The sequence below is a fragment of the Pipra filicauda genome, unplaced genomic scaffold (assembly GCF_003945595.2).
Source record: "Pipra filicauda isolate LSUMZ 115617 unplaced genomic scaffold, ASM394559v2 scaffold34_size3990699_pilon, whole genome shotgun sequence".
In the NCBI taxonomy this organism is placed as follows: domain Eukaryota; kingdom Metazoa; phylum Chordata; class Aves; order Passeriformes; family Pipridae; genus Pipra; species Pipra filicauda.
The window spans coordinates 1,555,526-1,684,558 of NW_024104476.1; the positions used below are offsets into that span (position 1 = coordinate 1,555,526).

The 129,033-nt window shown below is 36.6% G+C and overlaps 2 protein-coding genes across 3 annotated transcripts; one reads left to right on the plus strand and one right to left on the minus strand.

Annotated features, from left to right (window-relative positions):
- Positions 1–1,930: 1,930 nt before the first annotated feature.
- Positions 1,931–10,303, minus strand: SREK1IP1 (SREK1 interacting protein 1). The gene is made up of 5 exons (XM_027732340.2): positions 10,224–10,303; positions 7,700–7,747; positions 6,034–6,174; positions 3,885–3,957; positions 1,931–2,535 (listed from the first exon to the last, which is right to left on the minus strand). The coding sequence occupies exons 1-5, from the start codon at positions 10,234–10,236 to the stop codon at positions 2,346–2,348; spliced, it is 465 nt and encodes a 154-aa protein (XP_027588141.1). The 5' UTR covers positions 10,237–10,303; the 3' UTR covers positions 1,931–2,345.
- An 86-nt stretch (positions 10,304–10,389) lies between these two features.
- Positions 10,390–112,511, plus strand: CWC27 (CWC27 spliceosome associated cyclophilin). Of its 2 annotated transcripts, XM_027732336.2 has the most exons (14): positions 10,397–10,679; positions 11,168–11,264; positions 12,830–12,942; positions 14,342–14,485; positions 15,197–15,295; positions 15,436–15,539; positions 16,695–16,764; positions 20,237–20,316; positions 22,577–22,610; positions 26,473–26,648; positions 85,315–85,412; positions 94,435–94,544; positions 97,283–97,386; positions 112,081–112,511. In XM_027732336.2, exons 1-14 carry the CDS (start codon positions 10,638–10,640, stop codon positions 112,241–112,243), a joined length of 1,434 nt encoding a protein of 477 aa, XP_027588137.1. In that variant the 5' UTR covers positions 10,397–10,637; the 3' UTR covers positions 112,244–112,511. The 2 variants fall into 2 exon arrangements, with proteins under 2 accessions (XP_027588138.2, XP_027588137.1); XM_027732337.2 differs by lacking the exons at positions 94,435–94,544; positions 97,283–97,386; positions 112,081–112,511 and adding an exon at positions 86,519–93,245 and having other exon boundaries at positions 10,390–10,679.
- Positions 112,512–129,033: the final 16,522 nt, after the last annotated feature.

The window sequence follows — 129,033 nt, forward strand, 5'->3', positions numbered from 1 at the left end:
GAAATATTTTAACACCTTCTATTAAAAAACCTGCAGAAGTCATCTCTACCGAAGATTTTTACAGAATTTTGGTTCCTGGTGGAAGAGGAATTGTGACATTTGATGGAAATGCTGGTTGATGTGGCAAAGAGTAGTCATCTACCATTTGAGTATTTCTGTTCCAAAACCCCAGGATTTTCTATAAGGATTTTCTGTTCTAGCACTCTTTTCTTCTAATCAAAACTTAGAAAATCTCCATTGGAAAACAGAGAAAACATAAGACCCAACTTCTATCCCATTTCCATCCCAGAAATAACTGCACAATGATGCATTAAATACCGATTGGTCTTTTGTCAGTGTAAAGGTGAGATTCCTTATTATGTAAGAGGTATCCTACCCATTGTCCAGCTTCATGAACAAGAAGCAACAGAAGCTAATGAAAGATGTATTTCTGCTCACTTAGTCCCGAGTTACTTCAGTGAGGAGATTTGTAGCATTATTTTGGGAAGTAGTTCTAGAATCCTGAAGGCACTGACTGACAGGCAGCAAAACTTACCCTTTACCAGCAGAACCTTCCTTTTCTGCTTCAAAAAAACTGAGCTTGGCTAAATGCAAGTGAGCAGGAGATATCTTCTATGGATCATGGTGTGGCAAGAGTTCTAACACTGACTTTAAATTGTTCCACAGCTGTTCCTAGCATATGCATAATCTGCTGTTCAGATCTAGCCTCGTATTGCCAGTCTTAGACATTTTCCATTTTCCTGTCTGAACTTGTCTGGCTTTGAGCTATCAGTCTTCTCCTCAGTAGCACTTTGAGTCTTCACCTTATTTTGTATCATCTGTAAATTTTCTTGGTGTGATATTTATATTTTCTCCCTTTTTTTTAAATGTACTTAAGTACCAGTGGTAATGCAAATTCTGATGTCCAAGAGAGCATGTTTTTATTTGTAACCTGTTGCTGTCTCATGCAAGCATATCTTTGAGCCATTACATGTACTAAGCTCTTTCTTTCAGAAGTTTTATTTCTTGCTCTTTTAAGACTGCAGTTCTTTGATGTAAAGAAAGTTTCTGCCAATTTCCAGCCTAAATCTTCTCCTGGACAACTAGTACCATATACAATGTGTTTCTTAAAGCTCAACTTTAATCTTTGTTGAGATTCTCTGATGGTCAAAATTCTGCAAGGATATTTTACAAACTATTACACTAGGTTAAAGCCTCATGAATACTTATATACAATACAGATAAATAAGGAGCAATCATTCTTGTTCATAGTATACTTTCTCAGTAGAACAAATATTTAGCTTACACAGAAAACTGTAAATAAGTCACATCTTAAGTACTATGCTGACATTTAAATTAACTCCTCTAAATAGCCTGTTTCAGATGTCTTTATTGCTTATAGAAGATAGCTGACAGGGAATGGCACTTCTTGTTTGTACTGGCATCACCCTCATACTGTAAGAGCTTTGGTGCTTGCTGAGTAGCTGACATACAATCAACATCTTGGGCCTGTACAACAGCAGCAGTTACATCAGGGTTTACCCTTGAAAGTGCAATTCATGCAAACTGAAGCTAATAAGAATTGACAGGAATGAAGAAATAGCTAAAGTTTTAATATTAGAAATCTTGTTTTGAGATATATATGTGTGTGTGTGTGCGCACGCGCTGGTCTATGTGTCAAAGATGAAATGGCCATAATTGTGAAAGAACAAAACCCAAGCAGAAAGGACTTAGAAAAACTAATGGTTTTTGTTTGCTTCTGTTTGTTTTCAGCTTGCTTACAGTGATCCTGCCAAAAGAACATGTACATGTATTTCACAGTCTAAGACTAGATCAATTTTTGAAGATAATTTTGAAGGCTCAATCTTTTTTAGCTCCTCATTGCCCACTCCTCCCTTCTCAGGACCTGTTTCATATTTGCACTTACTGATTAATGGATGAAAGCAGAAAGTGCTATGTAAAACATACATTTATTTAAAGGATAACAGAAAATCTCACTTGAATTTCCAGATTAGATTTAACCATTCTGACATTAAGCATAGTTAAGTCTGTATCTTTCTACACATAAGCTTGCAAACTGAAGTTTACCATATCCTACTGTAAGGGATTACAAACACAATTACTCATAACTGAACTAAGAATAAGAGTGAAAAATTAGTTAAACTTACATGGTTTAGTACTAATAAACTTGAAATTTTTTTCCTAAATGGTCCATCTAATAATTTGAAGCACTGATGTGTGCAAATAGATTTCTCAAAAATATACATATATCCCCTTTTAAAACAGCACTGCAAAGCATAAATAAATTTGATATGAAAGGAAAATCACCTTCTCTGCAGAAGTGAACACAAAAATAGACCAGCATCTTAGTCACTGCTTGAACTGTCTGAACTGTCAGAAGATGAAGTTTTCTCCTTTCGTCTCTTCTTTTTCTCCTTTTTATGATGCTTTTCTTTCTTAGATTTATGCTTTTTCCCTTTTTCCCTTTCTTTTTTATGTGATTTTTGTTTTTTTGACTTTGGCCCCTCCTCTTCAACTGAACTTGATGCAGAAGATCTAATGAAAAAAATAATACAGATTAATATTTAATAAAGAAGGAAAATGCCACGATATTTTTTTTTAAAATGTCACTATTTATATGTTACAAATAAAATTTGGTGTAGAATTTGCACAGTAGCATCCACTGAAAAGCTTATGATATCTCAGTCTGCATGTTCAACCTCAATGATGACTTTCCTAATAAGACTTTTGTATGTTTACAATACAGATTAAAAAACTATGGAATAGGCAAGTTGTACGTTTTTTCAGTCTTCAAGAAGAAAAAGACTAGAAGTACAGATCAACAGAAAATAAAGTATGACAGCAAGATAGAGCTTCCAGCTTTTAAAATACCACATGATCAATAACAATGTGAGAGTAATGCCTTCAAAATAATCTTAATTTATTCCTCCAATGCAAAAATCTAAGAGAATCTTGGTATGACAAATTTGGATGCTCTTGCAGCTGGTAGTATTGGTCTCTAACCAATGATGAGTGATTATACACATAAAATAGTCATGAAGTAATCATGAATACTCAGAAGGGCAGTTTCGTGCTATTGTTTACATGATTAACTATTAGTTACTTGCATGAAAACCGACAGCCAAACTGACTCTTTTCTATTCTTTTTTGTAAGTGTAAATACTGTTTTCAAAAGTGGAAGTTAGAGCTACACGATGTAAATAAAGAAGGAAAAAACTGTCAGTACAACCAGTATTAAATCCTGTTTCTTTATTTCTGAAAAATATCTTATTGTGGTCTCCAAATACATTACGCATTTTATAGCTCCCAGGGCAGTTCCTGGGACACTGTCTTATCAACAGTCCTAATGATTAACCATTACTTTCATCTTAAAAGACAAACCAATCAATCATCAGGTCAGAACTCAGATTCATAATAATACTTTTTTTAGGCTTCTACACTGATGGTGCACTAAAACTCAACAGATGCCAAGTAAAACTACAGAAGTTTTCCTTTTGATAACTGCATGTTACTCAGAGCATGTGTGTGCCTGCATGTGTGTCTACATGTGAATGTGTGCACGCAAAGAATCTTAGGGTCTCTGAAGTGCAGGAAGCCTTCTCCAGTCAGAGGGAACATTGCTTTCTCCAATCTGCAGACCTCCAGCTTACTATAGTTTTCAAAACTTCCATGATCCTAACTACACAGCTAAAAGCCCATGACTTTACCATTAATCCAAGAACAAACAAGTTCTCACTGGAAAAGAGGAAACTTTTCAAACCAAAGGTGTACTTGCAAATCAAGCTGCATAAAAAGAAGCAATATCTTCTGAGAGACAACCCAAGTATCAGAAATATTTCTGAAGCTGTGTTTTGAAATGAAAACAGCTGTGTGATACGAGTTACCTTTTCCTTAGTCTTTTTGTCTTCTCTTTGTTTTTTCTTTTTTGTTTCTTTTTTTCTTCCTCTTCATTTAAATCTATGGGTAAAAAGTTACATTTTAAAAAGCACTTGTCTGAATTTAGATCAGAATTAAAAGAGTGGCTTCAATAGCAATGTAAAGTTACTACAAAATTCCTGTGAAAAGGTTATCTTTTCCTTCCTCCAAATTCTGGTCTAGTGCAACAATTTCAGAAACATTTTGCAGAGTGGCAAGATTTTTATACACAGCTTACATTGTAATGACCTGGATCTAAGTACTAAGAAGGAAGGACGGCCGGTAAAACTTAGCAAAAAGTTGTAACTTTTCCTACACGTTGACATCAGCTTCAGGTTTTCATATCTGTTTTTCTGTATTTTAACAGTCTTAACACTTACCATATTATTGCCTAAGTCTGAAAGCAGGCCATTTAACTAGAACATACCAAAAAAAAGGATATTCCCTTAAGATATTCAGGAATGTAACCTGAATTACATTCACACATCTTCCTTTCACACTTCACAAATAGCAATGCTATAACTAAGATAAATGAATTAATTTTCCATGCACCATCTACAAAGGCTGACAGAAGCATTACCCCTCATCTGGTTGTGTTTGTTTCCTGCCCCAATGCTGTATAGTACTGCATAGTAACTTCACATTTCACTTATAAAATATATTTTTATCACACTGGAGATGAAATTTCTGATCTTAGATTTTTCTATACCAGTTCAAAAAGTATTTTTTAATTCTCCAAATGCAAATTCACTAAATAAATATTAATTACAATGTCAGTTAACAGGAAAATACTGTCTTTATAATTTATTCCTAGAACAGTCAATTTTGAGCATTTCATCTTATTCCTATCATGCTTTCTACAAAGTCTGCACGCTACTAGTGCAGTGATACATTTGATACCACAAATACAAATTACTGGTCTGTACGTTCTGGAGCAAAATTTGAAAGAATTCAATATGAATTAAAAAAGCACATTATTTTTGGAGCAATTAAAAAACATGAACAAGAATGGGCGAACAAACACTCAGTATTTTTTTAAGAAAATAGTGCAAAAATCTCGAGATGAGGCCACTTGAAAATGGTAAAATTCTGCCTAGATTATTGACAGTTAGAGATACATGTCTCCTTAGCAGCCATAGTTTGAGAAAGAAAATATAATAAATATAGATATCAGAAGATCAGGTAAACAGCTGCTTTCCCTGCAGGTATCCATCTTCAATCAGTTAGGGCCAAAAAACCCCCAATCCTTACATTCAGAAATACATAAGTGGGAACTAGTTTTTTCAAAGAGACTTGTCCCAAGAAAGGACCATTGCAGTACTAATTCAGCACTCTTGTCAAGCAGACTACCCATTTCTTTTGAAGTGTGCAGCAAACTACGAGGCTCTATCTTTCCCTTCTCCCTAAATAGCATCTTCAGTAGGAACTAAATGTCAAGTCTGGAATGAGAGAGCAACAGAACAAAACATGATGTTTTGGCAGAGAAGAAGAACATTCATTCATTTAAAACATGCTGTGGTGGAGTAACCTCTCCTTCTTACTTAGGGGAACTACTTCTTTGAAGTCCAAATTCAAATGAACTCAAGTACCTGATAAACAGCCCATCTATTCTCTCTGACAAACAATTCATACTCACACCTTCCAAACATAGAAGAGTAATTCTCCAAATATAAATGTTTAAATTCCAGTTTACTAGCTGTTTCAGTCAAAATCCTACTCAGAAGCTGGAGAGAAATTGTCATATTTGTCATTAGTTATAAGATGTTTAAACTACATGCCATAATCAAAAGATTAACTCAGAACATCCATATCATTTTCTCCTAAGCAGCTTCTTAGTAACAGTCTGATAATCTTTTGCATTTAGGAGCCCTTTTTGAGATGTTCCAAATGGGTACATTAGTAATTTCCTATGACAGGAATTAATACTAATAAAAAAGTGGGTGTATCACATCTCTAAGTCTGAACATAGGAAGTACAAGACCTACTATTAAATCACAAGCTAAAAGAACTAATAGTAGTTATCAAAAAGGATAAAATGAGAGTTCCTACACTTCAGAAGACCATTATTCAATGTATTCTATGACTGAAAAGAAAAAAAAAACACAAAAAACATCTTACTCTTTTTTTCACGCATGGCTTGCAATCTCTGTAGTTCTTCTTCCTCACTGTCTTCACTGCTAGTGCTGCTAACATCTAAAACAATATCTCTTTGAGGATCTACTCGGAGGAAGTTTCGACATTCAAATGTCAAATGACCAGCTGGACAAAACAAATATAAAGAAAGAAAAATTACTGTTTAGCAAAAAATATCAGAAACTAAAGAACATCCACTTTTGTATTACTTGGTTTTGAGAACTGAAAAAAGGGTAGGCTGGAATCTGTGAATAAGGCAGGAGAGGCCTTACTTTGAAAAAATCTCCAAGAACTTTGACAGGTTGTGCAATGCTCTTCCATTTAGCCACGCTTTATGACCTCTCTCCTATTTCCGTTAAAGATTTTGTTCAACTTTTATTTTTCTATTTTTAATTGTCTTGGATACTTTCTCAGAAACTACCTAAAAGCATCAAGTGAAATATTTAAAAAACTAAAGCAAGTGTTATACTGCTCTTTTTAACTCCATCTGGTGAAATCACAGAATCCTATTTGCTTATGAGCTATAATCTTTACAACCACTAGTTACTACTGACTAAGTTACTACTTGACTAGTATTTTTAATTTTCTTAGTTACATCTTGATAATCATGACCAGTTAGAAACCTTGTGCTGAACAAGCCTAATGGAATAATAAAGTGAAATAAAAGAAATTGAAAAAATGGTTTGGGAGACACATGAATTCAAGTAGTAATTGAAATAAACTCACGTTCTTCACATCAAAACACCTATATCTTGAAGACAGAGCTTTTAGGAACACAAAAAGGGATTGTTTGATTTGACTACAGGTTTCCCTCTCTTCCAGAAAGTTTCTGATACTTGCTGCATGTAGAAACAGAGCACTAAATCTATATTGATATCCACGGTCCTTTTGAAGAAGACATACACAAAACAATTCAGTGACAAATTTTCTTGCAAAGTCTGAAGTGGAAGAACGAAACAAGACTTTTTCCTGTCACCCTATGTAACGCTCATAAAAAAACTCTAACAGCTTAGATCACTGTGTTAAAAGTTCAATATAACTCACTGCAAAACAGTGTCTACTCCTCCGTTGTTCTAAATATAAGAGTTAGTGATTAACAAATTAAAATCTTCACTAAGACCTCTCTCCATTCATCAGGAAAGTAGCCACAGACATACCTGTATGATCAGTATATAATGCAAAGCATGAGCTAAATGCTAACTGCACAACTTATAAATAATAAAAGTAACTGCCTCTTGAAATACACAATGCTCAAGGAAATATGTTTTCTTGGTTTAAAAGATCACACAGATTTTAAATTATTTTTTCTTGTAACATAGATTGGCCTTAATGTGAGCTGAAGTGCCTGCCTGTTTGCAGTGAGATTCAGAAGCACAAATGCTAATCTCAGTATGTATCAAAGACGATGCTTTCAATTCAAACTTTCTCAAGTAATTTACTACTGCAAATGTAGTATATATGAATATTATAGCAAAATTTTTTTTCCGAGAAACTCAAGAGTTTTCAAAAGCAGCAACAGGTGTGAGAAGCCAGAGAATGAAAATGAAATAAATAAATTTTAAAAATGTGGTATTTAAAACTGACAAAGGCAGTTCCAAAATCATAAATTGAACAAAACACTGTAACTTCATATTGTTTATTGTTGACTTACGGTAACCACACTTTTTGCATCCTGCTCTGATGTTATCCTTATTTCCGCCTGAAAGAGAAAATTTCACCAATGAGGTCTCGCTAAACAGAACCCTCAGGTTTCTTTCAAATCTGGCTTGATAATGTCAATACACAGACAAAAGTGATCACTCAGAGTATTAAGTACACATGAAAGTACATATCTCTTAAGAAAAACTTAAAGAAAGGCAAAAGAGTGCATTTCTACGGTCACTTTCCTGTGTAGTATAAACCACTCACATAACTTATTGCCAAATCCTAATTTGATTTATCATGACCTTTCCATTATAATTTTAATAATTATTCCACCTCTCTGAAAGCTTATGCATTTGTTTAGTTACAGTATGAGCACAGTAATAATAGTTACCTGACATTCCAGTAATCTGTAACTGCACACTAAGTGTACCTAAAAATTCTAGCAGTGTATGGATATTGACAGACATTCACTTGGAACTCTGAAGTGATTTATAGTTTAATTACAGGAATTGACTTTAAACGGCAATTAAAAAACAAAGCAAACAAAAAAATCAGTCCAGAAAAGACAGAAAAAAAAAAAAGTCAACAAATTGTTAAATGATTCTGAATCCAGGAAACATGGCACCAAATACAAAGAATTAAGAGGTGCAAGAAAGCAAATGTATAATAAAGTGAAGAGAGTAACAAAAAAGTCTGTAGTTGCTAAGCAGGAAGAAGGACCAGAATAATGCAAATTTTAGGTATGGAAAGTGTGGAATTTTCTCACGTGAGACCACAGTTAAGTTAAACAGGAATAGGAGAACATGATTCAGAAGAAGAGAAACACCAGAGATCAGTATTTATCAGTATTATCAGTATTTCAAATAGATCAGTATGATTTTTAAACATCTGAGCCTATTCATAATGAATGTCACAACCGAATTTCCAAAAGCAAAGGATACCCTTCTATCTTCCAACAAAACTTCAGTGACTTAAATAGTTATAAAGTGTCTTCTGAATAGCTTGTTAATGTATTTAAATATATAAATAATCAAACATAATAAGAAATCTATTACAGAAATTAGAGAACCAGAAAGGGAGTACATCAATGCCAGGCATTTAAACTATGATTTACTGAGACAAGCATTGTCTTTAGAAAATTCTACTCAAAATAACAGAGAAACCTTCAACCCCAGGTTGAAAAAACTAACTTGGAAATCTGGACGACTCACTGGTCTATGCCCTAAAGAGTACTGGAAAGCCAAGAAATAAAAATATATACATTCCATTGTAACACGTGATTTTCTGCAGATCCCAAAACCTTAGTATTACATATCCCCTTAAAGGTCTATTAACTCAGTGTTCAAGTGCCTGTTGCATGACTGCCTATTTCAAAGACACATGGAAGGAAGTGTCACAAAACAAAAAACAAAAGCATGCCTGTACCTTGAAATGTCATATCAGAAAACCACTCAAAACAGCGTTTGCTTGTTCACTACACTTTGGGACTAGGAAACCAGATCACCTGAGGTACCTAACTGGTCTCAACATTCCAAAATTACTACTTAGTAAACTTCAGCCCTACTACAGAGCTGACCTGTAGGCAAAGAAAGATTTAGTATTTCATCCAAAGGAGGTCAGTAAAGTCATGCACACACTATAAAATCTCCGGTGTAGGTCAAGATTTCCAAGAGAAACACCCAGCAGTTGACAAGAATATTGTCACCCAATACTCCCACCGAATTCTGACGACTGAAATTTTATTATTATTTTTGGCTTTAAATAATAATGTTAGAAGCTGAGGTTTAGACTAGATGAAATTTTAGCCAATTAAAACAAATTGCTAGATGCTTCCTTTTGTAATTTCTTCTCCTTCCCATTCGTTAATCCTCAAGAAAATTAACCAACACAACACTAAGGACTTGGTTCACTCACCGGAGCGTAAAATTAAAAATAAAAGCTTTGCAAACCTTTGAATAGAAAGACGAGTCTTCCTCAAGAACTCCTTCTAAAATGGGAGCAAGCTTATTAAGCTTATACTTCACTAGAGAAGTAGCTCACCAAAGCCCAGGTTTGGTCAGCTGTTCTCCAACCATACACTTTTTTTTCTCAGGATCAAGACTGCAGCAATGACACGAACACCCTGTTAACAGTGTAGGCGTTTCTCCCTGCCCTACCTCACCACCATTCCGAACGGGTCTGTTTGAACAACAGTCTGCTGGAGCACCTACGTTAACCAAGAACAACAATCGAGAAGGAAAACCAAGGCTGACCACCAGCATTCTTCGGATCTGACTTTGGAGGAGGCGACGGGAACGCAGGGCTGGATCAGCCAAAAGCGCGTGGGGAGGCCCAGAGGATGCTCCCGCAAGGCTGCACTGCCCCTGGCCTTGCCCGCCCCGCCACCTCCGTACCCCCCTCCCGCCCTCCCTCCCAGAGCAGCCCCCACCACCCCCTACGCAGTTGTCCATCACCCCGCCGCTCATTCCCCATTTCCTCCTTCCCGGCCCCGATCCCACCAGCCCTGCCCCTTCCCGCCCCCGGCCCCTCACCCGGCAGGGCCATCCCGCCGCTCCCGCGGCCTCGGCCCGCGTCTGCACCGACGTCTCTCCCTGCCGGAAGGCTTTGCACGGCGCACACCCGGACCGTGCCACTCACAGGGAAGGCGGGGGACCTTAGTGCCCCTCGGGCGGGAGGCTCGAGGAGGGACTGCAGGTGTGTGGAGAAGCCCTCGGTTTTTTCGCAAAAGACGTCCTTTCTCAGTGACTCCCGTAGAGACTCCGGCCGGGGACTCACCTCTTCGTCCCTCCTCCTGGCTTGGGCAGCCTCACGCCCCCCTTCCCAGGGCTGTGTATAGGTGCCCAAAATGGCTGGCGGCTGTGCGCGGTAGGAAGCGCTGGATAAGCAGCGAAGTCCAGGGTCGGGCGCGGGCGGGTGTTCGGTAGTCTCACGGTCCTTTCACCGCCATGAGCAACATCTACATCCAGGAGCCGCCCACCAACGGGAAGGTGAGGCAGCCGGGGCGAAGGTCGTGGAGAAGTTTTGTTGCAGGGGTATGGGGGGACGCGGGTTGTGTGCGTGTGTGGTGGTGCTTTTCATGCTGGGCTCGTTTGGTTAAAGTTACTCTGAGGTGATCCTTCATCCTTGAGACGTGTCCTGCCCAGCGCAGCTGTGTTCTCATCAACATGGCCTCAATACTTGTGGCTGCTGCTTGCTCTAGAACAGATGTATTGGTCACATAATCTGACCAATCAATCCTAAACATCCACTGGTCAGATTATTTTATACATTCTTACTATACATATCAGTTCAGAGTTGTATCTCAAGTTCTGGAAATGCTATCTAGAACTAACAGTAGCTATACAACACATTTAAATGTATATCACTGTTACTAATATACTAAATTCAGATGTATTTTTAAAGTAAGCAGTGGTATTCTTTGATCACTGACTAACTTACAATAAAACTGATGATGCACTTATCTGTATTTTTGTAGGTTTTGCTGAGAACAACAGCAGGAGAGATAGATATAGAATTATGGTCAAAAGAAGCACCAAAAGCATGTAGAAACTTCATCCAGCTTTGTATGGAAGGTAATGATGGGATAGCAGTTGTTGAAACTACTTCATATGAAATCTTCGTGCCTTTTTTGTAAAATAGGGGTTATAAACATGTTTTAACTTTAATACTTCAATAAGTTTATTTCTATTTAAAAATTATTAACACTCACACGATGTTTTTCAAGGTTACTAATGAACCTAGTGGAGAAAAAAAATTGGATAGTTTTCTCAACTTAAGCAGATGATGCAGTTTTACTGAAATGGTGCCTGTCAGAGGCTTGGAAAGGCTTACTTTCAGCAAGTCTCTACAAAGTATAACTTCTTTACTGTGTGTATGAGATGGCACTGATGCAATATTGGATAGCCTCCAAAATTCTCATTTCTGTGTCACCATATTTACTACCTTTTCTTTTTTTTTTTTTTCTGTGAGTGTTTCTGATTTTTTATTTCCTGTATTTTTTTGTTGACAGAACCTCTGTAAAGCTCTCCACTGAAGTAGTGGGTACCAAAATAAGAAGCTCCCTCTTGGGAAACTGTAACAAAAATTTGTGAAGGACTTGATGCCTTTATATGTTTTCTAACTGCTGCTATTATCCCATTTTTGCATTCATAGAGTGGCTAAGAGTTCTTTTCGCCTTCATCTGTTAAGCAGAAATAGCAGCCTAGGATTTGTGCCTCCAGCACAGATCCAGCCTGTTCTGTGTTATTACACCTATAGTTGAAATTTTTTGACATGGTAAATCAGTTTCTTAGCCCTTGGTAAGAATTCACTTATCCTCAGTGGACTTTTTTTCTTTTCTGATTTTTTTCTAACTGTTGTGTAATATCCTATGCTTTGTATAGTACATTTGAGTATTTCTTGTGAGTATCCTGGCATATAGCCACCCATGATTATATCTAGTTATGCTGTGACATTTGCAGACCCTGCTTTGTCTTACAGCATGCTGCAGATTTATTTTTGTTCAAAAGTAATAATAATAAAAAAATCAACCAGAAATATATGTCAAGTAAAGTTTTCATTCCTTTTGTTTTCTTATGATCGTGTAACCCTTATCTATCAGATAGATAGATAAGATAGATTAGATAGATAGATAAGAAGATAAGGAGAAAAATGTGCCGCCAATTTCATTTTGCGAAAATTATCAGTTTAGGCACAGTGTAAGTAGTGAAAGTGGACCATGTGTGTTCTACACTGGTCCATGGAAGTGCTAATCATCTGATATATGAAAATGGCTGATGTTGTGTGTGAGACATTGTGTGAGGCAGAGCATAGTAGTTCTAGCTCTCCTTTTAAATGGATGCATTGTAATTGTAGTATCATTCCAGTAAAAAAACTTAAAAGCTGAAAAGAAAGTAGTTGATCATCTTGGTAGTGATGAGTAGGGTCTTTTGCAACAGAAACATATGATAATGCAGGGGTTTTTTTGTAAGACTGTGTGGAACAGAAGGGAACCTAGTGACATCAGCAAAATCTACTGACAGTACTTGCTTTCTGGGACTTCAGTCTCTGGACATCCCTGCATGATCTATATGAAAGTTTGATTTTGAGACCACTAACATGTATTTAATGTTTTATTCTTTTTTCCTCTTTATTTTAGAGTATTACAATAACACAATATTTCACAGAGTAGTGCCTGGCTTTATAGTGCAGGGAGGTGATCCTACTGGTACTGGATCAGGAGGAGAGTCAGTCTATGGAGCTCCCTTCAAGGTGTGTCTCTGTATATCTCATGCATTAATTTTTGGTTATTCGCTATCTGTTGTTCTTCCGCCATGTTATGTTGTGAAAAATCAAATGTTATATGAAACATGTGCAGTATTTTATTTCACATGCTGCTTCAGTGTGTTTGAATATGTCTCTTTGAACTGAGAGTTCTTAAATCTAGCTATTCTGATATTATGATAAATGTATCATGCTCATTAGCATGAGCTTCGCAAAAGAAAATTGGGGAGAGGAAGAATGAAGAGTAAGTCTTGATATATGACAACTCAGAAGTGTTTGTGCACATTATATCTCATTTAGCAAAGGTCTCTGAAGGCTGTATATGTGTCCATTGGTATTACTGTTATCATCATGGTTCATCACTTAGCCAGGAGGGTCAAATCCTGAGTGAAGCTAGGCGGGCTCAGTGGCTGTGTTCTGTCCTGCCTGATATTTTATTTCGGATGTGGGAGGCTCATGACTGAAGGTGCATAACCTGACGCTGGGCCTTGCATCATCTTGCCCCTAGACTTGTACATTTGGCATGAATGTGAAGTTTTGGGAGGGATTGGTAACTAAGCAGAGAACAAAACAAGTATTACCAATACTGTAGTAGCATTGCTGCTTAAAATTAATACTATCTCAATATAGCAGTGTTTAGAATTGTGATGTTACCACGGTATTCGTGTATTACTCAACACTTTCTCTTTACTTTGAAAGGAGTCCTATTTTGCCTTCTTATGGTAAAGAAAATGTTCTTCCTATGGATTTTTGCATTAATGTATTATTACAACCTCTTATTGTGGTTACTTTCAGTTACTTTACATGAATTATGATTTTTCACATAAATACAGTGATTCACGAGAATGGTACTTTTAGATGAAATGTATGAAATGCAGTTACTTTTTAAAACACTTCTGATTTTCTTAATGTTGGGGGTAATGAAAGCAAATGGAAATAATGAATAACAGTTGATTTTTAGGGAACAATTGGAAAAATAAAATTTACAAGACAGAAATTTGAGGATTTTTATTAAATGATATGTCTTTCTGTTATTGATTTGTCAATAAACTTATTTTGTCAATTAGTTTCTAATTTTTTGTTTGGTGTTCATTGGTTATGTGTTTATGGTTTCTTTTGAAGGTTGTTCACTTGTTTGCATTATTGTAGGCATACAGGATTAAAAATATTGACTAAAATAATTTTTGCTGCTCAAAATGGAAACTTTTAAATATAATTGTGGCACTAAGTTTGAAAATACTTCGGATTTATTACTGTCTGAATTTAAAAAAAAAATTTAACAGCGTATTTTCTGTGTGTGCATGTTGATGTAAATAAGCCATAGCTAAAGAAGTGAAAAAAATAATTACAGACTTAAATGGTACTGTTTTCTCTTCTGTTTTGACAGGATGAGTTCCACTCACGACTGCGATTTAATCGAAGAGGACTTGTTGCTATGGCAAATGCTGGGCCCCATGATAACGGGAGTCAGTTTTTCTTTACACTGGGTCGTGCAGATGAACTTAACAACAAGCACACAATCTTTGGAAAGGTCTGCTGTGTGAACTAGAGTCCCAGTTTAAATTTGACAGAAGCTACTATAAGTTTCTCTGAAGGCTAATTTAGTGTTGTTTGCTGCTACATACATTTGAAATTTATTTCACTGCTTTCTCAGCTGTCTCCTTTCTCTTTGTTTCCCATATCTGGCAGAAATGTTTCTATGGGTTGTTCCCATTATTCTGTACTTTGCTGTTGTTATTCTTCTAAGTTGTATTTTCATGTTGTGCTGCCTTTAAATAGTCTTATTAATATTATTATGCCTCTGTTTTATTAATGAGTTCATCTAATACTAATGACATTTAAGAAAATTGTGTGCTTAGATTCTAATTACTCAAGAAGAATCAGGAAAATGTAAAACATAGAATGAATTTACCACTCTTGTGATTTACTTAGAAGAAAATAAACCAAATATTTTTCTATTTCAGTGGTTTTTGTTTCATAGCTCACGAATAAGAATTTGACATCTTCCCCTGCGTACATTCTCAAAACTACCTATATTCCTTCAACTTTTGCCATTAAATTTAGAAACCCCAAACCTTTGTACATTATACTTGCTTTCTTTTATAAGTCTTACGTGCTTACAGTATTTCCTACATAATTTGTATTTTCAAAATTTCTTACATAATAATTGCCTTGCATTTTGAGGAATAAATAACAAAAATTACAGGCAAGGATTTTCAAGCCTTTTTTATAAATTTGCCAGGTTACAGGGGATACAATATATAACATGTTGCGCCTTGCTGAAGTAGAAGTTGACAAGGAAGAGAGACCTCTCAGCCCACACAAAATAAGAAGTAGTGAGGTGAGTATGGTCTGGTTTGAAAAGTGATGCTTTAAAATTCGGTGTTCAGAAAACTTGGCATATTGTTTTAAAATACTGAATCATTAAATTACAACAAAATACTTAGTAAAGATGTGTCTAAAATTCTGGTTTTTTCACAGGTTTTGTTTAATCCTTTTGATGACATTGTCCCAAGACCAAATAGAAGACTGAAGAAGGACAAACCAGAAGAAGAAACTAAAAAGTCCAAAGTAAAAGGCACAAAGTAAATATATACAACATAAGCAATGGTTAATTTTCTTTCACCTTTAGTTTGCAGCTTGGCAATTTTTTTGTTTCTGTTTCTGCTTTTGAAGCACAAGGCTTTACCAAAATGCAGAGTAATCTTACATAATCTTAGCAAAATTTACTTCCCTGCTTCCAAGGTGGATCTAGTGTCTCTCTTTGAAGTGGTTCCTGTGCATCAGCTGAGCTGTGACTGTTTCGTGCATGGCGATAGTTGCAAAAGTAAAAGTTAGCTTGAGTCTTTCCCATATGCCAGGATGGGCAAGCATGTGACTGAGATGACACTGCAGTTGAAATGTACTAGTAGTAGTAGCTGGGCCATAACTCAGTTGTTTTGCACTTTTTGAACTTATTTGGTCAGCTACCACTTCTCTCCCACTGAAATACTTAGCAAACGGCAGACATTTTGACATGGCAAATTTCAGGCCATAACTCAGTTGTTTTGTACTTTTTGAACTTATTTTGTCAACTACCACTTCTTTTCCATTGAAATACTTAGCAAAAGGCAGGCATTTTGACATGGCAGATTTCAGTTTCTGTGAATGAAGATTTGTAGTCACAAACAGGCAATGAAAAATAATAGGAAATCTGAAGTGTGCCTGCTGTCACTTCTGCTGCACAAAAATAAAACATGTTGCAACTGCCTGGTTCCAACGTCACATAAACAATTAACTCTTGAAAAAAAAAAATTAAAGATCATTATTTCTTCTAATTACATTCTGTGGATGTGTGCACATTTGATGCCTTTCCGAGCCATCATATCTTGAACATTTTGTATCTGTTACTTGAGTGCTGCTCTGTTGAGGAAAAAAAATTAAAAATGCAACAGAGCTGTCATCATATAAGAGTCAGTGGAAGTTACTCAAGTCAGAATTTCTTAAATTGTGTCTTAACATTGTCTAGGTGGTGCTTCACTGTCCTTTTTTGTCTCAGGAATTCAATGGAACATGCTTTGCTAAATATTTACAGCTTGTAGCAAAGCAGCGTGTTGTAGTTGTTTGGAATTGGTATATTTAACAGGACAAGAAGTTTTTTGAAATCGCACAGAACATGAAAATAAGATGTTTAAAGATAATGGAATATTACTAAGACTGTATTTAAAGTTTTACTAGAAAATTATTTTTCTCTCTTAAAGAAACTTTAACCTGCTTTCCTTTGGGGAAGAAGCTGAAGAAGAAGAGGAAGAAGTCAGTAGAGTTAGTCAGGTACTGTATCAAATTATCCTCATTTTTATTTTCAACTTAATTACCTTTCTGCATGTTTGTGAAAAGCTTTAAAGTTCTTAGTCTTGTTCTTTTGTATGAGTTTTGAACAATACTAGAAATTGCTTCAGTTTTTAGGATTCTACTGTTTTAACATTTTGATAAAAGCAGAGGTTTTTATGACTTTAAAGGTGCCTTCAGTTACTACAGGGAATTCCTACATTTCCATGAACATACTGTTTTATAGTATAGTTCTGTGTCTCCTGTTTAAAATTCATGTAGGTGATAGGTACTTCATTCTTCTTCAGGTCCTTAATTTAAAGTGTGGGATTTTATGGTAAAATACTTGAGTTTTGAAGATCATCTTGTGCTTTGCCAGTGCATTCTTAGCTCCATGTTCTTATGTGTATTCATTATTCTGTGTGCAAAATGAAGTGGGGCTACTGTGGAGAAAATAGTCCATTATCATAATTTAATGTTGCACTCTTGCGAATTGTTCACCTTCACAGAACTAGGGCTGCATAGGTAGTCTTTGATCGAACACTTCCTTCCCTGACTTTGCAACTTAAATAAAGTTAATTTAAAAACTTCTCAGTAAGTTGTTACTCTTGTTTCTACCGCCGACCAAATTATTTCACTAGAGCCCTAGGCTTTCTACAGTTCAGGTACCTCTCTGCTTCAGATAGTGAACAGGATACATGATCCTGAGTCCTGTACCACATAAGTGAAAAATGGTGGTCAGTCCTCAGGAATTAGTTAAAATACAAAAGAAAAACAGTGAATAATGATGGACAATATTACAGTGAAATGATGTCAGTCAGGATGACAGCAGAGTAGTTTTAAATATTTTTCTCTTTTTCAAGTTGCCAGTCAGACTAACTATACTTGTTTTTCTTAATATGCTCATCTGTGGTTTTGCTCTTGATATATGTCTGGCTTTTAATACTGCATTTAATTCAGTTGCTTTGATGTTCTTTCTTTCTATGCCAAATACTTGCTTTTCAGTTTAAAATTATCTAAATAGAATGTGGCTTTCATGATAAGCCTAATTTCAGTGTTGTCATGCTGTCTTTCAACTCAGCCTTAAAATCTGATTCTCCTGTTTGTCATGACTAAATTAAGGACTAGCTGTAGCTGGATAAGTAACCGCATCAACTGTTTATGAAAAAATTCTGTTCATTCTTTACAACAAAATAAAACCTTCTTTCCTAAACCTCACTGCTTGTTCCCAAAAGGTCTAGATCAGTATCTTTGTAGTTCTGGACGTTACCTTAATGTTGATTGAGTTGAAGTACATGAACGTCAGCACTAACTTTCATTCTCTTGATATGACAAATGGAAGGTCAAAGTTAATAATGAGATCCTTTGACATTTACAAACTCAAAATCGTTCTATGAATTGCAGTAAGTATTGCTTGTTTCAGTGTAAAAAGGGTGTACTTTTGAAGGAGAGAGTTTGAGGAAAGTCTGCAAGTAACTGAGGAATCCTCTAATAGATCTGGGAAAAGGGAACATTTTCTGTTAATTTTTAGTGTAGTGAGGCTGAGCCTAAAATTATTTGAGGAGCAAATGAAAACCCAATTTCAGGTGTTTCAGGGTATCTACACTTAGTCTACACTAGGGAATTTATTTTGCCTTTGCTGCAATGCATTATTGGCCTCTTGTTTCTGAGGCTGTACAAAGAAGGGCAAGAAGAATAACTAGGGATATGGATCACAGTAGCTTTAAAATTTAAAAAAGGGAGAAAAGAAGGAAATTACGAGAACAATTTTTTCGTATTTTCTGCAGTATGGTGATTGAGACACAAAAATAAATGAACTAATAAATGTACAATTAAAAATGTATTTTTATTGTAATGTATTGTAATTTAGGTTGTGAGTATTTATGCCACAAAACATGATTAAAATTATAAACGCTTTCAAAAAGAAATTAAATGAGGGATTAGGGCCATTGGTGTCATTTAAGTGTTACAGGTCAAATTGTGTCTTCTGTAACAGGGGAGTCTCTAAATTGATATATTATAGAGAGTATGAATCTTAAGAGAGAAAATTTGTGTACCTCAGGAGGTTATAGGGGGCAGAGATGACAGGGTTAGGGAAGACTGTCAAGGAGGGGCAAGAGCAGAACACCTACATGAGGGAGGGTAAGCGAAAAGGTAAAAGTGATTCCAGCACAGACAGTGTGCTTACCAAGAGGGGTACAATCCCACAGCATCTGGATATAGCAGGCAGAGTTGGTTCCTCATAACAGGGTCCATCAGCAGTCCTGAAAATGACAAGCAAGAACCAAGGCTGAGGTCCCCAACCACAGAGTCCAGTCAGAAGCAGCAAGAGATGGGAACAGAAGATAGGACTGGAGACAAGTTTACAATGTGGGTCCAACAGGCTCATCTAGAATAGACACACATGTATACTTTCAACATTGTTCAGGCGGTGAGTATATTCTTAGGCCTGAGCTGGAATGGTGCTCATGGGCACCCGGGGCTCCCGGTAAAACCCTTCAAGGCCACAAACCCTATTAGTTCACTCAGGGATCTGACAGTGGGCCCCACACTGGTTGTTGATTAGTGTTTGAACTGAAGCTTTTGATGTCCAAACTGCTGATTGTCTGTACTTGTTTGGAGCACTTTACAGTACACCCACCCCCGCTCCAAACACACACACCACTCTGTTGCTGAATGTGTTAGTCTTTGTTTTCTACATAATAAAAAGTTGAAGTTGCATTTAAATGGGTAAGATCTGTCCACACAATTACTGTCCTCCTGGAAGGATTATGCAGTGCATCTGCAATGGAGACATTCAGGTAACAATACAGACTGTTTCTGTAGCAGAGATTTTCACTCCGATTTCAATCTGAAATTGAAGTATACTTTTCTTTTTTTTTGGATTATCATGGGGAATGCTTTCTTACTGTAGTCTTTCTGCCAGAAGAGCTTATGTATTGTTAGATTTATTTGACTCCTTGTGTCAGTAGATGATTCCTGCAGGATGTATTCCAGGTTGATATATTGCAGTTTGTTAATTTCTTTTTTTTATTCCTAAGGGTCTAATTAGTGTTCTTCCAGTTAATAAGTACTGCCTTGTGCATGGTAGTTCTTTGAGTTGTCATGTGCCATTCTTGGAAAGTCAGGGTCTTACCTCTTCATTCTCTCAAGTGTATATGTGCTAGACTGTATCTTTATGATATGTGATTATTGGCATGACTAAACAATCTCTTTCTTATTTTTTTCCTCTCTTTGCTTTAAAACTAAGTGCATTGGTATTGCAAAAATATTTTTTAAATCCATGGAGTCAGTTTGATGCTTCTCTTTCTGGAATACTTTCTCTGTTCTTCTGCTCATAAAAATGTTTATGCTTACTAGTTAGATGAAAACTAACAAGAAACAAGTTGCCTTTTTCTTACCATAACCTTTTTTCACTATCTATCCTCTTAAACACTGAAATAAATATCTTTTTCTTTTTTTTTTCTTTTAACAGAGCATGAAGGGAAAAAGTAAAAGTAGTCATGATCTACTGAAGGATGATCCACATCTGAGCTCAGTTCCTGCTGTCAAAAGGTTAACATGTGATTTCCAGTTTCCAGAACAGATTTACTTTCAAGTTGTTACACCCGATTAACATTATGTGTACTCATTGTTTGTCTGTCACTCTTTAAGAATTTAAGAATGCCAGTGCTGGATCTGAGAAAAAATTTCTCTAACCCACTGTTACGAACATTGGCTATCAGTGGATGCCCAACAAAGAATTAAAGCAGAGCAAGTGTAATGTTTATCACAGTGGTTTCCCAGCCTCCATCAACTTTAATCTCAAGGGACTGTCAGAATTTGATGTGGTTCGTCTATTTAGTAATCTTAAATAGAGCTCTCTTCAAAATATGTGTTAAGTCCCTTGTAAAATTATTTCTGTTCACACCATCCGGTCTGGTACAGGAAGAAGTATCTCCCCTTTTTGTTCTGAACCTTGGGGTCTGCCAGCATCATTTGATAAATTTTAACTCTCATTCTAGAAGAGACAGTGAGCAGTCAGTCCCTTTATACGTCTCTTTACCACAATACTTTCTTAGACCATCTCTTTTCTAACCTAAACTTTTGAAAGTTTACTCAAATTTTCTTCATGCAGAAGTTTTTCTCCACCATGGTTATTCTTGTTGCTCTTCCCAATCCTCTAACCCTGCTTATGCTCAAAAGTATCTTTTTTTTTTTCAAATCTAAAAAAACACATCAAAAATGAGGTGAATCATAAATCTGTATGCTTGGATAAAGTTGGGTTTCTTCTCTATTTCTTTTTAATATTTGTTAAATTCTGATTTTAACCACAGTCAATATATTTTCATTAAATTTTCTCATCTTAACACTCAACTCCAAGAATTTGCTTATCATAAAATTGTGCAGTAGTTTACTTTGGAAGGGACTATTAAAATTTACTGCATCCAAACCCCAACGGGCAGGGACATCTTCAAGTAGATCGAGTTGCTCAGAGCCCCATCCAACCTGGCCTCAAATGTTTCCAGGGATGGGACATCTACCGCCTCTCTGGGCAGCCTGTTTCAGTGTCACCACCCTCATCATAAAAAATATCTTCCTTATATCTAGACTGAATTTACCTTCTTTTAATTTAAAACCATTACCCCCTGTCGTATCACAACAGGGCCTGCTAAAATGTCTGTCTCAGTTTTTCTTATAGAGCCCCTTTAAGCAGTGAAAGGCTGCAGTAAGTATTCGAGTCTTCTCCAGGCTGAATAACCCTGACTTTCTAAGCCTTTCCTCATTGAAGAGGTGGTCATCTTCATGGCCCACCTCTGGAGTCCTTCCATCAGGTTTCTGGTTTTTTCTGGGCTGAGTATCCCAGAGCTGGATTCAGCAGTCCAGATGGGATCTCATGAGAGCAGAGCAGAGGGGGAGAACCCCCTCCCTTGGCCTGATGGCCATGCTGCTTTTGATGCAGCCCAAGATACAGTTGGTTTTCTGGGCTTCAATCATGTATTGCCAACTCATGTCCAGCTTTTCATCCACCAGCACCCCATGTCCTTCTTGCAGGGCTGCTCTCAGTCCATTCTGTATGGATACCAGCAGTTGCCTTGACCCAGATGCAGCACCTTATTAATGTAATTTATTACAACACATTTAGAGTTTCTGTGATGGCCTTGGTTACTTATTGATTGCCTAGAGCACACTTCAAAGCCTTGACTTTTGTGACTCATTTGATATTCCTTGCTTTTTCTCTAACGTAACTTCTTCTTTAAATTGTGGGACAGAAAAAGTTTCAAGGCTTTTTATTATTAATTTGTGTTAATTAACAGTGGATATGTTAGCTTTAGTATATTCAAATAGATTTCTTTTTTAATTCACTAAACTGTAGCTGTATAACAAATTAAAATTTTGTTGTTAAGCTTAATTATCAGTAGAATGCCTGTATAAGGAAGACTTTCCAAAAATAAGCTATTTGGAATTAAATGCTTTTATTGTTTGACATATGAAATCAAAAACATCTTAAGTGAGTTTTGGTGGGTTTTTTCTTTTAACTGTATACATTATTGTTTTGCTTGGATAGCTCAAGATATGGTTAGACTTCATCCACTGTATGAAAGTCCATAGTTTTAAACATTTCTAACTAGGAAAAATTGTGATAGTTAAATGATAGAAGATTATATTAATTGATACTTTTAAGATGAATGTGATGATGACACAAATGACTAAGTTGACTAAAATTTCAGGTAGCTAACCAAACAAAATTTTTTATTTAAGAAATGGGTTTTTTAAGTGGTATTTTAAATCTCCTCTAGAACTTCAAATTAATTACATTTTTTTCTTTTTTTAGTGGAACAGCAAGTGAGGAAAGGGATTTGAGTGAGGTAAGTAACACTTTTTTACAAATAAGTCTGTTTTTTACTGTGTGCAAATTAGATTTTCTTGGGAGAACAAATGCTACTTTAGAGATTTTTGAGAACTAGGTCAAGTCAGATTTCCAGCAAAAGCTGGAGGCTCTTTCAGAGCTCTGAGGTTTGGCCATTTTGAACATTCACAGCAGGATAGAGTTAGCACACTACCTACTGTATTTTATAGAAACTGCTTATTCTGTATTTCAGTCAGTAAATTAAGTGTATGGGATTATGGTATATGGGTTATGTACCACAGAGTGACAAACCACTAGCATGATAAAAGCCTTGAAATTGCTTCTAAAAAAAGTTACAATTAAGTTTGTCATGAATAATGATATAACTGCAATTTTTGAGGGTGAGTCTGCTTATGAGCGAGAACCCTATTGGAAAGGTTTCTTCCAAGAAAACAAAATTTCAATGCATACTTATCACTTAAATTGTATTGATGAAGACTGCCACCTCTGAAAGACATGAAATCTGAATAATCAAGCAGTAACATTCAACTAAACATGGAGGGTATTCTAAATACAAGAAAATTGTCATGGTTCAGAGCAAGCTCTCTAGCTGTCTCTGTCTCTAATCATAGGTCATGGGAGTGCGCCTTCGAGTTGCTGTTGAGACAAGGATAAAATATTTGACTAGGAATATAATCTCCCGTTCCCCAGACTGAATCCTGAAAAGTGCTGTTTTATATGTCTATCCATCATGCACAAGTACTAACTATACTGTTCCCTGATGCACTGTGGAAGTAAAGGAAGACCATAATCTGTCCAGTTCTTCTGCCTAAAAAAAATCTGCTTGCACCCTGTTCCCTCCTGCTTTTTCCAGAAGGCATAGTAAGAGTTCAGTTTTTTTGACTCTCCTCCATTGTAATTCCTTCTGTGCAGGAGCATTTAAGCGTTAGAAGGTTTTGGAGAATGCTATTTAATTAATAATTCCTCAGATATTCAAATAGCCCTTTGTTAAGTGAACTGGATTCAGGGAGTACAGAACGTGGACGTGTTAGGCTGAAGAATAAAAATTTAAATAAATATACCTGATTAATCTGAAGTAGGAAATAGGAGACTTTTTTTTTTCCTGGATAGGTATTCTCCTTAGATTTCATTTCATTGAAAGATTTTAGTTAGGATCTAGCATTTCAGGCAGTTACTGGAGTCTTGTGAAGTGGTACTAGTATTTTATCATCTCTCTTAGAGTTATTTCAATTAACATGTCACAGGATCACTTTCACATTTACACGGCTGCGACATGTTGGTAGTTTTGTAGCTAATCATATGGTCACATAATTCTTCCAGATCTCCCTGCATCCCCCAACAAGTCCCTAGCATATAAGAGAAACTTATTAATATTCCCTAAGCACCTGGCCTTGCTGTTCATGCTATTAAATATCATCCTGTTTCTCTTACTGCAGTCCTCAAAGTCATACATTTCATTCTCTGAGAGTCAGATCCTTTGTATTAACAACACCGTATAGCTATTTCTTAAGATGCTTTTTGTACCCAAGTCTTTAATGAAAGCATTATGTGAAATGTGTTCACAAGATTGAAATTTTTTTCCCCAACAGTATAATTTCTCCTTTTTGCACAATTTGTTTTCCTCTCCCTATTTGTCAATGAGTTGCTGAACAGTAAGGTTTGTGCAGTATTATGTACAAATAAAACTTGATATCCACCCCCCAATTCAATAACCTTTTTAAACAGGAAAATCATATTTCATACAATAGCCATTAGTCCTTCTGTCACAACGTATCTCATTACATTTTAATTTTCATAGTAAAGAGAAAAATAGGGCAACTCCACCCAGATAATAACAGCAGCAAAAAGTAGTACAGCTTTCAGGCAGGCAGTTTTCCATTTCTGTGTCACATGGAGAACACCCATCATCCAACAGAACAGCCCTTTTGAGGTGTCAGATAGTTCAGTCTGGGTGGAAATGTGTTAATTCTATTAGTTGATAATGAGACTTCTGAAAAACAGGAGTCTAAAAGACAGAAGGTCAGGTGGAGTTAATGAGACAGAAGAGGAACTGAAAGAGAAGACTAGGCAGGAGAAAAGAGTAGAGTTGCAGGAGGGAAGAGGTTGAGGAAGAAGGTTATATCCTATTTTCTCAGTTTTCTAGAAGAAAACCAGTAAAATCCTGTGCAAACTGAGGGTAATATTAGGTTTGGGAAGTAGGGGATTTAGCTCAGTGGGAAAAGTTGAACTATTTTGTCTCTTCCATTTTAAAATACAGTCCATGGAACTCCTCTCCTGTTACTCAGATTTCTGTAATTTTTACTAGCTTACTACTTAGCAGTTGCAATCTGTCCAGAGATTGCTGGTTTTATTCCAGAAGTTCTCCTATCCAACTGTTTCAGTGAAATACTCTTACCTAAGCCCTAGCCAAATCTCCACCAGGAGTCTGTCTTTATCCCTGACTGTAAACACCTCAAATACAGTCCTGTCGCTTTCTTTTCTGGATTCTGCTCCCTGCCATTTAGGGCTGTAGTCACCCATCTCCCTTACAATTTATCAAGTAAGCACATCCTTCAGAAATTTTCATTATCTCCTTTGTCAAACAATACCTTTCTGGTAAATTAAGGGAAATGCTCATCCTGTTCCACTTTTCTCTTCGCCTGTTTAAAAAGAGCAGACAAAACACCCAGAACAACCTTTCAGTTATTTCACCGGAAAATATTCAGCTCTTTTACTGTGCTAAATATTCAGAGATTTCTTTTTGTATTCCTGACTGGTCTCCTCTTGCCTAAATCTCAAATCTAAGTATGGTCATCTGAAGATTCCTAAATAGTGACTTAAGTACGGCTTCTGAAATCCAGCTCTTGATTTTTCTCTTCTGTTCCCAAAATTGTGCCCCTTGCTGCTTTTACTTTTCTACCCTCTCTCCCTCCATGTTTATGGACGTGGTCTTCATGGTGCTCTTCCTCCTAACTGTCCCTCACACCCAGGACATACACATGGTCTTCAGAGTGTTCCTTTCCAAGAGCTTACATCCTGGCTGTCTCCTGGATACAGTTCCCAAGAACACCATTTTTAAGTATCCTTTCTCTGTGTGGTTAAAATTAGTCATGTAGTATCTTACACTTTTCTTTTGCTGATTAGCATCACACCAAAGTAAAAGCAAAAAGATACACCATGTAATCTTTGAGCTTGCATTCTTCCATTAAGGTTCATGCAGACTTCCTTCTTCAAGGAAGAAGGATCAAACTTAGATCCTTTCATCTGATCAGGCCACATTTTCATTCTACAATTATTTCTACCTCCAAATGTCTTCGAACAAGGTAGTTTATCTCCTTTTGCCCTCTGCTAGGACCTGTGTAGCAAGTTGGGATGATTGATTCCACACGTTTTCACAGCCTGTTTTGATCAACTTAGTATTTGTAAATTTCCTCACAGAGACTGATGGGCTAACCTCTTCCATCCCATCATGACTGTAGTATAGCCCTGTTGCAGGCAGTTCTTGAATTTTGTTTTTCTTTTAGTGGAAAATGAAAGTTTAGTGTATTGCCTTGTTCAAATTTTCGATTTGTGAACAGTGACCAGAGTAATATCACATTGCTATGATGTCATCTGTAGACCTGTAGGAGTTGATAATCTACAATAGATTGGTTTTAATTTTTTCAACCATACAAAAAAGATGTAATTCGTGTATGAAAAGCTCTTATATTTCATTTTTTTTTGTTCCCTTTGAAGCAAATTTTTTCAATTTGTTTGAAAAGTTTGATTTGAAATGAAGTATTTTTCTTTGGAAGAGATTACATTTATAAGAAAAAAATTTCCATATTCAACATTTTGTAGTAAAAAATCTAAAGGAGTTTTACCATTTCCAATCAATAAAGGAGGAAGAAGAACATGATGAAGATGCTGATAGTGTAGACAATGAAACTGCTAGTCATGAGAGATCTCAAATAAAGGAACGCATTGCCAAGAAGTTGAAAATTGATACAAGTGAAAATGCTAAGCAGCAATCTGAAGAGGAAGAAAATAAGCCAGAAAAGAAAACAACTAGTCGCAGGTAAGGGTTGTTTTATTTGTTTTGGTCTTTTTTCTTTATGTTATTTACAGGTAAAGGTTTTCTTCTCAATTCCAGTTTTGCAGTTATGATGTTGATAGGGTAAGTGTTACTTAAAAGTACTGCCCCCTGCCCACCTCGAACTGTGGAAGATGAGCTTGCCTATTGCTTTCTCATTTCTTAGTTTTGTTTGGCAGTTTGAACCAAACAGGTAAGTTACATTTTGTTACACTCAGCACTTACTGATACCTTCTATGGGAGTTTTATTTTTCCCTGTGAGTCAGAAATTAAGAGCATTTGTCTTTGTCATGCCTTACTTTGTCTTTCTGCTCAGTTGTAAGATGGAGTTTTGTAGCTTTATCTGTGATAACCCATAATAGTTGTCCATCACTGAGATTTGCAGAAAACAAAGGCTTCCTAGCCTTTGTTCCTAGCCTAGGTGAAGTCTGGTTTAACAGAGTAATCATTCTTGCAGTGCACCAGCTTTTCCACGCTGCAGTTGGTACATCAGTTTTTCTTTACGGACATAAAAGCGTTGGGTTCCTGTCTTGTAGTTTATCTGTGCCAGTCTTTGTGAATGTCTGTACTGATTAGCACTCAGTTTTCAGTGAGTTAATTTGTTTTCTTGGAGCCTTGTGTCTTGACAGTCTTTCTTGCAGAGTGGGTTTGGGAATTTCTGCCAAATAATGTTGATATTGCATAAAAACACTCATCACGTATGCAACTGAAGAGTAGTGGCTCTGATGTCAAACTTACTAGGAATTATTATCCAGTATTTCAATAAATATGGATTCCAGAAGTTACTGAAAAATTAAGACCTTGCAGTTAAAAAGTTAAATGTATAAGTTTACTTATTCAGTGAAGACTTATGGGGGAAACATCAGAAAGGTGGTTTAGCTTTTGTGCTTTTAACTCTGCGCAATAGGTCTAGAAACTAAAATGTTCGTGGGATTTAAGTGGGAAATTGTGTCCTTTTCTACATCTTCCCCACTATTGATTTGCATCTCAGAGTCACGTCAGGTACAGTCAAGAAGCCTTTGTAATTTGAGCAAATCCAAATTGGTTCCACTTACTTTTTTCTCAGGCCTAGATGGTGTTACTTCTGAAGTTCCTCATAATTTTATGTTTGCTGAAGAGAGGACTCAGTACACTTAATAGCTGGAGATATATAAGCAAGAGCATTTGACATCAAAGACCCAGCACAATAACAAAAATAAAGATACAGTAAACAAAACCTGTAATTTAAATGGACATTACTTTTTCCTGTCATGTGATTTCCTTTTAGTTAGAGGCAAGGCAACCAACTTTCATACTTAGTCAGACTTTATGTAGTCAGCAAGATCTGTATGGTCAGTTCTGTAAACTGATGTTAATCCATTTCTTTTGGAACAGCACGTGAATCTGATCTTTTGTAGAGTCATGTGATGATATTGTGCTGGTTTAAAGGTAAACCAGCAGGGGAAATGAACTCAACTCAAAAGAGAGATTATAAGTCAGAATAACAATTTAATAAAATAATACAGTAAGTATGATTATACAGACAAACAATTGGTTTTAACCCACAAAACTCAAATGTATAACCCAGCACCCTGGGGCACGAACAGAGTGGTGTTCTTTGGGCCCCCTGAGTCCAAAGTAAAAGGAGAGGGGAAAAGCTGTTGCAGTCTGGTTGAAAAGTGGTGGTTGCAGTCCAGTCAAGAGCGGTGGTCTGCAGTTTGGTTGAGAGCGGTGATCTGCAGTCTTCCTCTGGATCCCACGAGTGGTTAAAAATGTCCCAAGACTCCAAGATTAGATATCCTCCAGTTCAGGCAGGAATGCCCAGTACCTCCCTCAGGGCAGGGGGTTCCTTAATGGGTGTGAGGACAAAAGCAACCTCCTGTCTGGCAGGCCTCTTAACACCCAGTTTATAGCCTGAGGAGTCAGGCTCTATGTGCAGATGGTGTATGTAAATGGTTCATTGATACCAGTTTCTGGGAAATGGCATGGAAGGCTATAGAATACACAGTTTTGGGTTGCACCCATCCAGTGATGAACTGGTCCCAGTTGTTCTAACTAGGACAGATATGTACACCATGATAAAACTCTAATTCATGAACATTGGTTTTTAGCTTTCATTGTTTCTTTCTCTCTACAAGAGCATGTGAGTTGCAGTACATGAAATGTAGTGTCGTGATTTTATGGCTATGTTAGATATAACTAGGTACTTTTACAAAGAGCATATACAAGACATCTTGTAAAAACCTGTTGCCTTGTTTTCCTTTCTGATGTCTTTGAAGTTGTGCTGTTTGCTGCTTTGGCAATTGGTGGCTGTACTATCTTTGCTGTAGACAGTTGGTCCACAGGAAATATACTGATGTATACTGATATTGATGAGTATGATGGATAACTTTGATCCCAAAATCTGTTTTCTAGTCCTGTGGTTGAGATTGATACATAATCCCACTGATAAGTTACATAAATATTTATCTAGTGTCAATTAAAAGGGCTTTATATTAGTATGTTGGACAAGACTACATGGTGGTAGTTTTCTTTCTCAAATCTTGCAAACACTGGGCTGACAGTTTTCTGACTGCAGAAAGAAGTAGTTCCTAGTTTTCAGTAGTCTTGCCTTCAGTGATTGATTAGTGTTGCACCCTAATAATGTTTGTGATAATGCCCATAATATTCTCCAATACAGAATAAGTTTAAGCTTCTCAGATTGAATGAACTGTTCTTGATCATGGAGACTGAACAAATACAGATTAGTGTTAAATAGCTGTATCAGATAGTGGAGGCAAGGATTCAGAAATTTGAAAGGACTCCAAGAAGCTCTATGAAAAAGAACCTTGAAGTGTATGGCAGCAAAATAACATCCTAAGAATACCAAAAAACTTCGGAATCTGTTTGTATTTACTACCTACGTGTCTGTACAACCACCTGCCCACTAATCAGTTTAACTATCTCGGGGGCTTTATAGGGGTGGCTGCTGGAAATAAAATGGTCTAAGGTGTAATAGCAAGTCTGTAGCATGAAGGGAACACAAAGCTAGAGGATACCCTTAGGAATGAGATAGTCAGTGCCCAAGCTTGCATGATGTTTTGTCCTATTTTCAGAGACGTGTATAGTAAGTCTGTAAGCTGCTGGCTCTGATTGTGGCTATTCCATTCTTTCAAGGTAACAGTAGTAGTATTATAGCCAAATGGGTTGTCTTAACTCAGAAGAGGCTTTTATGAGTTGTATTTTTAGCAGTTGGGAGTTATAGCCTTGGGTGACACTGCTTAGTATCACAAGTAACATAAATTTCTAGACTTACTGTTTTCCAAATAATTGTCTGACATCCTCTGGCATGAAAATCAAAGCCATTACTGTTTGTAATAAAGTGTTATTAAATTAAAGGTCTGATGAGATAAAGTAAGATAAACAACATCAAGTTTCATTGTCTGAAATAGTGACTATTTTCTAATGTACTGGAGATGGTAGATAATATACTCATGGGTGTTCACCACCCACTGTAGTCGAAGTCTGTGCTGATCGGAGGCAGAGATGTGGGAGGTGCAAACATCAAGCAAAAAGTTGGATGGACCATACGTAGCTTGAGGGTAATGTCTACTAACATATCAGTGGGCCAAGAAACATCTGATACCTATCAAAATTGCTCATCTTATCAGATATTTAAATGTGCTAATAGAATAATTGAACTAAGAATATTTTTTTCAATGTACTGTCTTTAACGTGCATAATTTTTTTTGCAAATCTGTATTCATTTGGATTGGTTCTGTTTCTTTCAATACAAACGCATGTGTGAAATCTGAAGGTTGCACATCTGTTTCAGAGAAGCAATATGGAAATAATAGACACCATCTCAAATTCATAGTACTGAGATCCAATACCGCTTCTAAATGCAATCATATTTAAATGCTCAAATGGTGAAGGTAATTTTAGTCATTTCAGTATGCATTTTAACCTTCTGTGTATGTTTTAAAAAATAATTGCTATACTTTGAAATTGTATATTAGATAAGAAACCTCAGGAAAAAGAGTTTCCCCCTAATTCTGGCAAGTTGTTAGAGAAATTCCACAGGTCTATTGGGTTTTTTATACAGAGCTTAAACCTAGACTTCAAAGTATAGAACAGCTGCTTACATGAAGGAGTGTATAGAGGTAGAAGTGTTTGCCGTCACTGCAAGAGTAATCAACTTTATCAGCATTGCATTGAGTTTGTAAAATGGCAGTGGCTTAAGATGACCATCTGAAGGCTTCAGAGTAAATAGTCCTCTTCTAGTTTGGTAATTAAAAATATTTTTTTTACAGTTCTTTGTGTCCTGTAGGTGGAGCTCGGGCGCTACACATTTCTCGTTACCAACTTTAAAAATTTTCAGTGCTTCTTGTTTGCAAGACATACAGTGTGGAGTGAAGTAGAGTTGACTGTGCAGTATTTCACTGTGAAGTCAACTATTTCAGTTGCATCCTTATAATGGAAGTGTTATTAAATAGCAGTATGGAATAAGTGCATAGAATAGCTAAACTACTGAGGAAGAGAAGCTGTCTTCTTTTTGAGGAGTTAACATCACTTAAATTTAACTCTGTGTTTCCTATTGTATATATTTCTCCTAATAATCCTATAATTTGTGGTTGAACTAAGTAATCGCGTTCCTTTTTAAGGTGCTGTTCCTCAGACTTACTTTTTAGTTAAAAGACAAGGTGAAATAACTTGGACAAATAACTTGCATCCCCACAGTCCTTTTGTCATCTAGGCGCAATAGTAATGCTAGGCAGGAATTCAAGTTCATGCTAAGTCCATTTCAGACCAGGCAGTAAAAATTGCCTGTGGTTAAGTCACTATAACATTTTCTTAGCATCTGAATAAATAGTGATACACTGAACATGCAAGTTTGCTCTCATAGTACTGTGGTGTGGAAAAGCCAAAGGTGATTTTATGTTATCACATGGAAGTCTTATAGAAAAGACCTTTAAATCAAAACTTCTTTTTTCTCTGTATATCTGCAGTTGTTATGAAAAATTACTTGGATGTTTTGTATTCACAACTTGAAAATATTTGTTAGAATATGTTGTTTTAAATGCATTTACTGTGCACCTGTTACCTTGTGCTCATAATGCAGGCATTATAGTGAAAAGTAATAAAAATCATTTTGGAGACTCAGATAATTCTACAGTGGAAGAATTTGTCATTCCTGTCATTGTTGAAAATCTGAAACTTCTTTGTTATTTGTAAGTTGCATTTCTGTGTATCTATGGAATGCATTCAAGAGGGCTGAGGCTGATGTCATACAAATCTGCTGACTATAACCTTTGTTGCAAGGTGGCTGATGTCATTGCAACACTGCTGTATGTGATCTTTCAAACACTGTGGAAATCCTCTGACTGGAGGATGTTGCAGATTTTGCACCCATTTTCACAAAAGGCAGTGACCATAGGGAGGATTCAGTAAGCCTCACTTTGGCCCTAGAGCAAATCACAGGGTAGGTCCTCATGGAAGCTATTTCTGGGCAAGTGAAGGAGAAAATGATTGGCAATAGTCTAATTCTGTGCTACAGATTTAGCAAAGGCAAGATGAGAGGGCAGTGGATATCATCTGGTTTGAGCATGAGGCTACAGTAGATGAGTTTTTGAGGTTCCTTCCAACCTGAATTCTTCATGATTTGTATTTTTTACGTTTTTTTATTTTATTCCCCCCTTAGACTCTGCTGAGGTCTGGAAAAAAGAAGTTCAGCAGCTCTTTAGTCATTTTGTTTTTTCGTAATTAAGTTACATGTATTGTATTTGGGTATTTTATTATGCTTCTACTTATTTAGACTTTATCCAGTATGTCATTTTGTATTCAGGAAGTTTTTGTGAATGTTGGTTGATCGTAAGTATAGCAATGTGATGTCAATACCATGTATTTAGAGCTACTTATGTACTTCAGAATGTGAAGATTTATCTTTTTCTGTATAGAATTATATTATTTCTTCACAATAATTACTATTTCAAATTTATTAACTGTACTTCTAATCCTTCTAGTGTTTTCTTAAACCAACTATAACTTACTGTCCAACAACAGAAATTTTCAGTTTAGCATCAGGAAATATTCATTTTATGTTAATAAGACTATCTTTTGAGTTCCTGAGTAGAAACTCTCTTTACAACTGACTTCAAACTTCACTATACCTATAGAACTGCTGCTGTTTTCATACAGCAAATTCAGGTGATCTGTTAATAGTATTTTAAGCCAAAGGAGACCATTAGATAAACTGTGTATCTCATACCATAATTTACTGCCAGTTACGCCTGCACTGAACTCACTGTTTGGCTACACCTGAACAGGAAAGGCATTCAAACATAATTTGTAGATATCAAGAGAGTGTAGTTTGGTCAGTATTTAGCTAGGAAGTATAGTCTATTCCAGTATTTAGATACATTGCTCCTAACAGTACCTCATCCAGTTTTACATTTTAATTTGTCTGCATTTAGGTTGTAGCATTTAGGTTGTAGCAAATTAATTTTTTTCCTGTGCCTTTTTCTGAAATTCACTGCAGTATGCTGTATTTTTTCTTACTTCAACTACTTAAATTCTAATTGAGTCCTTCTGATAAGCTGCACATGTTGAGTTCTTTCAGTCTTTCACTGCAAGACATTTTTTCCAGTCCTCACATCAGTTTATGGCTTGGGTTTTTTTTCCTTCTTCAATTTTTCAACATTCTTTAAAGCACTTTAATCATTAATTTCTTATTAGCCTTGATAGTGCTGTGTACGGAGAGCAGCAACTCTTTTTTTTCTTACTTCCACCTCCCTGTTCATTCATAGATTGACCATATCAGTCCTTGCTGGTGTTCCACTGATACACTTATGTTGCTAGGTCTTTCCAGATTCTTTTCAGTCATCACTCTCTCAGAACTAGTTTCTCATTTTGTACGTTTATTCTGTTTTTTACTTCCTAGATTGTGGCAATTAGCTGTCTTTGGCTTTTGTTTTGTTTGGCAAGCCTAGATTGCCCAGTAGTTCTGATATGAGAATTTGCTACTCTGACAATTTGTGTAATTTGCTACTAATGAATTTAGTACTGAGTTCCCTGGAGTCAATAGATATATTTCTAGTCAGTGGTTAATGTGTCATTGACAACTGTTTTAAGCAGTAACTTTGTAACCCAATTCTTGAAGATGGTCTTTCCGCATGCTTTTTTTTAGGGACTTCCTTACCTGTAAGTACTAGGATGCATATTTTCTTGTTTCACATAGTAAGAGGGTTTATTTAGGCTGACTCTCAAATTAGCCAAGTTAGTTACCAGTCAAGAACTCATCCTGAATTCTACTAAGAAACTCCCCAATGTTACAATCAATACTCTGAAGCCTTTTGGGTTTTGACTAGTGATTTTTCTGTGGAGGTTTTATTGAATATTATATTCTAACTTGCTTCAAGATGTACTTTTTTGTGTGTAGGTAATACAGTACAAGATTTTTTTAGAAAAGGTAAATTTCATAAAATTTAATAAAATGGATGTAAAATTCATTTAACTGTTTAGATGAGCACATGTAAACTGATTAGTTTTCATTTTTGAATGTGTAATGAAACTCATAACTTTAGCTGCAGTTCATTATAATACAGACAAACCTATTACCCTTTTATCACGACCCTTTAAGTTGAGATTCAAAAGTCTTTGCTGAAGTCCATAAAGTGACCACTTTTAGAATAATGAAAAATATCTGTTAGATGCTAAAATGATAGAAGAAAAAAAAATCTGTCAAGTTTATATCACTAGATATACTGTACTGCTGTAAAAGATTATTGCATGAGATTGTCTTGACAGTTGCAATTTCTCCTGCTCTTGTATTTTTTAATTTTTTTCGTATGTTACTGTGCTGCCTACAGTTTGAATTTAATTTTCCTAGAAATTTTGGATTCTTACATGTGAGTGGTGCAGCTGGAGGGAGGGGGTGCCATACAGTGGGACCTTGACAGGTTTAAGAGGTGGACCTGTGTGAACCTCATAGAGTGTTATGGGTTGGCAGGGACCTTAAAGATCATCTAGTCCCTGACCCCCGTGCCATGAGCAAGGATACCTCCCACTAGACCAACCTGCTCAAGGCCTTGAATGCTGCCAGGGTTGGGGCATCCACAACCTCCTTGGGCAGCCTGTTCCAGTATCTCAGCCCCAGTAAAGACGTAGAGTTTGGATTATTATATGTGACAAAGTAGTGAAATTATCCAATTATTTATGAATTGACTTTGCAGCACAGAATATAGAAAGCTGCTGTCTACTTGTGAAGATCAACACATTCTCCAGGATCAACACATTCTCTGTAGTTTTAAGTGCTTCTGTATACAGTCCTTGCCACACATATGCCAAACTCAGCTTGAACTCAAGAGTTCAAGGGACATGCTTGAAGTGGTGGGCTACCTTTGAAGAATTTTGGAGATTATGTCAGAAATTAAGTAGACAAAATAATGGTCTGAGAATTACTATCATATAGCACAATACCTAGTTGTCATTGAAAGTGCATTGTAATGGTTCTGATTTACGCATACCTCCAGTGGTTTGCAGGTAAAACTCTCCTGAATTCTAAATACGTTTAAAACTGTGTTATCCAAGAGAACGTGTCTTGTATTTTATTGCCACAGCTATGATATGCAGAAGTGTGTGAGCTAGAGCTACCTGAAAATTTTTTATTTTTTTTTGCCTGTGGTGTTGATAAGAAACATAGACACAAATTGGTGGGAATTCATTGTCTAGGTGGGAATGAAAGTAATCTGAAAAAGGAACTTATTGTGATGTATTCTTTTAAATTTAAAATAATTAATTCTTTTAAAACACAGCTTGATTGATTGTATGTCTAATAATTCTAGTAGCTCTTCTAAGTTTCTACCTCAAAACTATAAACGTTTAACTTCCATATACTTGTAATTTATAAACTGAAGGTTTTGTTTGTTTTTGTTTGGAAGTTTTTGAGGTTCTGTGAATGTGTCTTTATACACTAGATCCTCAGAACAAGAATGTTAGATATTTTTAAGGTGCCTTGCTGGATCTGGACCATGGGTGATGTTAAACTAGAAAATCTCACACACATAAATGCACTATAGAAGTAAGAGGAGAAATGAAGAGAATTAGTGCTATATATTTCAAGAGTGTCTGCAAGAAGGGAGATGGTTTCAGAGTATTTTGGTTGGTATTGGTATCCTAATTTTATAATTCTGTCATACACAGAGTCACCCACAGGCCATATATTGTCTTATAGTCATACCTACCTACACGTCCGATGTTTATTTTGGTAGGCTTCCACATTAATTTATGTGTATTTTGTATGCTTTGAGTGACTCCTCTTAGCATACAAATTAAATAAGGACTTGAAACCAAATTGCTGATTTATAAATTGCCGTTTGTCCACCGTCATGTGGAAATTGCTCACTCCTCCAAATGTTCACATGACTCAATGATTCCAGTAAAATTCACATATAAGCCTGAGAACCAATGAAGTTCCTTTGGAATTTTACAATCATTGTATGGCATGAAGGATAAAGGGAAGGAAGGAATATTTTGGCTAAAAAGACAGAAAAAGACCTTACCCTTGGGATTGAGTAACTTTTTTTTTCTGTAAGGCTGTCTCAAGAGATTGCCATCTTGTGTTCCTGTCCACTTGGCCCCCTTTTCTAGCCAATTTTTGCTCAACTAGAGTGTTACAGTTGTGGAGTTCCTCGTAAAATAGATTGCTTATACAGTAAATTACATTAAAAAAAAAAGCTACCAAATCTGAGCCAGAAGTAAACTGTCATAGACAAGAGACTTTTAAGCAAGTTTTAGTGCTGCAGAAAGTGTGTGTGACCTTCTGTTCACAGTACTCTATAAAAGATATCAGTCTTACAGTGCAATGGGAACGGCCTCTTGATGGGACTAGAACGTTGAATTATACTTTTGTTTTAATCCTTTTATGTTTTATCAAGTCATTAGGTTATTAGTTTTTTTCTCATCTTCTCCACTTACAGCACTAATGCTTTGAAAGTACACTTAATTGATATTTTCTTACATACTTCTTTTACTCAATGCATGAGGGATCGCTCACTTCATCCTGACTATTTTTCTTGAAAGATAGGAATAATATTTGATTTAGCTAGCTGTAATGTTTTATATTTTATCCATTTTTCTTTAATACTATTTATAAGTTACTTTTTCACTGATGAGGTTCTCTGTTTAATTATCTCAGAAAATGAGAATAATTGTCTACTTTTCCTTTGGTAAAAATAAATTCTTGACTTATCTGTTTAAGAAGCTAGTGTAATTCTTTTTGCTTTTTTTTTATTTTGTTCAAGGAATTCAGTATTGCAGACGTATTACATATAGAAAAGAAAAATTACTTCAGAATTGTTTTTAGAAATACTTTAATTTTCTGAATAAGACTAGTAGTGTTATCCTTAGTGCTAAGGATTGCATGATTCTATTATTCTTTTCAAAATAATGTAGATTTTTCTGCCTTCTTTGCCTTAATAACATTCATTCTAAAGAAAAAAATAATCCCAGACTTACTCTTTGTAGAGTTAATGATTGGCAGTAACTTAAAAGCAGACTATACTATGTTAAACACAAACCCAGATTGTTTGGGCACAAAACTCAGAATCCCAGCGCTAAGATTTTTCTTGGCTGAGCATCAAAGCATGTTAATAGGTATAGTGTTAGCCTAGGACAAAGACAGAATTGTTACTGTGGTATATTTCATCCTGCTGCTACTTGGCAAGACTGTATTTTTAGGTGAAGTCTGTGTGTGCGTTTGTCTAGTCACCTGGAAAAAAAGGATGCGTAGATGACCCGTAAAAATGCAGTTAGCATGATGGAAGGTGAGAATGTATAATCCTTATTATACAGTGAATTGTTAGCACTATATTGTGAGTAAGATACCATTTCAAAGAACTATTGAGTGTTCTCAGTTGTTTAGCTGCATATGTGATTTATTTTTTTTCTGGTAATGTAACGAGACGGATTTAGCAGTGGTATAGCCATGTATTTTTTAATTGCGAAATGTTCATGCTCCGTTTGCTTTCTTTGTTTCAATAGAGTTCAGTAGCATGGGAAGAGACATTTTGAGGTTTTTCTTTCTATTATAGAATACATTTTTTGTAAATACAAGTGGTACATTTTAAAGCAGTACTGCAGTGAAGGATGACTGTACTATCTTCAAATATTTTCTTTAAATATCACATCTGCTGTTTGACTCTAGATAGTCAATCTGTATTATAATTCAATATTTAGTTATTTTTGCATACCTTACTATACAGCAAAATATGTAATAACTATTTTTAATATAGTGTAGGACAAATTATATTTTTTATCAGACTCTGGTTGTGGAATCTGGTTGTGAAATTCGATTATTGCCTAAAAAGTTGGTGTGTTATATTTTTGGTAGTTATTGGTTAATAGTAGCAGTTGATAGATAGGTAGTAATGAAACCAAATAAATTCCCAACTTTGTGAGCTGAATCACAGAATGGGTAAGGTTGGAGGAGAGAACAGTGAGTCACCTGGTCCAATTAAGCAGGGTCATCCTAGAGCACTTCCATCAAATGTCTCCTCACTACAGTTTTCTAATAATTGTAAGCGTGAAAAGCAATTTATTAGATGTTTTAACAGAAATGTGTTACCTGAATATTATCACCACAAGCAATTGTATTGATTATTTCTGCAAAAGTTCTAAGATTAATCAAGATTATGAATAGAATTTGTGTCAGCAGAAATAAAGAAAACCCAACTGGAATCCTTATAAGGGTATGTCTGCTTTTAATGAGAAGAAGCTGTTTATCTAATGAAAATGGAAAACATCCAAAAAGCCTGGACTTTGAGAGGATAAGGCAAAAAAGGCTTCTAGAATCATTTAATCCATTGTTTTACCTAATAGAGCACACAAGATTCTCTTAAATTCTTTTATCTCACTCATCTTTTGGTGGAAAAGAAATCCCATTTTAATGTAGAGATTTTTGCTGAAATACACCCTACTAAAATTTCTTTGGTAAGTCCCTTTCTTCTTAAATAAATAAAAACACTGCTCCTTTCCAGTCTTCCTTTTGACTCCTCTTAGAGCCATTAGACCCTTTTTCACTCATCTGCTAGCCTTTTTTTAGCATGTCTTCATTTGGGAATTGTACCAAATCTCTCTTGGACTTTGATGCATCAAGCAGATTGAGCATTAATCTTCTTTTGTGGCAGTTTACTGGTTTCCCTAGTCTTTGTTGTGTATACTTGGTCAGAAATTATGCTATGTTCTCTTCCTTCATGTGGGAGGCAGTTGAGCTGTGGACAGCTTGGGCCCTGAATTTGAGTGGTTGCAGCTGTGAAGTTGTGAAGGTATGTAAACAATGAAGATGAGAAGGTGGACAGGGAGGACGGAGCTGCAGGGCAGCTGTGATAGCCAGAGAGCCTGGACTGTTTGCTGAGTCACCCTGAGTTGCAGAAGCTATAGAGCAACCAATCTTAAGATGTGTATGTAGTAAGGACAGCAATGGTGGTGAAACACGCTACCTAGGGGAGGCTATAAATTGGCCTTGTTTGTATGAAATAAAGGCTTTCACTGCGTGAAATCCCAGTGTGGTCCCAACAGCAACACCTTCACACAAGATAGTTTGATGTCTCTATGTTCATAAGTTGTAGAAATAATTTTTTCATAGTCCTAAATTACTGGCTTTGTTGTATTTGCTCAAGAACACTTTATCAGTGTCAGGCGTATAATTATCTGATATGTATTTTCTCATTATAAATAATGATATAACGCTAGTTTCCCCTTCTTTCATCCCCTGCACCTCTAGATTTTTTCCTCCCGTTTTATTCAAAACCAGTGTTTGCCATTGTTCAAAATTCTCTTTAAATATGTTTTAAGAAACACTTGAAAGCAAATTGCCCTGTTACTTTTTTTCTTTCTGCTGCTTATTTTTAGTGGATTTTCTTTCTGGTTTGGGATAACTCAGGAAGATAGAAAAATGTCGTCTTCAGATGTCATATCTGGCTTTCTCAGAGGATAGAAAGAGCTATTGAATTTTTTTTTCCCCCTCTACATTTTAGGTACTTTTCCTTTTTTTATGTTAGGGATTAAAGCCTAAAAAAAGATTTAGAATTGTAAGGGGGTTTCTGTATATGCTCAAAGATGAATGTCTGTATAACTTTACCTGTGTTTGTTGTCATAAATAAATGGACAATGGTTATTTAACAATTAGTTTTCTGTGTAAAAATACTTTTACCTCAGTGAAATAATATCTGAGGCCAAGTTAAGATTTTTTTTTTCTTGTTTTGTACCATCTTTTAATTCAGGCCTTTGGCAGCAAATTACAAATAACCAGCTTCACCCTTTATTCTGTACAGCTGTTTACTCTTTGTATTTTCCTGAAGCTTGAATATAAAATTAAAACTACTGGTAAAATCAAAGTATCAAAGCCAACTATCCTATGTTTAAGGCATCTTTTTAAATAAAATTTTTATTAGAAAGTAGTGTGAGGGGTTTTTTGTATTCTAGTATGTTAAAAGTTGAAAATAGGCCTGTCTATGAATGAGCACCTGACAGAAAACTGATTTGGTGAATTCATGTAGTTTCTTCTTCTGGAGAATGCCATGATAAAATGGTCTTTGTTCCAAGCTACCTTTACTAATAGCTAGACCAGGTATTGCCATTTTCTGTACAGCATGGCATTTTGTAGAGACTGCCTTTGTTACCGAGGAGGTGTAAAAGGTTTGGACTGATGCTATAGGATGGCTATCCAGTCAGCTTGTTACTCTCAGGAATGTTAGCATATTAAAGCACCTGACATGAGGGAAGAACTCCAATAAAACAGGTAGTAGTATTAACAGCAGTGGGACCAGCAGTTCAAAATACACAATTTCGTGGAGTTGGGCTCTAGCATATGAATTTTCGTTTTACAATTTGCTGCTTTCCCTGTGGAGAGGGAAAGTTTTCCTCATCCCAGAGCTCAGACAATTAGTGGCACTGCCTTTTCACTCTCCAATAAATTAAGGGGATTCCTTTGAGGCATCAAAGAGAGAGGGGTCATAAAACTGAGCAGAAGAGAATTATGTAGAATGCTGCCATGCTGCATTATTCTTGTCTGCCCATTTCTAGCTAAGGGACGTTACAAAAGAAAGACTTACCGCTGCAAGAGTGGATGAGAAGCCAGTCTGACTTCTAGTGGATTTTGTGCCCTTGATACAGAAATGTGGCTTATCTATCTGCAAAGAGAACTCAATTTTCAAAGCTGTATAAACCGTGTTACTGCAATGTAGAATGAAAACTTTAAAATCCTGCCCAGCCTATCAGCTCACACATGGAGACAGCTTGTGTGTTCTTGCACATGTTCTTAGAGAGTTTGAGTTGACCATTTTGGACCACATGGTGGTGTGTGGAGTCAGCATGGCTTACTGAGTCTTCTGCAAAATCTAGTCTGCACCCAGCTATTTCTCCATAGTGCTTGGAACCCTCCAGAATATGGAAGCTTTACTGGAACACACTGAGACAAAATGGGATTTATATACTTACCTGAGGGAAGGAGGGTGGAGAGGCAATCAACAAAACCAACCAAACAAACAAAAAATTAATTCCTTATTAGAAAAAGAAAAGAAAAACACAATAAACATAACAATGCAATTCTTATCACCATTTTCACTTGTTCTTATTTTGTCTCATTGTGTACTTGAAAATCTGTGATCCTCTCAATAAAAGGGTTAATGCACATTGTTTGACAACTTCCCAAGTTGGAGAACAGCAAAGCATACCGTAGTCACAGTTGGATAATTTCACGGTAAAATAACTGTTTAATGAGAAGTATATCAGCAGTACAGACCTTTTGAAGTTCTTATTAAGTCTGGCCATACTGAGCTCATTGATAGAAGAGCATTATTTGCTGAACAAGCTTTATGCTTAAGACTGGAAGTCACTGTTACGTCATTTCTTGGTTAATTGGCTGCACCTGTCACTTGTTAACAGCTCTAATCCAGTGGTCTCTGAACCACGTGTGGAAAGGTCAGCAGGAGCAGGAGCGAATCTGGTGCACTGCAAAACATTGTTAGAGGTAATGGTAGTTTGGCAACTTGTAGTGCTTGTTAAATTCAAATTGTCACTTTTCAGCTCATGACATGAGCTTCTCAGAATGAGAATGTTGCAGATAACTAGAAGATAAAGTCCATGGTTCTTTTTCTTCAAGGCAATGCTTAGTTAAGAACACAGGGGGCTTTTTAAGAATGTATTAGTTTGTGGGTTTCTCTTTTGTAATGAAAAATTCTTTACAACTTTGTTCTTAAAGTTGGAATTTCTTGTGGGTTTTAAAATATGAGTATAAAATTAATATGAAGCCAGTAAAAATATATCCAGATATCTATATGTATACATGCACACAAATGCATTCGTTGGTATTTAGGTGCCCTTTCCATATCATAGAGTTTGGGCCCTCAGCAGTCTCAGATGCTTGTCATTGTCATGAACTCATATCTGGGGAGATTGAATTTTCAGTATAGTTATTATATATGAGTAATTATGTTGGTGCTATTTATATACATAAGCCATGTTTATCTCTGTGTGTTTTTTCAGCTAGTTAAATAGTTTGAGTTCTGCAATACATCTGGAAAATTCTCACTTTCAACATATGTTGATATTGTACCTGAATTTTGAAAGTATATCTGAGTATCTTGGGCAGTAGAAATTGAGATAACTTGTACTTTGCTTTTGGGTTTTTTATTGGAATAGACTTTTAAAGGCTGTCTAGTCTAACACCCCTGCAATGGATAGGGATATCTTCCACTAGATCATTTGCTCAGAGCCCTGACTAAGTTGACCTTCAACTGGGGAATGGGACATCCTCCACTTTTTCTGGGCAACCTGTTTCAGTGTTTCACAGCCCCCATTGTAAAAAATATCTTCCTTACACCTGGTCTGAATCTACTTTTAGTTTAAAACCATTACCTCTATCACAACAGGTCCTGCTAAAAAGACTGTCCCCGTCTTTTTTATAGGCCCCCATTTAGTATTGAAAGGTGGCAGTAAGGTCACCCCAGAGCCTTCTCTTTTCTAGGCTGAACAACACTAACTCTCTCAGCCTTTTCTTATTGGAGAGGTGTTTCAATCCTCTTACCATCTTTATGAGTCTCTTCTGGACCCATTCCAACAGGTCCATGTGTTTCCTGTGCTGAGGACTCCGGAGCTGGATGCAGCATTCCACGTGGGGTGTCACCAGAGCAGAGGAGCAGAATCCCATCACTCGACCTCCTGGCCACACTGCTTTTGGTGCAGCCCAGGATACAACTGGCCTTCTGGGCTGCCAGTGTACATTGCTAGGTCGCATCCAGCTTTTCATACACCAGAACCCCAAGTCCTTCTTGGCAGGGCTGTTCTCAATCCCTTCATTCCCTGCCTATATTGATACTGGGGGTTGCCCTGACCCAGGTGCAGGAGATGGACCCACTTCTCGAGCTTGTCCAGATCCATCTGGATGGCATCCTTTTTCCCTCAGGCATGTCAACTGCACCACTCATCTTGGTGTCAGCTGCAAATTTGCTGAAGGTACGCTTGATCTCACAGTATATTTCATTGATGAAATTATTAAACAGTACTGGTCCCAGTATAGACTGCTGAGGGAAACCACATGTCACCAATCTCCCCCTGGACATTAAACCATTGACCACAACTTTCTGGATGCAACCATCCAATTAATTCCTCATACACTGCGCAGTCCACTCGTCAAATCCCTAAATCTCCAGTTTACAGAGAATGATGTAGTAAGGCACTGTGTCAAAGGCCTTGCCCATGGTGAAGCTGTGCTGGCTACCTTGAAACACCATGTGCCTTAGCATTAGCTTCTGGGAGGATCTGTTCCATGGTCTTACCAGGCTCAGAAGTGAGGCTGACAGGTTGGTAGTTATCAAGGTTCTCCTTTCTACCCTTTTCAAAGGGTGTTTGTGTCCCTTACCAAGTTTAGCTTCAGCCATGCCTTGACCTTTCTGACTCCATCCCTACACAACTGGGCTGCATCCCTGTATTTTCCAGGATACCAGTCCTGCTTCCACTGCCTGTGCACTTATTCATTGTACTTAAGTTTGACCAGCAGGACTCAACTCATCCATGCCAGACTTTTGCCTTCCTTTCCTGGTTTCTTAAACCAGCATTTGAGAGCTCATGCGCTTAATGGAAAGTGTCTTTAAAGATCTGCCACGTCTGTTCTGCTCTCAGTCCTTGAGGGCAGTTTCCGGGGGGGCCCGATTGAATAATGCCCTGAACAGCTGGGATTTTGCTTTCCTAAAATTCAGGGTTTGATTTTCCTCAGGACTACAAACTACAGCAGCGCATCATCACTGCAGCTCAGGCTGCTTCCATTCTGGATGTTGCATTGATGACCATCAAATCAAGTATCGCATCCCCTCTTATAACAACAGTTTAATATAGATGGCCTACAGTAGATCATTATGTTTAAATAATGTATTTAAATTGAATAGAGTACTCTTCAAATATTGTGCCTTGGCCACCTGTCTTAAAAATTTCATACAGTGCAGTTAAGCCAGTAAGTAAAGAGTCCTACCTGGATGAACAGATGAAACTGTAACTTTTTAGAGGATAGAACATGATTTGTTCTTTCTATAGGCCCTTTATAGAATCTGAATTTCCTTGAGCTTTTCAGTGGGAATTTAAGTGGTTTTTGTTCAAATTTGTGAAGCTTTATGGGACAAGATTAGCTGCTACGTCCTGTCACTGGAATTAATATTGAAACTGTAACCTGATTTGACAAAAATGGCCCCTGTTTTCCTTGAGTATATGTAGATGGTCCAAATGAAGATGCTTTAAGTAAAAATGTCACCTCTCTATCTTTCCTGTGAGTTTGAAATTAATTCATCTCCAAAAACAGGAAAAGAGGATGAGTGAGAACAAGGGATGAGGGATATCAATAGTAAAAGGCAAGGAAGGAAGAGTCATAAAAATATGAGAGACAAAACCAAAGAGATTGAAGACGTGAAAAGAATATGAGCACCAGGTCAGCGAGGAGCGTATGAAAATGTGTGGTGGGTAGGGCCTTAGGAGAGAATGAAAACGGAAATGCAAATGACTGGCAGGATAAAGTGAAAATAGGTAGATAGTGGAGAATCTGATTGCAGTTTGTTCTCATTCTCTTTCTCACATATATGATTCTGAATGAGTCCCATGGCCCCTTGGGGCACAGGAATCGTATTTCTTCGGAGGAGAGTATAAATTGGTAGGGTTTTCATGATTAAATTAAGATCTGAATAACATTTGAATATTAATTGTGAGATCGTAACATCTATTTTGGAAGTTGTTAGTTATGTATGGAATGAAGAATATTTCTGAATGCATGTGGATTAAATACTAATCTAGTACAGTGTTCATGTTTCATTATTTCCAAAAAAACTCATCAAGAAATAGCAGTGACTTTATATACAGCATGTCGTTGTCACAGAAATGGCATTGTGTTAGTATTTTCTTTTCAAGTATATACATACCGTAATTCACTGTAGATGGAATAGATGATAGTAAGTGAAACATTTATGCCACTTTTGCTGTGGTAGAAGATGCAATCCATGCTGATTTTATGAATAAATTTTTCTTCTGTAAGATAGCATTCTAAAACAAGTTGCACTATGTGGTTTCAGCGACTAGAGTACAAAATGGAAAAAACCCCAACTTTTATTGTGAATTGAAGTCAGCAGTTGCATAATCACCTGCAGGAAAAGAGGATGGACTAATATGTCCACCTTATTCTGACCTGCAATTTTTTATTTTTTTTTTTTTAATTTTACTTTTAATGCATATTATCTGTGAAATGCTCAACCTGACAGTTTTTTCATTACTTACATGTGGATATTAATTGCAATATACTTTGGAGTATTCTGATATAATATTCTATTTTTATAATGGTCCAGATTTCAGATTGTTTCATAGATGCTTTATGTGCTCATTTTTTCCTTACGATTCAACACTGAGCAATTTACTATTCAGTCACAGTAGCCTGAGACAAGTAGATACCAAACTATTTCTTAGGTATGTTCAGTTTGCTAGCTGTTTTAATTACAAAATAAGGTATCTGAAACTATACATTTTGTTAAAATGCCTGAAGAAAAACAGATCATGTCAGCCATCTAAAATGTGAATTTTCTATCATGGTTATATGTTTGAAGTTAAAGTTACCTTTCATCAACAAAGTATGTTCTCTTCTGCAAAAATAAGTGCTTAAACGAAAAATAAACCTTTATTTACTAAAAATAGCTGTGTTTTTTATGTCATGGTATTTCTTCTATTTCATAGTAAGTATAATATGTTTATGATAATTATTTTTAGTGGGAAAAGTAGTTGATTTAAATTTGACACTAATCTTCAATTGCTTTAAAAGAGTGAAAATTGAATTAAAAACACATTTTTATTTTTAAAAACAAGTGCATGATCCAGTGAAAACAGTCCTTTTAATTAAAGCTGTTGGGTTTTTTAATACCGCTTCTGCTCAGAAAAAAGAATTGTAGTTGGTGGAATGTTATCAGAATTTTAAAGCATTCTTAAGACATTGTCTTATACCCTTCATGTATAACTGAATTCAAACATCTTTGAGAAGAAGACTTATACCTACTAAGAAAACAGTATTTATATTGCTTTTTGTATTAATCAAAATCCAGTGATACTTTTAAAGGATTATTATTAATATTACAATTGTTATGATTTGATTTTTATTTGGTAAATCTGTAACAAAAACGATCCAAATAAAATGACTGTCCTTAATCAGAGATAATTTTTTAGTCACATAATATATATTCGTCTCCAGGTCAGTTTTATGGGCTGTCCTTCAAATCCTGTCTGTAATTTGTATGATCAGAAGTTTCTCCTGTGAAATTTCCAATGACCAGACAAAAGTAAATAGTTTAACTTGTTCAAAGGCATAAAAGTACTTTTATTTTGCATCTGCAAAATTTTATCTGCAGTCTGTCCATTGCAAAATTATTATTATAAGGTTATAGCAAGGCTTTTGACTTGTTGTATTCATTTTCTGATGGGAAGTTTAAAGGATTAAGCAGCTGTTTTCAAAACTGTGTCATCAGTAAGACTGTAGAATATTGGTGAGGGAAAAATGCATTCATGGATGTTTGTTTTCATTCAAGCACTTCCTCCACAAATTCACTGCCCAGTAATCTTAGGCTCACTGTTGTTTTTTTCATTGACTGCTGAAATGGTAGTTGCAGGCTGTTGGCAGAAAAGGATGGTTTTGAATGGTGGCTATTGTTCTATTAACATTAGAACCCTCTGGCTAGAGGCTCAGCAACAATGCCTGCGAAGATAAAGTGACAATATTGTCTCCTGTTCATGGGAATAACTTGCTGATAAACTATGACAGTACAAAAAAGCCTTGAGAGCTCAGAGTGGGAAAAGCTGTATTAAATTTCATATATTGCTCAGAAGAATTCTTAGTAGCCAGTTCAGGAAGCAGGAATGCTAAGTGCATCTTTCACAATAAACCTTACTTATTTGTACTGGTTTTGTTTATAAAATAATTCTTGAAACAGTTACAGATCATGAAGTTCTGTTTCTGTCTCTTTATTTCCATGTAATTTTTTTGATGCCAGAACATTCAGGGCATTAATTAATCGTTACAGGGCAAGGAGTTATGTAATGTTTATTAAATAAATGTATTTCCAGTGCTCTTACTCAAATTCAGATGCTAAAAGGCTAAATAATAAGTTCCTATTTCATACCTCCAAAACTTAGAGTAATTCTTACTTTCAGGCAAACTGTAGATAAGCATTAATGCTGTAATTGTTTGATCAGGCTCTGCTAGCCTACTCCAGAAGATACTCAGCTGTGTTTAAATACCTTTATAACAAGTATTATTTTTGATTCATATAATGTTTTAGAAAAAAGCATGCTCAGAAGTACCTTGGAATTAAAATATTCTGTTGTTCTTGAAACGTTTTAGTATGTGCACGTCCACCACTAAACCATGTCTCTAAGGGGCATATCTACCCCCACTGGTGAAGGGTCTGGACCACAAGTCTTATGAGGAGCAGCTGAAGGAGCTGGAGTGTTTAACCTGGAGAAAGGATGGCTCAGGGAGACCTTATTACTCTCTGTGACCACCTAAAAGGGGGTTGTAGTAAGGTGGGTGTCAGTTTTTTCTCCCACATAAAAAGGAATAAGATGAGCAAATGACCACAAGTTGCACCAAGGGAGGTTTAGATTGGTTGTTAGAAAAACCTCCTTCACCAATACAGTTGTAAAGCATTCGACCAGACTGCCCAGGGAAGTGCTGGAATCAGCATCCCTGGCAGTACTTAAAAGACATGTAGCCGTGGTGCTTAGGAACATAGTGTAGTGGTGAAGTTGGCAGTTGCTGGGTTAACAGTTGGACTCAATGATCTTGAAGGTCCATTGCAACCTAAACAATTCTATAATTCTATTATCTACCCAGAGCATCTCTCAAAAACAGCAGTTATGGGTGCTCGAATCTGTTTTCCACAAATCTGTAGGTTCTTGCATCAATGGAGGAGAAGACTTAGAGTTACGAAAACCTTTGCATATCAGCTGAGATTCTTTGTATGAATTATCATCTGCAAGAGCAGGTTCAATCATTTTAAACTTTGCTCAATAGTGCATGCTGTCTACCCCAGTCAAAATCTTTGTCATAGATAGACTCCATTCCCCTCTAGGGAAAAAGATCCAGTGTCATACCATAGGGTCATTCTGGTACTAGACAAGAGATTTTGTCCTATCGTTTCCAAGTCCTTTTCTCCTGTTTCTAAGTATGTTCCCCTGCAGCTTCTTTTCATGCTTAATTTCAGTCATGGTTATATTAGTTTATTGTTTGAAGACAGGGAAAGAAAAAGCTCGTATTCAATATGGGTACTTAAAAGGAGTTATGGAGGACTGTTGTTGCAAGTGCATGTTAAGGAGCTCTCAACAGAAGTAAAAGTTTTAGCTGCTGTGGTTCATATTTCACAGTATAACAAATGTATTTCATATCTTCAGGTCTCTTCCTACAGCCTGTCCTTTTTCTCATAAATCAGCCAAGAAATATATATTTTGTGGCAGCATTGGCAGTAAAGAGTGAAAAATTCTTATCCTTGCATTCTGAGGAATCTAAAATTTCAGGAAATAGGTTTTCTGTTGTTCAAGAAGTGCTTGGACAACACTGTCAGGCCATGGTGTGATTCCTTGGGGTTGTCCTGTGCAGGGCCAGGAGTTGGACTTTGACGAGCCTTGTGGATCCCTTCCAATTCAGAATATTCTATGATTTTATTATTCTATTGCCAGAAGAGGTCATCTATATTTAATGAAAAAGAAAAGAGAGGATTTTTTGAAGAATAAACTTTTTTTTCACCATTAAAATGAAGGTATAGAAGATATCCAGTTAAGGGGTCTTCCCAATAGCACAAATTCATTCTATTAAGTAATTATCACATGTATTTCTTAGCTCTGAGTCTTGTGGCTGCATGCTGAAGTGTATGTTCTCTCAATGTAGGTCCACAGAAGCAGAACAGATAACAAATCTGGCAAATGCCGTAAACTAGCTTAGAGATGATGAGTATTTAAAAAAGAAAAATGTGACCTAAAAATCTGAAACACAGAGTGGTGACTGGATTCCTTATCAAAAATTAGAACTTATTTGGCAATTGTAAACAATCATCAGTGGGTCTGCAGTTTTGCAGACAGGATTAATTTACCGATCTCTTTTTTGTTGCTCTCTTTTACTTATACCCCCAACTCCTGGTCATGCATTTTTACCATTTACTGTGCACACTTCTGCCAGCCTTCATCAGAATACCACTGACTTATTTCACTTTCCTGTAAGAAAGTTAAGTGAGCAAAAGCCATTAAAAGTATTATTTTGGAAAGGGAGTAAGGCTCTCGTAAGTAGATATCATGACAGAGAAAGGAAGGGCAGATTAGGAGGGAACAGTAGTGCAGTACCTTCTGTTTTCAGTGTCAGCAGACTGTCAGCTGGGCTGTTCATGAGAACTTCATCTGTGCGTAGTGGTAAATCTCAAACAGTTTCTGTAGGATTTCACAGCGTTACTTTCCAGCTGTCAAACTGTATCAAAGCACATTTGGTATTTTCCTATTTTTTGATCTTTGCCTTTCCATTAAGTCTCTGTTAGTTACAGGTAGACTTGTTACTTAACTGTTGATGAGCAAAGTGGACTGTTGTGATGTCATGGTAGATTATATTTTTGGGAAAAAAAGTATGAAATAATGTGATTTATGTAGAATAGGTACTATTGCAGCACTGACCCTAGAAAAGAAAGGCCAGGTTATTTTGGTGCAGGGACCCCCAACTTAAGATCATATGTATAGTTTTCTTTCCCTGCTCTGTCTGCCAGTCTTTTAGTAGTCCTGCAGTAGTAAGAGATAATAGTATTAAATTATTTAAAAACTTACTTCTTTATTGCCATTAGAATTTGAGGGACATACTTGTAAGAATCTGAGGCCTTATATTCTCTTGCAGCATGCTGCCAATAAGTTTTCTACTTCAATATGGATGAAAAAGTACAACAGTGAAGATTGTATGGTCAGTGTTTTACCACTTCTTCCACTAGTACTATTTTTTCAGTTGTGAGGAGGCTAGCCTGATGCAGAACAACAGGTTTCTTTTTTTGGAACTTACTGTAATTGATGAATCTAACATGCTGAATTCAAATACATCATCAGATGCTTCCTCTTCTTGGAATGTGTTTTCAGGGACTTACATGCTACTGTTTCTGCTTACATTTTTGGGTTCAGATGGACTCAAAATGAATGGAAAAAGGAATTTTTTTTTAAGTTGATTTCCCTCTCTCCCTGAAAGTTTTTTAACAGAAAGCTAGAGAAATTACTGATTACTTTAACGTTATGGTTTCTTTTCTGTAGCATACCTACTGCTGTAGTAATCTACCACTGTGTTATCCTGTTTTTCACATCTGCATACTTCATTTCTCTCCCAGTTTTTTCTCTCTCCTATATAATTTTTTTGTCTGATCTACTTTGATCTCATGTTGAGCATTGTCACAAATTAGGTTGTTTTTCTTTTTTCTATGTCCTCTCCAGTTGGTGATAAGTTATATTATCCATAGTCTAGACTGATTTAAGATTTGAAATGTATACTACCACAAATTCTAAATATTTCCACTGGTTTGATTTTAAAGCTTCATTTTTTTATGTAGCAGGACATTTTAAAACCTGATTTATTTCATATTGATTTCTTGCAAAATATGCCAGAATGGAATTCATGTGCACCCAATACTCTTTTCAGGCTTAAGTGTTTCTAACTACATAAAACAGGAAAAAAATTCCATAATGTGAAATGAACCATATTATGCCCTCCATCCAACTCACTCTCCACGAGAATAGTCTAGAGTTACATAAAGTTTTTGCCAACCCATCAATAAAACTGCATTTTTGTCATAGCTGTCATAAGAGTGATGGATTTCATGATTTTCATGTTTTAAAGGAAATATCTATGACTTTTGACATTATGGTTTTTTGCATATGTGTGGGAGGACATGATGGTAAACAGTTTGAACCATTAACCATTTGCACTGAGAACTTTCGGGGCTGCCAAGTTAAGGTTTGAGCTCCATGGGAAGCAAGTGGAGAACAGGAGCTCGGCAGCAGTTCTGCAGTGACACACAGGATTAGGCATGCGAACTGTCAGTGAGAACTTCTGGTTCTTCCAGAGAAGAACTAGTTACACATCCAGTTTCTTCGGGAGGGTAGGGGCTTTTTATACTGTTATTTAGAAAGGTCAGTAACTATATAGTGGTTGCTGTTTAGGATCATGCTGTGGTTCTCAGAGCAAACTCCACTCTGCTTTTTGAAGGGTTTTTGCCTTTTTTGGTGGAGTAGAGTACTTGAGTTTCTTAGTGTAAAAAAAAACACGGCTTATGACAGTTTGCACTGCATTGCTGTAGTCTTTAACTGCGTCTCATGCTCTTAGCTTTTAAAGGGCTCAACATGTGGTTGTTGATTATAAACAATTGAATCAATTTCAATAAATGCTATTTTATGTTTTACTTTGAAAAGATAATAAATTAAAATATCATAATTACTCAGTTTATGGGTTTTTGGTTCTTGAGTTTGGCTGAGACTACGGTTTGCAAATAACTTCAGGGACATAAATTAAAACTGCATTGGATTAAGTAATAGTTTAGAAATTCACTATTTTTACCTTAAATGTGTTTCTTTTTCACTTGTCTATATACATGTGCCAGTGCCTCACTATTTGATACCTAACAGATTTTTGGATGACAGATTGGCTTTCAAATGCACACAAAAAAGGATATGCAATTAAGCTTTGTACTACAAAGTAGACAGATTGGTCTGGTATGAAGAGAAGTATTTGACATTTATGTGTGAAATGCTTATATTAAATACCGCTATTGATAACCTGTGGCACTTCATAATCTGTCTCAAATAATTTGACTGAAAAGAGATGCAAAACTAGTTATGCTTAATTAAGAAGTATTTCAACTCATGCATGTTTTTTCTTAATGAAGGGGGGTCCATTTTGGGTTTTTGTCTGTCTAGGTAGACTGACTTTTGCAGCTGTGTTGCACAGCAGAGTACAGGGAACCTAGGCCAGGCAAGCTCCTACTTAATAGTCCCAATGTCACTGAGGCATCAGGTCCTTTCAGAGATATCCAGAAGTCCTCCTCTTTGACTCAGAGTTACAGTTACACACAGGAATATATCATGTAGGTCAGATTTATACAGAAGAGGATAGAAGGTGTTTTATCTGTTTATTAAGAAAGATTGTATCAGTCTTTTAAAAAAAGTTTACTGTGCATTCATGAAATGTGTAGGTCAGGAGTGAGATGTAACCATCTAATTTAAGAAAATTAAATTTTCTTGCAGTCATAATTATAAAGACAAATATTTTTCATGTATTTTCATAGATTATGCAGAACCTGTAAGAGACTGGGAAGAGAATATTTCCTTATTGGTCTGCATGTTTCTGACATTAACTCAAGTAGCTGTGGTGTTTATTAAATTTGCCAGAATATTTGAGTTTAAATATTCTAAAACAGCTTTGGAAAGTACAGCATATCCAAAGGATTTTCACTATATTTTCTTTTCAGTTTTTTGTAGATAAATGTCCAAAATTACAATGTTAGAGCAGACCATGCTGTCTCCATATGTGAGTAAATGCTGCTTGATTATGTCACCTTCATGCTAATGATTGTCCCAAGAGAATAGTATATGATGGAAACTTTGGTCAGATATCTGTCTATATTTTATATATAAAAGTCTGTGTTCTGTCTATATACAAATCTTAGTTAACTTTGGGCACTATAGATCTTTGAATGCTTTTTAAGGAAATGTGTTTATTTTGGCTAAGGGTATGGAAACGTGAATATTTCCTTTTTCCCATCATGTAAACTAGTAATGGAAAAAAGTAGCATGGATTTTTGGACCTATCAGATCATTCAGTCTGACCTTCATTATACCATGGTTTGTCCCACTTACCCTTTTTGTAAACCCAGTAATCCGCATGTTTTGAAGGCGGATTTGTGTTCAGTTCCAGAATATATTTTGAGGAAGTGGCTATTATGATGTGAAGACAAGAAAATGTGGAGAATGCACTGCATCTTTTGGCAGTTGAGTGGGTATACCTCCTGTGAAACATTTGTGCCCAATTTGCTACCAACAAATACATATTTTTGCTTTTCTCTGCTGAGGTTAGTCCTTCTCAGTTCTCAGCATTACGTCTTCTGATTTCAATTGTACACTTAATGCTGTCTGTCTTCTCAATTTTTTTTCTTGGAAAGACAGAATAGGCAGTCTTGCACTCTTTGAAGTCCCTGATGGCTGGAAAAAGGGAAATATAACCCCATTTTTAAAAAGGAATAGGAGAAGACCCAGGGAACTATAGACCAGTCTATCTCACCTCTGTGCCAGGCAAGATCATGGAGCAGATTCTCCTGGAAACTATGCTAAGGCACCTTGATAACAAAGAGGTGACTTGTAGCAGCCAACATGGCTTTACTAAGGGGAAGTCCTGCCTGACAAGTGTGGTGACCTGCTATGATGGGGCTGCAGCATTGGTGGACAGGGGCAGAGCAACTGATATCCTCTACATGGGCTTATGCAAAGTGTTTGACACTGTCCCGCATGACATCCTTGTCTCTAAATTGGAGAGATGTGGATTTGATGAATGGACTGATTGGTGGATAAAGAACTAGCTGGATGGCCACACAAAGAGTTGTGGTCAGTGGTTCATTGTCCATATGGAGTCCAGTGACAAGAGGTGTCCCTCTTGTCAGTCCTGGGGCCAGTCCTGTCCAGCATCTTTGTCGGCAATAGGGACAGTGGGATTGACAGCACCGTCATCAAGTTGACTGACGACACCAAGCTGTGTGGTGCAGTCACACACTGGAGAAAAGGGATGCCATCCAGAGGGACCTTGACAGGCTTGAGAGGTGGGCCAATGGAAACCTCATGAAGTTCAACAAAGTGGAGTGCAAGGTCCTGCACTTGGGTCAGGGCAATCCCAGGCTCAACTACAGGTTGGAGGGAGAACTGATTGAGAGCAGCCCTTTGGAGAAGGACTTGGGGGGGATGGTAGATGAAAAACTCAACATGAGCTGGCAGTGTGAGCTCACAGCCCAGAAAGCCAACGAAATCCTGGGCTGCATCAAAAGGAGTGTGGCCAGCAGGTCAAGGGAGGTGATTCTCCCCCTCTACTCTGCTCTTGTGAGACCCTACCTGGAGTACCGTGTACATTTCTGGTGTTTCCAGCATAAGAAGGACATGGAACTGTTGGCACAAGTCCATAGGAGGACCATGACATTGATAAGAAGACTGGAGCACCTCCTCTGTGAAGACAGGCTTGAGGAAGTTGGGGCTGTTCAGCCTGGAGGTTTTGTGAAGACCTCATAGCAACCTTCCAGTATCTGAATCGGGTCTACAGGAAGGCTGGAGAGGGACCCTTCATCAGGAACTGTACTGATAGCACAAGTAATAATGGGTGCAAATTGAAAGAAGAGAAATTTAGGTTTGATATTAGGAGGGTGCAAGAGTGGTGAGACAGTGGAACAGGTTGTCCATGGAGGTTGTGGATGCCCCAAACCTGACAGTGTTGAAGGCCAGGTCAGATAAGACCTTGAGTGACCTGGTCTAGTGGGAGTTGTCCCTCCCCCATAGCAGGATGGGTTAGGACTGGATGATCTTTAAAGTCCATTCCAACTCCTTAACATTCTATGATTTTTTGATTCTTTGTACAAAGTATTTTCTCCAGTAGGTAAGCAGTTTTTTGGTTTGCTTCTGTGCTAACTATGAAGTTGCAATTGTTACATAAAACTTGTTTTCCTTAAACATCTTTAATAATTGAAAATTTACCACTTACTATTTACAAAATACCTTGTTTTTTCCTTCTCGTTTTTTCTCGTATATAGTAGTTTGTTATCAGCAAGCTAGTTGACCAGTAAAACTGCTGGATAATCCTAAATCACTTTACAAAGATTGGCATATTCTCAATCTTCTAATTTTCATATGATAAATCCAAAAGATGAGGAGACTGAGAGTCACTCAACTAAGCCTTCTGGAAATTTAAATAGAAGTTGACATATTTAAATTTATTTATTATTCCTTTAAATGAATTATAACACCTTCCTTTACAACTGATGGCCTGAACAATTATGTACCATTTTTGTGTAGCATGATTTTGGGTTTTGCCAAACAGAGAGAGGTATTTATTTATGTGTTCATATCCCTTACTGTTATATGTAGCATTTTTCAATTCAACTTGCTGCCTTCCCTTTGACAATAAACCATTCTGGGGCTTCTACCAGCATTATTGTTTTTCTGTGTTGCAGAGTAGTGACTTGGGGCCAGCTAAATTGATGAAGCCTTTCAAATGCAGTCACAATTTCAATGCATCTTAGTATTCTCAATTTTGTAATAAATGTACAATCCTGTAATTTTTGTCAGTATTGGAAAACTAACTCGAATGTCACACTGTTTTCCTATGCTTGTGAGCCAGTTTGCTCTTATTTTCTGTCTTATTTTGGCTTGTAATTGCTTGTCTCTAGGCGGTTGCTCAGAGTTCAGTTACTGGCTAACCTTCATCTCTTATAGTGAAGTCCAAAATACTTTGTGTTGGATGCAATATCAGTGATTAAAAGGTCATATGATACTCCTTAAACTATTTTCTTTAGAACTTCCAATACAATTTCTGATTTTTCTCTCTGTGTCTTATTAACAGATAATTTTATTGTCCTTTTTTGTTTGGGTGTTTGTTTCAGTTTTGGTTTTGTTTTGTAGACATTTATAAATATTCTGTTTTCAGGATGTTCATTTTTTATTAGTTATCAGACTGGTCTGTATGCTTGAAGATTTCTTCAGCTCCAAAAGTATTTTAAACTAATTTCACTTTCCTAACCTTCTTTTGCTCTATACTATCTCTCTTAACTAGAATTCTGGTCACTGATTTCCACCTAGAGTTTTCAACACTCCAACCATGTGTGTTGACCCTGTAGGTTTCAGTAATGTCAATTATATCAGTTAACCAATTATAACAATTAGTGTCATCTTAATACTTGAAATGTGGCGTCATTCCTACTAGAAGTAAATTCATTGCAGTAAATTCATGTAATCTAAATGCAGAAGAGGTATATTAGGTCATCTAGTCTGTCATGTTATCAGAGGGGGATTATACTCTCATACTTTTCTAAAATTGTGTTGACAGTAAAATGCTCAGAGTAATGGTACTTCCATTGTGTCTTTAATCACTACACAAGTATGTTTTCCAGCAGCAAGATACCTTTGTGTGTGTGTGTGTGTGTGTTTTCTATTGAATTATTAAGTAACTGAACTTTAAGATATTAGCAATTGTCTTCATCAAACAGAACTGTTTCAGCAGTATAGTTGTGTATTTTTGTTATTTTTGTGTCTTGTTCTTCTTTTGGATGAATGTGCCTTTTCCTAAAATCCAGTTTATGTGGATGCTTCTAAACAGGAATCTTCTGTGCAATTCTGATAGTTTTTTCTGTTTTTATGAACACCGCTTCCATAAGTGAGTTCACATGTCCTAGCCCGTGGTATTTTCCACTTGAATGTCAAACTGTACTAATTTCATTGTCTTACTCACTATTGATCCATTATTCTTCTTAGTGTACTGACTTTTTACATCAATATGTAATCATATGCCTGGAGAGGAAGAAGAGGGTCATGTACTATCAGAATACCATTTTATTAAAAAGTTGGGAGTTTATGGTGGTATGGGTCCTTTTAATATTTTTTTTTAATCCTTGTGTGTGTGTAGATAAAAGTTGTTTCATATATCCATATTGGTGATGTTCTTATCTCACTCTTTTCCATGAAATCAAATTATAATTTCTTCATTTAGTTGTTGACCCAGATTGTTTTCATATATATAAAATAGCTAAAAAGTTACTTTTTTTTTTTAATTAAAAATTATTATGGATTAATCATGAATGGTTCAGTGCAAATCCTTGACATCATGGAACGAGAAGTTACATAGTTGGTCCATATCTCTCTCTCCTTTGGTGCTAGGCATTGAGTTCTCTTAAAGTTGGCAGTTTCTGTGCATGGTTTATCACAAGCTTATACCCCAGCAGCAAGTAAAAGATTGCAACAATTAGTAGTGTGAGTTCTAAAACATAGGACAAGGTTCACAAAATTGTTTTAAATATTAAGTGAGCTTAAATTGAAATAGATAACAGCTCTATTTGCCTTTTTTCCCCTTAATTTTAATAGTTATTTCTACATGCAGTGTATAGAGTTGACCTTTTGGTGGAGACCTAGAATGGTCTGCAAACATTTTGGTAAAAGCTGCTGACTCATTGAATTCAAGAGGTTAGGCTCCGGGTTGTGTGGTAAGAGGAGAGGCTTGTTAAGACTGTGAAATAGAAGACAGACAAAACACTGTCCAAGTCTTAGAACTTCCTACGAAATACATAAACATGTAGCACAGAATGGAGGTGAGAGAAGAAGTTTGGAGGTATCTCAAGGAAATGACGTTATAGGAAAAGGATACATTTTAATGAAAACTCGCTATGTGTGCTGGAAATGTTTTTTGTATGCCCCCCAAGCAGATGAAAGGGTGCTTTTTTCTTTTCATGATTTGAGACTAGAACATAACATCACTACTCCACTGGAGACTCCTGTGGGACAGGTGTGGTCAGAAGAAGACTGCTAATGCCGTTTGAAGACAGAGAGTCTGAGTGAGCAATGCTTTGAGACAGTTAACATTCACTGTTTAGTCATAAGATTTTGCACACATTTCCAGCCCATTTTTTAATAAAACTTAGCTTGCTATGTTTTAGGTTATTGACTTGAAGTTCTTTGTATATAATTCCTCCTTATCTGTATTGAAAGCTAGCATGAAAAGCTATGTGATATTGAGTTCATCTACCAGTGTCATGAAAATGAATATGGGCAAGCCAGAAGTTTCCAATTACAAGAACAACAGAATAGCAAGTTATTTCTTTTGTTGTTTCTGTACTTTAAAATATTAAGTATGTAATACCAGTTTAATTCAGTGCAAGTTTTAGTTTCTGAGTTCAAAACAGAGAAGACACCAAGCAGTGAAAATTGCCTGCAAGTGGGCAATTGTGAATTTTTCTTGAACAAATATGTGATACCTATACCCACCCAAAACCAAAACAAGATAAAACCCACCCAAACAAAGCCCTGAAACATGAGTAAAAATGCAATAATCTCAAAATACTTTATGGAATCTGTGTTCCATGCATCTAAAACTCTAGACTATTCAGTTAGGAAGTACTGTTTAGTGAATTTCTACTTTTCTCCTTTATTTACTTCTGTCCATCACTTAATATGTAAACATTTGCAAGTGTTGAGTATATATGAGAGAACATATATGCCATCTCTTGTTATTCTCCTGGCTACTAGCCTTTCTGATTGGATATCAAGCTGTTCACTAAAAGCCATTACAACTGTTTCACGAAAAAAATTATTACTTTATTTCTCGACATCGAAAGTGTGTCTCCACCCCTACTGCAACTTATACATTCTGTATGTATTTACCAATATCTAAAATGTAGTGACTTCATTCTTAAAAATAGTAAGTTTAATAATCTGCTAAACAAATTTTTTCAAAATCCCCCTTTTTCTCACCCTCAAAAAAATTTCCTTGTAGCAAATGAAGGCACAGACTCCCTTGGTGTGATGCAAGAGAATCATTTATTATTTATTTCAGGCCTCTATTTATAGAAGAACTAGTTTCATCTTTAACCTATCAACAAGCAATACGTGGCCCTATAAAATTACAGTATGCATATCTCTACCTATCAGCAACTAATATCTATCTTTACACCTATCAGCTTTCAACATGCTTTCTTCTTTTCTTCAATCATCTTCTTATTCTGGGTCACGTGACCTTTGGCTCCATGCACATTGTAGACACTTCCTCCCACTTTCTGCCGCATTCTCTTCCGTTCTGGCAATGTACTCTGCTTTGGTAACCCTTTGTGTGCTCGCTCTGGTCACAATCCTCCACATCTCCTCCTGTTTTGTTTAAAAGCTGCAGGGCAAACACTGTATTCATCTGCATGATCATAACATGATTAAGACTATGATCAGTCATTCGTTGAATACAAGATAACAAACAAGGAACACAGATCAAAATCAAAACAAATACTCCCAACACATAATATCCCAACACCAACAATCATTTGATCCAAGGCTCAATTCCAAAACCTCTCAACCAGGTAAACAGTCCCCAAAAGTTGTTGCTGTCATCTTCGCGTAGCTGTTTGGTTAGTTCTTTTAGTTTGTCAATGCTAGCATGAACAGACTCAGAATGATCACTAAGGTTCATACAGTACGTACCTTCAAAATCTTCACAACCATGACCATGTGCTAAAAGCAAAAGATCTATGGCCGCTCTGTTTTGTGGAGTTGCATGTCTCACCAAATCTGCATCAGTTAGTAAGGCACTTATTGCTGAGCTAGTAGCATTAGCTTCCTTTGCAAGCTGGCAGCCAAGTTTATTTAGAGAGGTTAAAGCATGTGCTGTCCCTATGCCTGCTATAAGGCTAGAAAAGAATCTTTGCAGTCGGTTCCAGAATTGAACGTTGGAGTCACGATCTGCGGAAAATTGGCGTACTGATCTTTTGCCTCTGCTGTGTAGAGTTCTATTCAGGGGTAACTTATTAGGGTGAAACAGTGTTAGCTGCCCAAAAGTACAGGGACCCCCTTCTACTTTACCAGGGATGCTTTTCCACACTCTTTGTCCACAAATTAAAAATAATCCATCGGACAAGCCAATTGGATGTGACTCAGATTTAATAATAATTGGGCTGGGTAGTTTACACCAAAAACTGTCATTTTGATAAGCTCCTGGAGGAGATACGTCAACTGCTGGTGGATTTACTGATTGCAGGTCAGTAGGGTAAAAATGAAAGCAAAAGGGGGCAGTTAAGCTGCCCATTATGTCTGTCTCTTGAGGTTCTACAGGGAGGGTAGGAAAGTGATCTTTATACTCTTCATTCGGCTGCTTTCTTTTTTGCCCTTTTGTATCTGTGCACTCTGTCAGTGGTGTATTGTGAGCGTCAAGGTGAGAACAGCGAGGCAAATATGTATTTAAAAAGGCAACCCATTGATCTTTGGACAGTGGAAGACCTATCAAGCACAAACGAAATGGATCTAATGGAGTAGCTACAACAGGCATAGCGTGTCAGTTCCAGTCGCATTGGCGAGGGTCACCCAGACGTTTCCTTTGTCCAAGACACCTCATTCGAGGGACAGGGGTATTCCTGCTGTTCTGACGAGGAGGCAACATATGGTTGCACACATCTGGAAGGTATCCATTTGAGCTTAGAACCTGTAGAGACACAAGTGTATCCCCTTCCCCAGGTTATAAGATCTACTGGTCCTGTCCATTGTCCTGTAATCAAATCTTTTACCATCACTGGTGGCTTGTGAGAAGCCAGCAATTTAGGTTTGTGCTGATGCTCAAAGCCGCTCCTCACAATTCAAGAAGTTTAAAACGTAGAGTGCTTTCCACAAACGTTCTTGTGGGCTAGAGATAGACCCTCCCCTTTTTTTGTTTTTGTAACATTTCATTTAGACTGCGGTGTGCACATTCAACAATGGCTTGTCTTGTGGGTGAGTGGGGAATAGCTGTGGTATGAGATTCATCCCAATCGTTGAAAAATGTTTGGATCCATGTTGAGCAGTATGCTGGGCCGTTGTCTGGTTTGATGCATTTGGGCACATCTAAAACTCTAGAGCAAGCAAGCCAGTGTTTGACAATGTCTCTCCCTTTTCACCTGTGTGTTCAGTGGCAAATATGTATCAAGAGTGGGTGTTTACAGTAACATGCACATATTTTAACTTGCCATCAGCTATATGCATAACATCTGTTTGCCATAATTCATAAGCAATCAAGCCTCTAGGATTGACTCCTTCTTTTGATGGCATCGGGGTGAACTGTTGACAATCAGGACAGGATAGAAAAATGTCTTTGGCTTGATTCATGGTTATTTGAAACAGACGTTTTAAGAAACGAGTATTCTTGTGGAAGAAAGAGGGAGAGAGCCCAAGCTTGTTCAAGAGTCTTTGGAACAACTGCTGTCGTAGCAGCTGCATCTGCACGTCGATTACCTTCTGCAATGGGTCCTGGGAGATCTGTATGAGAGCGTACATGCAAAACATACAATTCAAACCTTCTATGGTTAATGAGAAACCACAAAGCACATAATTCAGCAAACAGAAGAGAATTAGAGACCTCTCGAAGAAATGAGGCTTCCACCCAGGGCACTACACCTGCAGCATAGTAAGAATCAGTAACAGTGTTAACAGGTTCATTAGAAACAGTTCAAAAGCCATGCATATAGCAATTAATACCAACACTTGAACAGAACCTTGATTTATGACCTGAACCTTTTCTTCCCATTGCTTTGTGATGGGTTTATCCATGTTGCAGCAGCTTTTCTCGATTGTCCAGGGGCATCTGTAAAAACAGTTACACCTGTCTGTCACTGGTAGTCTCTGACAGCGCTGTGTAGCTATCAGAGGTAAATTCCCAATTTCAGCCCATAGTCTGTGCTTTGGGAAATGGATGGACAGTTCACCAGTGTAATCTACCATAGCAATATGAAATCTGGTGTCTTCTGCAAGCAGTCAGTCCAGATTGTCCTTTGTGGCTGGAATGTATATTGCTTCAGGGTCGCATCTGTCCATGGCTTGCAGTCAGTCCCAACCTTTAATGGCAAGCTTAGAATACATTTCATTAACAGTTAATACAGTTTTAGATGGTGAATGTGGCAAAAATAACCATTCTAGAACTCACAAAGGGTCTGACTCAGATTGGTCCCACTGAAACAAAACTGCAAATGGCTGAAACTTATTTGCTACAATAGCTAGCAAATAGGTAAGTCTGGATGATGTCTCCAGCCCTGTTTATTTTCCAGAGCCTCAGAGCATTTTTGAAGTACCTGTTTCACTTCCATTGTTAGAGTTCTGGTGGAAGATGAGACAGGTTCACCTTTTAGTAGCTCGAATAAAGGATGCAAGACTTCTGTAGAAATGCCCAGGTTCGGTCAGAGCCAGTTTATGGCTCTCAGCATTCACTGCAAATCATTTAAAGTCATGGTGTCTTTTACCTTGAGTTTCAGAGGTGGTGGTGTGATTTCCTATTGTGTAATTCTCAATCCAAGATAACTCCAGGGTTCTGTTTTCTGCACCTTTTCTGGTGCTATTTGGAGACCTGCTGCTTGAATAGCATCAGTTAAAGCTGTTAGTATGACCTGCAAGTCCCTGTCCTCTGCCACAGCTACCAGGATATTGTCCACGTAATGGTAAATGACAGCTGATGGATAAAGCTTTCTCACAGGTTATATTGCAGCTGCTACAACTGTTTGACAAATGGTTGGACTGTTTTGCATACCTTGTGGTAAAACAACCCAATGGTAACTTTTCACTGGTTCAGCCTGGTTCAAACTAGGTACAGAAAAAGCAAACCTTGAGGCATTTTCTGGATGCAAAAAAATAGAGAAAAAAACAGTCTTTCAAACCAACGATTACCAAAGGCCACTCTACAGGTAACATGGAAGGTGAAGGAGGTCCTGGCTGTAATACATCCATAGGTTCAATCACAGAGTTAATAGCTCGAAGATCATGAAGCATGTGCCATTTCGCACTTTTCTTGGGAATGTAAAACACAGGGGAATTCCATGGACTTGAGGTCAGGACTATATGTCCCTCATTCAATTACTCCTGTACCAGATTCTCCAATTGGACAAGCCGTTCCTTCTTTAGGGGCCATTGATCAACCCAAACTGGGTCATTAGTTTTCCATGTTAGTTTGCAGATGGTCTGCATAGCTTTTTGGACAGCGAATCAATGACCCCTAAGGAAAAGCCTGCTTTTTTCCTGGTGTGATTTGCATTACTGTACCAAATTGACCCAAGATATCTCAGCCCCACAATGTACATGGTATGGAAGCTATGAAGGGAGCTATCCAAGCAATCTGCCCCTCTGGCCCCACCACCATACGCAGGTGAGCACTTTGCCGAGTTCTCTGCATGCCACCAACCCCCACAATAGTTGAAACAAAGTAGATAATGGGCCAATCAGAAAGCCATTCAGCATTTTGAATTATAGAGACATCTGCCCCTGTGTCTACCAACCCCTTAAATTTGTGTCCATCTGTATGACAAGTCATCATTGGTTGAGAAGTTGCAATTGTTTTTGCCCAATAAATCTGAGGCTGGCCCACGCTCTCAAAGGCCCTGGAACCCTTTCCACCTTCCCCTGAGGGAGAGACACTGTGAAAAGGAATTAATTGGGCAAGCTGTTGCCCCTAAGGAACATGACAAGGTGGTACCGGCGTCCAAGTTAGAATTTGTATTTCTTCATTGGAATTTGAATCGATTACTCCCAGTAAAACAAACAAACCCAATTTTGTTGTTGAGGATCTGCCAATTAAAAGTGCATGGATTCCTTCCCCCAAAGGCCCCCACATTCCAGTATGGGGGCTATTTCAGTGGATGTCAGAGTCACTAATTTGCTTGAGGCCAAATCCAGACTGGTGTTCTCTGCAGTAGCTGGGATAAGGTCGTAGACAAAACATTTTGGGCCATATTTGTTTTTGAGGGGGACATGACCCCGCATTTCCCTGAGGCATTGGTTCACCCTTGAGGTTAAATCAAGAACGGCATTCACTGGCCCAATGCCTACTCCACCCGCATTTTCGGCAGTTTCTAGGTGGGAGATTTTTATTTCTCCCCACCCCTTTTGGGCAATCCTTTTCAAAATGATCCACCCCCCCACATCAGTAACACCTTTCTTTCTGCCCCCCCGGTCATGTAATTGCACAGCCAAAGCTAATGAAGTCGTATGGTGATCAATAGAGCCTACGTTTTGGCAAGCTCTCACCATATCAGCAGTTGTGCAGGTTTCTCGTTCGAGGATGGTTTGCAGAGCTCGCTTACAATCTTTGTTTGCATTTTCAAAGGCCAATTGTTTAAAAATCAGTTCACGAGCTTCTTCATTATCAGTTTGTCGTCCCAAAGCAGCCTGTAGCTGATCTAGAAATTGCAGGTAAGGTTCTGTCGAACCTTGAACAAATTTAACAAAAGATAAACTTGTGTCTTTGTCTGTAGCAGGGACTTTTCTTATCACTTGTAAGGCGAGCTTAGCGACGGTGCCATAAATGTCCATGGAATAGTTTGCTTGAGCTTTGGGGGCTGCACACACTCCCTCCTCCACCAACAGAGCATAATTTATCCCCTGTTGTTGAAAGGCCTGATCTACAGCTTGAACTGCACATTTTTTCTTTAAATTCTGATAACCAAACAGTATACTGTGTTGTTGTTCAAACCATTTTCAAGAGGCACTTCCAATCATGAGGAACTAACACATAAGAAGTACTTAACACTTCTAAAAAGGAGTACATATGGGGTGAGGAGATACCACTTTCTCTTACTAACTGCCATAAATCTTTTATCGTCTCATAAAACAGGTTATGATATTTAGGAGTTTGTTGTTGTCAATATATAACAGGACAGGTGGTTACAAATTCCCAATCGCCTGCCGCTAAAGCCTTTTTCTCTACATTCATCCCATTTGTTTGCATGAATCTTTCTGCGTGCATTCTGGGTTTTAATGAAAGGAGATAATTTTCATTCCGGTTTGTCTAACCGCGAATCAGATGACTTGCTGGAGTCAATGTCAGATTCCTCTTTCAGGAGGGTGGAAAGGCATGTTTGTGGGAGTTTGGGCAGCTTACAGCCACTTTTCTCCTCAAAGGGTAACTCTACACTCTTAGTTTTGCCCTCCTTCATAGGAGGAGCAGAGGGGCTGGCTGCAGCAGTCTCTGTCTCTTTTTGAGCTGCTTTTAAAGTAGCCATAAGCATACCCCACGTAGTTAAGTGTTTGCAAGCTGCTGAGTCCCCAGGTCCAGCTTGCTCGCAGAGCGTATGACCAACTTGTTGCCAAGTTTCTATTTGGACAGTCCCATCTTTTGGAAAATCAGGTAAATGTAAAAAAATCCAGTCTAAAAGTGTAATTGATTTATGTCTGGACATAAATTAATGTTTTGCTTCTCAGTTTTGCTTTCATATAAGCCTATGCAAAGCATCCAAGCTTTGTTTCTGTTCCAGGGATGTTTTTCCCCCCATCTTTCCCGGCTGCTCACGTGCTTCTCAGGTGATGGGTGACTGCGTTGCTCTCTCTGAGAGCAACAGGAGATCGCTATGGACAAATGTCTTCTTTCCCAACGTTTCGCTGAAAAGTCCCTGGGACCTCAAGGTTGTCATACTCAGGACACCATTGTAGTGAATGAAGGCACAGACTCCCTTGGTGTGATGCAAGAAAATCATTTATTATTTATTTCAGGCCTCTATTTATAGAAGAACTAGTTTCATCTTTAACCTATCAACAAGCAATACATGCCCCTATAAAATTACGGTATGCATATCTCTACCTATCAACAACTAATGTCCATCTTTACACCTATCAGCTTTCAACATGCTTTCTTCTTTTCTTCAATTATCTTCTTATTCTGGGTCATGTGACCTTTGGCTCCATGCACATTGTAGACACTTCCTCCCACCTTCTGCCACATTCTCTTCCGTTCTGGCAATGTACTCTGCTTCGGTAACCCTTTGTGTGCTCGCTCTGGTCACAATCCTCTACATTTCCTCATATTAATTTTATGGGACTCCTAAAGCCAGTCCTTGACTGCATAGACCAGTTTGGTTTGCACTGACATGGAATGCAAGATTGCCAGTTATCTCAGAAGTAGCTTCATGCAGACTTAACACCATGAACTGTATTCAGCTAGTGTTCCCACATTAACTTGGTTAAATATGATCACTGCAGTGAATTTAGTCCCTGTAATATTCTTACTTTGTGACATGCATTTGAACTACAGGATTGGTTTTTTTCCATTTACATAGTCAACTCTGTAGAAATAAGTCATTTTATTTGTATTCGTATATGAAAGTATTTGGCAGTGAAATATCGAAGAGAAAAAAAAGGTTACTTTTTGTATGTGTATGTAAATAAATCCAATTTGGTGACAGATCATGCTTATTTTTAACAATAAAACTGTAAATTGCTATTCTTTCTTTGTTGCCACTGGATGATGTTGCTTTGGAAGATGGTCTCATGACAATGATTTTTAAAATAATGTTTAAATATTTCTGCTGATCTTGAAGCAGTCAGCAAAGTTGCTTTTTAAAAAGGAAAGAATTTATTCTCCATTACTTTTGATGGCCCTGAGGATTACTGACAGTGAGTGAATTGATGACACCATATGTAACTAGATTTAAGCCATTTCACACTGGAAAGGATACAATCTTTGCTACCGTATTCCCAAGTTGGAGGCAAACAGAAAAGTGGGGTTTGGGGGAATAGATGCAGCATACAAATACTGAGCAGCAAATCATAAGATTGTCTGTAGAAAGTAATGTAATTCCGCTCTTCTTGTTTACTATTTTGATAAGTGGGAGTAGGGAAAGACAGTGGGAAAAATGAAAGAGGACAGAAGGTGGCTATAGACTGAAATCTGCTTATGCATGGTATTGGTTGGGATTTTGTTGATATTATGGCTAAGGATGAGTAACACAGGAGGCTTTTGAGGACTAAGTGTTAGTTTCTGTCTGGATTTTATCACAGAATTTCAATACAGACAAAAGAGGCAGCAAAATAGAAAGCAAAATTATATATATAGGGTAGGAGCTGACAACTATTTATGTACAAAGCTTGACACAGCTGTTTTGGGAACCCGGTGGGAAATGGATTTACACTGCAGTAAATACATGAAAGGTTGCCTGAATTCTTTTGACTTCCTGTAGTAAACCCAAATTTTCATATTCCTTGTGATCATAGAGTCTGATTGGAGTCAAAACACAGCAGTTGTAATATTGATCTCCCGTTGTACAAATGTAATCAGCAGTGGACATGTGGTGTTATCATATTCAATTTATGAGTACTGGAAAAATGCCAGGGTAACATTTTTGAGCTAGTAGTTTCTGTTATCTGTACCCAAGGCAGCTTCTATATTTTTCTATAATACCAGAAGACAAGATTTTAATCATCACTTAGGATAAACTTCATTTTGTATTTCTTTTTCTTCTCTCAAATCTAATATGTTTCTGTTATACCTCTGTAACTTCAAGGCATCAGTCCTCTCCAGAAGCAGTAAATTCCATTACTTTGAAAATATGATTATAATCTATTGTCTCTTTTAAGGAGGCATCTCTGAAACTTAGGTTTAAAAATTATATATCTGCTCATGTTTTCTTTCCTCAGTACTCCACGATGTATTTCTGGAGAGCCATGAACCAAAACCTGCAGCAGATTATAAATAGTCTATTGAACTTGAAGATAACACCTTACCATATACTGTTAGAGGTGTAATTTTCTAGTTTGCTTGGGGTTTGATAGATCTGATGCTGTATTTTAGTGGTATTTTTATGACATCTCTTCTTGGTTAAGCCTTCACTACCTTCCTTTGCTTTCTAGAGAAGCTTACCACCAAAATTTTCAAGGCAGTGTTCTCTGTTAGTGTGCAATCCTTTGTCTAGGAAATGCTGAACATCATAAGATTTTCATAGGGAAAATGAAGTAATTAGAAGACTGCTTCTTTTTCTAATCCTATACTTCAGGAAATGTAGTTAAGAAGTTACATATTCCTCTATAAAAAGTATTTCTTAATTTTTCCCTAGCTACTTAAACAGTTTTACTGCTTTCTCCAGAATGTTAAAAGAAATTATGTTAATTTGTCATAGGATTCTGGCATATCTGCTTAGTGTCAAGGATGGGTAGGAAGGGCATATGTAAAGCCTGGAAAGACATGGCTGTACTTAGTAGGAGTCACTACTGATGCTGCTGGTTTTGCTCTTTCGCATACCTTAAACTAGTTGTGGAAAAAATTGTTCTTAATGAATTAATCCTTCTTTTTAACCTTTAAAGTAGTTTTAATAAAGGCATTCATAAAAATAGAAGCAATATGGCTCTTTAGTATCTCATATACCAGTCAGAAATGTTAAACGAGTGCATTCTCTTTTTTTCTTATATTTTATACCAGACCAAAAATTGTGCAATAATATGTAATTTGGGTGTTGCTCCATTCTTTGTAACAAGTACTTAATCTTTTGCAAGAATGATAATGCAAATATACAAGAGACAGTATTTAGCAACAGTTTTCATAAGGGTGAATTGTTAAAAGGAAAAAGGAGATGGTAGAACTGTCTGAAAACAAAAATAGCTGATAGAAAGGCAGGAGAAACTGTTGCAAGAATATCTACTGGAAAACTTATGAGCCATGAGCCAAAACTGATGTCAAAAGTAGTAATGCCTCACTATGATGAATAACCAAGTACGTATCAAGCACTTTTGTACCTAAAATAAAAGCTAGACTTAATATCAAGTCAATTTTTTCAGGCTCTTAAGTATTAATGTCAAAAATCATCTGGTTGATATTTTTCTTATCTGGTAACACAATGAAATAGAAGAGTCTGGTGGATTCTTGCAGCTGCACTGGTGCAGAAAGCAAGCCATTAAAGACAAGACAATCAATGGTACTCTTGTGAGGAAAATATGATAGTTCTTTTCCTGCATCCAAGCTAGACAAAGTTGTGTTAAGTACCTACAGAAAGAGTGCATGAAAGTAACTGGCTAGGTGCCAGCCTAGTGCAGGTTTCATCATTGGGAAAAAAATAGATTTTTGAGGGAGGAAAGCCTGCAAAAGAAGGTATGAACTGTCTTTAAAAAAAAATCCTGAGAGCAGGTAGAGACAACCTTCATTAAAGATGTGTTTATGTAGCTGTGAGACATAAACACAACAGCTTCCATGTAAGTGTGGAGATCACTTTTTTCTTTATTTGCAATGTACACTTTTTAAATGGAATGTACTTTAAAAATGCTTTGAACATGCAATTAGTAGTTCCATGTTTTTATGGTTTAAGGAACACTGTGATCGTGTTACACCTACCAAAATTCAATAAACTGTTACTGGGTTTTAAGGGCTTGTGATATATACACAGTTTAAAAAAAGTACTTACCAGGTTTGAACTTGACAATTTCCTATTAGTGCTTTCTTTTCTAGTCATCACTTTAATGGATCACTTGAAAAAGATACTCTGGTTGAGCAAGATTCAGAAGTAGGGAAATTCCTTAAAAAGTAGTGAGTTGCAAGAAAATTGCTCCATTTTGCTTTACTATTAAAATTTTGTTTAACAGAGTTCGGGTTTACTAATTGTGAAATGTTTGGCAATATATGTCAGTAATAGAAATCATTGTTTATCTTTTCTTTCTATGTTTTGTTGTTGTAAGATTTGTTTTAAACAGAATGTGCTGTGTTCATGACTTTTGATCATTTCTGAGAACAGGTATGCAAGTGAGATTATTCTTTTATACAGGACACTTAAAAAAATATGTATAATAGTTTACTAGAGAAACAATTATAGGCCTGTAGTCTGTCTGTTATTATATTACTTCATAATACCATGAATACTGTTTCCTCGCCTAAATTATGTGAAATAGGAACACCAGCCTTCTCTTGGAAGTCAGAATTTCAAGGATGTGGTGGCATAAATAGTAAACTCATTTGGGAATATGTTTTGGAAGGCATTTGTATAGAATATTAATCAGCTACTCACAGACTACTAGACTTAAAGTTATGTAATACTGTTTTGGTATTGGTTTTGTCTTCCAGTGGCCACAACCCCCCAACACTGTAGAACTCTAGATCATGAAACTTCTTTTATTCACTAGAAATATTAATTGGTTATAACCTTGTGAAAATAGCTGTCTGGCTTTTTCTTTACAGATAACTTTTTTGGTTTATTCTTTGAAAGATACAGTACCTATTAAATCATAAGGAAACCTTAGAAGAAGCCAGTTACCTATTCTAATTTTTTAATGCATTTGGAGTGCTGATCTGTCTAAAAATGTGTTTCTGAAGTACCTGTGATGCTTTCATTATCTCTTGAATTCCATTCAGTTTATAAATGCAACTGAATATAATCTTAACCAAGTAACTTCTGGCTTGGCTTACCAAAAATGTTGAGTTGAATTGACATGGTGCAAGATTAATTACCTTGAGAAACTGTAATTGACATTTTTATTTCATTTTGAGCTAATATGCTTTATTTTGTATTTGTGATTTCCTAAGTGTATATGCAGTTACAACTGGTAAGTGGACACAAGGTCACTTCTAAAGCTTTAGTGTCTACTCATGTCTGAAGATGTAAAATAGCATATTTCTTATGGGAGTTTTCAAAGAAAGGAAGGGAGAATCAGAATATTTGAACTGGATATCAGAAATATTTTCCAGATTGTGAAACATAATGAAATTATTGTTTCAGATATTTAAACTGAGAGTACCAAAAAGTGGTATGTGTCTTGTAGAAATGAGGAAGCAGATAAACTAAGTAACATAGTAGATCTTTTGCATTTCCTTCCACAGTTTTAAAAATAATTTGCTACAAATTTTGAACTATCCTTTTTTAGCTCTTCCAAAAATCAGTTTAACATTTGTCATGTTATTCTTTGCAGTGGAATTTCAGCTAGGACTGTTATGATCGGAATATTAATTCCACAAAAGTTTTTAAAGATAACTGTGAATATTGCCACAATGTTGGCTTCAATTGGTTTTGTTTGCATTGTCTGTGGGTTTCATGTTACTACTTAGTTCCTCCTGTTGAGTATCTGCACTTTTCACTATTTTCCCCAGATTTTTTTCTTACACTTTTCAAGACAGAGTTCATATTTTAATTTTTATAAGTCTGTTAATGCATTTTTATTTTCTTCCTGGAGATAACAATTATTTAGTGTCCACAGGTTTTATTAATGTGCTGTTTACTGTCTGATTCGTAGTTTAGCCAAGTCAGTTCATCCATCTCTATTAGCTAGTGAAGAAGCAAAGAGTATTGAGCAATACCAACAAATTCAAAACACAGATGATCACTGAAAGTAAGATTTATGGTACTGAAAGCAAGACGGACTACATAAAAATCAGAAGAGCAAGTGCAAATATTTCTGAATAATCTGACCACATGGAACATGCTTATCTCATATGTGTTGCATCAGTATAATTCCAGCTCAGTCATTGTGAAATTAAACACTTTTTTACATGAATAGTATTTAGTCTGACCATAAATGTAGTTCCACTTTTGTGGAAGTGCAATGCATCTATATTAGCAGACACACAATGATTTAAAAAAAAAACCTGCTAGCAGATGGTGTCCAACAAAGACCACTATTGTTTCAGTATGAGATGCTTCGAATGTTCTGGGCATTTAGCCCAGACACAGCCATTTTTCCTGTAGTATGTGATCAGGCAATAACAAAAAGAATTAAAATAGAGGTGTCAGTACATATAAAAATATTTTTATAACTTAATATATCTAACTAGTCAGTGGCAATTATTAAACCAAGTTAAATTAACAAAACTGATAGGATCATTCTTTTTACGTTTTCTTGTCTCTCCAAACAATTCTGCCTTCCAGGAAAAATGAGTTTGGAAAGTTAAGCTACCTGCTGGTACTGTTTAAATGCCCACAGATAACATAACTCAAGCTGCCTGGTGCCCGAAAATAACTCAAGCTGCCTGGTGCCTGAGTATTAGGGCAATCAACAGGAACAATAAAATTCTGTTCAAACAGAAAATCCACAAATCCCAAGGATTTGGAACCTCACTATGGATTTTCCACAAATTTTACTGTTTTCATCAGAATCGCAGCTTTTATTTTAAAGGTGAACTGCAAAGCTGAAAAGAAAATTGAGTTAATAAAATATGTGCTAAATCCCCTGCTCTCCTTTTGCAGCCTCCTAACTGGAGCCGTCTGCCACATATGTTTTAAGTTTTTCTTTTTATTAAAAAAAAAGGCAACAACAAACTCTGTGTTTGAATATCATCTAATACTTACTTACTGATTTCAAGAATAAATTTCCATTCATCTCAGTATTGTCTACTAACTTTGAAGAATTCCTTAAATCCATTAATTTGTTCTCTTCAAGTTGAAATGTCGACCATCCCTCAACTTAGTCTTACCCACTTTCTTTTTTCTGCACTTAACTTTTTAGGATATGAACTCTTGAGAATACAGTAGTTTTAGGATAAATATTTGGTACAGCAAGCTTGAACAAGGAGTGACTGTGAATTTTAGATTTTAAATTGAAATAATCAGATGAACTCTCACAACTGTTGTGAAAATGTGATTTTTGGTAACTTAAGTGGCATGAGAGAATTTCATACAAACATTTCAACTGACATTCCTTATTTGAGAATATTTAGTGATAATCATTAGTAGTTCAGTGAAAACAGGAATAGGAATTTACTGACTATCAGTAAATGAAAACCAGATACCAAAATGCTAATAATGGTAAAAGAGAAGTAACTAATACTCCAGTATAAATTTTGAAGTAAAAAATTATAAATATGTATTATTTTTTATGTTGTTAGGCATTGACTTTATGATAGAAAGGAGATTTTTTTTTAATATAAGGGAAAAGCAACATTGAAGAACTATGAGACACATTCTCTGTGTCCCAGTAATCTTTGTTATTTTAGCAGTGAATAACAGGAGCAATGCAAAAAATGAAACAGGAGACGCACCCTAGTAAAAAGAATATTGGTAATTTTTTTTATTTTACATTATTCTGGTAAGACTACTTCTTTCTATGATGTTTATCTTTTTCTTTATAATATTCTGTTTCTTCATTGACTGGCAATAAATGTTCTTTGACATTAATTTTAGTAAGAAAGTGAAAACTTTTAAAAGGAAAGGGCGTCCTTTGATTTCTAAGTGCAGATATCATCATTATTTTAACCATTTGTCTGACTTTATAAGCACTGAGTTGTATTGGTTTTCTAGTAGACTTTAGTATTTTTAGCTTCTTCTAGGATTGTAAATTCAAAACAGCTTAGAGAACATATTATTTAATCCTGAGAGCCTTTGGGACAAATAGACTCCTATCAACTCTGAGACTTTTTCACAAAACAAAGTTCACCCTTAATGTTTCTGTACTTAATTAAAACTGCTGTTGAAAGCATTGTTATGATGCCAAGTGACTGTTGTGTTCCACGGGTAGGGATGAACTAGACCAGTTACTAACTTTTTATTTTTTAACCCAAATGAGCACTATGCAGGTCATAGAAATATTTCATTAGTGTTACAACTGAACTGGTTTTCTTGTCTATTTAATGGAACTCCTCTCTACTAAGAATAACTTGCATTACTTTATAGAGTGTAAAACACTATACATTGATAGTATGTGAGGTATATTATATAGTATATTATTTAAGCAATAGTAAAACAGTTGCATTATTCAGAAGTATTTTTAAATCAAGTACTATATTTACACAATAAAAATATTGTCTTACTTACCTAACAAAGTGTTTTTATTTTACATATAAGTGCCCTCTATAGCCCTCTACTGATCAAATTAATGTCAGTGGTGGCATTGTTGCAAGAACTGAACTGTTCTTGGGATACTAAATGTAAAAATTCAGCTAGTAAGGACAAAAACTTAATTGACTGAAGCCTAAAAGGATGGAAATTGCAGGATACTTCTTGACTGAAGCAGTTATACATGAGATAAGCTTCACAGTAACTTGCACCTATCTTACAAATGCTTAAATATAAGGTTAGCTTTTCTTGTATGCTTACGAATAGTTATTTGGAAGTGTTTCAGCCTCAACATTTAAGTCTGTGTAATACAGTTAATAAATAGTCTTGCCAATTTATATTTTTTTTAGCATTTTGTTTTGTTCCATTTTGAGATACAGATACAATACATTAAACTGTACTTAGAATAACCCAGTAGAATTATTTACATATAAAGCAGAGTATACAGCTGAAGGATTGGAGATTGCACTTATCATGGCTAGGCTTCGCGAACGAAGATTTGGGAAGGCTCTATCCACATTTGCTGCAGGCACGCTGGTGGCTTATGAGGCCAATATGTGACAGACATATCCGATTGCAAAAGGCACAGCAGAAAGACTCCCTAGACGGTGTATTCTGCAAGACACGGTTCTTTCTGCGTTGCCTTTTTTCCTCGAGAGTGATCCTGCGTGTGTTCTCAAAGGAGACAGCTGCGTTATAGATGATGTGTTGCCCGGCCTCCCGATTTGAGGCCAGAGTAGACCAGTTATGGTGATCAATATGGCCAAGGCTGAGATGTTGTTTCAGGGAGTCCTTGTATCTTTTCTTCGGGGCTCCTCTCATGCGGCAGCCAGTGGCAAGTTCACCGTAAACTTATAACAGAAATAATAACTTGGTTGCTTATGCCAATCTGTTATCATTGTGCTATGGCTACTAGAATAAAATACACTGTTGATCATCATTAGATAGATTTGATACAAATTATTATTATTAGTCAATTAGACTTTTCCTTTTTAAAATCAGATTAAAAGTTGTCAATTACACCTAGGACTGAAATGATCATCTGAAGTAGACTTTTATTATGCCATATGATTCAGGTCCAGTTTGAGATCTACTGCAAAAATGAAACATCTTTGCTATTTGATTTCATTTTTGAGATGTGCTTTAGCTCAACTTAGAAATACTCTTTATTCAGTGTAAAGAGGTATCAAAATGTTTTTTCTGACTCATGTGTAGTCCATGCTTAATTGCTATATAGATGTTGGATACTAATGTGAGAAGTACTTTGGAGATATTCTTTTTTCACGTGAGAAGGCAATGAGTAAGAGGAAGAGATTAGAGATGAAGCTACTTCGTAAGAATATGAAATCAATCTGGAGTATGGAGCAGATCAACTTCAATATTCTTCCGTAAAATAACCTAGAGCTGAGATGGTCCTTGTAGAACTCTAAGATAATGGACCTCACTTTTTGTTATAATAATAATAATAATGCCATAGAAACTATCACTTTAATTTTATTAATTCTTTTGTTGTAGTCTTAATGTGAAGCTAATTTGTTGCTGATTTTTGTAACTCATATAGTTGAAATAAAAAAATCAGATGTATAGAATATACTAAGCACTGAAATAAAAGTTTGATCACACTGTGGGAAGCTGGGGGAGTGTTTCTGCTTTTGTATACATCGGTGTCATTAATTCTGTAGTCTTTAGGCATTTTCTGGATAACTACGTCAGCTGTGGCGTGAGTATATTAACTGTTCAGTATGGAAGAAGTTCACATGGGTCCTAAATGATGAGTCAGGCTTTAACTGTATTTCAAAATCAATCTATTAATTATTAATCTCCTTCATTATTTAACCATTCATGAATTACATAAAAATTAGAATGCTTTTCCTTTTTGTTTTTTGTTTTACCATTGTATATCTCACAGGTGTTCCTTTCAAAGTTATATCAAGCTTTTACAGTTAAATAAAAAAGAGGAGGATGTTTCTTGGAGCTGCAAAAAAACCCCTCCATTAAGAAACAGAAAATGACAGATCACTTTCTGTGAGGAATGTTTTTATATAGGAGATATTTAATCAAAAAATTAATTTAAAAAACAAATACATTTATGCACCCTTAGACATGGACCTCTCCAGTACTGAAAATAGCACTCCTTGCTAATGTTCTACTAAGTCGAAGTAATAAATGTCAGATTTCTAGAAGTCATAACTGATTTAAGAATAAACTATGCTGGATTAGATCAAAGATCTGTTTAGCCAAACGTCCTGTCTCTGACAGTGGCCAGAAGCAGGTCAGTTGTAATATACTACTGGGGAACTTTTCCTGTTTCCCACAATCTGAAGTTTGAGACTTATTTAGTCAGAAAGTTCATTTGGCCTGTTCTCTTTAGTACTTCTGGTGTATTTTTCTTCTGTGACTGGATCTAGCTGCTTTGAACCTGTTGGTCAGTGTGGTGTCTTGTAGCAGTACATTCCTCAATTTAATTGTAAGCAGTGTGGACAATTTCCTTTTACTTATTTTAAATCTTGCAGTTTCATTTTATACCAACAAGTCCTTGTCATAAGAAAATAGCAAATAACATCCATAGCTTACATTCTGCTGAAGATACTTCTGTTCTGTGTTTGTTTGGATATCAGGTCTCCATTTACATTCTAATTCGCCTTCCGTACAAAATGTCCATATCCAGTATCTCTAAATCACATCCTCTCTCTAATATCTGGATTCAGATTCATGAACAAACTTCAGAAGTGGTGAGACATGAGGGATCTCTTCTTTCACTGGACAACCAGAGGGACTTGATGGCCCATTCTCTCCAAAATCCCAGTTGAAAGTGATCTACTCCTTCTGCCAGCTTATTTAGATAGAGGGGATCATGAAATTAAGGCAAGGGGTTCTTAAAAAGTCCTCTTAACCACCCTGTTCTAATACAGAAGCAGGTGTAGACTGAGCAAGCGTTGCTTGACTGGTGAGTGAGCTAGATAGTTTTTCAAGAGATAGAGAATTCCCAAAATGTTACTTGGCTTATTGTGACTGCATTCTACCAAGCATCTCTGAAGATTAATTCTCTGAAGTGCTGTGTTTACTGTGTATGTCTGAGTTTTCTGTCTTAAACAGGAAAAGAGAAACAAGGAGCAGGGTGCTGCTACCAGAGCGTCTCATCCAGCCCTTACCTAGTACTCTCTGTCTTTAGAAGTTCCTCAGGAATATGATGTAAGCCCGAGAAATTGTTCTGAAATGGAAATCCTGGCTTTTGACTTTCCCAGAGTGTCCTACATCTCTACCCTGTCACATCATGCACATGTGGTCCCTTCATGTGACAAAAGAGGGCTTGGGAAAAGCAGTGCTCCAGCTAGTTTCTTTTCTTGCTGCCAGAAAAATTTATTCCAGTCTGCTGTCTCTTGTTGGGATCAGAGGAGCCCCTAGAAGAGGGGGCAGCCAGGAAGGGTCCTCAGGCTGGATGAATCACCCTGCTGGATCCTTCGGAAAGGATACGGGTTTGTTAGTTTTGAGTGAGGCTCAGTGATTGCTTCTAGACTTGAAACATTCTGCAAAACAGTCTTTAAACTGACATTAAGTTGATGGCATTTTTATGTATAAAAAAAGCAGCTTTCTGTAAAGTTGAGGTTCGAGAAAAATTATTTTCTCTTCAGAGATCTGCTCATTTCAAGTCTTAGTAAAAAGAGAAAATCTATAATTGCTTGTGCAGGAACACACTAGGTAGATTCTGTAGAATATTTAGCTGATTTTTCAGACATTTTGGCATTAATCCTGCATGCACCTCAGGACATACTTAACTTCAAGCCTTAGTTTATGTTATTAGAACTACTAACTACTGTGTAGTTGTAGTAACAACTGTCAGTTGTAGTTTTCAGTAGCAAATCATTTGATTATGATTTGTTTGTTTAAAATATCTATTGTATAGAGAGTGCAGAGCAGACTCACTTTGGAATAATGTTCCCATTTCATAATAGGGGAGAATGCTAAAATCTAGAAATGTCTAGGCCAACTAATTCTAGGAAAGATTTTTTTTCAAGATTGTCTTTTTCTAATGTGGCTCTTCACTATAATTACAAATAAAATGAAGTTGACTGTTTTATTTAAGGTTGTTTCTATGATAGAATATACTGTTTTGCATAGACAGGTGATATGGCAGGTCAGAAAACAGTGCTGTATGTCTGTGGTGACTACATTTTCAGTGTCTGATAGGTTTTTATGGAAGCCATTTGGTGATCTCATCAACAAGTCTGTTGTTTCATTACTATCAGATTCAGTGTTTGTGATTAAATCAGCAGAATGGAGAACATGAAGGGAGTGCTGTTCACTTTGCAATCATTTCCATCTGTTATAAATTTTTGTCAGATGTTGGGAAACAGCAGGCAAAACTCAGAGCAAGTGTTTTATCCAATTTCCAAGAAATTGTGATATGTAGTTGGTGTATACTATACTCTTAGTTTAATCTGTCCATTTAGTTGTTGAATATCTTATGGTACACCTGTGTTAATAGAGTACATAGAAAGCTATTTCCGTCATTCCTCACATTATTTTCCTTTGAACACTCTGATGCTGATATAAATATTTTGGTACTTAGTAGTTATAAGCACTGATGACACTTTTCATAAAGTAGAGAGTCAGGGTGAGACTTACAGAGGAAAATCTCCGTTAGGCATATGCTGTTACCTGAAGTGTGTTTGCCTCCATTGATGATGTAGGAATCTGCAATTGGAATTGGCTGGCCAATGGCCAGTACCATTTGCCTCAGAGAAGTGGGAGAGCAATCCATCAACTGACTTATACTTCAGGGCATGAAGTATTCTATTTCTTCTGAAATTCGATTTTAATGTTAACTGTTCTACATAGATGTCCCAGGTTTTCATGTAAGCATCTGAGATACTTTTAATAATGTAAAGGTTTTTGTTCCAAAGAAATTGTCTGAAAAAAATTCTGTGATCTCATCTGAAAAGTGAAAAATATTTTTTTTTCTAAATTACTGAAGTTTTACTGAGTGTCTCCTTGACCTAGAAATTAGAAGTCTGCAGTATTTGTGGTTTTACTACCCTTTTCCATGTTTCTTCTGTCTCATTTTCTTCTGAAATGAATATTTCCATTTTTCTCTATATTCATGTCAGGGTGATTTTTCATGATGGGAATAATCTTTGTCATCCTTTCTGAAGTTTCCTCTATTACTTTGTTGGCCGTTTTGACGTGGAATGTTCAATTTTATTTGTAGTGTTCTAAAGTGAGCAATACTGGCTGTCTCTTGTAGAGCCACTATAATACTTTTTTGTGTATTCTCCTTAATAAATGTGCATTTTGTGTTATTGTTTTCCACAACTACATAATATTAGACATTTTCATTGAGTTGTCAATAGTAAAGGTCAGAGGCTTTTCATGAACTCATTCTGTTACTTTATAGCTGTGTAAAGTGTACCAGGACTTCATTCTGCAGAGTCTCCTTCAATTTTCTCATATAATTTAATTAGATTTTCTGAGAACCTGACTGTGGATTTTTGTTCAGTTTTCCATTCCTGAGTTAAAACCATGAGAAATCACCATGTTTTGTCTGGTTTTAGCTGAGTTCCTGATTTTGGATCTTCCGGAAATCCATCTCACTCTATTTTTTCAGATTTATTTAACCTGAAGTATTAACTTTGCTGTACGGAAAGGTAATTGCTTATTCTTGTCTTAGTTTGGCTAATTTTTTTCACTGTGTACTTTGTTTTCATCCACTTCTCACCATTTGCTCAGTCTTTTTAAAATGCTCGTCATAATGGTTTTTTGAATATCTAAAGCTGCTCATCTTGTCCTTTACTTTGTTCATCCACACCTTCACCAACACATAGGAATGAAACTTCTAGATTAGTGAGGAAACAGAGACTCGCTGTTCAAGATGATGTTTATTTTATTTGTTACTGAAAACAGCTCACCAGAAGCTGTCATGATGTTTACTGTGCAGTCCTTAGTCATCCCTCTTGTGCTTAAGGTACCATGTTTGTTGCTACCTGTTCACCTGATACAACATTGTTTTTAAGGTGAGTTAGTGGAACAGCCATTCCTGAGTTCCTTCCCAAGGATGAATTCTGGAGCTTTATCATGATTTAGTTGGTTGTTATCTCCCCTTGTGACACCTCTGTCTCTGGTCTTGTCTCATTTTAATGTCCAAATTGAATCAGGTCCTTAGAGAGTTGTCTCCCTAGAATCTTCTTTGGAGAAAGCTGACACAAATCAATAATTTATCTTATCAGCAGTAATTTTGTTTTACTTTATTAGTCCCTTTCATCCCATGTGACCTCTTTCTCCTTCTATGTTTTCTTGTTTTACTTAATCACTTTAGCATTAAACCTTCAGCTATTTCCTTTTTAAAATTCATCATAACCCCTTTTATGCATCCTCTAACATATGATCTTCTACAGTCTATTCTAACAGACCTAGCTGAAGTATACAGATAGAAAATTATCTAGTTTAATAACATTTTAAAACTTGTTAGTCACACTATTTAATTCTTTGTCTTTCTGGTCTCTTTTTTTTTGTGAGCTTTGCATTGCAGCCAATACTTTTGTTTTGTTTTCCTTTACACCCATGCTACTTCTAAAGCATTTAGTATTTTTATCTAAGATATTAGAACTTGTTTGACTTTTCAGGTGAAACTACACTTCTACACTTCATGAAGTTATGGATTTGATTTGCTTCCCCTAAGATGGTAGAACAATGTAAAACAGTGATGTAGATAAGAATTTCTGAATAATAAAGACAATCAGTAGTGGCTAATAGAAAAATATGTTGAATTGTTTTACTAAGAGATTCTGATGAAGTAACCTGTCTTTAGGTATTTCCTTTTTTCTAGGCTAAATGTTCATGATAAAATTTATTCTGGATTAATCTGAAGGAAATGGTTAAAACTAAGGAGAGGAAAATATAGAACAAGAACTGTAAAATAGGTAAGAAGTTGATTAAAAGAGAACATATGCTTATTTTCGAAAGCTATTGTTTTGGGTCAAATTGATAGGATAGTTCTAATTTCAGGTTTTCAGTAATACTTTAAATATTAAAAAAAAAAGCCCACCACAGTTTGTTAAAAGAAGCTTGTAAATAGTACAAAAGTTGGAAAGTAACGTTAACGCAATGGGAACATCCTCGTAAAAAATTGGATAATCTCAAAAGCTCTAATGATAGAAATAGGGTGAAAGAGTCATAGGATCATGCAGTAAGGAACAAAACCAAGAATTCATCCCTCAGGCTGTCACTCAGAAGTGACAGAGGAGGAGGAAAACCTCTTAATTACAACAGCTGTGAGTGACCAATGTGGTGTGTTATTACAAAAACCAAAAAAAAGAAAAAATGTTTTTATCAGTCATTGAGCTAGGCATTTCCAATCCAGGTAGATATAGCATGGATCTGGATGAGAGATGCTGTCAGTCTCCTCCAGTCTTTCTGTTTGTTTTTGTTTAACAGTTGTTGACTACCTTCCATTAAGCAAAGTTAGGTTTTTCTCTTAAACTGGGAAAATTTAGGGTCTCCTGTCTGTTCCAGAATCTGCTGTGAACATAGAAGGTTCAGATAGTGCATAAAATCAGCCTTAATATATGATATGTGATATATGATACATGTCTTTATATATCCCTAGTGCATACATCTGCATTTTCTGGCAGTGTAGATGGTGGCTGAACTATGTAAGCAAAGAAAGTTTGTAGCGAAAGCTAATACTTTTATTAAGCAAACTATGAAAGAAAAATAAACTAGCTGAAGAAGAGCACGTGTCCTGAAACCTGTGGGGTTTTTTTCCCCCCCTACATCTGTCTTAGATACCGTAATAAGATGTATTGCTTCTCCTTTAATATCATCTTGTACAAGTTTATACTTCATGCTTAGCCTATGGGCCCTGCTGTTTTACTGAGCTTCTCCCAGTAAAATGGCAATATTCTTCAGTCTCAGCCTGAGAATTTGTTGCACAGTACTGAGACTGTTGACACACCATGTAGCTTATAGTCCAGTATGCATAATTGCATTAAAATATAGTGCCAGTTCTCTGAAGCTTTTATAATGTGATGCACCTATTCACACTCAGGTTTATGGAAATTAAAAGACAGTAGTGATTGCCCATGTAGTCTTTATTAAATATGCCAGTCTTATTAGATTTCATCGTTGAAATCTTTCCATAATCCTAAGAAAAGGAGCAGTTTTGAGCTTTTGCAAAGCAAAGCAAGTATGATCATATGGTGACTTACCTCAAAGTCAGAGTTTATTTCTGTAATCAATTCTCTTTTCTTTTGCCAAAATGAAGTGAATAGAATATAAAACATCTCCTTTTTGAATTAAATTACTTTGTCCGTTTAGAAGACTCTTAGTTGCTTTCAGAAAGACACCTTTAGTACATGGCACTTAGAAACAATTGCATTCATTTAACTTAAAGTATTTGACTAAATTTCCAACTGATTTTAATCTTTATTAATTAAGTATTAGTTCCTGATCAAAAATACAAAGTAAAAAGAAAGCTGAAGCATGGAATATATGTCATTAAGAAAAGAACTACAGAAGACCCCAATATTAAGATAAAAGTATATTGAAATATAAAGCTTTATTTCTGGTACAAATAAAACCTGACAGATGGAAGAGCTCCTTTAGTAAACAAGCACTACTAAGTGCATTTTGCCAGCACTTTATTCAAGTCAAAAATCAACTGAGCTTGAATCAGTAAAATGGCTAAGGTACCAAAAGTGTAACAACACTGTAACAAGTTTTTGGATCTACACTTGCTCACAGCTCATCAGCTGAGGGCACAGTGTAGCAATTGTCTGTGTGCTCACTTATGAGTTAGACCCTTAGTGACAAATGAAGACAAGAGTTTTGTTATTAACCTTTAGCCTTGTGTGCAAGCCACTTCTTCCTATTGCATTTCATAGGGATGGAATCATGATCTGCCAAAGTCCGCTTTCAGTAGGAAGATTAAGGTCAAGCAGTCTTCATCAGATTGTGTGTGGAGTTTGTCTAGCCATATGCATATGTCTAGGTTCTTAAAGTATTCGAGCTTTGTATGACTTGTGACGTTAATCTCTGAAACAGTCATAGGCTTGGAGTTAAGAAACTTTTGCAGTTTATGTATTGAAATAATTAATTAAAAATAATCTTTTAACCTTAATATCATAGAAAATGGAGGAAGGTTTTTCAGACTAATACTTCTGTGTTGTCTGAGGCCTGCTTCACCATGAAGTACATTAAACTGCAAATAAGTCATGAAGATACTTTTGCTGTGTTGGAGTTAAGAAAAGGTACTGCTCAGCCATTAGGTGCAAGCAAAATTGTTTTTTTATTCACTTTATTGCTGACTTAGAGATTACTAGTAAAATAGTTCCTGTCAGCGCTATCAAACTAAGCCACTACTGAAACAGAAATTCAAATGGAATCCTAGATTTGATTTCACTGTAAATTTTCTACATAAAATCATTTTATTCTTCTGAGTAGAATCTGAAAATTCTGGACTTATGAACCATTTAGCTAGATCTTTTTCAGTCTTCTGCAGAGGAAGGTTACACCTGCTCTGGAAGTACCTCTCTGTGTTGAGGGAGGGAGAGCAGCTCCCAGGTGGCAGGAAGTGTCAAGAGGAGGAAGAAGCAGGAAGCAAGAGGAAGAGGAGAGCCTTCAGTGTAGCAGTGGAACCTAGGAATCAGTGGGACAAGGATGGAGCAGAGAGAGCTAAGCCTTTGTAGCAACAGAAACTTTCCAAGGACAGCAGGCAACTACCTAGTTGATTACAAACCAACAGCTATATTATATGAAACCTGAATGCAAATTTACAGCATGCAAAAGCCTATGCCTCAAAGATGAAAGGGGCAGGTACAGACTTGGTACTTGGTACAGACCCTTACTTGGACTCTGCTCTGCCTTATCAGTTTGACATTTTCCTGTTTACCAAGTCAGGAGCCATTTCTACTTCTGTTCCAGTAAATGACTGTAGTATGGCTTTCCTATCAGCCAGTTCTTATGGCTTCCTCTTAAGCATGAAGCGTTTTTGGATTGCCTTTCTTATCAACCTAAATTGGCAAAATGTGCCTAGGAATAAAAAGTTTCAGAAGTGTAGAGCCTATATAAAGAACCAAGTCCTTTATTTGCCTAGTACTGATCATAGAGGGGCTTGAAAAAACCATTTTGGAATTAGTCTTTCTAGGAATTAAGACCTTCTGTGTTCTGTACAAAAACCTGTTTCCATTGGGAAAAACAAGGAGGTGGGGAGCTGAATAGTTGTCATTAGCTAGTTCGTTGTTAATGCTGCAGTAGTGTTCGGACAACTAAGCATAAGAGTAAATGGGTCCCTGTTACAGGAAAACTGGTATGCTAGGCTCTGTTACTAAGTATCATTTGTAACTCCCTCTCACTGTGTTGCTATCACTGTCTGGCACTCTAAATATTTTAAACATACCACTTTTATTGGCACGTGTTGTTCCTACCATGCAACTTCCGTAAGAAAATGTTGCAGTGTACTAGATTTGTATTGTAATACAACTTGCTTACCATACTATAACCAATTTCTAGAAAAGCAATCAAGTTACCTCGATTAAAAATGTCTCTTTATCTTCCCCTATGATTTTCTTCTTGGGATAGAAAAGTAGAACTGTAGTCTTACGAAAAAACTGTTAATGTAGCTTAGTGTAGCTTCCGCCATTCTGTTGAAAATGAAGACCTACTGCTGTGGTTGACTGTTTGAATAAATTTACAGTGACAGTCTTCTTTTGCTAGTGCTTTTCACAGACTCTGTATTTGCGCGTACATACAAATGAAAATGAAATGAAAGAGGGGTCATCACCCCCCAGTTCCAAGTCTTTCCTTAAAAAAGGCTGTTATGTTGTAAATATTACAGATGAGAATTGAGGTACATAAAACAACTGCAGGGACATGTTTGCATGTCGTGTTCCTGCATTGTAATAATTTCTGCTGTTCAGTGACTGTGGTGAATACTAAATCAACCAGACCTTAATTGAAAATAAAATTTTTAAAAAAAGTGCAAAATATATATTCTAACACCAGAAAATTTGAAGGAGTTATCAATTCTTTTACATAGGATAACCATTAGATGGGCACAAATAGGTATGAGCTGAAATTCAGTTTAAATTGAATTTACAGAAGAGCTTTTTTTGCATTGAGTAAAGACAAGAAGGAGTTGCCTGGAGACATGGAGTCTCCATTTCTGGATATTCAAAACCTTAACAGCCAGTGCTCTCAGCAATCTACTCTGTTTGACCATGCTTTGAACAAGGAAGTTGGACTGGCTTATCTTGCAGAGATCCCTTACAATTCTGTGAAGACAAATATTTCATTTGATATTGGCACAGTGACTTGCAAATTTTATTTTCTTCTTTCTGGTGTTATCACTTGAGATTTTTGTAAAATTTGTAACATGAAATTAATTTTCATTTCTAGTAGTATATGATTACATACATTTCATGTCTTTGTCACTTAACACTACATTGCTTCTCCAATCCAGGATGCTAAGATTTATTACTTCAGTAAACAGAGTTTTATAACATATATAATATTTATTTGGCAATACCTCTGTTTCAAATTCTCCTTGTGTGGTTCTCATGGTTAAATATTAAAATGTTTAAAGCAAATTTCAGATAGGGATTCCTCATTTTATTATTCATTTCTTTGACATATTTCTTAATTTCTTGTGGGGTCTTAAAATAAGACATCTGTTAATGTTCTTCTGTTGTCTCTTCTAATGAAAATATGAACTTTCTTACCTCCTAATTGATTTTTAAGCTATGTTCTTAGCATTAGTGAGTCAATACCTTCCATTTGTTTATATAAAAAATCTAATGCCCATTAACTTTGATTCCATTTCTTCTGAGTTGCTGTACATTCTCAGAAGATTATATTCATATAAATATTTCTCTTTGCAGTGAGGAGCTACGGAAAGAAGTGCGACAGCTGAAACGTGAACTGCTGGAAGCAAAGCAGAAAAAAGAAGAAAGAGCTTTAAAACCCAAAGAGAAAGAAGGTAAGGGTTTCGTATAGATCTCCAGTTAACATTGCAGTCTTAGAAGTTTTTTTAGTTTTGTGTTTTATGTGGCTAAATGTGGGCATTCTGTTCTTGAAATGTAGATTCTTTTCTTTCCTTAAGAATAGTAGTAATGTAATGATGTCAGTATATAAGAATAATGTACAGGTAGCATTCATTCTTTCAAATGAGGTAGTATTTCTCCTTCCGAATGTCCTTTATTACATCTGTGCTGTGACTTCTGACTTGGAAAGTATTCTTGACATTCTGACTTGGAAGGGTACTTAAATGCAGATGATTAACTTTGAACTCAAAGGTGCTGACTTCAAACTTTTATGTATTTTGGGACAGCAGTGGAACTCAAATTTAGAAAATCATTACCATATATTACCTAAACCTTAGCAAAATGGGATCTTCAGCTGCCCACTTCATTGTCAGGAAGATTTTATACTCTTTTTCTTTCTAAATGTGCATAAATGTTACATTTATGATAGTCTGTAAGGTGCACATTTTAGTCCATGTGGATGTAACACCCTTTATTAGCTGAACTGAAGAAACAGAAGAGAGCGTTTTTTAAACACTCAAGTTGCAAGCTGTACATGAAATCTGGCACCAAATGTTACAAATTGGTGACTCTGAAAAAATTCTAGGAATCCTGCACAATCACTGGCAAGATAATGATTGGTGTCACTGGCCATATGAAAAAAGAACTGCGAATAGAAGTATAGAGGAGGTAAAGAGTAGTCCTTATGTACATATATGATAAATTATCTTGAATAGTACCATATATACCAGTTCTTACACTATTGCTTAAACCTTATCTCCATTCCAGGTGGGTTAAGTTAGAGGACTTTGTAATTTAAAGAAAACCACCTTCACAGTGACACACTAAAGTAATACTTGGGCAATACTCATAGTTAGTACTATGGTCCAGTTTGCAAGGCTACCTCTTATTCAAGCAAAGCCCTTATATACTCGGGTTGCCGGGGGGTTTATACTTTCTTTGAAATAAACAGCAAGTAGGAGATAAACCTGTTGAAAATCTGTAGGTAATGGCTAATGCTGAAAATAATCTTGAATTATCTTGGTTTTCCTTTTCATTATAGGAAGGAGTCTGTTCCAGTACCTGTTGAGAAAGATAGATGGCAGGAAAGAACCTATTCAACTAGTTATCAGAGAACCTAACTAAAAATTCTAAAAATAAACATGTTCTAAAATTTAAGGCAAAATTAAAAAGACATTAAATGAGATGCAAGTGGTGAAGGATAAAATGATCAATAAAAATATAGTGAAAGCTGTTTCAGGTTTGTACTAGAAAACAAACTGAACATGAATTTTCTTCACGATATGGCTGTCACTTGTTACGAATTCTTGCTGCAAGATTCTTGCTACAAATGCCTTAACTGTAAAAGTGCAGTTGTATTATTGCACTCAGTTCTAAGTATTGTACCACCAAAAAAAGATAATGAACTCATGAAATGGATGAATTGGATAAAAATTAACAAAGCCACCCAAAACTAGCAGAAGACTATGCGAACTAATTTATTAGGAGATACTTGAAGATATGTGTAATTTATGTAGGGAGTGGGATGGAAGGGTGGAATCTTAAGTATTTAAAGAGGTTAAGTGAAAGGAATGAAGCATGCCTTTACTATGAAACAGAATTTACAACTGAAGAATAATAGAATAGACTTTAGAAACAATTTATCTTGAATACAATGAACTCTAACAACGGTAGAAGTTTTGTACCAAGTAATTAATTTTGCCCCTGAGTTAAAAGCATTTAGTATATCTCACTTAATCATTTTGTATTTATTGGCCTGAATATTCTTCAATGCCATAAAACTATCGACATGGAGGAAGTCTGCTAAAAGTATAATAGTTTACCTATTCCACATTAGTTTACATATAAGAAATTGCATATATTTAAAACATACTGCTATCAGGAAATTAATGTGTATGTAGCAGGAGGTCTTTCCATTGTTCTCTGCCTGTACTCTTGGGCAATGTGGAATGGAGAGTGAGTTGTGTCATGCTGTATCAGGTGAGTCTGTGCAGATGGTGCAGACACTTGCAGTATGTCTGCCTATGCTTTTAGCTGGCTGCATTAGGAAAAAATGCTAGTTCAGAGGCTATGTAACCACATTATTATGATTCTGTGCTTGATTAAAAAACATTGCGTCTAAGCCAAGACTTGCAACCAGAGTGGGAGAAATTCACTGAAGACTACAGAACTGTGAGAATAAGGCTTAGGTCATACTGGACTTGATGCAGGATTGAGTTTAATTCTGGAGGATTCTGATGAACTGGTGGCAGCGTGACACATCTATTTTAAGTTCACTGTCAGATCTGTATTAGTATTGGCATCACATTTAGTATCACTTCTTCAAATTGTTCATGTGACATAGTATGCCTACCTAATATATTTCTGTATTCAGAGATTAGAGTAATTAAGAAAGACTAAGGAGTGAAAATTTAAGTGTTTACATTGTTTCAAGAGGTCAGAGAAAAAAAATAAATCCCTCCATGTATGTTAGATTATAACCAGCCTTCCAATTTGTGAATAGTTATTATTGACTATGCCAGACTGCTGTCAACTTTAAATAAGATGTTTTTCTTTTATATGACATTCGTTGTAGTGATGCCAGAAATTACATCAAACACTACAATTTGAGTGCTGAATTACTTCAGCATTTTGAAGTACTTGGTCAAATATTTGAAAAAGATACACTTTTCAAAGTTCTGTAGTGTAAACCTGTGAATATACTTCAGTGAAATCTGCTTTAGACGAATAACGTCTGCCCAGTTGTTTTAACTATATGTTGGTTTAAAGTAGTAGGAGTATTTATGAAGTAATACTTTAGTTTTTCATGTTAGAATATTTTTGTAAATGGTCTGATATTCTGTGGATTATGAAATTGTCACACATGGAAAAACAGAAAAGATACAAAATAGTCTGAGCAGAGAAACCTAACAACCAATGTAAAAACCGACATTCAAGTGTAAAAGTTCTACTGAGGCATGCAGTATTTTCTGTTTCGTGTTTAATTGTGATATGGTAAGCAAATGATTTAAGTGTTAAGAAAATTCTCAAAATCAAGTGAGGATGCCAATGTAAGATTATGTTTTATTTCTGTTTTATTATTACATTTGGGTACTGTCAGGAGCACTCAAAGATTTAAGCTCTGTCTTACACAGAAAAATGCCTTCTTGAAGTCTGAAACTTTTAACAAAATTTTGCACCCTTGAGAACATTGTGAACACAACAGCTTTCAAATTTAGGTGGTTTGGGAACTTCGCAGCATAAATGCATTAAGTATGAAGATTTTTTTTTAGTCGATCCAGTATAACTGCATTGTATCAAAGTATCCATCTTGGACGTGTCACTTTTGCAAAACTTTGTTTTCTTCCACTATTTACAATTTTTTTTCTTTTAATTTCATTAAATAATACTGAGCATTCCCTATTCAGTTTCTTCCTTGCTAAAGTGAATGCTTTTTTCCTCATGTCTTTCTGTCTGCAGAAGAGGACAAAATCTCACTGTAAGCCTGCTTTGATTTTAGTAGTAATCTTAAGCATGTACTCAAAATCTGCTGACATTCAAAAATTAACTGCATTTTAGACTAGGACTGTGTACATAAAAGCTACCAAAGTTCAGAAAATATTTTCTAGAAACTTGCAGTTCATACTATTTTACAGATCTGCTCTGCTCTTTCCAATAAGTGTTTTGAAGCTCTAGGAATTACTTCTAAGGTTTTATTATTTATGTTGGCTAAATGAACTAGTAAGTTTGTTCTAGAACTGTTACTTTTTCACTGTAGAAAACTGAAAATCCAGTAATCAGTCCAACCCTGGAAGCTCATTCTGTAAGCCAATCTATTCAGTTGTTCACAGTTGCTAAATATTTCCTGACTCTTACCTTACTTCTTGGCAAACTGTGTCTCTTCAGGATCAGCCAGAGCTATAGCAACAGTAACTGAACATTTCTTGAAGGTGCAAAGAAAACCACAAGTAGAACTAGTTCTGAACAAAAATATATGGGAGAGTATGTTATAAATTCTTTCAAGCATAAAATTATATTGTATAGTCATATACATAGTATATAAAGCTGTAAGAAAATTTTTTCCTGAATTCTAGAAGAAGTGTGTTATTGTCTTGACTGTTAATTATAGAAAGTGGCTTTAAGTTCTCCATTTGTCACTTCTGATAGGAATTCCATTTTAATTCCTGAAATATTAAAGGATATCAGAATTTCTTGTGTAATTCATAAGAGATTTGTTTGATTTGGAACAAACACAGCTTCTGTTTTCAAGATTTCAGTCTCATGAAGATTTTTTATGTCAGTACTACATACCTCCATAATTCCAGAAGAATGCAATATAAACTGAATATTGATGAGCTGAAAGTGGAATATAATGCACAAATACAGGAATCTGGTTTAGGCCTCTTATTTTAATTCACTGAAACCTTCATCATAACTTCTGCCACTCCAAACAAGGAGTTTTTAAGGTTTTTACAGGTTTTTGTTTTTTCCCTTTGGTATTTAATCTAGCTATGCCATACATTTCTTGAAATTTCTGTCCAGTAGGTCTTTTATCATATGAAATGTGTCATCAAAGTTACTAAAGAATGCATTTGAGATACTGAAGAAAATTTATGGGTCCATCACACTTAAAACATACACAAACCTTGCTAAATAAACTGGGACGCCTTTCATTATAGATATCTTTGTACACTCTCATTATCTTCCGTTGGTTCTGCATGAACTCATGATTACATATGCAAAGTGCATTACAAGAGGTAATGGGATTATTTTTGTGCAGTCCAGCATATAAGGAATGTTTTGTAATGTAAGGTCTGTGTAAAAATCTTCATGCTTTCTTTTCATCAAGAAAAAACATAAACTAAAATTCTTTCACTGGTCATTGTCAGCACTATAGGCTCTTACTCTTCTCCTAGTGACATTAAACCTTCAAAATCAGCATGTATTTTCTCTGTGACAGTATGTATTGTTTCTACCCTTCAGAAGATTAGTCTGTTTCTGATAATACTTTCGGCAAACCAAACTCCTTCTTTTTCCAACAAATGCTTTATAAGCAGCTTCATTATCTCTTTCTTAAAAAGGAAAAAAAATGTAGATTTTATAACAGATTCTAATTACAAGTAATTTTGGTTTGTCAAAAAAAGGTTCGTACTGTGGAAAATTTTATGCACACTGTCATACATTTGTGTAAAATTGTACCTTATCTGTGACACAGTTGGTGGACTTGCTAAGGCAAAGTTACCCCACCTGCAATGACAGAAATGGATCTCAGTCATTGAGGGCAATATGTGTATGAGCATAAGCAGTGATTATGCTTTTCAGGCAACTGAACTAGAATTCATATTTCTTGGTTTCTATAAGGTGGAAGATAAAATTGCAGTTTCCAAAATAGAGCCTATCTGATGCAACTTCTGTTGAGTGTTTGTTATGCTGTTAAATTTAGCAGGTGCTTTAGGAATTAGGTTAAAACTATCAAGCTTTCTTTTCTGCTTCACTTCATATTAGGGATTGATCCATCCCTAAGCCATCCCTAAACATCATTTCAGTTCAATGCCTTTGGATCAAGTTCTGCCTTTGTTATATTTCTGCAGTTTTGTAGTTATAGACTGACATAATTTGAACTGTTCCTAATTTAAGTGAGAGCAAAATAAGCTCTTCTGTATTTTTTTTAAAAATCAGTCTCTTCCTTTCTGGTTTAAAGACCTCAGAATCTCCTCCTTAGTTTCAGGCTATCATTGTAAACCATGTCCTAAAACCAAAGTCTTATGTTAGATTACACCATTGGGTTTGCATGTGTTCCTCCCTAAAGGAATAATTTCAGGATAGAAGAATCTATCTGAAAGAAAATAAATTACTTAAATAATAAAGTCTTTGTCACAGTAAGATGAGGAGTCTCTTGGTAGTAACTCAAGCTAGCTAAGATAAATAGTAATAGACTTACAAATTCTGTTGAAAGTAGGATGAAATGTATTTTCGATAAGGAAGGTTATCTTTTTCTTTTTTTTTCTTTTTCCTCACCTTCCTTACTGATAGAATGTACACAGCAACTTGTTCAAACTAAAGGAGAGATTACACTGTGATGAAATGCTTCAGGGCACAAGTGTGCAAAATCCCTGTAACTTAAACTGTCATCTTCTGCACCTTGCAATACCTAAATTTAATTTAATTGTTATTTCACTTCTGTGTATCCATGTCATGTTTTGTTAATTTTTGTCCAAAAAATCCTTTTTGGTTAAGGAGATTATTACCAAAGTCATGATCCTTATACTTCTGCTGAATCAGCAAACTGGACCTAAATTTGTCAAGCTTCATATGACTGTCAAGTCCATCATACATTGGTGTAGTTTCTCTTTTTTTAACTCTACTGCAAAAGATTTGGAGGGGATCTGGGAAGCCGACTGGGAGATATGAAGTAGTAGGCAGCAATCTGGTTTTACATTTAAAAAGGGTTCTTCCCATTAACAAGAGTCTCCTCTGGACATTTTCTTTTGCTTGCTAATTACCACAGTTCATTCAGACACAAAATAATTTTTTTTCAACACGAACTTTTTATGCCTGTCAAAAATTGAATATATAATTTATATTAAAAAGTACATAGTGGGTTTGAAATTATTGGAGTTTTCAAGTTTTAAAATGTGTAAGAAACCCATTGACTTAGGGGCTTTTGAAAATCCTTCCTGTATAATTGCTTGCTTTTGATATGGAGTAATAGGTTGTAAGACCTCATGGAGAAATACAATGTCTTTAGGCCATTTTAATGAAAGATGCAGAAATATGATGCATACAAGTGCATGGCTCTTTTGATTGACTCATGCTGAAGTTAGTTCAAGTGGATCTGATTATCTTTTGTCTGTCTTATGAAAAGGCTTTCCTAGGAGACAGAGAGAATGAAGTTGAGGATTAGAAAAACTCTTGACAAGCAAAGACCGAAGAAACAATAATCTCAAGAGAAGGCTTTAACTGAAATTTTAATTATTTGTATTAACACACATATGAGTGGGATAAAAATACACAAACACACAACTGCAAAGGAATTTCACCCTTTTTGTATGAGAATTGTATTTGAGCTGCACTAGAGTAAATCTTAGTCAAAAGACCTATATGACTAGGGATCCCATTTTCTTAAATTCAGCATATGTATATCAAAGTGTGGATTGCAGGTTTAAATGTTTGTAGCCATTTTCATGCATATTCAAGAACACTCTTCTCAGTTCTTTTGATTGTCAGAGGTGGGCAATTCTATTAATCGTAGGGTACTGTTATTCCCTTCAAAGCACCCCTTTTTGTAAATGTCACCTGAAAGGTTGTTTTCTATAAAGAAGCAGATGGTTTTGTAGTTCAAATTAATTATCTAGAGGCTAAATGTTAGTAAAACAAGACAGTATGTTGTTTCCACACAGTCAACAAGTATGGATACATGCATTTATGCAAAAAAAGTGTATTGTCTTCACAAGGGGTTGGTCTTGAATTAAGAATGGGATTTTTTATTAGTAGAAGAGATTGACTAATAGGGGAAAAGATGGAGCTGAACCACTATGATTGATAGTTTTACGCTGTACTTCTGTTCTTCTCAGTTCATCTGATATAATGCTGCATGAAATTTTATGGCAGATTTGATTTCATTCATCCAGCTGTTTAATCATCCCTAAATGTGTGTTTGTATGCATTTATCTATTTTGGTCATTCTAGAAGATGGCTTTTTCTTTCTTGCTGGTACCTGTAATCCACTGTTCTTCATTATACGCAAAGTATCAACTGGAAAACAGCAAATAAACCAGCCGTGAATTGTATTCTGTATGTTTCTTTTTTTTTCTGACACCTTTTAAATATGATGTAGCAAGGTTTAAATGCTGTTTAAATGCAACATAGAAATTAGGATAAAAAGGAAATAATATATTTGCAGAAATATAAAAATATTTTAAATGTAGATACATTACAAATTTATTTCCTTTTATTATGAAGAGCCATGTTCATAAACTTCATAGAATACCTCAGTCAAGAGAGAAAATTAGTTTGGGATCAGGAGCTTTTTTCTGTATAGCGGTAAGCAATCATCTAAAAAAAACCTGATACGAAGTTTGATTTAGATTTGCAGTGCATCAGGCTGAAATTTGTTGAAACAATTTCTCTAAAAATGTTTTCTATTCATGATTTGTAGTGGACATCTGGAGGCTTTATTCTTCTGCTTGTTATCAGGAATAACACTTCTGTAAATACATGTACATAATGTTCAAGAATACTAAATCAATATGTGAAATGTCCTGATGCTATTCAAGAGGAAGAAAATGTGAAAGGATGGTGTTGTTCATTTTCCCAATTCAGTTTTTGTCCTGTTAAATTATTAATTTGTCATGGCAGTGAATATTCTGCAAGAGAAGACAGTGTTAAAAAAAAAGACAAAAGAGAGTAGCTGTTGACTAGTCTAGATATTAATTTGTTACTAATGGGGTTTTTTTTCTGACTGACAAAATGGACTCTGTTTAAAGTTTAAATGTTACTGGGGTTTTTTCCCTTTTGCAAGATCAAGGTTTTGGTTTGTGACTACTTCAGCCTACAAAACAGGAAAACTGTGAACTTTTCTATAGGCTATATTTGTCTACTGTGTAACAAATAGTCACAAAATATTAGTACATGTAACAGTTCATCTACTCCAAGAAAGATCTTCAGGAATGAAGGTCAGCTTGTTAAAGGAATTTCAGCAGTTTTCATCAGAGATTTTATTTCTGTTATCCTGCTTTCCCTGGCTCCATAGTAAAATAAAATTGAAACAAAAATTTCTTTACTTGTCTGCCCAGTACAGTGTTGTGTTTTTCATTTCAGCAAGTAGCAAATCATTCTGCTGCTGAGAAAGCAATACAACTGAAGTGTTTTATGGAAGTGTTTTTCTTGGTATTTCAGAAGTCAAAAATTATCTCCAAAAAGGTACTAAATCATTAAACCAAATTTAATTTGTTTAACCAAATGTGTTTCCTTATTCAGAGGAGGAACCTGCTCCAAACAGTGTTGTTGAAGAATACCTTCAGGAGAAGAGAAAATATGAAGACAAGCGAAAGCAGCAGCCAAAGAAAGGAGTTTCTCGTGAAGATCAGGTAATAGTTTGATAGCCTGGGCAAAAAAAATACAGAGAAGGTTCTGAATATGTTTATCTCTTCATTTGTGTAAAAATAAAGTTTTAAAATCTGTTTTTAATTTACCTTTCTAAGAATCTTTTTATTTGTAAAATTAAATATTTTAACTACCCGAGTAGAAAGATAAGTGAAGTGTCAATGTGTATTTGAAGCTGCTCCCAGTTTAGTCACTAAAATCTTCCAAAAGGAAATGCTAGCCATGAAGTGGTATCCTTGATTACATTTGTGAGAATTTGCATTTCTACACAGTGCTTTCCTTGGCTCTGCAACTTGCCGTAAGATAACACTGGGACAGAAGTTTGCATACTTGGCATCTCTTCTAGTTGGGGTTTTTAACATTTTAAATTATGTTTTAAAGAGTACTCCTTGGTGTCATGCAATGAACAGGAATAGTTCATTAGTCTACTGTAAGAAGAGAATGCTTTATGAGATATAATGAAAATTATGTTTAAAAATTAGTTAGGATTTCTGTAGACTTTAGTGTGCAAATATGAGCAGTGTAAAGTTTGCTTTACAAAAACATTTATTTTTTTCTGAGATAGGAAAGTTTGAAAGTATTAAATATATGAAACTTCCTATGAAGTGGAAATTTCCTTCAACTTAAAATCTATGCAGCACATCAAATACATTGGTTTGTAAGTGCATGTCAGTTTAGCTACAAAGATGTTCTTATTCAAATGTTGAATCGAGAAGAGATTGAAAATTGAGGCTTAGTAACTTCAAAGCGGTGTTTGGCAAAACTTGATACATGCAGCAAGCTGATTTAGCTCTAAACTAAGTAGTTTATGGAAACTTTGTACATTCAAAATCCTATTGTCTTTAATCAAAGAATACTGAAGCTCTGTTGGCAATGTGGATCAAGGGACATAAAACCATGTCTAATGAATTTATATCAGCCCTGTCCTGAACATCACAGGAAAACGAGATGACAGGGATGTATATTTTAATAGATCTTAATTTTTATTTACATAACCCTACTGGAAACTATTCAACAATAATTAATCAAGTTTATCATCATCTGCTTCACTTGTGGGCTGCCTCTTCTAGTCTTTTGCCCCTTGTAATTGATCCTACAGGACAATACCATTTTCCATCTTCTATGCAACAGTTAAGGAAGAGGGGGAAGGGTATGTTTTCTTAAATTGCTAGATATTGGAAGTCCGAGCCTTCTAATTCTACAAGGGTCGAGTTATAATGTTATTTGATCCACACTATAGCATCTAGTCACTCACTACAAAAATGACTACTAAGATTTCAAAATTATTTCTGTCACCTGCTCTATTCACAGGAATGCTGACATCAGAGAAAATTAGACAAGACAAAAGGAATGTGGCTTTTGTTGGTTACAATTTCATGTTAAAAGGATTAGTTTCTTTTCTCCTGGTGGCTTAGGCAGAGATTTGCTGTCTCAGGTGTTGCAAGTGCAGTGTTAGTTTGCAATAGTATGGAAAGCTATAGAACTAGAATGATTTGCAAGCCCCAATATCTTCAAAACTTTCCTCTCTTCCATCTTAAACAGAAGATTAGACAGAAAATAAAGAAAATAAATGCAAAAAATCCCTCAAATCTGTATTTGGCAGTGCTAAAATATGTTTTTGAAAGAATTCAAAACCCAGGAAACTCTTCAAGTTAAGATTGCTCCCAGAAGGAAATTTGATTCCAGTGAACACTTCTGGTATTTCCTATTTCTGTTTTCTATTCTCGTTTAGTTTTTATTCTTTTAAATTTGAAAAACTTGACCAAACAAAACTACACAGCCATAGAGGTGTTTTACAACATAGGTTGCCAACCTATCACCTACAAATCAAATGTAGCCTGCCACATAAATTCAGCACTTATTCCCTGATGCTGTTGTTTCCAGGAATGTCTCAGATATCAGCAAAAGATAAGCTATGGGGTATACAAATTATTTGTATGCTCTGCCCTTTTTTTGAAGAGCCCTCCTCTCCCATTGCAAGGCTCAGGCATACAATTCTTGTATGATCAAAATCTCATTTCAGATGATCAGAAACAAGAGCTGTGGTATGATCTTCAGGTGTCATCTGAGATTTGATGACATCATTGTAACTGAAAGACTGGGCAGTATCAGCTTGAGAATAAAATAGCAAATTTAAATCAGTATGAGCTTTATGTATGCTGCATAAGGACCTGTATCTGCTGAATTGGTTAAGGTGGTTCATTTTATTTGAGTTAAAAGCTTTGAATTGTTTCAATGTCCATACATGATTTAAAATACCAATGTAAAGTGTGTAAATATCAAGTAAACTGGGTCTTCAAAGCTGTAATTTATACAGCTGATTGCTTTACAAGACGATAGAGCAGGTTCAGACAGTAAAATTCATTGTCAGCAGTGTTAATCAGCTGTTTTATTCTGTAAATAGACACAAATTTTTGTTCTTTAAATAGGCATTTTCAATTCACTGGATGGCCAGAGAAGTGCTCTTTCATACCTGATGGGCCCACTCCCTGCTTGCTCTTGATGCCTCAGCATTGTTTACCCACTCACATCATGTGCTCTCCAGGCAATCTTGTTCCCATGTCCCCCACCGCCTCTCACTCTCTCACTTGCCTGTCTAAAGTGTTTCTTTTGAATTTATAGGAAAGATCACTTTTCCATCTTATTGTACTATTTCTCAAAATAATAAAGATGTCGTATAGAACAATATACAACTTCTCTAAAACCATGTGTTTAATTTCAGACACTGGCACTATTGGACCGATTTAAATCAAAATTATCCCAGGCAATTGAAGAAACTCCTGAAAATGAGCTTTCTGAACCTGATATGGATAATGACGAAGGATGGTGAGATTTTTTGATTTGGATTTCTGTGTTTGCCAATGAAAATCCTACTGCATTAACATAGTCTCCCTGGTAAGCATAAATTTGAGTAGCAGAAAAGACCAAATACAAAGATAACTGCTGCATCAGGAGTTGGCTAAAATTGGTTGGTTTAGCATTCTGAAAATAAGGTGCGAGAATAGAATACATACAGCTTTTTCTTCTAGAACTCTGTGTTAAGGCTGATAAGTATTTTTAAATGATGGATGAGATGAACTGGCTCATCTGAAGTACGGGGTGACCCCAAGGAAGTGGAGTAGCACTGAAATCAGTAAAGCACTGCAGAAGTTATTACCTCAAACTTCCCAATCAAGGAAGCAACTTTTGTACCCTGTTGTCTCATGTTCATCTTTCATCCAAACCACCCACCTTAGGTAAGCAAGGGGATAAAAATCACTATGATTTGAATTGTGATCCTGAAGTCCTAGGCTGAGAGCTGTTAGATGCTTACAAAAAATATCTGCATGAATTGACTGGAAAAAAGAAAAAAAATCATAACAAAAATGTTTTGTAAGGATAGGTCATTTCTATTTGTAAGGCAAACATTACAGCTGGTCCAACAAAATAGGCTGTCTCTGCCTACAACTTTTTCCTTAGTTGTATGCATAAACCATCACAGCTACAGCAAAACTGCAGCTAAAATAGCAACTTTAACAAAGTTCTTGACAAGTGTTTTAAGACAACCAGTATTTCTGTATCTCAGATGACTTTAAATTATTTGATTGTTTCTTCAGACTATGTTTTCTTCCCTCATTATGTCTTTTTCTATCTCAGACTCTTTGAGGATGAGGGAAAACATAGAATATAAATTTTGAGATCCTTGGATTTCACTGATATTTTGGGATTCTTCTGAGCTGCTTCTAAGTTCTCCAAGAATTATAGATTAATTATTTCAGTTGGAAGGAACCTACAACAGTCATCTGGTCCAACTGCCTGGCCAACACAGGGCTGAACAAATTAAAGCATTTTATTAAGGTCATTGTCCAAATGCCTCTTGAACATTGACACAATTCCCTCTGGGCCTTCCGCTTTGACATATCTGGTTTTCATATTAGTCTCTAAACAGATGACACTTCATTGCCACTGTGATGGATCTCAGCTAGATTTTGGGGAAAAGTCTTCTTGGCTAAGATTTTAAGCTAACAATGAGTGACTGAGTTCTGCCAGATAATCTCCATCTACGTCTGCAGCACTCTATACAGCCTTTGAGAAAGTGAAGAATGAAGTAATGATCTGACTCTTCCTTATTTGGACTGTAAGCAAATAAAGAACAACTAATGATCAAATAGTACTGAAGACATCTGACAAATCATTAAAAGAAAAGGATAAGCAATAGTTCTCAATATGGAGCCACAGGGAAAAAAATACCTGGAAGAACTCAGATCAAGCATGTCTTTCTAAGGTACCCAGATGCTGTAAAAATATGTCTGTCTACTAGTTTGCAGACATTTTTTTCTTACAAGTACCCTTTTCGTGAGCAGATACCATGTTTATTATGATACTTTGAAATTCTGTAGGGGAAATTAGATTTTGATTGCTGCAGACATATATATAATAATTCTCAAATAGCAATAGAGGTTGCAATAGAATGTCTCAGCAAAGATTCTGGTATTTCACATTAAAACTTAGTATTATGCATTTCTCTTCAGTCCTCTTCACAACACTTCCTCAGACGTGTTCTTAGACAGCAAAATCTGGTAATAATTATCAAACACCATACACATTGTTTACAAGAGAGTCATATTTCTTTTTTTCTTGCTTGAAAAGTAGAATGCTTCTGAAAAGTGCCTAAATGTCTGCTATGTGCAGAACACTGCTGCTATTCATTTTCTTAGGACTTAGACTGCTGTACACATATAGTTGCATGCATGTGACACCTGTTCAGGTTGTAGTGACTCTTCGTGGTTCTGATGATGATATCCAGTAGTTACAGCTGTAGTCAAATCCAAATTTCAGTTCAGAAAGTGTTGCAGTAACTGCAGATAATGAAACTAATGATGCAGATCCTATGAACATGACAAAATATTTTCCATAGAGAGAATCCAGCAATCAGAGAAAAAAATTCTGATGCAATCAATTACATACAAAGATTGACTGCTTTAATTAATCCATGCAAAATCTCTTCAAATAGGATAAGAGTGATACTTAGTACTCTGAAACATCCTTCCATCAAGTAATTCTGCGAGTTCTGAGTGCTTCTTTCAAAGTGTGAAATCTGAGACTAGATACAGCACTCAGCTAAGCCTTTGTCAGTGTTGAGTGGAAAGATTATTTCATTTGTCATTGTTTCTTTCATGCCTGGTTTCCAATCCTTCCTAAGCCACAAGTTCTTCCCTATTGAATGGTTGCCTGACCTAGCTCTGTCCTGTACCCGTGCTGTTGACTGCTCTTATTGGAATTCAGCCACTGCACTTTCTGAATTGTATCCTATTTTTCAGACTTCTACTCTTGTTTGTCAAAATCACATGAATTCTAAATACTCCAATTCAAACCTTCATATTATACATTCTGTACAGTTCTATAATTGTATTCTTCTCCAGTAAAATCTTAAGTGGAAGTGAACTAACCAACCCTTACTACATTAAACTTTTCACTTTGACATTACAACGTGGCTATCTACTCCTAAAAACAGGGCTCTCCAGCTGAATTTTTACCAACCTTATATGCTTATGAAATGTAAGAGATATTTATCTACACTTTTCCAGATGGAATACTGGTCTTTTTGGAAGGAACAGATTCTCTGCTATAAAAATCCACCTATCATGTCCTTAAACAGAATTCTGGACTTTCTTACATTCTTCTCTCGCTGATCTTTGAAAACAAATGGAGGCTTTCTGCAACTGCAAGATTTATTGACATACTGAAGTATATCTATTGCTATGACAGCTTTTAAGTTGATGGAATTTTCTGTAGTAAAGAAGCCACCACCACTTTCCTTCTTGAAAGCTCACCTGCTTGCCAAGTCAATTCAGCATATATCTATGAAGGGTCCCAATTGCTTGTGGAATCTCACAGATAAAATGCACAAAAAGGTTCAGGAATCAACTCCAGTACTGTTCTTAAATTTAAAGCTTAATTGTCATTATCAAGTAACTGACAACTCAAAAGGACCAGCACTCCATACCTTTCATGTACATTGTACATGAAACCAGCCAAGTTTACAGTTCCTTATAAGACATGGGTTGCAATCGGATATGTCTATCTCATATTGGCCTCATTAGCCACCAGTGTGCCTGTAATAAATGTGGATAGAGCCTTCCTTAATCTTCGTTCGCGAAGCCCAGGCATGATAAGACATGGAAGACACATAGGCTAGCAAATCATGGTGGGATTTTTTTGTGGATTGATTGAAAAGATGTGTCTGCCCATTGATTCTCTTCTTGGGACTGGTACTCTTTAATATCTTTATCAATGACACAGACAGTGCAATCAAGTGCACCCTCAGCAAGTTTGCAGACAACATGAAGCTGAGCAGTGCAGTTCACCCCACAGAAGGACAGGATGCTGTCTAGTGGGACCTGGACAAGCCTGAGAAGTAGGCCCATGTGGGAATCTCATGGAGTTCAACAAGTCCAGGTGTATAGTGCTGCACTTGGATTGGTGCAATCCCAAACACAAGTAGAGACTCTTCACCTAGACTGGGAGAAGAACTCACTGAAAGCAGCCCTGCTGAGAAGGACTTGGGGGTTCCTGTGGATGAAAAGCTGGACGTGAGTGAACAGTGTGCACTTACAGCCCACAAAGCCAATGGCATCCTGAGCTGTATCTAAAGAAACATGGCTAGCAGGTTGAGGGAGGTGATTCTACTCTGATCTCGTGAGACCCCACATGGAGTACTGCATCCAGCTCTGGATTCCTCAGCACAGGAAGGATTTGGACCCTTTTGAGCTGGTCCAGAGAAGGAACACAAAAATGATTAGGAGAGTGGAATACCTCTTCTGTGAGGAAAGGCTGAGGAGTTGTTCAGGATGGAGAAGAAAAGGCTCTGGAGCAACCTTATTGTGGTAATTATTTAAGTAAATTAAAGGGGAATTAAAAATAAAAATAGGGAGAGTGACTTTTTACATGGGCAGATGAGGTGGAATGATTTTAATTAAAAGAGGAGAGATTTAGATTACATGCTAGGAAAAAAATCTTTACTCAGAGGGTAGAGGCACTGGAACAGGTCACCCAGAGAGGTGGCAGGTGACCCATCCCTGGAAAGGTCAGGTTGGACGGGACTCTGAGCAACCTGATCTAGTTGAAGATGTAACTGCCCATGACATGGTGTTGGACTAGATGACCTTTAAAAGTCCTTTCCAACCCACGCCATTTTATGATAAGAACATCGCATTGGGGCAATATTCTGTTCCTGCTTGAAAAGTATTTCCATGGTGGTAATCTGATTTCTGAGAAGCATGGTTTTATGTTATTCCATGAACTTCCATGGACTTCATGGAAGATGCCCAATTCATTCTGCTGGACCTTCAGTATTCAGTATAGAAACTGAAATATTAGCATGTGAAAGCTGTTCTTACCAGATGAACATGATTATGTGAAGTGCATTTAAATTATTGTTGCCACCAGGGAATAAGCCAAAGTCTATATCATCCTCAGTAGAGGGATTTGGTCTGTTATTAATCCCATCAAGTCACACATCAGGGCTGCAAGTAGACCTCCACTTGATTTTAGGGTTTGTGTTACAGTGTAGCCCGGTAATTTTTCTTCATTCTGCACCTGGCTAGAAGTTTAGGATTTCTTTTTCGGCATTCAGATCTCATCACTGGCCTCTATCTGCTCTCAGGAAGGCACTCTGCAGCTATTTAGAATTTGGCTGTGGCTGCCAGCATCCTACATAGTTCATATAATTAATAGCACATGATGCCAGTGCCTCATAATTGAACTACTGCAGTGTTTCCTGGGTGAAATGTAAGGATGTGAAATACAAAGCTTCTTAATCTTTAGAAGAGATCAACTTCTTTCTTCCCTGTGGAGTGCTGTAACTAAGCGACAAATATAAATAAGTCACTTAAGTAATTTTGGAAGTATGTCTAGACTCTGAAACTTACTCTTTATTTGAAATAACATAAATCCATTCAGCTTTCAGGTATACTGTGGGACAAGAAGGAATGAGTAAAATGGGAATTCGGAATAAGGTGATGGTTTTTCACATAGTTTTTCAGTTTAAAATTCATATGGTTAGTTACCTTTGTTGAGTCTGAACTATTCTAAAAGTTGGCTAATTTGAGGTGTAGGGAAAACGGACATTTCTTTAAAAGCGAAGTGAATAAGTCAATGCCTGAAAATACCCTTCAACTTACAGTGGAAAGGTTGTTGTGAAAATTGTGTGACAGCAAAGATCTTCCATCTCAAACAAAAAGGCATTTCAAGTCTTGCTTAATGGATTGTTTCATGTGCATGTTGTGTAATTACTAATGTTATCAAGACCACTGTCCTCTAAGTTACTTGTGATAAACCTCAGTTAAGATAGTGAGGATTAAAACCTATTTAAGTGAATTTACTGGCATTATTTACTGATATACACTGTTTAAAATCGTTGCCTCCATGAAATCTTTTAAAGATATCTTCTTCTTGGTCACAAAATATTATTTTGATTTGCACAGTGATGCTTTACATGGATCAGATCACCTCATTATAGCAGAAACTAAAGGGAAATGGTCTGGTTTTATTAATTTATTGTTTCCGTGAACAAAAATCTCACTGAAGTTCAATGATAAACATATAAAGTGCAGCCTGATTTGTATATGTCAGATACTCCAATCTGTTCCCAGTTCAGAATTTTTGAAAACTGCTGCTGAGGCCACTTAAATATTGTGGCAACATTGGGTGCTAATGCTAAGCTCTTTCTGCCAGGACATTAATTGCAATTTGAGTGTACAGTTTTTTACCCAGTTTGTAGAGATAGTTATATTTTTCTCCAGAACAAACAAAAAATAAATCTATATATTCAGTGAAGGTACTCTCTGTCCTGCATCAATACTTATGCTTTGTATCTTCTTGTAAAAATGTTTTTGTTAATAATAAAAGGAAAACTTCTCTCAGAATATTTAGGGTTGGTTTCAGTGAGAAATCTGGCACAGTTAGAAGTGGAAACACATAATATTTCACTTATTTTGTGTTCTCACAGTAAAAGGCTTTGTAATAGAGAGAGATTTAAGTCTAAAAAAAGGATCAAGGCACCACTCTTCAATTTGTGTTTTTGAGTATAGGCTAGAATTGATTTGGGCTTGCATCTTTTTTAATGGAAATAGCAATTTCAGAATCAGGTTAATGTTGCAGTCAGCCAGACTGGTTTTATATTGCAATATTTCATTGCTGTGAAGAACTAAATCATGATTCACACTGTTAGTATCCACTCCATTTAAATTTGATAATGTCTTTCACAATTTGTTACCAGGATTTCCTATTTAATGCAGCATATACTATCGAACTTTTCATGGTGAAATTCTTCAGGATAAACACCTAAAAATATTGGTTGCATTTCTTTTATAAACCTAGCTTTATATAAATCTTTTTAAATGCTGGGTTTTTTCTTTGCTATAATACCTCAGATTTAGGATTATGAAATATGGCTTCCTTAAGATTAGCACCAGTCTGCAGATTCAGTTGCAGAAGCTTAACTGTGACAAACACAGTAAACCCCTGAAAACTAAGCTGCAGTCTCTTTCACATGCTGATGCTAGCTTAAGGAACGACAGAAAAAATGCTGATGTAATTTATGCCAGTGAAGCACAAAGATGGATTAAAGCCATGTTTGCTCCCCTCCTCCCATCCAGACTTGAGCCAACGTTCCTCCACTAGTCTGGAAAAACTGGCACTGTATTAGGTCTCTCCTGCTAAGGCCATTGATTTACCTTTTTAAAAAATTGACAAAATACTTACTTGATTTTTACAAAGGGTAAATGAGTGCCAGAGGTCTATATTAGAAACACATTGGAAAGAGGGGTTTCTTTTCTATTTGGCAAAAAAATAAGCATTTGTTTGGGTTTTAGTACTGCCACTAACTTTTAAAGGAAGAGAGGAAGAAAAACCCTTCTGCTGTAAATCTTCCTTCCCCCCCCCCAGTTTTCTCCCCACTTTCACCCCTGTACTGCTAGAATGTGGTCAGACCTTGCTTGATATGTAAATGCTAACCCCTACCCCACTGCTTCAGTCAGTAATTCATATTAACGAATTGTTCTTCTCCTCAAGTTGTGTATTTATTGCTTCTAGCTGTTCAGCATGCATGAGAAACTCAGAGCATTTAGAGTGGGGGGTTTTGTGTGTTTATTTTTGTTAATTCCTCCATGTCTGAGTTTATTTGGACTAGGCATCTGAGCCTTGACTACTGTTTGACTTAAATTCAGAGATGATCCATGCTTTACTCAAGGGATATCTAGTGTTAGATTTACTGTCTGGAAATCTTACATTTTTTTTATTGCCAGCAAATCTAGTGAAGAATGAAGAAATAATCATCTAAATCTTTATTAGCCTTAGTTAAGCTTTCTGCTTATTGACACACCTTTTCAAGCACCCCAACTTCATCTCATTGAATGACATGTTTAAACAGTAAGGATCTGGACATATTCTGAATGGGGAGAGGGAGGGATAAAATAGAGAGTGTCCAGAGAAGCTGAATGTTATGAAAATCTGAGTATTTTTGTGCTAGAAATGTTCTCCTCTCCTTTCCCTCTCTTCAGCTGTGTGCTATGGTGATACAATACTGGTTGACTGCTTGTGTTAACTTGGGGAGGTGATTTGCTGACTGACTTCAGAGCATCAGATGTTGTACAGGCTATTGCCAGAGACAGAATGCTAGGCTGGATGAATCATTCTGATATGGTGGTTCCCGTGTCCCGTGTAGTAAATGCTATGTAAAGTTTTTCTATACTGGTGCACTGTCTGGAACAACATCTGGAATTTGCATTCTTCCATACTGCTCTACCAGGAGCAGTTGTCTATTTAAAGTACCATATGCTTGCATTAAACTACTTAACCTTTTTGTGAAGAGGTCAAGGATGTAGTGTTAGTATACTATTTATGTATGTTACACAATATCAACATAAAATAACTGAATTTTTAGTAGAAAAATATTTATTGATTTAAAAAGTAAGTCATCACAGTTTTACATCACAGTTTTACATATTTCTAATTCTGATATTATGAGAACTAATCTTCACTAATTTTCCCACAGCTTATCTTTTAATGAGGTGAGCTTTTTCATAGTTAAGTTGATTTTTCCGTGTCTTAGAAGGTTACTTACAATTAAATAGTCTTTCAAGAGAAAAAAAATGCTTTGTACTATCTTGAACAATGGAAGTATACAATACCACATTAGTCTTCACCAAGATTAGGTTATGTTGTTGGCTTTTCAAAAACTAATGTCTGTGGGGTTTTTTTTAACCTGGAAATCCCATACAAAGTGAAACTATTAGTTTCTTATAATTTCTGCGGTGATTTTTTTGGGGTAAAACTAAGCTTATAACATTCAAATAGAGTATCTCAAAAAGTATTATGTTAGAAATATCTGTAAAAGTTCTGTTCTGATTTTATGCTGTAGGCCTACGCCAAAAAAAATACAAACTATTAATTCTTTGGTCTGTGGAGGACCCGCAACTTTCTTGTTATTCTGAAGAGGTTAAAGCCAATTTTTTCATCCCCCAGTACCTGTAATACACAAGTTCAAAGGGCTAGTCAAAGTTAACGGAAGTGTACAGTCTGAGGTTGTATGATATTTTTTAAGCATATTTTCATCAGTTTTACTTGCTTAGCATTGGGGACATTTTTTCTCTGTGCGAGAACAACAATAAAACATTACCTGCATTGTTGTCGTGATTTAACCCCAACCATCATGCAGCCGCTCACTCCCCCACCGGCAGGATTGGGGAGAGGATCAAAATGGTAAAAGCTGGAAAAGTCATGGGTTAAGATACAGTCAGTTAAATAGGAAAAGCAAAAGCCACACACAAGCGAAGAAAAACTAAGAAGTAATTCACTGCTTCCTATGGGCAGGCAAGTGTTCAGCCATCCCCAGGAGAGCCAGGCCCCATCACATATGATGGTTACTTGGGAAGACAGACACCATCACTCCAAAAATTCCCCCCCTCCTTTTTCTTCCCAGCTTTATGTACTGATCGTGATGTCATATGGGCTGGAATATCCCTTTGGTCAGTTTGGGTCACCTGCCCTAGCTGTGTCTCCTCTCCAGACTTCCATGCTTCCTCGCCAGCTGACAGTATGAAGAGCAGAAAAGGCCTTAGCTCTGTGTAAGTCCTGCTCAGCAATAACAAAACATCACTATACTATCAACACTGTGTTCAGCGCAAATCCAATACCCAGACCCATACTAGACACTGTGAACAAAATGAACTCTACCCCAGCCAAACTAGCACAAACAGCTGAAAGCTGAAATATTGTGAGCTAATAGTACTCCATTCATCTGAAAGCTAGAAAATACCTCTTTTGGGTCTTGAAATTATTTTCAGTAAAGTACATGGGGGTGGGGTATTTATAGTAATAGTAAAACATCCTTTTTCCTTGTTTGTACTCTTGTTCTCTTACCTTGATTCAAAATATATGTTTGTTGTAATTGTCATTTGACATTTTTCACTGTATTTACATTTTGAGCAGTCTCTTTCTCTCTGTTTTTGTTTCTCATTCCAATCTTTTTTTAGTCTTTACCTTCCTCAATTTATTTTTTTGTGGTCTCATAACTGCCCTTCTGTGTTTCTTAACTCTCTCTCCTATTCCTGTGCCACCCACTACTCTTCTGGGAGTGAAAAGAGTGCCAGTGAGTTCATTTTTCCAGAACAGCTAAAGTTTTTTTCCTTGGGAGAGAGATCTCCTTTGCTTTGATCTGTGGATTCACTTGTCTGTGTTCAAAAGTTAGTTTCTGTCCACTGCCTAGGTATCTTGAGGGTGATGGAAGGAAAGTGTTATAATGTTTCCTGCCTTAATGATTAATGGTTTCAGTTTAACATACTAGTTTACAGTATTTGAAGGAAAATTATAGTGCCAAGTAGAGTATAATTTAAGGAAAGCAGTAGTGCTTGAGTTTTTCGCATTGTTTTTCTTTTAAATATGTGAAATTGAGAAAGGTAGGAAGCACATTACTTGCAAGCAGTGTTGAACTTGGAAAGAAATGGTAGTATCAGTAGTTATGGTCCATACCGGGCTCCTTTTTTTTAGACAGCCTATACAATGTAAGAAGCAGCACTGAATTTCTTGACACGGGTCTTCTGTGTTCGTTTTTAACATCCTGATGGAAAGAACCAGTAACTCTCATAAAACTATACCATAATTTGCAAAATTCTGATATTATAAATGTCATAGCAATGTGATTAGTTGTTTTATTTACTTAGTGCAAAAACGTAGGGTATAACGCCAACTGCAGCGTTCTATGCAGGCACCTCCAAAGAGCAGGCACCTGCCTAAAACTGCTTAAGAAGTTACCGTCACTCTGCCAGAAGCCACTACCATCACAACAGAGTTGGCAGAACGTAACTTTTGTTCACGCTTGTTGATGATTTAATGCAAAGATCAGCTGCTTAAAAATGCTGATGCAAGCGAGTGCAAGGCTTGCTCTGTAGAGCCACTTGAGCAGAGGAGTTTGAAGGGGCAGGAGGGTAGGTGGTAACAGCCACCAGCTGTATCAGTTTGAAAAACAAGTGTGGACTTAGGTGATACAGCTTTGCAATTTCATTCCATTAGTATAAAAATCACTGATACTTGAGTGCATTTATACCTGGCGATTTGAGCTTCATCAGTAGTGCAAAAGCATTGTGCTTTGTTACTGTTGTCAAGGTTCAAAATTATTCAGTTCACTTGTTGCCACTTTAGTTTCTCCCAAAGGGGGTTCTGGAAAGGCCAAAGCTGCTGGATTACCAGGCTTCTCTTTATGCTACACTTAACATGAGTGCCGCCTGTCAGCAGCTGGCATACGGTTCAGATCCAGTGCATGGCTCACACATCTCAAAATCAGAGGGATTACAGTGTATCATTTTCTTACAAGTACTGTCTCACTAGAGGAGTTCAAAAGTTCTGTTTGCTGACCTGAGAATATCACTAGGCTGTGAGAGCAACCTACCTTTGAAATGCTGTGCTGTCTCTGAAACTGTCTTAAATTAATTCAGATATTTCAGTCTAACATTTCAAGACAGTCCATTTTGGGAATACAGAAGAGAACCAACTATTGTATATTCTTTAGTAACACTGAAGGAAAGAAGTGCAGTGCAGCAGAACAGCTGTTCCCACTTTACATGGGATAGAATCATGGTAAACCTGTAGGATGCTGTCATCTGGTCAGAATAAAAATCAACCCTCTCCAGCAATACATCCATGCAAAGATTGCTCGTTCTGATTTGCAGCACTCTCTTAATAACAGGTGTTAAGAAAATAATTTTGTAGTTATTTCTACTAAAGAAAGACAACAATATGCACACCTAGGTAGTTCAAACCCAGAGTCATCAGTTTTGGCGAACTATTTTATTAAAACTAAGTTTTTGCAAAAAATATTAAGCTGCAAAACTTAGGGTTTGTTTTGAGTTCTGCATGGTAGAACTGACTACCTTTCATCCTTTAAATTTTGAAGAAAAGTGTGTTTTAAAGTTAAATGTCTTACTCGTTTAAAATGAGCTGTCAACAGTCAGCACAAGTTAATAGGTTCCTGAAGACCAGAAATAAGGAGATGAAGTTAGTACTTTCAGCACAGTGACTGCAGAAATGTGACTAGGCAGCCAGCTCCTCACTGAACCTAGGAGCATGCAAAAGGCAAGAGAGCTATAAACCAAACAAGGAAAAGTCTCATGAAACCTGTATTTGTGGAATTGCAGCCCTAACTCAGCACTTGGAAAATTATGCAAATACAAACTTCTGTTGGAGGAGCTTGAGTAAGATTATTTTAAATTAAAATAATTAATATAGAAATAATCATTAAACACTTCTCATGTTCCGTAAAAAATAGAACAATTCCAGTTGGTTTTGAAAAACAGTATTCAGTGTGATTTAATATTTACATAGATGCAGAACAGGTCTACCTGTGAAGATGTGTGACTTGCTAAAAATAAACTTAAGTTCATAGCAGGAAAATATTTTTTAAAATCTCTACCACAGTCTGTGTTTATTTTGCTTTACCTATGAGATGCTGCATCTGAAATTGATTCTGGGAATATCAGAAAGTATCTTAATATTGGCTTATTTTTAATCACAGCTGGGAATGTCTCAGTGAAAAGTTATGCATAAGAGTCAGAGACTGTGACTTCTTTCAGCTCTCGGGGAGAAGTAAACATTGCTTCATCTGAATCTAGTGCATCTAATTTGCAAACTACCTGGGACCACAGTATGGTCTGACCCAAGAATTAGAGATGCATTTACTTTTAATTCCTGTTAGTTGTGTCCTGCAAGTTGTATCCTGTGCTATGGCATTCTTGGAAAATTTGAGTTGGTGGAAGAGCTAAGTGTGACTACACTTCTACTTACACTCCTATAACACACTCTAAAACCATGCACCAAGGGATGTCTCCATCTCTTTAGGCCTGTGCTTTCATTCAGACTAGGATAGTGTGATTTGGTACGTGTGCTCATCTTTAATAAGTTGAGAAGAATATGACAAATGCAGAAAGCATGTTCACTAAAATAAATTACTTCAGTCCCTCCACTGTGAGACAATGTTTTTATAATTAAACTACAAATATGCAATCATGAGTCACTGTGATGGTACATTATGTTTTTCTGAATTGTAGAGATGACTAAAAAAATAAGTTTGGGTATTAGTAGTGTGTACAGGGTTATAAACTACCCAACTTTTATACACTGGAAATGACTCTTAATTGTTTATGAAACCCACATGGTCAAGAATCAATTGTAATTAAAATTCTCAATTTTTGTTTTTAGGAATTTTCTAAAACATTTAAACAGATTTCATAGGGTCTATAGCTTTGAATTTTGTCTGGTTTCTTTAATAGTACTTATTGTTATCTACAGTAACTGAGCTGGTTCTCCCTCTCTTTCTTTATATGTGGAGATTTGCACTAGAGCTCTTTGAAAACCCTTTTTAACTTAGGACCTCTTACATGTTGCAAGGGGCCAGTAAAGCAGTATTTCATTAGCTGAAAGACTTCCCTTTTGCAACTCGTTTTTCCTGGGTTTTCTATCACAAGGACTGTTGACAAAGACATCTAATGCTGTAAATATTGATATGCTTAGATTCAGATCAGTATAACTCTTTAGTTGTCCCAGCAAAGTCAAAGACATTTTTGAAATTGCTGAACACCGAATCCAAAGATTAAGTGGGGATTTTGCCTAGGCTTGTGTGTTTGCCCTGAAAAATCATTTAATTCTGTTTTGCAGGGTTTTTTTAGAATGAACATACAAACTTTTCTATATATAAAATACATAAATATATATACAAACACATCACCTCTCTAGGCAACCTGTTCTAGTGTTTCACCACACTCATTGTAAAAAATATCTTCCTTAAACCTAGTCTGAATCTACCCTCTTTTGGTTTAAAACTATTACTCCTTATACTGTCACAACAGACCCTGCTAAAAAGTCTGTCCTGTAAACTCCATTATGTACTGAAAGTCCACAATAAGTTCTCCTCAGAGCCTTCTCTTCTCCAGGGTGAACAACCCCAACTCTCAGCCTTTCCTCATAGGAGAAGGTGCTTCAGCCCTGTAATCATCTTTGTGACCTCCAACAGGTCCATGTGTTTTGGTTGCTGAGGACCCCAGAGCTGGATGCAGAACTCCAGACTCTCACCAGAGCAGAGGGGCAGAATCCCCTCCCTCGACCTGCTGCCCATACTGTTTTTGATGCAGCCCAGGACACAATTGGGTTTCTGGGCTGTGAATGCACATTGCTGGGTCATGTTGAGCTTTCAACCACCACTCCCAAGTCCATCTCAGGAGGACTGCTCTCAATCCCTTCATCCCCCAGCCTGAATTGATTCTGGGGGTTGTCCCAATCCATGTACAAGACCCTGTACTTGGCCTTGTTGAGCCTCCTGCGGTTCATATGGTCCCACTTCTCAGTCGTGTAATTGTGATGTTTTCAGATTACTGGAATTTGCTGAAATGAGGAAATATCTGATGGGGGAAAACTACTAATCAACAGGAGAAAAAACATGGAATTGAACAAGGCATTTGTTTAGTCTGGTATTCAAAGCATGATCTGAGCCAAGTTAATGTGGAGCAGCAGGACTTGAAGCATTCCCCTTTTGATCTTTTGTGTGAAACCACTTCAAGTGGTTTCCATGTAAGCTCTTCCCCACTTCTGTAAAACCATACACCCTGTAGTCCAAAGTGACTAATACGAAACTTAAGAAACAGTCCCTGTTCCTGGGAAAAAATTGCCATACATTTTGGAAGATATGTTTAATAGAAAAAGACAGGAAAACAGAGTTTAGTATATGAAATAAAATCCAGCAGACACAACTCTATCTCTATTTAGATGTATTTTTCAAAATGGGTCTTTACAAAAGTAGTTACCTTATAATACTTGGGTCTGTTAAGAAAAAAGAAAAAAAAAACAAATTAACAACAAAAGAAACCCAAGTCAGTTCTATTTTTCTGTGCCCAAAAATAAATCATAATACTAAAATCTTGCAATGCACATCATAATTACAAATTATAGCTTTCCATTCATTCACTGAGTTTGAGCTATGTTTTATTTTTGTAGGATGTCACATGTACTTCAGTTTGAAGACAGAAGCAGAAAGGTGAAAGATGCAAGCATGCAAGATGAAGACACTTTTGAGATCTATGATCCACGGAATCCTGTAACTAAGAGGAGAAGAGAAGAAAGCAAGAAGATAATGAGAGAAAAAAAGGAAAGGAGATAAAAGGAGTGTAAAGCTAGCCAGAGCTGCCTTGGAAAGTGACTGCAATAAAGCACTGGCTCTTTTGTAAGCTGATTCTAAAAATATCCCTGAACAAGTGTGAAAAGGAATCTCTCAAGAACCTGTCAGACAGTTTTGAAGCAGAGCTATCACTTGTTTCTTAAGTTGTACAGTCATGTGCTCTCACTGCATTCATTATCCAGCCTCTCTAAAGGTGTTTAGAGTTATATATTTAATAAAACAGCTGACTTGGCTTTTGTCTGTACTTTAATTGCAGTAGTCACCATCATTGTTCAATCAATATATGGTAATCAAAAAGTTTTCAACAAAATTAATGAGAATTTGTCTAAGCAAGGGTGAAATTAACACATAGAAACCCCATCTGCAGGGTCTTAAGATTTTCTGAAAGTACAATTTTACTAGTTTTTATTTTTTTTATAAAGACATGTAAATATTGCAACAGTAAACATTGCCTGCCTGAACCACTCTGTCACAGAATTAAGATGATGCACTTTCAGTACCCCTTAGAGTGGTCCCAGCTCTCTTGAAACAAACTGGAGTTTAATTTGAGAATTTGGTAATTGTCTCCTTCCTTGAAATACACATTCCAATACAGATCCCAACTTCCCAATAATATTCCCAATAATATAATTATTCCCAATAATACATTATGGATAGTGTTATTCTCAAAAAGAGAATCTGAATGTGCTGCAGTTGTTGCTTGAACCACTTGTTTGTAGACTTTTCACGTATTTTACAACCCTGGATGTTAATATTTTTACAGATAAACGTGAATTTTCATTGCTCCTTCTTTGCAGCAGTTCTGAATCTACAGGAGCATGAATTACCCATATGGGCAATAGCTAAAGAAAAGTGAGCAAAGTCAAAAGAAAGTGTCACCAGAGTAGTGGTTTTGCTGATGTTTTTAGAACAAGTTCAGTAAGTATGGTGTCCTTATCAAGCTGCCACTGCCAAATTTTTTGATAGGGTCTGAGGTGTGAGATACATAAACCTGCATTGATAGGTTAGTATGGCCCAAATGTCAGAGGTTAGATTAATACAGACTATTGCTTTAATGCACGGTGCAACTTTTGAGATAAGAAGAAAACTTGGAGGTGTGAAGTGAGTCCCTGTATAAAGCTGTCAGTATCCTCCTCTTAGGCTGAGTGAATTATACTGTGCCATGGTGTAAAGAAGTTAAGAGGGGTTACATTCCTAAACATTTCCATTCACAAACTAGTAAGTCAAAGGTTTTTAATCATTAAGTAACTTTCTGTCAGGCTGCTGTTGGCAAAATTGAGAACATCTAGTGTCACATACTGTTACCTCTATTCATTGCTTTGTTTGAGGAGAAAATTTTTAAGCAGTGATTACAGGAAATAGGCATATCAAACCCCCATTCTGACAGGGATGGGAGGAAGGAGCTGAGTGACTGTGTGTGTGTGTGTGTGTGTGTGTGTGTGTGTGTGTAGGCAGAGGAGGTTGGCATGGGGAAAGTAAGGGCTAGATCTAGAAAAAAACTTGGAGCATCAATTCCAGGACACAGTTACCACCCCTGTAATAGAAAAATGTTCTAATTCCCTGTAAGCTAAAGTAGGATGCATGAGTCAATGAATGGGCAAGTTGACTAACACCCTTCCTAGCTGAATCTTTTTGCTGACTACCTGCAGCAGCTCTGAGTTGCTGTATTAGAAGATTCTCAGTTTTAAGCACTAGACAAGCTCAGAGATGAAAGCTTAACTTGAGGGTTAGGGCTCTGCTCAGTAAGAAGAGCTTTGAAAGTCTGGACCTTGCCTATACAGGACAAGAGCAAGAGAATAACTATGCTGACATTTCTTGATCAGTGTGTATTTAAAATCAGGTTATCACAGCTAATCAGCCGAAAGTCACTTAGAAATAGGCTAGGGTGTCTAAATTTTATTCATTTCACTGAAGCAAAAGTAGTTCTGCATTTCATTTAGGAGACATCTGGAGCGAAGACAAGAGACGCTGATATCAGAAGTACCATGTCAGGTAAAGCCAACACCGAAGAGTAAAAACATCACAGAAAGAAGTTGAAATGATGACACTTGTCTGAAACAAGAAATTTGCAGGGTCAAAGGTAACTCCTGTACTGCAGATAACAATCCTGCTTGTTTCCCATACTGCTAGGCTAGCAGAATCATATTTTAACTCAAACCTATTTCATTCATCATCTGGTATTGCTATAATTGCATGAAATGTTGAATGCTACAGGATTGCAGTATTTTATATGGACTGAAATGGGTGTGCTCAGAGTTACACCTTTTATTTATCGATCCTGAAAAGCAAGTGGGAAACACGATGTGGACAGGTGTCCCCCTCTCTGTGAAAGAGTCATCTTGAGCTAGGTTAGTGGCTGAAAAGTGAAGTTGGTTTTGCAGCTGCAGAAAGAATTTGTTCTGTGGTAGTGAGATTTTAGACTAATGGTATTTTCTTGAATCTTCATTAAGCTGCTTCCTTCTTCCACTCTTATGGCTAGTACCTCACCTGTTTATATAAACATGAGTGTATTCTCTACATAGTTGTAACATACAGCTAGGAACATTTATCTATGCATTACTAGTACAAAACCAGTGTTTTAATGCTTGTGAAGTTGTCCTTTCTAAAAAATGCTAATTATGGGTATAGATCACCCAGCCTGAAGATGCACACCACAGTGCTGATAATTAAATAACTTCTATAAACAACTCACTGCTTAAATTTGCTGGGTATGCTCCACTTCCCAACCACCACCACCACCACCACCTGCTTTTTTGATTACTCATTTCAATAAGCTAAAAATGACATAAGCCCAGACTATGACTGAATTCTGAACTAGAACACAAAGATCAGGTCTACCTATTTTTAGTGGCAGCTAAACTCCAATTTCAATACATCAGCTTTCCTGCCAACACAGTGGGCTAGTGTTAACGACACTCTGTAAGACAGAGTCCTTCCATCATCCCTGCCTTCCTTTGAATAGAAGCCTTAATGGAGCCCTTCATTTTGTAAGAGGGAATTTGACTTTCCTAAATGAAAAGAAAATGGGGAGGAGGAAGTTTTACCTGCACATAGCATTATGTTCGTTGACATTTTTGTTTCCAAACCAGCTGGGTTTCAAGTAGATAAGCTTCTTCTAGACCATGTCTGGTAATAGCAAGGTCCTCGAGAACAGCTTAAGGCTTGCTTCACAAATCCTGTCAGTGATGCCAAAGGTAGTACAATGTGCCCTTTTTGCTTTGGAGCTAAAAACACCTAAAGTGCAACACATCCTGGTTTATTTCTGTTAAATAACCACTATGCCCAGGCTGCTATGGGTGTAGTCTGCAATGCCACATTACGTAGCTTTGCCTGAGCTGTTAGTTTCCAGCATGAGTAGGTTTGGGAAGAGTTTTTTCCCAAACTGTCTCCTTTCCCCTCTAACAGTTAAAATAACTACACACCAATGTTGTCTGCTTTCATCTAGAGGACATCAAGTTTGCAAGAGACACAGTTATGTTTTGGCAACATAAAAACTAGCCTCAGACAGAAAGGATAGCTTCAGACTGCCTCATTCTGGCAGAGACATATGCATCTGTCATTACTTAAATTATGATAGACTTGGGCTGTTAGAAGATGAGGGGACTTCTTACCTGTATTTTCTCAGTAAAAAATGTGGGTATTTTCTTGCGTCTTTCACTGTAACAAAATGTGAGCTGGTCATACAGTGACTACATTTATAAGGTTCCTGATGAAGTATATACAGCACAAGGAACATAAACCAAAAAGTTTTTTAATGTATCTGATTCATCCCTTGTTAACACACTCCTGCCCTGCCAGTACCGGAAGCTTGCCATATCCCAGTCTACTGCCATAAAGTGATTCCCCTTGAGTTATCATGGTCAGACGTGCCACATTCCAGCTTGCTAGTCACAAATTCCTCATGCAAACAGACACCTCGTACCTACAGTGGGGCTCTCTAATGGATAAGGTCTGGTCACAACATCTGCAAGGCAACCAGGGCAGGTGGCACACAGCCTGTGCACCTTAGCTGCTGTCACAACAAAATATTCCTCTGACTTCAGTTTAGTTTCACAGTACTTTTTCTTGGCAGGATTTTTCTTCCACTCCAGTATCTATCACAGATGGGGTTTTCCACTTGATTTTACAATTCTTTTGTTTTTTAAGAACCCACTAATGTGGCAAAAGTTTAATTTGTAAGTCACAGATTGGAAGAGTTTAAAAAGCTACTGCACACTTGTGCAGGTCTTTCTTGTGCATCTCACACAGATGTGTAAGAACCGGTTTCTGCCTCCACAGACTTTATCACCACACTTTCTCATCATCATGCCTTCCCTGTCAGCCTCTATTACCAAAGGCCAGAGAAAGAATTTATATCCTCCTCAATCTTCTGATAGCTTTTACATTTATATCTAGTCTCTACTCCACTGTCCTCTCACACTGTTTGAATGTCTCTGTGTGCTTGGCTTCCCATTGCAGAGCTGAAGAATCTGTACACCCTCAGAAAAGTAACACTCCAGCTGAAGCTGCATTTTATTTTATTATGTGCATATGTAGTTTCTGTACATACTACAAATGCAAAAAACATGAAGTAAAGCTTTAGAGAGTAGACTTAAAATTTATATTTTAACTTTTTTATGTTTTAATCACTTTCTCTTTATATCTCCTTTTTTTTTTTTTTTTTAATTCCTAAAACACATACCAAAATAGCATTGTACCCAAAATGCTTTCTCTGTTCACACTTGATCCTTCCTCTAGGTCATACATAAAAGATGAAACAAGATGCTAGAAATACCTAATATGCCAGACTGTTCCACTAAATTGACATGACTTGACTAAGTATGAAGTGGCTATTACTATGAAAAATCTGACCACTGAATGAGGATCTTGTGATTGTAAGCTACAATTGTTGTCTAGTATTACTCCAAAGCAGTACAAAAGCCTGAAGGATAATTTTTAAGGGGGAAAAGAATTAAAGCCTAACCTTTTCTCCTTTTTTTAAAACATAAATTGGTTGATAGTAATAACCTACTCCTAAGTACAAGTACCTTCCTTCCCATAACAACTCTAAACTTACAGACATGAAAGGAGCAAACAACAAGACAGCATCTTCTGAAACAAAAGAAAAACTCTGATCCTAAACCTCAACTCATCAGGAAAAAAAGTTGTATTTTTATGCATAATTCTCCGAATCTAAAAGAAAAAATTTTTCATTATAGGGAAGGTAACCAAAAAATCTACTATTCTTGACTTATAAGATCACATGGAAGAGAAAACAACTCCTGATATGAACAGCTTTTACTATGGTTCTTATTTTTAATTTATGAAATGCACTGGCTGTGGAACAAAGCAAGATATGGCAGTCATATTCCTAAGTCAATGGGAATCATGGACTTGAAAGTCCAGCCTGATATTCATAAGGTTATTTAAGCTGTACACTTACCCTTTATGATTTGTCTGTAGTAGTAAAAGGGCACAGTTACGGAATAGCCCTAGGATAGCCTTTAGTTTTGGCAGCTTGATTTGGCAGCAATAAAACATTGAAAGCTGAAGCTCTTTATATAGCATACAGTATGGTAGATCGTGCTTTTGCAGCAGCTATTGAAAATTGGCTCCAAAATCACATATGCTCTTCTTCAGAAGTAACTTCTGAGTTGAGCAGATTTTAATACAGCATTGCACTGAAAGGATACTTCTTTCACTTGCTTGAACTGTCTCTCTATAGTCTTGGGACGCAGTGAGAGACACCAATTCAGAAGTGACCTTGTAATTTTCCCCATTTCTTTTTTTCATTTTTTCCCCATTTCTTCACTGTGTGAATGGCCTGTGTGATCTGACATGTAGTATCAGGTATTGATAGAATGGCAGAAAATAGCAATTAGTATGTGTTTAATAATTTTTAAAAAATATTTCCATTACAACTACATTATGCTCAGCCTTTCATTTACAGAATATACAAACCAGAAAGTTTACACATGAAACACATGAATTATTTCAAATGACAGAGTGTGAGTTGGTCCTAACTTGGTAACATGGTATAATGAGCATGAACATCTAAATAATGATTCAGGGGCATGAGGGGGTAAATGGGATTGTTAACTGTAATATCTATCTCTGCCCTACAGATTAGAAAGATTGTTTTTGTTACAATTGACCTTGAGGGGAAACAGAAATATGTATCTTGTGCAAGATGTTGTTATCTAGGTCACCAAAGCAATGAAGTTATCCCTGAAAGACAACGGGAAAGCATTTGGAAGATCTGTAAATGAGAGAGAAAAAAGTAATTCTCACCCAACTATTCCAGACTTACTTATACTAATAATGTAGTTAAAAGAGTCTCCTCAAAGTGTTTCATAATATTTTATTTTAGAAAATAAGAATTATATAAAAATCATCAGACAGGAAAACAACAGTAAGCAATGTTTGCCTTTGCCAAACAAAGAATTTACATAAAAGTCTGCAAAGAGATTAAAAAAAAAACTCAAACAGAACAAAACAAACCAGATTACTTCAACATCTAAATCTGATGCACACTACTCTTTTTTGTTTAATTTCAGGTGGTTTCACTGCTACAAGATCAGAACTCATATACTGGAGGGACCAAAATATACTGCCTCACTGTCATATAATTTAGTCTCAGTCATAACTCAGACAATATTTTTACAAGATCACTTTGCAAAAGTATGTCTAGCCTATCCAAATGACAATATTATTTATGCCAAAGGTTTTGCTTTAGGGATGGAAGTATTCCAACTACTGTTTAATAGGCTATATGGAGAGGCTAAAAAAACATCATTTGTTGCATACACAGCTTATGTATACACTGTAAAACTAAAGTGTACAGAGTGATCATTGGCAACACAGGCTAAAACTGGCCTCAGTGAAAAAAGCCACAAAAGCAATGAGCTTCTGAGTTTTCCTCCCTGATATTATTTTTGGAATTCCTGAGCTTAACCAGAAATATGAATGCACAAGTCAGAAATAGATCTGTATTCAGTAGCTACCTGGATATTCAAAATGCAAAAGATATTTTTCAAAAGAGACTTTGTAACACAGGCATATGACTTCATGAGCAGACATATCCTCAGCTACAGTCTTAGAACAGGGAAGGGATAGGAGAGTAATGTCAGGAACTCCAATATAAACCTTTTTAAAATACTGAGGTTAAGACAATCCAGTCTTCATAGCTAAAGTAAATTAGTATCAGGACCAAGTGTTTCTGAAGGCAATTAGAAAGTAGAGTAAAACAAGTATGTTTCTGTCTTCTCAAGCTCTCTTCTTAGAAAATTATCTTCATCCATAGACTTTATTTCTAGTCAATCTGTAACAGTTTTTTTGGCAAACTACAATTCTTTAATGGCTGAAACTGGCACTGCAAATTCATCATTGTTACGGACTAAAATCATGGTTCAAATGCACTATATTTTTATGGTGTGAAACCTGTCTATGTATTAGTACTGATTCTTGTAACCTGTGCTGTTTAAAACACAAACTGATTCAGAAATTGTGGCATTCTATTGCAATAATAGGAGTTCTCATTGAAGACTTACCTTTTCATAAAGCTCAATGCTTAAAAACTGGAAAAGGTGTTTGTTCCTGTGATTCAATTGTTCTAATCAAGGACAGTGATATTATCCCTTAAATAAAGCCACGTGCCTGCAGTCAGAATCTCAGGATCCCAATTCCCATGCTATGAGTGACTGAGATTACAAAATCTACATCAGACAAGCACTGCCATATACACCAAAATACTATAGCATGTGAAAATCGGCTGGCATCCAAACAATCCCAGTGCACCAGATTCATTAAGATAGTGTAATTAAGATCTGGAGGAACAGAAGCACAAAAGGAGACCCTATGGACTGAGGAAGGACCTGGAAAAATACTGCAACTGTGTAAGGATCTTTTAGCCAGGGAACTCAGGCCTGGATAAACTCAGTGAGGAATTTTGAGTAGGAGTGAATGGCGTAAGAGCTTCATAATACATAATATATCCACTCCATAATATTCAATGATAATTAGCCTTTCAATATGGAAAATTAATATTTATTTACTCTACAGAACTGTGGAGTAACTGCCATTCTTCCTCTGTTGCAGTGACCTTTAAGTTCTATGCTTTCTGACATCACCAAAACATTCAGAAATCTGGGACTTTGCACCTTATGAGAAAAACTACAGAACAGTAAGCAACCATTTTTTTTGTTGTTGTTTTATTTTGAGAATATTCTTGTGAACTGTTGGTCAAAGTAGCTACATTACTGAGACTGGCAGGAGACAGTGGAGTGTTGTTCTCCCACATCTGGCCATTCTAGTGTTTGGATCTGATCTATATTTCATAAATATCAGTTGGTCTCCCAGTTGTCAGACCACAGGTTTAGTTTGGGTTCCAGACAGGAGGTGGAGAGGCAAGGAAAGAACTTCCATAGTGACAAACTGTTTGCTATTTCCACAATATGGCTTTTGGAGTAGTGGTCCCTTGTGACCACAGAAAGCCACAAGCATTCGGAGACATTTGAGCAAGCCAATATAGTATCACACAGCTATGGATAGACAGAATTTGGCTCCTGGTCACACTGTATGGAATGTAGTTTTAGAAGAAAAATATGTTAAACTCTTGGTTGAAGGGCAAGTTCAAAGACATCTCACACAAAGAAGGACTCAATGCCTCAAGTTATCTATAGATTTCTACCTTTATTACCTAAAGTACACATTTATAAATTATATGAATGCATCTAAAAAGAGAGTCTGGAGGCTGAGGTGGTATTTATTCACAGACTAGAAAATAAATATGTGCTAATTATGGCACTTCAGAAATATAGGCAACACAGGAAGGGAGAATACAGGCTGCAATGCTTATAACGGAAAAAGGATGATATTGTTCAAAGGTCAAACATGACCAAACAAAAGTCTAGACTCCTTTAACAGCAGTGAATTAATAAGAACAAAGCTACACCAACAGCTCGTGGGCCTTCATATTTCTGAAGCTTCTCTTTTCATGCTGTTTTGGCTCTCTGCTTACATAGAGCATCTTATTTTTACTGAGCTTTCCAAATAATAGTTACATAGCCACTCAGCATCATTTCAGGTCAAAAAGACAGGACATAACCAAAGTACCTCCATCATTTCAGAAAGAGGTTTGTCTAACCTTCGTCCCTCAACACTCCATACTTCCCCAACTTTTTTTTTTTTCAATGCATGACTATTCTTGTCTTCAGATATATTTTCCTAAAATCTTACCTAAATCTCCCTTACTGTAGTAAGCCCCATAACTTCTTGTACCAGTCTGAGTGAATAACCTTTTCTAGTTTGCAGAAATATTTTATGGATTGAAAAATTTATCATGTCATTTTTCTCCTCTAGTGTAAACAATCTCAAAATTTCAGTTCTTTCTCTAACAGGCATGCTGCATATATCTCTAAATCATCCCTACTAATCTTGTCTGGCTTTTCTCCTAGCTGGCCTGCATTCTTCTTTAACTGTGGTACCTAAAGAAGGCTGGACACAGCAGTCTAACTAAAGTCTTACCGATGCTAAGGATAGAGGAATGAATCTTAACAAACAGCACCTCTGTCTATTCATACAAGCATAGATGCCATTGATACAGATGTTCAGATTGTGAACCATTATAATTCTCAAATTCTTCGCTATTACCCTACTGGTTAGCAGTTATTTTTTTATTTTAGCAATTGATTATTACCAAAAGCAGTATTTTGTATTCATCCATATTGAACTGCACACTGTTTTTTGGTGCATTTTATCAAATAGTTGCAAGCGTTATGAATTCATCTTATTCTTCAACATGCTTGCAAGGCCTTCTAGCTGTAGTTTCATCTAGTCAGTACTTCATAGATTACTTATCAAAATGCCGTATGAGACAGGTCAAACCATCACACAATTAAACTTACATTACTCCTCTGCTATCTGCAAGCCTTTTACCATACACTAGAAGGAAATTGGGCAATGAAAGTGAAGTCATGCTGTTAAACCTAAGTGCAATTTCATCATGTTCTGAAGAATAGTATGAGGGGGAAAAATTCTGCTCCTTGGAAAGAAGATATTTGCTGAAATGCAATTTATCCTTAATAAGATATAGACTATGTAAGGTAAGAAATGCTTTTCATACTTCACTAAATGCAGCAGCATAAACCAAGTTAACATAGAGTTGAGGCACAAAATCTGATAAGCCAGTCACAGGCATTTCTTTTCCCCAGATGTGTCATGAACTGTAGCAATACAACCTCTGGCTGCAAATAGCAATTAGCATACCCCAAGCCTCAGATTCTTTGAAAAGGCTGGATGAATGTGTGAAGCTGAATAAAAAGGCAGCTCTGGGTCTGAACAAATGGTATGATGGAGGTAAACACTACTCAGCTCTTCTCAATCTTTTCATGTCAGCAAGGGTCTGTTACAGTGCTCCTTCTGAAAAAAAAAAGGAATCTACAGAGGTTTCTTCCTTGTGTTGGCATTGCAAATTCTGTCATGTATACACAGTAACTAAAACAATATCCTATATGTCCTCATATGAGTGATAATAATTCCTCTTACCAAGGAAGAAAGTGAAAAGGAAAAGAATTAAAGCGTCAGAACAACTGTTCTCATCTGTCATTTGGTAACTAATCTGCTGTGTCTGCACAAAGGCAGTGAAATGCCTCTGGCAAATTTTTTTAGACAGATTTCACTTGGTTCTTTACACTTTAGCCAAGTGTACTGCCACTGAGAGGAAGCCCACGTTCTACAGAGAAGGAAGATAAGGGAGATGTTAAGTGTATGAGGTAACTTACTGGTGACTGTGAATGTAAACCAGCATTTCACATTTGTGAAAGCCAGTTGATCTTAGGGTGAGATAATGGGATGTTCTCTAAAAAGACTGCCAACCTTGCATGTGAAGACAGAATCTATAAGTGGTCAGGCTGGGGGTGAATCTCTCCTTTTTTATCTTCTGAAATATTGGACACATAATCAGAACACATATTCTATCTGAATTGTTGTAACTAAGCAGGTCCAACTGTATTGATCCTGTGCAGTGCAGTCTTTGCTATAATCTAGCCCTTGATTCTGGCACCTCTCTCTGCAAATTAGTGAGAGTTTAGATAGCTTGTTTTGGCCATCTTCTCGGGATCAAATGCCATCTTTTTGTTCATTAAACAAAATCCAAGTAAAACAATACATATTGTCTTGAAAAGTGTGTTGAACTGGGAAGCAACTGCCATTCCTTGTTCCTGCTGGCATACCAGTTTAGGGAATAGTGTTTCATATAATGCTCTAATCTTGGGATTTAGTAGAGCAATCTGTTACAAGTAAAAAAGAATGAGAGTTGTTTCCTGGGAGATATTGATCATAGAATGTGATTACTCTTTGGTACCAACACAGTCCTTCATGTTCTGCTGTTGATGCTCTCGGTAGAACTATCCCTTCCCATTCTCAAAGTTTTGACCATTATTAAGCGAGACACTTCTTGAGCAGAGCCACTGCTTTCCTCAGACCCAAATATCTGACTAAATGAAGGCTTCTGCATTTTTTCAACAAGTCTTTTTCAGTGGACATTACCTAATCAGAACAGATGGGGCTGTTGTAAGAGCAGTTTGTGCCTTAGGACTCCAAATTTTTGTTCCCAGAACAATAAGAAACAGCTGGTCAAACAACAGTGAGAGATGTATCTCCTACAAAAGACACACTAGTCTCATTTTTCTGAAATGAGAATCATTTTAGGAATACAAACAAGGCTAAAACCTTCCATAGTAGGATTCACAGAAAAGAAACTCTTTTCATGTCTAAAGAGAAGGATTAAATATTCATTGTTTCATAAGTGATTGAAAGCAGTCCTGTATCAGGGTTGAATTAGATTCATGCTGTATCACCAGCCTCTTTCCCCCCCAATCAAAATGTAGAACCTGTCAGGCAAAACACAGGCACTACCAAGTGCTGCAGTCTGGGCCATACTTCTGAGAAGAGCATTGCAGAAGGTCAGTTTGTCTTAGCTGGAAACACTTGCATGCTACTTCAAACAGAGTGTTGACTTATCTCTTCTGTCTGCTTGCACCTCATTTTTGCTTTGATGCTGTCCATTGAAAAACAATTGTTTTCCTATTAGAGCAAAGCACAAGGTGTCAGAAGAGCACTACTTCTTTATACATGGGTTGCACCAAAACAGTTGCTTCCATTTTACCTAACATGATATTATTTTTACTTACTTGAGATTAGAAGTTACTGTTACCAAGAAGCTATGTTTGTCTTGGGGTTTCTTTTTTGGCCAAAATCTGTCCGTGAGGAAGACCAAAGAGAAAAATGTATTTTAAACCTTCCATCTTGTTGCATGGATTTTACTAATGTGGCATTTTTCTCTTTACAAGTGTTTTTCCATAGCACCCATGCCAAACTTACTCTTAGGCTGTAGGGAGGCAGAAGACAGACAGGGACAATGCTATTTGAAAGCAGTTCAACTCACCTCCAAAATAATGAAGCTAAAGTTTCTCTCTATGTTGGCCCATGCACACAAACAAAAATTAAATTAAGTGCCTGAAGACAGCACTTCATTCTGCTGGAATCCAAAGGGAGCATATCGCTGCATAGTACTTGGACCCCTCTATATCCAGGTAGAACTAAGGGAAGTCTTAGGTATTGAGTACTGACCCGGTATTTCAAGACAAGCTCTCAAACTCAGGATTTAATTTTAGACTTGTTAGAGACCTAAAACCCATTCTGAAGTACTTGGAGTTTCAAAACTGACATAGTCTTGAAAGCTGTAAACATTACACCGCATTTTCTAAGAAGAAAAAGTAAGACATATAATCATGCATTATTGTGGTATTTAGAGGTAGTTTTCTGAATTACTTTCCACTAGAGTTCTAGGACGATTTTCTGGAGCAACTGGGGTGGTTGTGACCCAAGTGCATCACCCAGCACTTGGCCTTGTTGAACCTCATGCCAACTTTTCTCCAGCTCTGGGGAACCCAATGTAAGAAGGACATGGACCTGAAGGAAAGAATCCAGAGGAGAGCCACTAACTTGATCACAGGACTGGAACACCTCTCCTGTGAAGACAGGCTGAGAGAGTCAGGGTTGTTCAGCCTGGAGAAAAGAAGGCTCTGGGGAGACCTTATAGCACCTTCCAATACCTGAAGAGAGCCTACAAGAAAGCTGGAAAGGGACTTCTTACTAAGGGCATATAGTGATACGACAAACTGAGGGAGTGTAGATTTAGAGTAGATATTAGGAACAAATTCTTTACTGTGAGGGTGATGAGGCACTGGAACAAGTTGCCCAGAGAAGCTGTGGATGTCCCATCTCTGGAGGTGTTCAAAATCGGGCTGGATGGGGCTCTGAGCAACTTGGTCTAGCGGAAGGTGTCCCTAGATGATCTTTAAGGTCCCTTTAAACTCAAATTGTTCTGTGATTCTGTGATTCTAAATCCATTTGATACACAGAATTGTCTATCAAATACACAGATTCAATGCAACTACCATTAAAATATATTAAGATGCATTTGCTTCATTCATGAACAATCTGAAGAGTATCATCATACATCACTGGAGGTTGCTGAAGAAACAGTCTCTGGGCAGATTACAGAAAGCTTTCTCCTCTTCACCACAATCAACATATTAATAATCAGTAGTGCCAAAAATTAATTTTGAACTGTAAGACATAGGAATGTTTTATCTCTGAAGTGAAATAAAGGCACTTCTAATAAAATAAAAACATGTCTAAAAGCTAACAGGACAGAAAAATCCAACTAAGGTCTCACAGAATGTATTCTTATGTTAATCAACCTTCCAAATAAAAAAAATATTGCTGCTTTAGAAAAGTTATGCTCTCCCTCCATCTTATTAGAAACTGTAGAATAGAAAGTCAGCTCCCCTCCAAGGAGCCACTGAGGAAAAAACTTCATTCCTAGCCTTTAAACTTAATTACTACATGAAATTTTTAAAAATACCACATGAAATAAGTCTTAGTCACTTTTTCAGAAAAATTTTCATCATACTCTTAATTCTGGAGTCATTACTGGGTTTCTTTATAGTATAAAAGGTATATTTGGATTTATGTATAGTACCCAGAAGCAAAAAGGAACGAACATGAAGGGAAAAAAAAAAATAGATTAATTTCTCACAGCTCAATTTCTTCCTCATTTTTTCTCTTTTCTTCTTCCTTTCTAGAATTTCCCTAAAAATTATTTTCCCCTCGGTCTTCCTTTTTTTCAAATAGGTTTCTTCTGTTTCTTCTTTTGGCCACTTTCAATTATTTACCGTCAGTCCTGGTTAACACTGGAGTTTCCAGTTGACTGGAAATTAGCAAGTGTGATGCCAATCTACAAGAAGGGCTGGAAGGCAGATCTGGGCAACTACAGGTCTGTGAGCCTGACCTTGGTGCCAGAGAAGGTTGTGGAGCAGATCACCCTTAGTGCACACGTAGGACAACCAAGGGATCGGGCCCAGCCAGCAGGGGTTTGTGAAAGGCAGGCCCTGCTTGACCAACCTGATCTTCTATGACAGCATGGCACACTGAGTGGACTAGGGAAAGGACGTGGACGTTGTCTGTCTGGACTTTAGTAAAGTCTCTCACATTGTTTCCAAGAACAGTGTCCTGGGGAAACTGGCTGCTCATGGCTTGGATGGGTGCACTATTCAGTGGGTAAAAAACTAGCTGGATGGCTGGGCCCAGAGTGTGGTAGGGAATAGAATTACATCCAGCTGGGACCAATCGCCACCATATGCAGGTACCAGTTCAGTGACTTCACCTAGTTTCTTCTGGACTAACATATCATTATCAAAAAAAAGTGCAATAGAGGCTGGAAAAGCAATAAATACATGTAGATATTGAAAGTGTCTGAAAATCAAATAATGTTGTTGCATCTGCAAATAACAGATTACTATTCATGATTTGATAGATTAGAGGGAAAGGGCAAGTATAACTAAATCTTTACAATCAATAATTTTACATTACTTTACATACTTTTTCATTACATTACTTTTATTTTTTGTTTTCATATGCCAAAAAAGAATCTGATTGTTTAGATTGATTTCATGTTTCTCAGCCTCCTGTGGGATTCATTTGCAATCAGACATTTGCATTCAGAAAATATTCATTCAATACCCCCTCCCCCACTAAGGTGTTACCACACACAAAAAACCAACTTCAAACAAAACATACCTTACACCAACTTTAGAACATGCAGTGAGAGCTTTTAAAATTGCAAGCTGTCCTAGCTAGAACAAGTGGGACCAGTTCATCACTGGATGGGTGCAACCCAAAACTGTGTATTCTATAGCCTTCCATGCCATTTCCCAGAAACTGTTATCAATGAACCATTTACACCGTCTGCACATAGAGCCTGAGTCCTCAGGCTATAAACTGGGTGTTAAGAGAGACCTGCCAGACAGGAGGTTGCTCTTGTCCTCACACCCATTAAGGAACCCCCTGCCCTGAGGGAGGTACTGGGCATTCCTGCCTGAACTGGAGGATATATAATCTTGGAGTCTTGGGACTTTTTTAACCACTCGTGGGATCCAGAGGAAGACTGCAGATCACCGCTCTCAACCAGACTGCAACCACCACCCTCGACCAGACTGCAGTCACCACTCTTGACCAGGCTGCAACAGCACTCTCACCAACAGGTTTTCCCCCTCTCCCTTTACTTTGGACTCAGGGGGCCCAAAGAACACCACTCTGTTCATGCCCCAGGGTGCTGGGTTATATATTTGGGTTTTGTGGGTTAAAACCAACTGTTTGTCTGTATAATCGTACTTATTTATTATTTTATTAAATTGTTATTCTGACTTATAATCTCTCTTTTGGGTTGAGTTCATTTTCCCTGCTGGTTTACCTTTAAACCAGCGCACAAGCAGATTGTCTTTTCGTTTGCTAGTGATAGGAACAATAGCCTTTTTGGTTAAGCCCTACTGTTCTAGGCAATCAATAAAGAGAGATTTTAAAACTTAAGAATATAGTTCACTTGCAAAGAAATACATATTTAGAATTACTGAAATAGCTACAGGTAAAATAGTATAGATCCCTACTTAGTTGCATGAGTAGGATTTGCCTTTATGTGTGCTATTTTGCAAAAACCATGCATCAGCAAAACATAAAATTCTGGCAAAAAACCAGAATTAGCAAAGGAGAAGAGGAGCAAGTCGTCAGAAATTCATGTCTCTCAGAGAGGAAATTAATAAGATGTATGGTATGAAACCAAAGCAATTATAACATCTAAATAAGACAGTGTCTAAATGGAAAAACAACTGAGAAAGGGTAGCAAAAAAGTAAGAAAAAAGAAAAAGAAAAGCATGCCTTCAAAACAAAAAGAAATTTTACATGTGTAACACTAGATGATCAAAGAAGGAAACTAGTGAGAGATGGTCAATATGCTGCAGGTCTAATTCATTTTTTTCTAGACAGTCCACACAAAAGGAAAGAAGATAACATCCTAGGGACTGAGGTATGTTTTCTTAGGCTTGGGGGAGTGAATTGTTGAAAATATTTATCCTCATCATAAAACCGATAAGAAGGCAATTAGAATCCAGAAAGCCAACAAAGCACTAGACCCAGATGACTTACATCCCCAGTGGAAGAAAGGGGAACTGTAAACCTTATAGAAAAGATTTATGACAGCTTCCTGAGAACAGAAAAGGGCTGGACAAAGAATTGATGCACTTATCACATTCAATAGAAGAAGGAAGGAGCCAGGGAACAAATGCATTGACTTGTAGACACGGACATAGAAAAGGCTCACTAGGAAAGACAAAAAATTTGTCTGACACTGACGTGAGATATGGAAATAATCCAGAGAAAGGGAAGATAGGGAA

Bases quoted from the DNA above. Each gene is read 5' to 3' on its own strand.
- SREK1IP1 (XM_027732340.2), bottom strand. The intron at 6,175-7,699 runs GTAAGTCAACAA...TGTTTTGTCCAG, and splicing joins ATGCAAAAAGTGTGGTTACC to CTGGTCATTTGACATTTGAA. The intron at 2,536-3,884 runs GTAACTCGTATC...TTTTTTCATTAG, and splicing joins ACAAAAAGACTAAGGAAAAG to ATCTTCTGCATCAAGTTCAG.
- CWC27 (XM_027732336.2), top strand. From the start codon at position 10,638: ATGAGCAACATCTACATCCAGGAGCCGCCCACCAACGGGAAG. The intron at 85,413-94,434 runs GTAAGGGTTTCG...TTCCTTATTCAG, and splicing joins AAAACCCAAAGAGAAAGAAG to AGGAGGAACCTGCTCCAAAC. The intron at 94,545-97,282 runs GTAATAGTTTGA...GTTTAATTTCAG, and splicing joins GAGTTTCTCGTGAAGATCAG to ACACTGGCACTATTGGACCG.